Source organism: Pleurodeles waltl, chromosome 12 (assembly GCF_031143425.1).
Source record: "Pleurodeles waltl isolate 20211129_DDA chromosome 12, aPleWal1.hap1.20221129, whole genome shotgun sequence".
Classification (NCBI taxonomy): domain Eukaryota; kingdom Metazoa; phylum Chordata; class Amphibia; order Caudata; family Salamandridae; genus Pleurodeles; species Pleurodeles waltl.
The window spans coordinates 438,905,380-439,049,558 of NC_090451.1; positions in this window are offsets into that span (position 1 = coordinate 438,905,380).

Below are 144,179 nucleotides of genomic sequence, written 5' to 3' on the forward strand. Positions count from 1 at the left end.
TCCTGAAGGACAGATTCTGGTGCCTCCATCTAACAGGTGGCTCCCCAAACTACTCACCTAAGAAGGTGTGCCAGATAATTGTGGCATGCTGCATGTGGCACAACCTGGCATTGCGACTCCAGGTGCCTTTTCTGCAGGAGGATGGCCCTGATGTTGGTCTTGTGGCAGCTGTTGAGTCTGTGGACAGTGATGAAGAGGAGGCAGAGGAAGAAGATACTGACAACCGAAACAACATCATCATGCAGTACTTATAGTGAGACACAGGTAAGAGACTGGCACAGCTCATCTCATATCTGACTACTGTAGGATATTTTATAAGTTAGCATTTTTACCTCTGTGTATGGACCCTGACAGTTCACTTTGGCTTTCCTTTTCACAGATCTGGGTACCACATTCTGCCTTCTGCTATGTTTACTGCTGCCCAACAACTGTCATACTTTGGTATGAGTAAATTACCATTTACATTGATATTTGTCTAAGAGGTTGTAATAATACATTGGTGAAAGTACAGACTGACTCCAGATTGTTTCATGATTCAAGGGTGTTTATTTAAGTGCTAATAAGTAGAGGGGGATGTGCAATGGGCTGGGGTGATGGTGGAAGAATAGCCATGGTAGAGTCCATTCTCTTTGTATCACAGGTGCATTGTCCAATGGGGCATAGGAAGGGGAGTAATGGTAGTTCAAGGTGGTCAGGGTGACATAGTAGGACAGAAGGGTGACAATCAGGAGAGTCTTGTTTCCTGGCGGGGGTCTTGGCAATGTTCTCTGTCTTCTGCCTGGATCACAGGGACCGTTTGTGGGGTGGTTCTGGTTCTCCTTCTGCAGTGGCTGGGGTGCTGGTGGCCTTGTTGTTCCTGTGGCGGGACCTCCTGTCCACTAGCACCGGCGGACGTGGAAGGATGTTCATGGTTCGGGCTGGTGTCAGGGGCCCGGTGGTATGCCACTGTCTCCCTCATGGTGTTGGCCATGTCTGCCAGAACCCCTGCAATGGTGACCAGGGTGGTGTTAATGTTCTTCAAGTCTGCCCTAATAACCAGGTACTGTTCCTCCCGCAGCCACTGGGTCTCCTGAAACTTGGCCAGTACCGTGCCCATGGTCTTCTGGGATTTGTGGTATACTCCCATGATGTTGGGGAGTGCTTCGTGGAGAGTGGGTCCCCTGGGCCTGTCATCCCCCTGTCGCACAGCAGTCCTCTCAGTTTCCCTGTTATCCTGTGCCTCTGCCCCCTGAACCGTGTGCCCACTGCCACTGACCGCAGGTCCCTGATCATCCTGTGTTAGCGGGTTTGCCTGGGGTCCCTGTAGTGTTGGACACACTGCTGACTGACGTGTCCCGGGGACAGTGGCATGGGCCTCCTGGGTGGGTGCTGTGCTGGTGTTTCCTGAGGTGGGAGGTTCTGTGGTGGTTTGGGACTGTGGCAGGGGAACCAACTGTCCAGAGGTCCCTGATGGGCCAGGCTGGCCATCTTGATCCAGGCATGCAGAGCTGCTGTCGTCACTGTGGGCCACTTCTGTGGGGGGACTGGATGTGGCTAGCAACTCCTGTCCGGTGACGTTAGGTAGGGGTCCTGTTGGGGTGTAAATGCATTGTTATTGTATCTGTGTGTGCCATCTTGTGCTATGGGTGTGTTTCCCTCTACTACTGTGCTTGCAGTATAGCCTTGGCTGTTGTGTGAGTGGTGATTGTGTGCCCTTGGTGAGTCTCTCCCTTGGACATGCTGTGGTGATGGGTGTCCATACAGTGCTGTGATGGGTGTCCATGCATTGTTGTCACATGCAGGGCTTGGTATTGGGATGTGTGGGTTGTGATAGTGGGGTATCTGTGAGGTGTTGGGGTGATGGGTGTGAGGGTAGGGGTAGACGTTTGTGATGGCATGCAGGCAGGTTGGGAGATACAGTAGTAAAGATTTAACTTACCAGAGTCCAGTCCTCCTGCTACTCCTGCAAGGCCCTCAGGAGGCATGATCGCCAAGACTTGCTCCTCCCATGTGGTTAGTTGTGGGGGAGGAGGTGGTGGTCCACTGCCAGTCCTCTGTACGGCTACCTGGTGTCTGGATACCACGGAACGTACCTTCCCCGTAGGTCATTCCACCTCTTCCTGATGTCATCCTGTGTTCTTGGATGCTGTCCCACTGAGTTGACCCTGTCGACAATTCTCCACCAGAGCTCTGTCTTCCTAGCAATGGATGTCTGCTGCACCTGTGATCTGCATAGCTGTGGCTCTACCCGGATGATTTCCTCCACCATGACCCTGAGCTCCTCCTCAGAAAACCTGGGGTGTCTTTGAGGTGCCATGAAGTGGTGTGGGTGATGTGTGAGGTGATGGTTGATGTGATATGTGGGGTGATGTGTTGGTGTGTGTTCTTTGAGGTGCGTGGATGGTGTATGAGTGATGGTGTTGTATGCCTCTGGATGCTGGTGTTGTCGTAGTTTTTCTGTCTCTCTGCTTCTTCCAAAAATGTTGTTGTAAGGGGTTATGGGTAATGTGGGTGGGTGTTTTATAGTGGTGTGAGTGTGTGGGGTGTTGTGTGTATGTGTATCAGGTGTGTGTATTTTGAATTGTCCAATGTGGTTGTGTTTTGTAAATGTGTGTGTATTTTGAGCGCGGCGGTGTGTACCGCCAATGGATTACCACGGTTGAATGACTGGCGCGCTGATCTGTGGGTCGTGATAGTGTGGGCATATTCCTGTTGCCGTAACGGTGTGGGTTTTGGTACCGCCAGTTTATCACTGACCTTTGGTGTGACTGGCTTGTGTGTGTGTCTATATAGTGGAGGATTTCTAAGTGTGGATCATAATACCCGTAGCAGATTTCCGCCGCATACACAGTATTTTGGCGGCCGTCGGCACGGCGGTCAGTGGGATTTACTGCCAGGGTTGTAATGAGGGCCTATATGTTGCATGTCTTAATGTTTTTCCTATAGAAATGTCATTGAGCTGGACACAATTGGCTAGATTTTTTCTCAGAGCATGAAACCGTGAGTGAGACGCGTGATATGACTATAGGTGCCCTTCTTGATTAGAGGATTGATGCTTGCTGCAAAAGTAGAATATTCACATGATTTTTCCATGTTCACGAATGAAAAACAAAAAGGTTTGAATCTATTACAAACATTGAGTTCACCTGCATGAATAAATGTTGTATTATACTCTTATAGGAATCACTTTTGAACATTCCTGACTAAGAACGTTACTCAGTGGGGTAACAAAACTTTAGGGGGCCCCCTGCAAAGTACACAGAAGGGGCACCCTCTTTCCCCATCCACCACCTACCAGTTTTGCTGAGGGAGCCCTCTGGAGCTCAGACCCTCCCCCCACATTGCGGGGGCAGCAGGGGATTTTGTGACACCAGTGCAGCTACTAAGCCTCTTACATGCATGGATCTGTGTTTTGCATGTGTGTTTGTTTCCCTCCCTATTATGGCAGTTGGAAAGGTCTTTATAAATTACAAAATATTTTTTCTTTACTTGGACAATCCTTTTTCACTATCCTGATGAAAGCCCTGGACCTAAAGAAAGCAAACAAGAATTGCAGCAAGCTCATAGACAACACACCATCCCAAATTGTACCCAATAGTAAGAAAATACAAATAGAAAACCACAATACTGCTAGTAAGTTACAGTGAGAGTGCAACTTCACCAAAGTTCCTGCTGCAAAAGGGAACAAGACAGGGCTAAGGAAGCCCTACTGGAAGATACTCAAAAGGCGGTGCACCGCATAAAGAGGGAGTCAAATGTTCTAGCAATGCAAATGAAAAGTCCTTGTTTTTAATATTTCATTACAAGTCCAAAGTGTCGATTCCACACAAATCTGTAGATGAAAAGAGTTAGAATGAAGGGTAATCCATGGACAAATTGAACAGTACTCAGGATGAACAGCCAACGCGTTTCGCCCAATTGAAGGGCTTCTTCAGGGCTGTAATGTAACCAGAAAAGAACATGTATACTATACATTTCATTGGACCGAAAAGGGGATTGATTGTGTGAATAAGTGTGAGATCTCAAATTATAGAAGTGAATCCAAACAGAAAGTACTGTGTACCAACACATTGATAAAAGTTGTGGACCCATGCAAGGCATGCTCCATATCATGCAAAAGGAAAAATATACTGTGAAGGATAAGAAAAAATGGACCAAATAGTGAGTAAATTAGAAATAAAATCGTGATATATTTTATAGGAGTAAATACATAAAGTGTGAGTATATATTCTATAAAAAGTGAAATCCCAAAAAAGAGGAGGGGGGGGCGCATCCAAGTGTCAAATTAAGTAAATAGTGCAAGCCACTAAAACATACCATCAAGGGTATCCAGTCAGTAATGATTGTAAGAAGTGTAATAATAAATCAGTAACCTAGAGAAAAGACAACCAAGGAGGGAAAAGGTAAGTAAAGAAAAAGTATAAAAAGAAAACAAGGGGGGGGAGATTTCATGTAAAAAAGGCGGGTCGTTTGAAGTGACATATGAAAATGACGCTAGAGAGTAACGAGAGCTACATGCTTGAATTAACTACGTAGAATACGTATAAAGCAATAAGATAAGGTCAAGTACATCCATCCAAAAAGCAGTCAAATTATGAAATAAAACGAAAAACCCAACATACCCAGACTCGTCAAGCACCACAATTAGTGACATATTGGGGCAGGTATAGGTCAAATTGCCAAGAAGCATAGCCGAAATGATACACGCTCTAAAGACCCAAAAATGTAAAGAGTAGACTTAAAAAGAATGGATATCCAAAGGAATATAATAATATGTATAGAAGAATACCACATACGCGGAAAAGTTGCACACCAAAAAACTTACACCACGTATTGTAATGTGGCATGTCCGCGCCGAATATACTCCGAAAGACGCGATCAAAACGACTGCAAGAAGTCACATGCGGCCGGCCCAAGTATAGTGCCAGCCGGGCCGCCAGGAGGGAACCTCTTGGGGGAAGCCTCCGGTCCGGGCATGAAAAAGACGAATGCCCGGAACTCGGAACTGTACAAATACATTCTCCAAGAAATAGAAAAAGGACAAAAACAACTGCCATATTAGGGCTGGTTGTAGTGAAACTATATACATGCCAGCAACGTGGAGATAAAGATAGGACAAAAGAAATAGCTGCCATATTGGGGTGAGACCCAAACCATAATGAGAAAAAGAAGCAATATAAATAGAAAATGAATAGATAGTGGAACCAATTGTGAAGAAGGACAAACTATATCAAACTGACTGGGTACCCTATGAGGCCAGAGAGAGACAAAAAATATATATAAAAAATATGTATAAAAAGAGATGAACTGAGAATAATAATAATCGTGAACAATAAATAAAAATGAATAAACCATAGAAAAGTGAATAGAAGAGCGTAAAGGGAGAGAGGGAGAAGGGGGAAAGAGGAAGGACAAATAAGCCCAAATAAGTGATGTGATCAAGAATATAATTAACATAAGGGTAAATATATAACACAATGGTAAAAAACATGTGGATACTGTATACATATTAATGACAAAATGTGGACACCATGAAAGTGCATAGAATAACAATACTAACCAATTAACACATAATATTAGTCATGGTATTATGACGACCAAGTAGTTACAATATTGTGAAACAAAACATAATCCTGAAATGAACCACAGAGTATATCAACAAATATGGACATGATGTAAGTATTATATAAACAAATAGCAAAATGTGAACCGCCCCCAAAAGTACATTAAAACACATAGAAATACAAGCTAATTAGACGCACTAGAGAAAATAATGAAACTCAAGGTCAGTGTTATGGCCCAGTTCTACCGCTTGGAGGCGGCAGATCCAAGCCGCATCTTTTTGGCGTAAAGTCAGTTCTCTATTTCCCCCTCTAGAGTGAATGGGAATGTGTTCAATACCATGAAACCAAATGGTTGGATCATTGGGATGGGTCAGTATCATGTGTGTTGCAAGTGGATATGCGAAGTCATGTTTTCTTATGGCTCGTAGGTGTTCCTGTATTCTGAGTTTTAAGGGGCATTTAGTACTGCCCACATAGACCTTATTACATGCGCAACCCAAAATGTAAACAACAAATTTGGTGTTACAATTTATGAAATGATGTATGGTAAATATCTTTGTGTTGTGATAGCAGAAATCTTTGGTTTTGTCACGTCCAAAAATGCAAATATTACAATCACGACAAATGTAGAAACCATTGGGTTTTGTTGACAGCCACGTGGAGGGATTGGGAGAAGAGATGTAGCTGGGACGTAAATGGTCTCTGAGAGTTATCCCCCTACGATAGATGATCTTAGGTTTGTTAGGTATGGTGCCTTTAAGGCCCGGGACCTCAGTCAATAAATGGCAATTACGTTTAAGAATTTTAAAGATGCCCTGACTATGGGCCGTGTATCGAGTCACAAAGGATAAGGAATCCTTCTGAGTCCTGTGATTCCCATGTGTTTTAGTAGTCAAAGTATCTTTTCTAGATGTCTTCATAATACGTTGAACCGCCTGTGGTAAGATCTTAGCGTCATATCCCCTATTAATGAATCAGTGTCTAGTATGCTGAATCTGTGTTCAAAAGATGTCATTGGTACTGTAGTTACGTCTAACGTGTACCATTTCTCCATATGGGATGTTTTGAATAACCGAAGCAGGGTGGGCGCTAGTAGCGTAAAGAACACGTTACAAGCCGTGGATTTCCTAAAAAGCACACTCTGTATGCTATTATGTTCAATGAAAAATCTAATGTCCAAGAAGTCTATGGTGTTTCTACTATAATGTAAGCTGAGTTTCACATTGTAAGGATTGTTGTTGAGAAAAACATGGTACTGTATAAGTTGATCAATAGTCCCATTCCAAATGATGATAATGTCATTGTGGTCGGGCCGACCCGAAACCGTCTCTATCAACGGCATCAGTCTCCGGGTCGGACAAGACCGACACGTCAGTTCCGCGTTCCCATGTTGCCATGGGAACGCTCTCGGCATCGCTGACGCGTTTCCCTGTTTCCAGGGAAACGCTCGAGAACTTCCAGGCCACCGAGGAGGGTAAAAGGAAGGTCCGCGGTCAGCAAGACGAACGGGTGGAAGAAGAGAACGAGGACGTGCGGAGTTCAGGAACTGAGGAGCGGAGCATCGAACCAACCGAGGAAGCAGCCGAAGGAGGAGCCACGGACGAGGAAGGACCGGAGCGGGAAAACCCAGGAGCCAGCCACGACCCAGGAGGGTCGTGGCTTACCAAGGTACGGTCCATCCTGGGAACAGGAGAATTTAAATTCAAAAAGACACTGGGGAAGGGAAACGGGGAGTTGGGGAAGGTAATAAGGGAGGGGGCACAGGTTTAATAGAAAAAGAGGAAAAGAAGGACTATCCTACGCAACTTGAGAACACGGTGTGCGCACTAAACCCTGTCACCACTATTCTTTATCCTGTGCACTTTTACCCCTACACTCTACCCTATTCCCCTATAACCTTTCTTCCCCCCCCCCTTTTTTATGAAGAGTAACCCCAGAAAGCAACCCGTCACTTACCTTGGCATTATTCTGTTTTCTTTGCCGGTAATCCACTGGAGCCAGCCACATTTCTCCGAATTCACTGACCTATGGAAGAAGAAGGAAAACTGTGTTATAAGGAGCGAAGAAACCACAACCCCAAAGAACTCCAGTGCGGACTATAAATTACTTTTGTTTTGAACTAAAGAAGAGGAAAAAGAAAGAACACAAATAAATCCCTTGTTTTGTTTACCGTACTATCCGGTCTCAGTCTTGTTTATACCGTTCAACCTGCCACAGTGGTGTCAGAAGTGGGATTTTTCCCTCAGGCCAAGAACGGTATAGACAATGAGTGAGAGCCCTACTCTAGAGGACATGATTAAACAGCTGGCCGAAGGCCAGCGCCATTTACAGTTGGTGTGGGAGGCTCACCAGCGAGAAGCTAAGGAAGATAGGGAGGCCTTACAGTCCGCCCTAAAAAGCCAAGCGACTATCTTAGCAAACAATCAACTGGTGCATGAGACAGCAATGAAGAAGTTAACAGAGACAATAGCCGCCAGTAAAGTACATCCTAATGTCCCTAGTTCAGTTCTACAAAAATTCCAGGAGGGGGAAGACCCGGACTCTTTCTTTACCAACTTCGAAAGAGTGGCTTCCTCCGCCCAATGGCCGGAGGACCGATGGGGACAATACATCGCCCCGTTACTCACAGGACTTATGCAGGCGGCTTATCAAGCAGCTAATCCGGGTGGTACCACGTCCTACCAAGACATAAAGAAGAGTATATTGGAACGGGTTGGCCACGATACGGAGTACTATAGAGTAGAATTCCGAAAGGTAAAATGGGGACAAAATGAGGATCCCCGATCCTTTTACTTTAGGGTGAAAGATTTAGCACTCAAGTGGTTAGGCCCGATAGGAACCAATGGAGAAGACGTCATAAAGACAGTCATTCTAGAGCAATACTTGGACTCCCTACCCACTAGTACTAAAAATTGGATAAGGCAAAATCCAAAGGTGGATACAGAGCTTGCCATAGATTTGGCCTGTGCTTTTCACAGGTCCACCGACGTGAGACCCCCACCACCTCGTCTCAACATAAAACCCCTTGCACTACCACCAAAACCCGTCCCGAGATATTCTTTGGAGGAACCGAGTCCCCGTAAACAAGGGGAGGGTCACCCAATGCAGGGGCCCCAGTGTTTCAACTGTGCAGAATGGGGTCATATAGCCCGCACATGCCCCAGGAAAGCTGAGGGAGTTGAACCTATGGAGATAGGTCTAACCCGACGAAGAGTCCTATGCACTGGAGGGGGGCATGCCAGATTTAAACAGATCATAAAAATAAATGGACGGTCCCTCTCTGCCCTCATAGACTCGGGTTGTAGTCAATCCGTCATTTGCCAAAATCTGATAGGTACTATGGATGAGAACCCCAAACAATGGGTTACCATCTGCTGTATACATGGCGATAAAGAGCAGTACCCCCTCATGGTAGTTGAGCTCGAGTGGGGAAATTACAGAGACTTCCTTCCCATGGGAGTTATGGACCAATTGATTGAAGAGTGTATTATCGGCACAGACTATGTACATTTTCAACAACTCTTAGATTGTACTCAAACCCAGACGGAGAACCTCGAGTGGTGGAAGGAAGCTCCTTTTTTTGGTAACCCCATTGATTGTCCCCCACAACACAGGAAACTTTCCCGCAGGGAGAAAAGGTATGAGAGATTGAAATTTCAGGCAACCAAAGAGAACAAATACCCTATAAGAATAGTAGCCGAGAACCATAGCGGCCACATCAGCTTCCGCCAACATCAGAGGGAGGACCCTACCCTCACACATGCGTGTAGAACAGCGAAATCCGAAGAGACACATGAGGTGGGTCCCTATTTCCTAGTGAAAAAAAATCTTCTTTATAGGGTTACTACTACCAGGACAGGGGAACGCAAACACCAATTAGTAGTCCCAGAAGCTTATAAGAACCAAGTACTCTTTCTAGCACACAATCAGCCGGGGGGGGACATTTCGGCAGAGAAAAAACCGAGGAATATCTCCTCAGGAAGTTCTACTGGCCAGGGGTTTTTGCACATATTAGGAAATATTGCTTACAATGCCCTAGGTGTCAACTTACCGAACCAGGCAGACCCAGGAAAGCACCCCAAATCCCTCTTCCTATCATTGATATTCGATTTAGCAGGGTGGGAATGGATTTAATTGGACCCCTACTTCCCTCATCTAGAGGACATACTTATATTTTGGTTATGGTAGACTATGCGACAAGATATCCCGAAGCCCTTCCCCTAGCAAGCATGACAACCAAATCAGTGTCACAGGCTATGGTAACGGTATTCTCTAGGATAGGGTTTCCCCAAGAGATCCTCACCGACCAAGGTACACCATTCATGTCGAACCTCATGAAACAAATATGCCGGGTACTGGGAATTACCCAAATAAAAACTTCAGTCTATCATCCCCAGACAGACGGACTGGTAGAACGCTATAACCGGACCATTAAAACCCTATTAAGGAAGGTAGTTGATGACTCGGGGAGAGATTGGGACCAAAAATTACCGTTAGTCCTCTATGCTATTAGAACCCATGAACAGGCCTCAACAGGACATAGCTCGTTCGAACTGGTTTTCGGAAGGCAACCCCGTTGTCTTTTGGATATGGCCATAGAAACATGGGAGGAAGAAGAGGAAGAGGAAGGAAGGCCCTTGTTAGAATATGTCCAGAAACTTAAAAGTCACTTAAAAGATCTATGGGAAGATGTGCGGCAACATCTGGAAAAGACCCAAGAGACACAAAAACAATATTATGATAGAGGAAGTAAACTACGTACATTTCTTCCGAATGACCAAGTCTTGATAATGCGACCCACTTCTGAAACAAAATTATTGGCTAAGTGGCAGGGACCCTATAGGGTTATTAGAGCAGTCTCCCCCGTCACTTATCTTATAGAATTAAGTATCAGCCCCCAAAAAAAACAAATTTACCATGTGAACCTCCTCAAGAAATGGGAAGCAGTGGAGGAGGTTGACGAGACAGTGGAAATGGGCTGTCTTGTCTCTACCAATAAGGAGTTAGACATAGAACTGTTCCCTTTTGGAAATCAGGGAAAAGAAAATATGCCCTCTGTCAACACCTCTCTGACAATGTCAGAAAGGCGGCAGCTGTTCTCCTTGTTAAATCAGTACCCACATGTTTTTTCAGAAATACCAGGGAGAACTTCCCTGATCTTTCACCAAATAAAAACACCCCCAGGACAAACTATCCGACTACGTCCTTATCGTATTCCCGAGGCTAGGAAACATGTCATAGAAGAGGAAATAGAGAAAATGATGACCTTAGGAGTAATTGAACCCTCTAGTAGCCCTTGGAGCTCTCCAGTAGTCCTGGTTCCAAAACCGGACGGATCAGTCCGATTTTGTATTGATTTTCGTAAACTCAATGCAATATCCCTGTTCAACACATATCCCATTCCCCGAGTCGATGATGTCCTCGAGAAGCTAGGGAAAGCCAAATATTTGTCTACGTTTACGTTAGACCTTACTAAAGGATATTGGCAGATTCCCCTTTCCCCAGAAAATAAAGAGAAAACGGCCTTCTCGACACAATCCGGTCTTTATCACTTTACAGTGCTACCCTTAGGTATCCACGGAGCCCCGGCTACCTTTCAGAGGTTAATGGATAGACTACTAAAACCTTTTCATAGAACTAAAGAAGAGGAAAAAGAAAGAACACAAATAAATCCCTCGTTTTGTTTACCGTACTATCCGGTCTCAGTCTGGTTTATACCTTTCAACCTGCCACAGTCATCAATGTATCCCTCCAAAAGAAAATGAAATCAGTCCAGGGCGAGGCAAGTTTGCCCCAGGCATGTATTTTTTCCGTACCAGCCCATGAACAAATAGGCATATGATGGGGCACATTTTGAACCCATCGCCGTCCCCTGTGTCTGTTGGTACCACTCATTATTATGCAGGAAATAGTTCCTGGATAGAATAATATCAATCATCTGAAGAAGCATCTGATTGTGTGCAAAGCAATCCACAGTCACAGAATTGAGAAACATAGTAACAGCTTGGATCCAAAAAGGTTTGCCTATACATGTGTACAGGCTATTCACATCCATAGTTACAAAGAGAAGATCCTCAGACCAAGTGAAATCATCAAATTTATTGAGGATATCTTTGCTATCCTGTATGTAAGAAGGTAAATTACTAGCAAATTTCTGTAGGTAAAAATCTACATACTGAGACATTTTTTCCATAGGGGAATCAATCCCTGAGATAATAGGTCTTCCAGGGGGGAAGTTGCCGCCCTTGTGTACCTTAGGAAGTGTATAGATACAAGGAAATTTCGGGTTTTTGACAGTTAGGTATTTGAATTTATCTTCAGAAAGTAAACCTTGTTCGTACCAACCCCACAGCTTATTATTAATATATTCAATCAGACCACCAATGGGATTATGTGTAATGTGTTTATAACAGGTAGTATCAGTTAGTTGTCTGTTGATTTCCTCCATATAGCCCCTATGGTTCATAACCACCACATTACCTCCCTTGTCGGCCTCAAGTATAACAATGGATTGATCGTTCTTGAGGCTCCAAAGAGCCTCCCTTTCTGAAGTAGACAAGTTGTCAAAATAATGCCAATTGTGTATACTAGTGTGCAAAGTATGGTGTAAATCCAAAGAGACTCTTTTGGCGAATAACTCAATATTGCTGTGAGTAAAAGCTGGTTTAAATTGGGACCGGGGTTTAAAAATGGTAGTTCTGTCAGTTTTCTCTGAGATCCCCAAGTCAGTCCGAATATCTTCTATTTCCCTACAGTCATCTTCTAAAGACATGAGTAACTGTACATCATGAAGATCAGAAACCAACTGGATTAATGAAATATTAAAAACAAGGACTTTTCATTTGCATTGCTAGAACATTGGACTCCTTCTTTATGCAGTGTACTGCCTTTTGAGTATCTGAAAGCCCTGGACCTCTATAGCCCTTAAAATTGGGCTGAAACATGTTGAGGAATTTGATGGGGGTACTAGGAACATTCGATCGTTTTATTTACCACCCCCTGTTTTGTATTTGTAACCACTAATAAAAGGGATACCTTGGTTGTTCTATGTATTTTTAATCTGAGTAGATACCAGTTGCAATTCCTATCAGAAGTGCTTCCTGGAACATGGTCGAGCCTACCCTGATTTTGAGGGACCAGGATGAGACCAGATGATGAAGCATGCCACTACTAGAGTGGGCGAGGGTCTAAACTTGTGTGGCTTTTCATGGCCTTGTAAATATGGAACCCTTTCAGGCATAAAACTGTGTGAAAGGGTCTTTCCATGGGTGTTGCTTGAAACAGTGAAACCCAAAGGAATCTGACCGATTCCCCGATTTACAAGTCTGGGAATGCATCAGATTCCTATGCCACCTCAGGGGTGGTGCAAGTATGATGCAACAGAGAGAAATATTTTTATTTCTCCTTCTTTTCTTCCTCTTTCTATTGTTGTGCAGGAAGGTGTCCCTTCCTGCACAAAAACAATCATCCCTGCAACAGCGGCATCCTTGGGTGTCTGCATTGGTGTTAAGCAGCATTTTGTGTGCCAGCCCAGAGGGAAGGGGACAGAAATGTGTATTTTGCAGATACATCACATTTCTGCTCTTTCCGGTCATGGCGCAGGTCAGCTCAGCAAGGCACTTGCAGCACTGCCCTGTGCCACAGACCTGGTATAAGAGGCCAAAAATGTTTTTTTTTTCCATTGCGTAGGGTGAGTAACAAGGGTTATCAAAATTATCTGCTGTGGTGAATTGGATGGGATATCTTTTGATGTATCATACTTGCAAACAAGCAACAGGGTCAGACCAGACAAGATAAATTGCCTTTGTTTTACAATATTTTCACTTGAATTGAAAATGTCATTGTATTTGCTCATGTCTGTTGAGAGTGCTTTAGTGTATATGTGTATGTGTGTTTGTGTGTGGTGGGGGGTGCCTGTGTGTGCTGAGAGACAGAAGAGCATATGTGGACATTTTTGCTTAAGGCATCAAAATCTCCAGTGGTTTCCCTGATCCAAGCCAAATGCTTTCTTTTTTAGAATGAGGACTTTAGTAAAAAATGATAAACAGAAGTGGGTGGCCAAAAGCAGTGAAGAAAGAGTGAAAAGTGTTACTTTGTTTGTAATATCCATATGGGTAAGGGTTAGTAAATGTGAAATAATAATATCCAACCCCACCTATGATGAGATATTCACCATGAATGTTGGTGAAACCTTGGCTTTTGGGAGAAGTAATCAACCTGAATACGTTTGATATTTTGAAAATATGCTATCCTGTATTCAATCAAAAAAGGAGAAAAACTTAAAAGCCACAACAGTTCCAATCAGAATGACATTTAACCTATTTCGTTCAGGCTGATAAAGTAGCTTGATATGTTAATGCAGAATGCACTTATCCCAGATAATTGTGTCAGCAGCATATTACAAGGCAGCAGGTTGGCAGATCATGGCATCCTCCCAGTGCTTTTCAGATACATATTAGCATGAAGAAACAATCAATTCTGGAGTATGTGCAAGGTTAACAGGTAACCATTATGCAGTCATTAATTTGTAAAAATAAAAAAACTGTCTGCCTAATCTTGAATCCTCCCACACTACCTCACTTTCCTGTCTCTTTGCCTCTTTCTTTTATGTCAGTTATCACCATGCAGTCTCTCTCTTTTCCTATGTTTCGCTTTCTCCTCCTTCATCATTTTTTAGCTTTCTCAATCTCCGGGCCAAAATCTGATGACGGAAAATAAGTCCCAGTCCTCAAAAATGACTGAGGCTGCCCACAGCTACTGGTACAAATTAAGCACTGCCTTTGCGATTGCCACAGCAATGTGCAGCATCAGATATTGCACGCTCCTCTTTGGAGCATGAGATGCACTGTGTTGAATTTTATCATTCATGGCGCTTAATGAGACATCACACTAAACGTGGCGTCGCTGAGTTAAGGATTCCTAAAATCTTATGGCAAACCTTTATTGAAATTGACTTTTCTGTGTGAAAATGTATATTTTCCAATGTAAGCAGCAGCACATCAGCTCGATTTGCCATTCCATAAAACGGATTTAGTGAATATTTAAATGCGAAGTCTGCAAATCAACCACTGACTCAGCGGTCGTGCAGACTTTACAGAGTTTTGTATTCTGACATAATGACTGGACAGGCCAGCCACGTCTCTTTAACCAAAATGCATGCACAGTTAGATGTCTTTGGAATTTATCAGGGCAGAAAATTGCAAAAGAGGGTCTGGGCACATCACAGGCCTCTCATCAACTTACTGAAAACGTTCCCCCAGTACTTGGACAGTTTTCAAAGAAATCTCACACAATTCACCAATTAGAGGTTTCATTGTTCAAGGCTGTTTAAAGGTTTATTGGTCTTGTGAATCCGTTAATTATTAATGTTCAAAGACAGGAAAAATTAATAAAGCACTGTTCCTTTGAACACATTTACTGACAGTATTGGCATGGATGATTCTAAACTGCCACTGGTTATGCATCACGTGGTTTTAATTCATGTCTCGAAAAATTTACATTTTAAGATAAGACAAATTTTTACCATATGTCGAGATTTCGAAGAATTGACCATGTGAATTCTCAGTAAAAATATCCCTATATGCTTGTGAATAAAGTCTAGTACTGCATTTTTCCATACGTAGGTCAAATTAATACTCTTTTCCATCAGGTAGACAGATAATTGACAATGCATGTCCAGGAAAATAAACTTTAAACAAAATATTTCAGAATCGACATTACAGTGCAGTTACCAGAAAGCCAGTAGCAAGAAAAATACAATATCCCCCACTCTGAACCTAAACCATGTCTGAAATAACACTATACAATTGAGTGATGTGAGAAAGACAGGCATTCATTTGGGGGTTTTTCCATCTGTACTTTCATTTCTGCCTTCCTTATGGTACTCAGTTCGTATTCCTTTCAACTGACTATTAATTCAACTATACATCAAACCATTAATCTTTCTGTCATTTTAAAGCCATTCTTCTCTTACTCAATCTTTTTTGTCTTTTTACCTCCTTCCTTCCCTGCATCCACACATTCAACCATCACACACCCATCATTTGTTTTCTCTAACCTTCACTCCTTTGTTGCTCAAATGTGGATTTACCTTAAAGAAATGAAAGACAAGCATTTGGCAAAGCAGAAACATTTGGTTTAATTAAACGCAGTGGCCGGGAGAGCGGTACAGAGTTGGGGTCTAATGACTGTCTCAAAGCATATTGGTTCCGAGCACCCTCATATACATTTCTCAAATCATCATACAACAGTTCAAATCATAAATTGACCATCTGATACAATGCGCAGGTGGTTCTCGACTCTGTGTGGACATAATGTGGGGCAGTATGTGATGTCCTGATATCTGGGATGGGGACACTACCCCCTCAGAAGCTGCTGAAGTGGAAGGGAGGCTTATGACCCCTCTTTTCTAACTAGATACATTGCCTATGATCACAAGAAATATCATACAGGGACCTGCAGAGCTGTTCAAAGCTGCCAGCTTACTGAAAACTGTAAAATGCATGCCTTTCTCTTCAACTTCCTTCACCTAGCATGCTGCTAAGTGCTGTGGCCCACAACACTATAACCATAACCTCTGTAGCCATCATGCAAGGCAGAGAAACACTTCCCACATTGGATCAAAACAAAGACAGCACACTTCCAACCTTACACGCTACACAGTGTAGCATACTACCCATGTAAGCAATATTTCAGTGCACCACATAGGGGTAAAAAAGATATATATATGTTCTGATACACATAGTAAAATACAATTCTGACTCATACTGCTTATGTGTTATGTGTGAAGATGATAAAATAACCTAATTTACTGATGCCTCATTTTCACTGGATAGGGTTGACTTTAAAATGGGCATTGCTCATAAACTAAAATACTACAAGGTTACAAACATTGACCAAACCAAAAGGTCTAACATTTAAAAGTCAGTGCATGTCATAAGCATTCATAAATGTACACCTGTGCTTTCATGAGTTTGCCTGTGTTACAACACTTTGCAAGAGTGGGGGTGGAGGGGCAAGTGTTTTTGGGCACCGCATGTTTTAATCCAAGAGTGTAAGCGTGTTGCACTCAGTCAATAACTGGTGTTTCTTCTAATGCACAGCGCTCATGACTTCAGAAATGTACACAGGGAAATTAGTCTTTCTGTCTCGTAATTACAAAATCAAAATTGGTCACCTGAGGCACAAGGGGTGGTTAAGTAAACCCGGTGGGAGCAAGAACCATGGAATACTGGTGGTGAAGAGGCCAAACCTATGTGGTCAGTGGACGTATTCTGTTCAGTTGTGTTTTGTCCATTTCCAGTTCAACACCCACATTTTTGTGGATGCTAGGGAATCTTTTCAACATGAGTGCTGCACATATCTTTAGCTATTACGTTCTGTTTTCATGACACAAGACTTCGTGCAACCATCTGGTGGTCAGGCTTCCCTGATTTTAAACTGTAAGCTGATGAGCCATATTAAGGTCAGGCTTGCCCTTGTGTTCTGAAAAGCACATTAAAAAGCCTAATGCAGTGAACGCTATAGATAATTTCTTATAGAAAGATCTGGGCATCAAAGATGGCATAGAAAACAAAGCTTTACTTGCAGCTATTCCAGCACACATCAGTCCAGTTCTCCCGATCACTGCTGATCTCAGACAATTTCTTTTAATCCACCTCAGACTTTCTCATGTTCTAGGTGACATGATAAAACATATGTAAATGAACCCTACAAATGACAATTAAAAAACACCAGAAAGTAATTGTAAAACATACAAGTGTTTCAGCTGAATACACCCTGCACTTTGGGGGTCATTCTGACCCTGGCGGCCGGTGGCCGCCAGGGTCACCGACCACGGGAGCACCGCCAACAGGCTGGCGGTGCTCCCACGAGCATTCTGACCGCGGCGGTTCAGCCGCGGTCAGAAGCGGAAAGTTGGCGGTCTCCCGCTGACTTCCCGCTGCTCAGGGGAATCCTCCATGGCGGCGGAGCGCGCTCCGCCGCCATGGGGATTCTGACACCCCCTACCGCCATCCTGTTCCTGGCGGGTCTCCCGCCAGGAACAGGATGGCGGTAGGGGGTGCCGTGGGGCCCCTGGGGGCCCCTGCAGTGCCCATGCCCATGGCATGGGCACTGCAGGGGCCCCCGTAAGAGGGCCCCACTGTGTATTTCAGTGTCTGCAATGCAGACACTGAAATACGCGACGGGTGCAAACTGCACCCGTCGCACCCCTGCAACTACGCCGGCTCAATTCTGAGCCGGCGTCCTCGTTGCAGGGGCATTTCCTCTGGGCCGGCGGGTGCTCTTTTGGAGAGCGCCCGCCGGCCCAGAGGAAATGTCTGAATGGCCGCCGCGGTCTTTTGACCGCGGTGCGGTCATTTGGCGGCGGTACCTTGGCGGACGCCTCCGCCGTCCGCCAAGGTCATAATCACCCCCTTTGTGTCTCCATTGAACAGACAAGATATCTGTACTCCATGCTCTTACCAAAATGTACTGACAGAAGCCCGACATGTCTACAGCTTAGAAGTAGTTATGTAGAAATAGTTATGCACGAGTACGTAGCTGTGTTACACCCAACCTGAACACGTAGCACAGAAGAGGAGCAAGAATCAACAAATCCCCAAAATGGAGTGGGTGGCAACCTGTTACACTCGGGAAAATTAATGATGTTATATCTTTAACGCTACTGTGATGTCAATATGCCATAGGTTGTTTCTCTTTAACCTTATTTGCGATCCGTTACAAACTAATAAAGATCTGTGTAAAATAGTTTGCAATTACACCTTATAAGCTCACGACTGGAAAATCTATTTGTATCCTTGCCATACCTGTGATTGACATCATGAAGTGCTCTGTCAATCAGATTTAATATCTAATATCCTTCAAAGAACCCACACTCATGTTGACCTTCAAAAAGCCATCAGTTTATGGGGAACACTTGCTACACTGGGAGGCCATGGAGACCTTTAAAGTGGGAAGCAGAGTAAGTTGTGGTCGGGAAGAAGCTTCAGAGGCGGTTAGATAAATAGGTGGTTCATTAGACCTTCCGCATTTACAGTTATATCACACAGTGGACCCAAATTGCGATTTTTTTCATTCTTGAATTCTTTAGTAAAAGATTTCACAAAGGCACCCCTAAAACTTATAATGAAGTTTAGAAGAAAAAATACAAAGCACCATAGATAATCATGTAAAAAAACTTCAGTTGAGGACCTAGTAAGAAACATGTTCTTGAGGAGCATTGAACATGTGCTGATATTCTTAGAATGACCTCAAGTAACTTTTCTAAATGATATACTTATTTGGAAAGGGGAAAACTAGAAGTAACTGAGGTATTTAATTCCATTTAGGGGATGTAACATCGTGAGGAACCACCTGCATGCTGTACGGTAGCTGGAGTGCAAATAATTAGATTACGGGAACATACTATTGTTTGCATTACAGTTTTTTCAATTACTGTAGAAAAGGGACAGACTAGTAAACAAGGTAAAATAGGATTATAGAAATGGATCCAAAAAAAAAGTGGCATTCTTTAGCCTGCATACATTTTGCAAGTCCTATCCAGGGTATAGTCTGTCATGGATTGAAAGGGAAAAGGAAGAGGAGGATGTTTTCTCTAGGAGAACAAGCTTTATTTTAGAACAAGACAGTCACCATTTTGGAAAGAGAAAGGTCCAGAGTGGAGAGGTTTGTGTCAATATGAGACTGACTAGTATGGCATTCAAGTGAACAGCACTCGAGGCCACTATTGAGTAAAATAATAAGCAGTGTAAACGTTGCAATAACTTTGGATGTACATAAAAATAGAAATTTGGTTACATCACAACTTTCAACACATGTGGGTTTGTATACACACTAAAGTATCAGGGGCATATTTACAAGCCCCTTGCACTGCTGGTGCGTCATGTTTTATATGAGAAAAAGTGATGCACCGGTGGCACAAGGGTCTTGTAAATAAGCCCCTCAGTCTTGGAATTTTGTCCACCTCCAAATTCAGTAGAGGGAAATTCAAACAAGCAAATGAACAAACAATTCATCCACTCATTAGAGGTCTGTCATAGGAAGATTATACCCCTGTGGCCACAAGGGAATACATTGGTCTGGAATTCATGACAATCATAAAAATAACGCTCAGGTGGACATTTTGTTGTACAACTGAGCTAAATGCTTTGAGATTATTGTGACACTCATCCCTTTATAAGAAAATGTCTGTCTGAATGGATGGTTTGCCAATCATGACAACCAGATTGCCCCAAATGTCAAAATCACTGCCTTCTAACCATGATGTCATTTCTTAAAATGATTGCCACGCCCTTGATCACAAAGAAAACAAAACAGATACAAGGAGGAAAGCTGCTGTGGCCTACTCTTTGGTGAATGTATGTGCACCAGCATGGGGCTATATTTCTCTTTCTGGGGTCTGATTAATCGTTCTTGCCTGTTCTGAGGGGTGGAGAAATAATTTATCAGATCATTGAAATCAATTACAGTGCAACTCAATAGTCACACATTAAACCTCAGAGTCCACATTAAAGTTTCAAAGGGCTTTATTTAAGACTTGGAGGCCAAGTTACATAAGAGAGTCTCAAAACCATAGTATAAAGATACAGAATCACCAATGGAGAATTAAGATGTTGCGCAATGATAAATCAAAGCAACATGTAAAAGACCAAGACTTCAATAGCAACAATGGAAGAAATCAAGAAAAATACATGATGTTGGAATTCTAGATTTAAATTCTCTTGCCTAATCATTGAATCTACCTCCTAAACTATTCTAATACAAAAGAATATCTGAGAAGGATTAGCAAACAGAACTTCAGTTGAAGATTCTTTTCAAGAGAGGTGCAGTGGCATAAAGCCACATAGAAAGTAATAAATTAATAGCTCAAGAAGGTTCGCTCTGAGCAAGGGACAAAGGGAATCTAAATCTCTTGCCAACTAAACCACAATTAAATCTTAATTTTCCAGGTGTGATGACATAATAATGACAACCCTCTTTTGATAAACAAAACTATGAATCGTTTACAATTGACCCCTCAGTCTTGCAAAGCCTTCGGCGTCCGACCTTGATACACCCTCTCATTCAGGAAAGCCATGTCTGTAGAGGCCAAGACACTCCTTCCGTCCTGTAGCGCTACTCTCAGACTCTCCTATCTCTCATGCACAATGAGCTCCTTGTTAACTTCAGCACTGCAGCTTTGGAAAAACAAGCTTTCAAGTTTAAGATTAAAACTCACAAAAAAGAATGCAGCATTTACTCTGACCAGCTAAAATGAACACAAATATACTTTCAACTTAATGAACTTAAATTTCATGGGGATCACTAAAATATTAATATATTTTCACTTCATCAGCTAGCTCATTAATTACAGAAACTCAAAAAGTATATTCAATCAATCAAATCCTTTTATTCCAAATGTTCTAAGAACATAAATATTGATTTTAAAGACTAATTCAAACAGATTTACCAATTAGACATAATCTAATTACATGTGAGATCTTTTCCTAGACTATTCTGCACAGCCTTTGACTCCGAGTACACAGGACCCAGAGTTTCCAGCTTTTCTTGGAACATTTCAGCTGTTATTAAATGCTACAAATCAAGAACTTCCAGTCAACACATGTTATGCGGCAATGAATGCCGCTTCTTCAGGGCTAACAACACAAAATAAAACACAACGTAGAGATCACATTTTCAACCATATAGTAGACACAATCTTACTCTCAAATTAAAACACCAATAAACACACAATGCTGGTGTTAGATTAATATTTCCATTTGCAACCCACCTCTACTCAATTCAAGTACAACCCATATGGTTTATTTCCTGGGTATGTACAAATAGCCTTGTTCCCTCCTCAAACCACAGGTAAAACACGTTCTTCATATTATTAGTGTCCCATTCCATGATAATAATGTATTGTCACAGATGAGAGGGCTAGAAACACACACTAAAATACAACATAGAGATCACATTTTCTACCATATAGCAGATATGATTTTACTCTCACATTGGAACATCTGTAGGCACACAATACTTTTAAAAGGTTAGTAGTTTCTTTTACAACCCACCCCTGCTAAGTTGAAATAAAACCCATATGGTTCGTTACCGAGACCTGTACAGATCTTGAGAGAGAATTTCATACCACACTCTGAGGAAGGGAGGCAGACTAGGGAGGATCCTTGTCTGAGAAGTAGATGTGGCTTATTTAGGGACCAAGATGTTTCAGATTGCTCTGGGATGTGTTGCAGAAGGGTATCTATAGGATGACAGACTAAATAAAGAAAGTGAACATCAATAATTAAAATAAGCTTTACGGTTAGAAGCTGGTATGATAGGACTAAGGTCTGTCAGATTATGATGATAATAAGTTCTGTGGTAGAAGCAGACATCTATACGGATATGTGTCAATCCAGCTGTGACTGGTTCTGATATTGTTTTATAATCAGTAGAATGTTGGGTTATATATCATATTGGTATAAGTTGACACACTTCAGGTATATGAGGAGTCGAGGTTTGATTCCCATTAAAGTGAGAATGAGTGTATGGAGGTCGCAGTAGGGAAAGAAAAGAACAAAAAACTCTTTGGAAACATGAATTTTGTAAATTGGGAAAAGGAAACTCTGTACAGGATGATGGGAACCGCTTCTGTTGGATTGGATTAAGAGTCCCCAAATATTGAAATGAAGTTTGGGGTTAGTGGAAACGAAGATAATATGGAGTGTTAATGAAGATGAGCAGTAATGTGTGAGCACAAGATCAGGGGCGACATTGAAGTCTGGGTGAAGGCACTTACTAAACCAACCAAGTGGAATGCTGGGGGTTGGTAGAAATTCCCTTAAGATTTCACCTGACTACTCTGGATAGCATGTCAGGTAATGGACCATTGTGTTTGTTATTAGTATTGTTTTTCAAGGAACAGATTTAAACTTGAATAGATGACTTGATGGTAAGGCGTAGCACAGTAAGAGAGGTATGTTAGAAGTACTTTATATGTGGGATTTCGATTCCCACTGAAGACAAGGGTAGTGTGAATATAATTAAAAAACATTTTTGTTTTTGTTTTTCGTTCATTTCAGAATTGTCAGACAGATATTGTCAGATAAATGGTATTAGGTAGTTCATACACCCAGAGTTTGAAAAAGGGGCTTTGTTTTGGTTTCTGTCCATTATATGTGTCAACTGGAGGTAACTCTGAGTAAAGGTTTAATGTGTGTGAATCTATTAGGGACAGATTGGATAGGAAAATCCATTTTGGTATTTTGGACATACTGCGGAGTCTCCAATTGGACCAATGGCTCAGGGGTGACGTTTGTTCGTTGTTTTTTTCTTTCAGAAAGTTCTGGTGTTTGTCAAATATACTGGGCAATTGTGAGTCATTAGTGTAGTGTTTTGAGAGTGAAAGAACTGAAGAAAAAGTGTTTGAATCGTTCATGTTAAGGTATGTAGAATTTGAATGGCATGTAGGAGATAATTTTTGTTGGGGTGAATGAGTCATAAGGCTGACGCTTTAAACAATCACAGAGCGAATTAGAGAACAAGAGAGATGCAGGTGAAGGGTCAAGAAGTGAAATGTTTTTTGTACAAGTACGTGGAGTGGGGAACAGCTTTTGGAGGCAAAATGGAATCGAGCCGTGTTTGGATGAGCTATTGAGATATAGCTTGAAATTAGTTGTCATGGCATGGGGATTAGGTGATGTTTATCATAGATGCAAATGCTATTGACATCCGTAATAAGAGTAGGTCACCGGACCAAGGGAAATATGACATGGTATGAAATGAGAATTAGAATTAGTATGGAATGCTAAGTTATGCGCTGCAATGGGCTCTCAGGATAAGACAACAAAATAGTGCACTTGAATAAGCGCATGTTCTCACTGGTGACAATATATTGTCGCAGTATGTGAACCAAACAATATGAAAAGACTGCTTTAGCTGTGATTTGAGGAGGGAACATGGCTATCTGTACAGGTCGTGGTAACAAACCAGATGGGTTTTATTTCAACTTGCCAGGGATGGGTTGTAAATGGAACTACTAACTTATTAGAAGTATTCTGTGCTTACAGATGTTCCAATGAGAGTGTAAAATCATATTTGCTTTATGATTGAAAATGTGATCTCTATGTTGTGTTTTATGCTGTGTTTTCAGCCCTGAAGAAGTAGCTTTCATTGCTGTGAAACACGTGTTGGCTGGAAGTACTTGGTTTTAAGCATTTAATAATGGCGAATTTCCAAGAAAAGCTGGAAACTCTGGGTCACCTATACTCAGAGGCAAAGGCTGTACATATTAGTCTTGGGAATTATCTCACTTGTGATTAGAACATGAAGTATTGATAGATAAATTGGTTACTCTGTTTGAATGAGTCTTTTACATCAATATTTATGTCATTAGAACATTTGAAATAAAATAATTTGTTGGATTGGATATACTTTTTTGAGTTCCTGTAATGAGCAGACGAAGTGAAAGCATTTATCTGTGCTCCCAACAAAATTTAAATTTATTTTGTATGTATCAACTGGGTGGGCACGGGTTCACTATGGTAGTATGTGCAGGGCAATCTCTCTTTGCCTAAACTTTGATACTTTCAGCTTAATATACTTTGAACGTAGTACATGTCAAATGTAAAATGATTATAAAGAGTGACATTTCTAAAATTCTATAATATTATTCTTGCAAATGAAGATTAAATGTGGCATATACAAAACATTTACTGCATTATGCACTTTTTACTGATATATTGCAGTGCACTACATTTAAAAATTAATTTTATGTTACGAAAGAAAAATAACCACCCCTTCGTCTCACATCTAAAAAGGTTTTAAGATACAGCCAACTTATGATGTTTCAACCCTCCTTCTGATGATGTTTTAAGTTATCACAAAATCACTTCATTCTCAAATGAGACTCTCTAAAACCTAGTCATTTTCAACAGCTTTTGTCCGGATTCTTCCAAACGTTACATGTCATCATAATATTTACACTGGCTATCTTCCAACTCAACCTCTGCTCTCTTTCTCTTTCTACCTTGTGGAATCCTCATTTCTCAGAAACTTTTGTATCCAACTAATAAAACTATTGCCACTATTGAAATAATCATCAATGGTGTCAGCATGAAACCTATAATTCCACTTCCCAAATTTCCGAAGCATCTACCTATAGTGGAAAATCCATTTCCAATGGCTTCCCACGCACTAGTCCCTTCAAACTTTCAAATCCTTTGTCAACTGCAAAATATTCCGGATATACTTCTGCAAATCCTCATGTTTATCTGGAATAAAAGTACAGCATTGTTAAACCTTAAGCATTTAACAGACTCATCCCTCTTTTGAGGCAACATGTCTCACACAAGTTGATTTTGTAAAACAATTGATCTGATCACAATTTATGACAAGTAACGACACAGCCGTACTTGTGGCTAGCTTATCCACTATGGTAGACAACCTTCTGATCTTCAAATTGTTCAAGAGCACTCTCACAGAGGGGGTTAAAGTGCCAAAGATAACTCCTATCTCTCCCCATGCACTCACACTGCACTTAGATCTAGAACCTTGTATCCAGACAGGATTGTTTAAATGTTCTACATGATGAATTTTGGAAAAAACAATCCCCAAATAACGCATATTATACCATCCTTTTGGCAATCTAAAATTGGCACGTTTTCAGAACACAAAATAAACTAAACGGATATCAGCATTTTCTCCATCCAAATACAACTTAAAATTCCCTCAGACTTCAAAACTGTGTTCACATTCACTTTTTCCCACAAACACATTATCAGTCTCGGATCTTTCCATCTAAATACACAATCTTCCTTTGTGTTCCCAGTCTAAAGCTAAGTTTCGAGCTAACTGATGTTCTTTCTTCCTTGGTCCACTTATTTTGACTCTTGAAATGTTCATCTAACTTTGAACTAGCTTCCAGCTCTCTTCTTCTGTCCTCAATCAAATTCAGACATTTCTTCTCAACCTCTGATAATGTACAGGTCAAATTGTGTTGATATGTGCATAAACAGTGTCTAAAGCGGAAAGAGGCTTGAAAAATCTTCCAATTATTTTTATTTCTAAGGAAGCTGGATGTCTGTTCAAGTGATCAATTATAGCAGTGGTCCCCAAACTGTTTTGCCCCATGGCTCCCTTGACCTATTGGCTGTTTGTAACGGCTCCCTGTAATGTTACTTGTTTGTGGCAGTGGGGGGATGTAAACCCGCCATCAGGAGTATTTCCATTTTTCTACCCAAAAATAATTGGGATAAGGCTGATTAAGGTATTGTAATCATAGATGGTAACTCCCTTAAAATACCTCTAAAAAATAAATGTGTCATCAGGAAGCTTCAAATGATTCCATCTATTAAAGCCAATACTGTCAGACAAGCACCTTTTACATTGCAGATTGACCAGCTGTGCACATTTACATTTCTTTCAGAGAAGCAGGCCCCCTGGCAAGAAGGCTTGTTCAACTGTCTGGACCTCCCTTGGTTTCACGGCACAGGAGACTCATTCCCTTACACTTGAGCTGAAGCTTTTGAACTCTCAGAAATAACCATCTCGGGAATTTGCCTTTCCACAAAAAGTAGGGTAACTATTTTTCTAAAATTAAAAAAGTATGGGCATTTAATAAGAATCATGGGACGTTGAGCAGAGGTTGAAACTCAAACCTGGTTCCCCTGTTCCAAAGTCAGCAGCAATGGACCTAATACTACATCCTCTCCACTTATCTTTTGGCTTATGAACAGTCAAGGTGAAAGACTCCACAGATTTGTAGCATGCCTCTCAATTATACCAAAATTGTTCAGCATAAAACAATCTCCCTCAAGGCTCACCCTGGTCGGCGGTGAAAGTAGCAAGTAAAGTTCCCTGTTAAGACACAGGATATCTCCCATACAGACAGTGGTACTGTATATACCTCAGCTGTGTCAAATAACTTAACTGCCTCATTCCCTGCCATCTGTTCTTTAATGGACTCCTTGACTCTTAAGTTAACAGATTACATCAGCCTTAATATGAAAAAACAGAGAAAGTATGAGCACGTTAAAGAAGCATGTGACGGACACCTTCAGTTGAGATCACATGTAACAATGCATCTTGCTATCGTCTTACCCAGCCAGGGATTAATTCTGACTGACTACTGTGCATATCTCCCAGACACTACAATTACTCTCTTATCCAACAGAAGCATACTGCATGGGACTGGCCAACTACACGTGTGCTCCTTTTTCTGACAATTATACTGGAATAGGTCTCAGGTAAAGAGGTCCTGTTCTTTTTTCAAACTTCCTGACCCACCTAGAGAATTTACTTTTGCAAATTTGGGTTGGATGATTTCCAGGCTGCAAATGACTTGTAATTATTTTTCATTTCCCCATTCTACCGCTGTATTTAATATTTATTGAAAGATGGCAATCAAGAATAAGCTGAGTAAAACAACAGCAACAGGTTCAAAGGGTGTGAAAAATTCCCATCACCGGGCATTGTGACGCACAGATTATTAAGCTACAGTAATACTATTTTGAATAGAACTGTACAACTGTGCACATTCCTCACTTGGTCTCAGCACGGCACACACCCATTTGAAGTCAGCTGTACATCTTCCCACACCCACCTGCACAATGCCCTTCAGAGGCTAAGTCCACTCCTCAAACAAGGAAGTACTTCCACATTGTATGCGCTCCCTGGCCTAGCCTCAGCTGGGTTGCACCTCCATCACCTCATGTGCTGCCCTGGCCTCTTGCCAAACACCCCCTGCACCATGACATCATTCCACATCAGCCTGTTGCATACCATATTCACGTGATCACCCTGACGTGTATTTCAATTGCATCCCTCTTTTGCATTTTGGCTATACACCAGGCAAAACTGCACTGTATTCTTAGATACATCAATTCCCCAAACTTGTGATAAACTACTGCCCTTTGCACTGCAAATTGTACATACACATTGATTGCACCCGATCTTGTGCATATTGTAGACATCGCCTTTATTGTTTGTGGGGGGGTGCACACATCTCTGGTGTTGCTATAGCACTTGGTTTGCAACATCAGTGCCCCCTCTCACCTGGATGGCCGGTCATCACGGGCTCCACTCTCGTAGTATTTCTGCTCAGCCGTCATCTTGTCGTCCTCCACTGTCACATCAGCACTTGCACCAGGGAGGAAATTGAGGCTTCAGCCCACACTCGCCCCTTCCCCTGGGAATGCAATGACATGAGCAACATCATAAAAGTGATTAGAGTCGCCTACAGCATGCAGCGGTAGCCCATTGGCACAAAGCATGGTAGCACCCATTAACCTTCGAATACCACGGCCTCACAAAGAGGCACACCTGCTTCCATTCATGACATAAAAGCCACACCATAGACAATGGACTTTCAAGTAACACTTGCGCAGCAAGTCCAATGGTTCACAACAACAAATGTTCTTTCATTTGTGTAACTACCTGCGGTGCAGGCGCAGTCTACCCGTTAGACGATGCATGCTTTGTGCAATGTTACTAATGAGGACCCCTTAGGAGGTGACGAGCTCACTCTTGATGTATGTATAGAGGCAGAGTGGTTCTTTTTGGCGTAAGTCTGCTCGTTGACATCAACACAAGGTTCCACTCATGAGGGCTATCTACTGCCTCACGTGGGGATTGCGGTATACTATGAGAAAAGTCAAAGTCACTCAAACTGTGTGCTGCAGCACCCCGGGTTAGTTTTGATGCTGCACCGGGGTGGCACGTTCACAAATTGGGAACCGCTGAATTTTAGGGATCTCTGAAAGAATTAAATCGTAGTTCGAAAAATAATATTGAGAAGATCTTGTCCCATAAAGCAAACTCAATTTAAGACTTCATGAAATCTAATAAGTCACAGGATTATGAGAAGTAATGCTATCTGAAACAGAAGCAGGCAACTTAGTGCATAGATAACAATCCCTCACCTCCATAGTATCTACATGTTTATGTAATAAGCAAAAATATACATTTGCAGAAGAATCTCCTCTAGATGCATCTAAGTGTAATTCTTTCTCATCTAATTTGCTACTTTTTTTAGGATTAATAGTTTGGGGGATCATTAGAAGATGCCCCTTCTTCTTCTATAGGACTGGTAGGGAGAACTCTCCTACTAGCACAATTATTAGTATTACAGACGAAGTAAGCAATAAAGCACCTACTATGTGTTTACATCTATTTCTCTTATTTGGCTCTATTACGTCTTTAGAATCAGATCTATTATTCAGTGAATTTGACCGCAGCTAAAAAGTTCTTTATTGACTTCACCAATTCAAGCAGCAAAAGTAAGTTCAAAAGTTCATTTATCAACAATACAGAATCTTTGTGAGACTTCTCTAGTGCTGCTCTATGTTCTTCTAAGTGACAAACTTCTTTCTTCTACAGGGGCCTAGGAAATCTTCCAGATTTTTGATTCCAATCAATGTAGATGTCTCTAATGTGCATGCATACCGTTGGACTTTTTTCCTTTTGCAGGGTCAACGTCAATCTTTTTGCCTCCTGCCTCCTATTTATTCTGACCTGTTTTTGTTTGCTTTAGAACTCTGAGCACTTTACCACTGCTAACCAGTGCTAAAGTGCATATGCACTCTGTGTAAATTGTATTGTTCATTGGATTTCCATGATTGGCATATTTGATTTACTGGTAAGTCCCCAGTACAGTGCACTAGAGGTGACCATGGCCTGTAACTCAAAGGCTACTAGTGGGCCTGCAGCACTGGTTATGCCATCCACAATACTTGCTCTGTAAACATGGGTCAGAACTGTCACTACAGTGTCTGTTTGTGCAGTTTTCAACTGCCAATTCGACTTGGCAAATGTACCCACTTTCCAGGCCTAAACCTTCCCTTTTCCTACATGTAAGGCACCCCTAAGGTTGGCCCTAGGTAGCCCCATGAGGCTCCTGCACATCCCCTGCACCCTCGGACAGATGCACTGTGGTGGTGCTGGTGGTGGGAGGCTCCTGCACATCCCCTGCACCCTCGGACAGATGCACTGTGGTGGTGCTGCTGGTGGTGGGAGGCTCCTGCACATCCCCTGCACCCTCTGATGGATGCACAACCATAGTTGGTGGCGAGGGCTCCATCACAGCGGCTGGTCCAGGCTCCTTGTCCTTCCTGCCTGCTGGTACAGGCTCCTTGGCCTTTCGGGTGGCAGTGGCAGGTGGAGGCTCCTTGCCCTTCTCGCCTGCTGGGGCAGGTTCCTTGGCCTTCCTGTCTGCTGGTGCAAGCTCTTTGCCCTTCTTGCCTGCTGGGGCAGGCTCCTTCCCCTTTAGGCTAGCTGGTGCAGGCTCCTTTCCCTTCAGTAAATGTGGCCTGCATCCCTTTCCATCACGAGTGGGTGCGGATGGAACTGGGCCCATGGACTGTGTGGCTGAGGTGCTTGGCTGGGTTCGTGATACCCTGGCCATACGGGCAGGATGGGGGGGAGGTGTAGGGAAGAGGTCAAGCGTGAATAGGAACATTTTTTTAGGGATATTCGGGTGGGAAGAGGGAGAAGGAATGGGAGTGGAAGATGAGTGAGTGGTTGTTGGAGGTGTCTGTCTGCTGGATTTGGGTGCAGGTGCATGGGTTGTATGCTGTTGTGAGGTGGATGGCTGTAGGGTGTCTGAGTGCTTGCGTTTGTGTACCTTGGGAGGGGGGTGACAGACACAGTGGGAGAGGACACAGGGGACGTCTGCCTGTGAGGTGCGTGTTCTGCTTGGTGTAGTGATGATGATGGTAGTGGATGATGATGTAGTGGATCAGGTGTGAGTGTGGAGTTAACTAGGTGGGAGGAGGAGGAGGAGGAAGAGGGGAAGACAGTGGAAATAGTGGATATTGTTGTGTCTGCAACTGGATGGTGCTTGTGTAAGTGCCTGTGGGATGACATGTGGTACTTGTGTTTGCCTGTGACACTCTTGGGTGTTGTCTTGTGTGCATGCTCATCTGTATATGTGCCTAGGATATGTTGGGGTTGAGGATAATGGGACTGGGCAGTGGAAGTTGGAGGGGGGATGGTAGAAACAGGGACAACGGCTGCCATCTGAGAGGAGGCCAGATCTGAATCGATCTCTGTTGGGCTGCCAATTCAGTGTGAATGCCCTCCAGGAATGCATTAGATTGTTGCATCTGGGCTGCCAGCCTCTGGATGGCATTCACAATGGTTGACTGCCTTCAGTGATAGATCTCAGAAGGTCAACAGCCTCCTCACTCAGGGCAGCAGGGCTCACTGGGGCAGGGCCTGAGGTGCCTGGGGTGAAGGAGATGCCCACCCTCCTGAGTGAGCGGGTAAGGGCAACTCGATGAGGGGCTGCTGGGAGGGTGGTGCTGGTACGGGCAGTGGCGGCTGTACCTGTAGCTGGAGTGGTCACAGAAGTGTCCGCCACCACCAGGGAGCTTCCATCGGAGGAGGTATCTGTGTCTGAAGTGTCCCCTCCAGTCTCCGCCATGGTGCTCCCCTCACCCTCCATCCCACTAGTGCCCTCACTGTCGGTGGACTCTGCTCCTGGTTCCTGTGTGATGCAGCTCCCTCCATCGCCGGTGCTTCTGCTCCTCTGCCAGATGATGTAATGCACATAAGGACAGGATGACAAAACAAGAAAAGCGGGGAAAGAGACAAAGGATACTCTGGGTCAATGGCTGCACCAACACCACAGTTGGCGTACACAGCACCTTCACACACAGGGAACAGGCCTACGCACTATGCTTTGCACTATCAGTGATATTGCTAGCCACCAAGGCATGGGGAGGGGCACACACGGGCAAATGTAGCACACCTGGGACCCATGCAGCCCTGACCAGTAGTGGATGTCTCCGAGCTAGGTAGCAGGATTATCCTTTCAGAACCCTAGCCACTAGGGGGCCTACGGTGCAACATCAGGCCTGGCCTAGGGGCACCCACTGATACACATCCACGACCCTGATACCATCCTACCATGCGTAAGTTGTAATGATGGCACTGTACTCACCCCCTTGTGGCTGCTGTGAGGCCCTCAAGCGCCCATCCAGCTCGAGATAGGCCACTGCCAGTATGCGCGCCATCAGGGTGGTCAGGGTTCGATGGGCACCCCTTCCTCGTTGGGAGGCCATCCCCACCTAGGCCTCCGTCATCTTCCGTGCACAGCGTCTGAGGTCCTCCCACCATTTGCGACAGTGTGTGCTCCACCTGCCATAGACCCCCAGGGTCCACACGTCCTTGGTGATGGCATGCCATATAGCCTTCTTTTGATGGGCGCTGACCTGCAGAGGCAATACATATGGGGAAATACCATTAGACAATGAGTCCAGCCTGTTACAAATATGGCCCACCATTCCCGTTCCCATCAACATTATTACACACATGGCCCAGCACACAACCTGTACACTGCCAAGAGGACATCGACCCACCCCCTTACACGAGGCCTACACACACACCACTCCATCCATCCATGCCACATGCATCGTGCCCACAGTGTACTCACCTGTTGGTCTGGAGGCCCATACAGCAGTCTGTACTGGGGTAGGACTCCATCCACCAGTCTCTGCAACTCCTCCGAAGTAAAGGCTGGGGCCCTTTACCCAGTCACACGGGCCTTCGTAGGTTCCAGACACAGGTTACAGCAGCACATGCAGTGTAGGTCCTCTCCTATGGATGGTCAGGTAGCAAGAGAGGAATATGATAGAAAATGGGGTCAGGTCCACGGGGTGCATACCGTCGCCGCCGGCATTGATCACCATTGGCCACTATACCCCAGAGGGCCCAATGTTAACCAATGAGGAGTTGCACGGAGGTTCCCGACCGCCTCCCGCAACGGCACACAACGTCAGCGGAATTACCTCACTTCCACCTGTCCTAAAACACAGGACAGGTGGACGCCATTTCAGGAGGGGGCAGGCCTCTAGAATAATGCTGCATCACAAGAGTTATTAGCACATACTGGACAAATCACACTGACTTATTACTGTTTACAGGATGAAAACTACTGTTTTAGCTTCATTGTTCAGTTTGTGACCGGCTCCTCACTTTTTGTCTCTTAGATTCCTACCAATGTGGATGAATAGGAGATGGAGACATACCCCTGTGTACAGACCCCTTGTGGACTTGGCAGCACTGGAGGACAGGCACATTATCCTCACCTATAGACTTGACAAGGCCACAATGCCAAGCTGTGTGCCAAATTGATGCCTGACCTGATATCTGCTACCCGTCAGCCCCTCTTGTGCAAGTGCTATCAGTACTCCATTTCCTGGCAACTGGTGCTTTCCAAGTGACAGTGGGCTTGGCAACAGTATTGTCACAGCCAAGGTTCTCAATAGTGCTGACAAGAGTGTTGTCTGCCCTGATAAAACACATGTGAAGCTACATTGTTTTCCCCCAGGTTGAGGATTTGGCCACAGTGAAGGCTGAGTTTTATGCAATGGCACATATCGCCAACATAATTGGGGTGACTGATGAAACACATATTGCTTCTCCCCCCCCCCGGCAGAATGAATAGGTGTTCAGAAATCGCAAGAGTTTACACTCCACGAATGTTCATATGGTGTGCTTAGCGGACCAGTACATCTCCCACATCAATGCTAAGTACCCTGGGCCGGCGCATGATGCCTTTGTCCTGAGGAATAGCAGCATCCCACATGTGATGGGCCAACTACAGAGGCACAGGGTGTGGCTAATAGGTGAGACATGATTCCCACCCAGTATATGTTGTTGTATGCCTATGGTGTTGGCCATATGGAATAGTGTGTGGCTAAATGTTGTCCCTCAATATTTGCAAGTGACTCTGGTTACCCAAACCTATCATGGCTGCTGACACCTGTGAGGAATTCCAGGACAAGGTCAGAAGAACGTTATAATGAGGCACATGGGTGAACCAGAAGGATCATTGAAAGGACCTTTGGCCTCCTAAAGGCCAGGTTCTGGTGCCTCCATCTAACAGGTAGATCCCTGTGCTACTCACCCAAGAAAGTCTTCCAGATAGTAGAGGCATGCTGCATGTTGCATAACCTGGCCCTCAGACGCCATGTCCCATTTCATCAGGAAGAGGAGACTGAAGATGACCGTGTGCCAGCAGTAGACCCTGTGGCCAGTGAGGATGAGGAGGCAGAGGATGAGGACAACAGAACATCTGTGGTCCGTCAATATTTCCAATGACACACAGGTAGGACAGTGTTACTTTACATTTCAATGACTTTGGTTATAATCTGTGTGGCAATGGGAAGCCGATATTTACCACTTCGATGCCCAATTACTGTTCCCTCTGGCAATTCATTTTGCAGATGTTGGTAACCTGGCATATACTCCTGGTGTGATCACTACAGCCAGCTACAGGTCATTAATCTATCCTCATTCTTGGACAGTTAATTTGCAATGTTTGTACCTGTTTAAATGAATACGTATTTGATATACATGACACTCTCCAAATGGATTGTTTTCAAAGGGTGTTTATTGAAGTACTAACATATAGGGTGAAAGTGCAATGGGATAGGGTGATGATGGAGGAAAGTCCAAGGTATTGTTCCAGTCTGTTTGTAGCACAGGTGCATTGTCCAAGGGGCCATAGGAAGGGGAGCAATGGCAGTTCAAGGTGGACAGGGTGACTGAGTGGGACACAAGGGTCACAATCAGGAGAGTCTCATTTCCTGGCAGGGGTCTTGGCAAGTGTCTCTGGCTTCTGTCTGGATCGCAGGGAACGTTTGAGGGGTGGTTCACCTTCTGCAGTGCTGTTGGCTTGTGAGTCCTGTGCTGGGGCCTCCTGGCCACTAGTGGCAGCGGAGGTGGAAGTCCTCCCTGATCCCCTGGTACTGTCCCTCCTGAAGCCACCTGTTTTCCTGCACATTTTCCAGGATCTGGCCCATCGTGTCCTGGGAATGTTGATAGGCTCCCAGGATCTTGGCGAGTGTGTCCTGGCGGGTCGGTTCCCTGGGCCTGTAATCCCCCTGGAGCACAGCAGTCCTCCCAGTGTCCCTGGTGGCCTGTGACTCTGTCCCCTGAACCGTGTGCCTACTGCCACTGACCCCAGGTCCCTGATTGTCTTGGGGGTGAGGTGTGGCCTAGGGTTCCTGTAGAGGTGGACACATTGCTGATTGACGTGTTCTGGGGACAGAGGTGGGGATATGCTGGGTGGGTGCTGTGGTGGTATTGCCTGATGGGGGAGGCTCTGTGGTGGTATGTGACTAGGCCTGCGGAACCGGCTGTCCAGTGGTCCATGATGGGTCAGGTAGGTCATCCAGATCCTGAAGACCAGAGTTGCTTTCATCACTGTGGGTTCCTTCAGTTGGGGGACTGGATAGTGCTGGCACCTCCTCTCCACTGACATTGGCTGAGACACCTGTCAGGATGTAAATGATGTGTTACGGTTTCTCTGTCTGACATATTGTACATTTCTGGCTTCCCCTCTATGGTTGGATTTGCCCTTCCAGCTTTCACTTGTGTATGTTAGTGTATGGTGGGATTGTTAGTTCTCTATGGTGTGCATGCTTTAGTGATGAGTGTCCATGCAGGGCTGTGAGGGGTGTCCATGCATTGGTACAGCATGCTGGGCTTGGCATTGGGATGAGTGAGTTGTGATTGTGGGGTGTGTGGGATGTTGTGGAGTGATAGGAGTGAGGGTGAGGGTATGTGATGGCATGCAGGTAGGGGAGTGATAATAGTAGAGAGTTGACTTACCAGAGTCCAGTCCTCCTCCGACTCCGGCCAGGCCCTCAGGATGCAGTATTGCCAAGACTTGCTCCTCCCATGCTGTGAGTTGTGGAGGAGGAGGTGGAGGTCCACCGCCAGTCCTCTGTATAACAAGCTGGTGTCTTGCTGCTATGGAACGTACATTCCCCCGTAGGTCGTTCCACCTCTTCATCCCTAGTTCTGGGGTGCTCTCCCATGGCGTTGACCCTTTCAACAATTTTCCACCATAGCTCCATCTTCCTGGCTATTGATATCTGCTGCACCTGTGCTCTAAATAGCTGTGGTTCTGCCCTGACAATATCCTCCACCATGACTCTTAGCTCCTCCTCTGTGAAACGGGGGTGTCTTTGTGGTGCATGGGTGTTCTCTTCAGGTGTATTGGTGAGGGTATGTTAGGTAATGTGTTGGGGTGTGTTATGTGGAATGCGTGAGTGTTGTATAGGTGTGAGTAGTGTGTAGCTCTAGTTGTGTCAGTGGTCTTGGTGTCTGTCTGGTGGCAATGGTTTGTATCCATAAAGGGTTGTGGGTAATGTGTGTGTGTTTATAGTGGTGGTGTGTGGGTGTGTTGTGTGTATGAGTGTCAGTAGTGTGTTGTTTAAATTGTTCAATGTGGTGTTGTTTTGTTGGTGAGTGTCCATTTTAAGTGTAGGGGTATGTACCGCCAATGGTTTACCGCCGTTGAATGTCCACAGTGGTGATCCGTGGGTCATAACGGTGTGGGTTTTGATACTGCCACTTTATCACTGACCTTTGGTGTGGTGGATTTGTGTGCGTGGCTGTATTCTGTCGGATTGGTGTGTGTTTGTCAGAATATGGTGAATGGATATCTGCCACCCCGGTGGTAAGTTGGCAGCCGACAGCGTGGCGGTAAGCAGCATTTACCGCCAGTGTCATAATGAGGGCCTAAATCTCTTCCCAAGAGATTCACTGGACTTCGATCACATATGATAAACTTGTGCTTGTCTTCAAAAATCTTTACTGTGACCAAGGCAGTTTCTTAAGCCACCATGTTTTATTCTGTACACCAACAACTTGGACTGTTGCACCCAAGAGGGGTAGGTTTGGGACTTGTACTGTTCTCATAGTAGAACAGGTAGTTTGTCAACCAAAAATGACATGGGATGGCCATCCACATCAATATCTATGAATGGTCCTCTCTGGTCTACGTCTAAGTCTGCCGCAAGCATGCATTCTTCCTCCCCTCTCAGACAACATCAGGCTGACTGGTCAGAGCCATTTCTTTTACCTGTGTCAACCAAAGGGAACTGTGGAAACAGATTATTATCCTGTACCCCATCCAGATTCATTCTCATGCTCTGATTTACATTGTGGCATGATCCAACAGCATTCTGCTGCTGCATCAGGGGTTGGGGAACTTGCATCACCGGAGCTTGGGTCACATAAAAATTCTGACTCCTGGGTCTTTGTACACCTTGCATCTGGTTAAGATTTCTATTTTGAGAAAGCCCAAATCCTACATTTTGGACCTGATTAGCCGGATTTAAATTACATTCCCTTTTCCAATGTCCCAGTTATTTGCAGAGGTGACAAGGAGTTGATTTTTTTTTTTTAGACCATTTACATCCATCCCAGTACTCAGGTCTATTGGGACTTCTCGACCCCTGCATTGCATTCGATTCTGTGGCTGTTGATATGTACCTTGCATTGTACTGGCATTGTTTACAGCTATGGGCTTCTGGCTAGTTCTTTGAGCTGCTTTCAATTGGGTAAACATGAACTTTTCCTTCAACTTTTTCAGCTTAGCTCTATTTCATCATGGCAGTACTTCACAACGCAAAATCTCATTAATAGACTTATTCTGCTAACAGATTAAGGGCCATATTTATACTTTTTGACGCAAAACTGCACCAACGCAGTTGTGCGTCAAAAAGTTTACCGCCGGCAAACGCCATTCCAACGCACCATGCGGGCGCCTTATTTATGGAATGACGTTAACCGGCGCTGCGGACTGGTGTGCGTCAAAAAAAATGACTCACACCAGGCAGCGCCGGTGTATGGGAAAATGGGGGTTGTGCGTCAAAAAATGGGGCAAGTCAGGTCTGAGGCAAAATTCAGGCCTCAAACCGGATTTGCGCCATTTTTTTTTACGCCCAACCTCCATTGACATGACTCCTGTCTTAGCAAAGACAGGAGTCATGCCCCCTTGCCCAATGGCCATGCCCAGGGGACTTATGTCTCCTGGGCATGGTCATTGGGCATAGTGGCATGTAGGGGGGGCCAAATCGGGCCCCCCTATGACACTTAAAAAAACTCTTTGGAAACATGAATTTTGTAAATTGGGAAAAGTAAACTCTGTACAGGATGATGGGAACCGCTTCTGTTGGATTGGATTAAGAGTCCCCAAATATTGAAATGAAGTTTGGGGTTAGTGGAAACGAAGATAATATGGAGTGTTAATGAAGATGAGCAGTAATGTGTGAGCACAAGATCAGGGGCGACATTGAAGTCTGGGTGAAGGCACTTACTAAACCAACCAAGTGGAATGCTGGGGGTTGGTAGAAATTCCCTTAAGATTTCACCTGACTACTCTGGATAGCATGTCAGGTAATGGACCATTGTGTTTGTTATTAGTATTGTTTTTCAAGGAACAGATTTAAACTTGAATAGATGACTTGATGGTAAGGCGTAGCTCAGTAAGAGAGGTATGTTAGAAGTACTTTATATGTGGGATTTCGATTCCCACTGAAGACAAGGGTAGTGTGAATATAATTAAAAAACATTTTTGTTTTTGTTTTTCGTTCATTTCAGAATTGTCAGACAGATATTGTCAGATAAATGGTATTAGGTAGTTCATACACCCAGAGTTTGAAAAAGGGGCTTTATTTTGGTTTCTGTCCATTATATGTGTCAACTGGAGGTAACTCTGAGTAAAGGTTTAATGTGTGTGAATCTATTAGGGACAGATTGGATAGGAAAATCCATTTTGGTATTTTGGACATACTGCGGAGTCTCCAATTGGACCAATGGCTCAGGGGTGACGTTTGTTCGTTGTTTTTTTCTTTCAGAAAGTTCTGGTGTTTGTCAAATATACTGGGCAATTGTGAGTCATTAGTGTAGTGTTTTGAGAGTGAAAGAACTGAAGAAAATGTGTTTGAATCGTTCATGTTAAGGTATGTAGAATTTGAATGGCATGTTGGAGATAATTTTTGTTGGGGTGAATGAGTCATAAGACTGACGCTTTAAACAATCACAGAGCGAATTAGAGAACAAGAGAGATGCAGGTGAAGGGTCAAGAAGTGAAATGTTTTTTGTACAAGTACGTGGAGTGGGGAACAGCTTTTGGAGGCAAAATGGAATCGAGCCGTGTTTGGATGAGCTATTGAGATATAGCTTGAAATTAGTTGTCATGGCATGGGGATTAGGTGATGTTTATCATAGATGCAAGTGCTATTGACATCCGTAATAAGAGTAGGTCACCGGACCAAGGGAAATATGACATGGTATGAAATGAGAATTAGAATTAGTATGGAATGCTAAGTTATGCGCTGCAATGGGCTCTCAGGATAAGACAACAAAATAGTGCACTTGAATAAGCGCATGTTCTCACTGGTGACAATATATTGTCGCAGTATGTGAACCAAACAATATGAAAAGACTGCTTTAGCTGTGATTTGAGGAGGGAACATGGCTATCTGTACAGGTCGTGGTAACAAACCAGATGGGTTTTATTTCAACTTGCCAGGGATGGGTTGTAAATGGAACTACTAACTTATTAGAAGTATTCTGTGCTTACAGATGTTCCAATGAGAGTGTAAAATCATATTTGCTTTATGATTGAAAATGTGATCTCTATCTTGTGTTTTATGCTGTGTTTTCAGCCCTGAAGAAGTAGCTTTCATTGCTGTGAAACACGTGTTGGCTGGAAGTACTTGGTTTTAAGCATTTAATAATGGCGAATTTCCAAGAAAAGCTGGAAACTCTGGGTCACCTATACTCAGAGGCAAAGGCTGTACATATTAGTCTTGGGAATTATCTCACTTGTGATTAGAACATGAAGTATTGATAGATAAATTGGTTACTCTGTTTGAATGAGTCTTTTACATCAATATTTATGTCATTAGAACATTTGAAATAAAATAATTTGTTGGATTGGATATACTTTTTTGAGTTCCTGTAATGAGCTGACGAAGTGAAAGCATTTATCTGTGCTCCCAACAAAATTTAAATTTATTTTGTATGTATCAACTGGGTGGGCACGGGTTCACTATGGTAGTATGTGCAGGGCAATCTCTCTTTGCCTAAACTTTGATACTTTCAGCTTAATATACTTTGAACGTAGTACATGTCAAATGTAAAATGATTATAAAGAGTGACATTTCTAAAATTCTATAATATTATTCTTGCAAATGAAGATTAAATGTGGCATATACAAAACATTTACTGCATTATGCACTTTTTACTGATATATTGCAGTGCACTACATTTAAAAATTAATTTTATGTTACGAAAGAAAAATAACCACCCCTTCGTCTCACATCTTAAAAGGTTTTAAGATACAGCCAACTTATGATGTTTCAACCCTCCTTCTGATGACGTTTTAAGTTATCACAAAATCACTTCATTCTCAAATGAGACTCTCTAAAACCTAGTCATTTTCAACAGCTTTTGTCCGGATTCTTCCAAACGTTACATGTCATCATAATATTTACACTGGCTATCTTCCAACTCAACCTCTGCTCTCTTTCTCTTTCTACCTTGTGGAATCCTCATTTCTCAGAAACTTTTGTATCCAACTAATAAAACTATTGCCACTATTGAAATAATCATCAATGGTGTCAGCATGAAACCTATAATTCCACTTCCCAAATTTCCGAAGCATCTACCTATAGTGGAAAATCCATTTCCAATGGCTTCCCACGCACTAGTCCCTTCAAACTTTCAAATCCTTTGTCAACTGCAAAATATTCCGGATATACTTCTGCAAATCCTCATGTTTATCTGGAATAAAAGTACAGCATTGTTAAACCTTAATCATTCAACAAACTCATCCCTCTTTTGAGGCAACATGTCTAACACAAGTTGATTTTGTAAAACAATTGATCTGATCACAATTTATGACAAGTAACGACACAGCCGTACTTGTGGCTAGCTTATCCACTATGGTAGACAACCTTCTGATCTTCAAATTGTTCAAGAGCACTCTCACAGAGGGGGTTAAAGTGCCAAAGATAACTCCTATCTCTCCCCATGCACTCACACTGCACTTAGATCTAGAACCTTGTATCCAGACAGGATTGTTTAAATGTTCTACATGATGAATTTTGGAAAAAACAATCCCCAAATAACGCATATTCTACCATCCTTTTGGCAATCTAAAATTGGCACGTTTTCGGAACACAAAATAAACTAAACGGATATCAGCATTTTCTCCATCCAAATACAACTTAAAATTCCCTCAGACTTCAAAACTGTGTTCACATTCACTTTTTCCCACAAACACATTATCAGTCTCGGATCTTTCCATCTAAATACACAATCTTCCTTTGTGTTCCCAGTCTAAAGCTAAGTTTCGAGCTAACTGATGTTCTTTCTTCCTTGGTCCACTTATTTTGACTCTTGAAATGTTCATCTAACTTTGAACTAGCTTCCAGCTCTCTTCTTCTGTCCTCAATCAAATTCAGACATTTCTTCTCAACCTCTGATAATGTACAGGTCAAATTGTGTTGATATGTGCATAAACAGTGTCTAAAGCGGAAAGAGGCTTGAAAAATCTTCCAATTATTTTTATTTCTAAGGAAGCTGGATGTCTGTTCAAGTGATCAATTATAGCAGTGGTCCCCAAACTGTTTTGCCCCATGGCTCCCTTGACCTATTGGCTGTTGGTAACGGCTCCCTGTAATGTTACTTGTTTGTGGCAGTGGGGGGATGTAAACCCGCCATCAGGAGTATTTCCATTTTTCTACCCGAAAATAATTGGGATAAGGCTGATTAAGGTATTGTAATCATAGATGGTAACTCCCTTAAAATACCTCTAAAAAATAAATGTGTCATCAGGAAGCTTCAAATGATTCCATCTATTAAAGCCAATACTGTCAGACAAGCACCTTTTACATTGCAGATTGACCAGCTGTGCACATTTACATTTCTTTCAGAGAAGCAGGCCCCCTGGCAAGAAGGCTTGTTCAACTGTCTGGACCTCCCTTGGTTTCACGGCACATGAGACTCATTCCCTTACACTTGAGCTGAAGCTTTTGAACTCTCAGAAATAACCATCTGGGGAATTTGCCTTTCCACAAAAAGTAGGGTAACTATTTTTCTAAAATTAAAAAAGTATGGGCATTTAATCAGAATCATGGGACGTTGAGCAGAGGTTGAAACTCAAACCTGGTTCCCCTGTTCCAAAGTCAGCAGCAATGGACCTAATACTACATCCTCTCCACTTATCTTTTGGCTTATGAACAGTCAAGGTGAAAGACTCCACAGATTTGTAGCATGCCTCTCAATTATACCAAAGTTGTTCAGCATAAAACAATCTCCCTCAAGGCTCACCCTGGTCAGCGGTGAAAGTAGCAAGTAAAGTTCCCTGTTAAGACACAGGATATCTCCCATACAGACAGTGGTACTGTATATACCTCAGCTGTGTCAAATAACTTAACTGCCTCATTCCCTGCCATCTGTTCTTTAATGGACTCCTTGACTCTTAAGTTAACAGATTACATCAGCCTTAATATGAAAAAACAGAGAAAGTATGAGCACGTTAAAGAAGCATGTGACGGACACCTTCAGTTGAGATCACATGTAACAATGCATCTTGCTATCGTCTTACCCAGCCAGGGATTAATTCTGACTGACTACTGTGCATATCTCCCAGACACTACAATTACTCTCTTATCCAACAGAAGCATACTGCATGGGACTGGCCAACTACACGTGTGCTCCTTTTTTTGACAATTATACTGGAATAGGTCTCAGGTAAAGAGGTCCTGTTCTTTTTTCACACTTCCTGACCCACCTAGAGAATTTACTTTTGCAAATTTGGGTTGGATGATTTCCAGGCTGCAAATGACTTGTAATTATTTTTCATTTCCCCATTCTACCGCTGTATTTAATATTTATTGAAAGATGGCAATCAAGAATAAGCTGAGTAAAACAACAGCAACAGGTTCAAAGGGTGTGAAAAATTCCCATCACCGGGCATGGTGACGCACAGATTATTAAGCTACAGTAATACTATTTTGAATAGAACTGTACAACTGTGCACATTCCTCACTTGGTCTCAGCACGGCACACACCCATTTGAAGTCAGCTGTACATCTTCCCACACCCACCTGCACAATGCCCTTCAGAGGCTAAGTCCACTCCTCAAACAAGGAAGTACTTCCACATTGTATGCGCTCCCTGGCCTAGCCTCAGCTGGGTTGCACCTCCATCACCTCATGTGCTGCCCTGGCCTCTTGCCAAACACCCCCTGCACCATGACATCATTCCACATCAGCCTGTTGCATACCATATTCACGTGATCACCCTGACGTGTATTTCAATTGCATCCCTCTTTTGCATTTTGGCTATACACCAGGCAAAACTGCACTGTATTCTTAGACACATCAATTCCCCAAACTTGTGATAAACTACTGCCCTTTGCACTGCAAATTGTACATACACATTGATTGCACCCTATCTTGTGCATATTGTAGACATCGCCTTTATTGTTTGTGGGGGGGTGCACACATCTCTGGTGTTGCTATAGCACTTGGTTTGCAACATCAGTGCCCCCTCTCACCTGGATGGCCGGTCATCACGGGCTCCACTCTCGTAGTATTTCTGCTCAGCCGTCATCTTGTCGTCCTCCACTGTCACATCAGCACTTGCACCAGGGAGGAAATTGAGGCTTCAGCCCACACTCGCCCCTTCCCCTGGGAATGCAATGACATGAGCAACATCATAAAAGTGATTAGAGTCGCCTACAGCATGCAGCGGTAGCCCATTGGCACAAAGCATGGTAGCACCCATTAACCTTCGAATACCACGGCCTCACAAAGAGGCACACCTGCTTCCATTCATGACATAAAAGCCACACCATAGACAATGGACTTTCAAGTAACACTTGCGCAGCAAGTCCAATGGTTCACAACAACAAATGTTCTTTCATTTGTGTAACTACCTGCGGTGCAGGCGCAGTCTACCCGTTAGACGATGCATGCTTTGTGCAATGTTACTAATGAGGACCCCTTAGGAGGTGACGAGCTCACTCTTGATGTATGTATAGAGGCAGAGTGGTTCTTTTTGGCGTAAGTCTGCTCGTTGACATCAACACAAGGTTCCACTCATTAGGGCTCTCTACTGCCTCACGTGGGGATTGCGGTATACTATGAGAAAAGTCAAAGTCACTCAAACTGTGTGCTGCAGCACCCCGGGTTAGTTTTGATGCCGCACCGGGGTGGCACGTTCACAAATTGGGAACCGCTGAATTTTAGGGATCTCTGAAAGAATTAAATCGTAGTTCGAAAAATAATATTGAGAAGATCTTGTCCCATAAAGCAAACTCAATTTAAGACTTCATGAAATCTAATAAGTCACAGGATTATGAGAAGTAATGCTATCTGAAACAGAAGCAGGCAACTTAGTGCATAGATAACAATCCCTCACCTCAATAGTATCTACATGTTTATGTAATAAGCAAAAATATACATTTGCAGAATAATCTCCTCTAGATGCATCTAAGTGTAATTCTTTCTCATCTAATTTGCTACTTTTTTTAGGATTAATAGTTTGGGGGATCATTAGAAGATGCCCCTTCTTCTTCTATAGGACTGGTAGGGAGAACTCTCCTACTAGCACAATTATTAGTATTACAGACGAAGTAAGCAATAAAGCACCTACTATGTGTTTACATCTATTTCTCTTATTTGGCTCTATTACGTCTTTAGAATCAGATCTATTATTCAGTGAATTTGACCGCAGCTAAATAGTTCTTCATTGACTTCACCAATTCAAGCAGCAAAAGTAAGTTCAAAAGTTCATTTATCAACAATACAGAATCTTTGTGAGACTTCTCTAGTGCTGCTCTATGTTCTTCTAAGTGACAAACTTCTTTCTTCTACAGGGGCCTAGGAAATCTTCCAGATTTTTGATTCCAATCAATGTAGATGTCTCTAATGTGCATGCATACCGTTGGACTTTTTTCCTTTTGCAGGGTCAACGTCAATCTTTTTGCCTCCTGCCTCCTATTTATTCTGACCTGTTTTTGTTTGCTTTAGAACTCTGAGCACTTTACCACTGCTAACCAGTGCTAAAGTGCATATGCACTCTGTGTAAATTGTATTGTTCATTGGATTTCCATGATTGGCATATTTGATTTACTGGTAAGTCCCCAGTACAGTGCACTAGAGGTGACCATGGCCTGTAACTCAAAGGCTACTAGTGGGCCTGCAGCACTGGTTATGCCATCCACAATACTTGCTCTGTAAACATGGGTCAGAACTGTCACTACAGTGTCTGTTTGTGCAGTTTTCAACTGCCAATTCGACTTGGCAAATGTACCCACTTTCCAGGCCTAAACCTTACCTTTTCCTACATGTAAGGCACCCCTAAGGTTGGCCCTAGGTAGCCCCATGGGCAGGGTACCGTGTATGTTTAAGGTAGGACATATACTAATGGTTCTGGGGGGGGCAACATGCCCTGTGCTTGGTCTTGTGGAGTGCAATGCCACAGTCTCTCGAGTGGGTGTCTTGCCCACTGGTTCTGGAGAGGGCAACATGCCCTGTGCTTTGTCCTGGGGAATGATGGGCCACAGTCTCTGGAGTGGGTGTCTTGCCTACTGGTTCCAGAGGGGGAAACATGCCCTTTGCTTGTTCCTGGGAGTGATGGGCCACAGTCTTTGGAGTGGGTGTCTCGCCCACTGGTTCTGGAGGGGGCAACATGCCCTGTACTTGGTACTGGGGAGTGATGGGCCACAGTCTCTTGAGCGGGAGTCTTGCCCTCTGGTTCTGGAGGGGACAATATGCCCTTTGCTTGGTCCTGGGGAGTGATGGGCCACAGTCTCTCAAGTGGGTGCCTTGCCCACTGGTTCTGGAATGGACAGGCCACACAGCAGCCCATAGAGGCAGGACTACATTTTGTCCGCCGGCGGTGATGGCTGCACTGTGGTGGTGCTGCTGGTGGTGGGAGGCTCCTGCACATCCCCTGCACCCTCGGACAGATGCACTGTGGTGGTGCTGGTGGTGGGAGGCTCCTGCACATCCCCTGCACCCTCGGACAGATGCACTGTGGTGGTGCTGCTGGTGGTGGGAGGCTCCTGCACATCCCCTGCACCCTCTGATGGATGCACAACCATAGTTGGTGGCGAGGGCTCCATCACAGCGGCTGGTCCAGGCTCCTTGTCCTTCCTGCCTGCTGGTACAGGCTCCTTGGCCTTTCGGGTGGCAGTGGCAGGTGGAGGCTCCTTGCCCTTCTCGCCTGCTGAGGCAGGTTCCTTGGCCTTCCTGTCTGCTGGTGCAGGCTCTTTGCCCTTCTTGCCTGCTGGGGCAGGCTCCTTCCCCTTTAGGCTAGCTGGTGCAGGCTTCTTTCCCTTCAGTAAATGTGGCCTGCATCCCTTTCCATCACGAGTGGGTGCGGATGGAACTGGGCCCATGGACTGTGTGGCTGAGGTGCTTGGCTGGGTTCGTGATACCCTGGCCATACGGGCAGGATGGGGGGGAGGTGTAGGGAAGAGGTCAAGCGTGAAAAGGAACATTTTTTTTGGGTTATTCGGGTGGGAATAGGGAGAAGGAATGGGAGTGGAAGATGAGTGAGTGGTTGTTGGAGGTGTCTGTCTGCTGGATTTGGGTGCAGGTGCATGGGTTGTATGCTGTTGTGAGGTGGATGGCTGTTGGGTGTCTGAGTGCTTGCGTTTGTGTACCTTGGGAGGGGGGTGACAGACACAGTGGGAGAGGACACAGGGGACGTCTGCCTGTGAGGTGCGTGTTCTGCTTGGTGTAGTGATGATGATGGTAGTGGATGATGATGTAGTGGATCAGGTGTGAGTGTGGAGTTAACTAGGTGGGAGGAGGAGGAGGAGGAAGAGGGGAAGACAGTGGAAATAGTGGATATTGTTGTGTCTGCAACTGGATGGTGCTTGTGTAAGTGCCTGTGGGATGACATGTGGTACTTGTGTTTGCCTGTGACACTCTTGGGTGTTGTCTTGTGTGCATGCTCATCTGTACATGTGCCTAGGATATGTTGGGGTTGAGGATAATGGGACTGGGCAGTGGAAGTTGGAGGGGGGATGGTAGAAACAGGGACAATGGCTGCCATCAGAGAGGAGGCCAGATCTGAATCGATCTCTGTTGGGCTGCCAATTCAGTGTGAATGCCCTCCAGGAATGCATTAGATTGTTGCATCTGGGCTGCCAGCCTCTGGATGGCATTCACAATGGTTGACTGCCTTCAGTGATAGATCTCAGAAGGTCAACAGCCTCCTCACTCAGGGCAGCAGGGCTCACTGGGGCAGGGCCTGAGGTGCCTGGGGTGAAGGAGATACCCACCCTCCTGAGTGAGCGGGTAAGGGCAACTCGATGAGGGGCTGCTGGGAGGGTGGTGCTGGTACGGGTGGTGGCGGCTGTACCTGTAGCTGGAGTGGTCACAGAAGTGTCCGCCACCACCAGGGAGCTTCCATCGGAGGAGGTATCTGTGTCTGAAGTGTCCCCTCCAGTCTCCGCCATGGTGCTCCCCTCACCCTCCATCCCACTAGTGCCCTCACTGTCGGTGGACTCTGCTCCTGGTTCCTGTGTGATGCAGCTCCCTCCATCGCCGGTGCTTCTGCTCCTCTGCCAGATGATGTAATGCACATAAGGACAGGATGACAAAACAAGAAAAGCGGGGAAAGAGACAAAGGATACACTGGGTCAATGGCTGCACCAACACCACAGTTGGCGTACACAGCACCTTCACACACAGGGAACAGGCCTACGCACTATGCTTTGCACTACCAGTGATATTGCTAGCCACCAAGGCATGGGGAGGGGCACACACGGGCAAATGTAGCACACCTGGGACCCATGCAGCCCTGACCAGTAGTGGATGTCTACGAGCTAGGTGGCAGGATTATCCCTTCAGAACCCTAGCCACTAGGGGGCCTACGGTGCAACATCAGGCCTGGCCTAGGGGCACCCACTGATACACATCCACGACCCTGATACCATCCTACCATGCGTAAGTTGTAATGATGGCACTGTACTCACCCCCTTGTGGCTGCTGTGAGGCCCTCAAGCGCCCATCCAGCTCGAGATAGGCCACTGCCAGTATGCGCGCCATCAGGGTGGTCAGGGTTCGATGGGCACCCCTTCCTCGTTGGGAGGCCATCCCCACCTAGGCCTCCGTCATCTTCCGTGCACAGCGTCTGAGGTCCTCCCACCATTTGCGACAGTGTGTGCTCCACCTGCCATAGACCCCCAGGGTCCACACGTCCTTGGTGATGGCATGCCATATAGCCTTCTTTTGATGGGCGCTGACCTGCAGAGGCAATACATATGGGGAAATACCATTAGACAATGAGTCCAGCCTGTTACAAATATGGCCCACCATTCCCGTTCCCATCAACATTATTACACACATGGCCCAGCACACAACCTGTACGCTGCCAAGAGGACATCGACCCACCCCCTTACACGAGGCCTACACACACACCACTCCATCCATCCATGCCCCATGCATCGTGCCCACAGTGTACTCACCTGTTGGTCTGGAGGCCCATACAGCAGTCTGTACTGGGGTAGGACTCCATCCACCAGTCTCTGCAACTCCTCCGAAGTAAAGGCTGGGGCCCTTTACCCAGTCACACGGGCCTTCGTAGGTTCCAGACACAGGTTACAGCAGCACATGCAGTGTAGGTCCTCTCCTATGGATGGTCAGGTAGCAAGAGAGGAATATGATAGAAAATGGGGTCAGGTCCACGGGGGTGCATACCGTCACCGCCGGCATAGATCACCATTGGCCACTATACCCCATAGGGCCCAATGTTAACCAATGAGGAGTTGCACGGCGGTTCCCGACCGCCTCCCGCAATGGCACACAACGTCAGCGGATTTACCTCACTTCCACCTGTCCCAAAACACAGGACAGGTGGACGCCATTTCAGGAGGGGGCAGGCCTCTAGAATAATGCTGCATCACAAGAGTTATTAGCACATACTGGAAAAATCACACTGACTTATTACTGTTTACAGGATGAAAACTACTGTTTTAGCTTCATTGTTCAGTTTGTGACCGGCTCCTCACTTTTTGTCTCTTAGATTCCTACCAATGTGGATGAATAGGAGATGGAGACATACCCCTGTGTACAGACCCCTTGTGGACTTGGCAGCACTGGAGGACAGACACATTATCCTCACCTATAGACTTGACAAGGCCACAATGCCAAGCTGTGTGCCAAATTGATGCCTGACCTGATATCTGCTACCCGTCAGCCCCTCTTGTGCAAGTGCTATCAGTACTCCATTTCCTGGCAACTGGTGCTTTCCAAGTGACAGTGGGCTTGGCAACAGTATTGTCACAGCCAAGGTTCTCAATAGTGCTGACAAGAGTGTTGTCTGCCCTGATAAAACACATGTGAAGCTACATTGTTTTCCCCCAGGTTGAGGATTTGGCCACACTGAAGGCTGAGTTTTATGCAATGGCACATATCGCCAACATAATTGGGGTGACTGATGAAACACATATTGCTTCCCCCCCCCGGCAGAATGAATAGGTGTTCAGAAATCGCAAGAGTTTACACTCCACGAATGTTCATATGGTGTGCTTAGCGGACCAGTACATCTCCCACATCAATGCTAAGTACCCTGGGCCGGCGCATGATGCCTTTGTCCTGAGGAATAGCAGCATCCCACATGTGATGGGCCAACTACAGAGGCACAGGGTGTGGCTAATAGGTGAGACCTGATTCCCACCCAGTATATGTTGTTGTATGCCTATGGTGTTGGCCATATGGAATAGTGTGTGGCTAAATGTTGTCCCTCAATATTTGCAAGTGACTCTGGTTACCCAAACTTATCATGGCTGCTGACACCTGTGAGGAATTCCAGGACAAGGTCAGAAGAACGTTATAATGAGGCACATGGGTGAACCAGAAGGATCATTGAAAGGACCTTTGGCCTCCTAAAGGCCAGGTTCTGGTGCCTCCATCTAACAGGTAGATCCCTGTGCTACTCACCCAAGAAAGTCTTCCAGATAGTAGAGGCATGCTGCATGTTGCATAACCTGGCCCTCAGACGCCATGTCCCATTTCAGCAGGAAGAGGAGACTGAAGATGACTGTGTGCCAGCAGTAGACCCTGTGGCCAGTGAGGATGAGGAGGCAGAGGATGAGGACAACAGAACATCTGTGGTCCGTCAATATTTCCAATGACACACAGGTAGGACAGTGTTACTTTACATTTCAATGACTTTGGTTATAATCTGTGTGATGCCCAATTACTGTTCCCTCTGGCAATTCATTTTGCAGATGTTGGTAACCTGGCATATACTCCTGGTGTGATCACTACAGCCAGCTACAGGTCATTAATCTATCCTCATTCTTGGACAGTTAATTTGCAATGTTTGTACCTGTTTAAATGAATACGTATTTGATATACATGACACTCTCCAAATGGATTGTTTTCAAAGGGTGTTTATTGAAGTACTAACATATAGGGTGAAAGTGCAATGGGATAGGGTGATGATGGAGGAAAGTCCAAGGTATTGTTCCAGTCTGTTTGTAGCACAGGTGCATTGTCCAAGGGGCCATAGGAAGGGGAGCAATGGCAGTTCAAGGTGGACAGGGTGACTGAGTGGGACACAAGGGTCACAATCAGGAGAGTCTCATTTCCTGGTAGGGGTCTTGGCAAGTGTCTCTGGCTTCTGTCTGGATCGCAGGGAACGTTTGAGGGGTGGTTCACCTTCTGCAGTGCTGTTGGCCTGTGAGTCCTGTGCTGGGGCCTCCTGGCCACTAGTGGCAGCGGAGGTGGAAGTCCTCCCTGATCCCCTGGTACTGTACCTCCTGAAGCCACCTGTTTTCCTGCACATTTTCCAGGATCTGGCCCATCGTGTCCTGGGAATGTTGATAGGCTCCCAGGATCTTGGCGAGTGTGTCCTGGCGGGTTGGTTCCCTGGGCCTGTAATCCCCCTGGAGCACAGCAGTCCTCCCAGTGTCCCTGGTGGCCTGTGACTCTGTCCCCTGAACCGTGTGCCTACTGCCACTGACCCCAGGTCCCTGATTGTCTTGGGGGTGAGGTGTGGCCTAGGGTTCCTGTAGAGGTGGACACATTGCTGATTGACGTGTTCTGGGGACAGAGGTGGGGATATGCTGGGTGGGTGCTGTGGTGGTATTGCCTGATGGGGGAGGCTCTGTGGTGGTATGTGACTAGGCCTGCGGAACCGGCTGTCCAGTGGTCCATGATGGGTCAGGTAGGTCATCCAGATCCTGAAGACCAGAGTTGCTTTCATCACTGTGGGTTCCTTCAGTTGGGGGACTGGATAGTGCTGGCACCTCCTCTCCACTGACATTGGCTGAGACACCTGTGAGGATGTAAATGATGTGTTACGGTTTCTCTGTCTGACATATTGTACATTTCTGGCTTCCCCTCTATGGTTGGATTTGCCCTTCCAGCTTTCACTTGTGTATGTTAGTGTATGGTGGGATTGTTAGTTCTCTATGGTGTGCATGCTTTAGTGATGAGTGTCCATGCAGGGCTGTGAGGGGTGTCCATGCATTGGTACAGCATGCTGGGCTTGGCATTGGGATGAGTGAGTTGTGATTGTGGGGTGTGTGGGATGTTGTGGAGTGATAGGAGTGAGGGTGAGGGTATGTGATGGCATGCAGGTAGGGGGGTGATAATAGTAGAGAGTTGACTTACCAGAGTCCAGTCCTCCTCCGACTCCGGCCAGGCCCTCAGGATGCAGTATTGCCAAGACTTGCTCCTCCCATGCTGTGAGTTGTGGAGGAGGAGGTGGAGGTCCACCGCCAGTCCTCTGTATAACAAGCTGGTGTCTTGCTGCTATGGAACGTACATTCCCCCGTAGGTCGTTCCACCTCTTCATCCCTAGTTCTGGGGTGCTCTCCCATGGCGTTGACCCTTTCAACAATTTTCCACCATAGCTCCATCTTCCTGGCTATTGATATCTGCTGCACCTGTGCTCTAAATAGCTGTGGTTCTGCCCTGACAATTTCCTCCACCATGACTCTTAGCTCCTCCTCTGTGAAACGGGGGTGTCTTTGTGGTGCATGGGTGTTCTCTTCAGGTGTATTGGTGAGGGTATGTTAGGTAATGTGTTGGGGTGTGTTATGTGGAATGCGTGAGTGTTGTATAGGTGTGAGTAGTGTGTAGCTCTAGTTGTGTCAGTGGTCTTGGTGTCTGTCTGGTGGCAATGGTTTGTATCCATAAAGGGTTGTGGGTAATGTGTGTGTGTTTATAGTGGTGGTGTGTGGGTGTGTTGTGTGTATGAGTGTCAGTAGTGTGTTGTTTAAATTGTTCAATGTGGTGTTGTTTTGTTGGTGAGTGTCCATTTTAAGTGTAGGGGTATGTACCGCCAATGGTTTACCGCCGTTGAATGTCCACAGTGGTGATCCGTGGGTCATAACGGTGTGGGTTTTGATACTGCCACTTTATCACTGACCTTTGGTGTGGTGGATTTGTGTGCGTGGCTGTATTCTGTCGGATTGGTGTGTGTTTGTCAGAATATGGTGAATGGATATCTGCCACCCCGGTGGTAAGTTGGCAGCCGACAGCGTGGCGGTAAGCAGCATTTACCGCCAGTGTCATAATGAGGGCCTAAATCTCTTCCCAAGAGATTCACTGGACTTCGATCACATATGATAAACTTGTGCTTGTCTTCAAAAATCTTTACTGTGACCAAGGCAGTTTCTTAAGCCACCATGTTTTATTCTGTACACCAACAACTTGGACTGTTGCACCCAAGAGGGGTAGGTTTGGGACTTGTACTGTTCTTATAGTAGAACAGGTAGTTTGTCAACCAAAAATGACATGGGATGGCCATCCACATCAATATCTATGAATGGTCCTCTCTGGTCTACGTCTAAGTCTGCCGCAAGCATGCATTCTTCCTCCCCTCTCAGACAACATCAGGCTGACTGGTCAGAGCCATTTCTTTTACCTGTGTCAACCAAAGGGAACTGTGGAAACAGATTATTATCCTGTACCCCATCCAGATTCATTCTCATGCTCTGATTTACATTGTGGCATGATCCAACAGCATTCTGCTGCTGCATCAGGGGTTGGGGAACTTGCATCACCGGAGCTTGGGTCACATAAAAATTCTGACTCCTGGGTCTTTGTACACCTTGCATCTGGTTAAGATTTCTATTTTGAGAAAGCCCAAATCCTACATTTTGGACCTGATTAGCCGGATTTAAATTACATTCCCTTTTCCAATGTCCCAGTTATTTGCAGAGGTGACAAGGAGTTGATTTTTATTTTTTAGACCATTTACATCCATCCCTGTACTCAGGTCTATTGGGACTTCTCGACCCCTGCATTGCATTCGATTCTGTGGCTGTTGATATGTACCTTGCATTGTACTGGCATTGTTTACAGCTATGGGCTTCTGGCTAGTTCTTTGAGCTGCTTTCAATTGGGTAAACATGAACTTTTCCTTCAACTTTTTCAGCTTAACTCTATTTCATCATGGCAGTACTTCACAACGCAAAATCTCATTAATAGACTTATTCTGCTAACAGATTAAGGGCCATATTTATACTTTTTGACGCAAAACTGCACCAACGCAGTTGTGCGTCAAAAAGTTTACCGCTGGCAAACGCCATTCCAACGCACCATGCGGGCGCCTTATTTATGGAATGACGTTAACCGGCGCTGCGGACTGGTGTGCGTCAAAAAAAATGACTCACACCAGGCAGCGCCGGTGTATGGGAAAATGGGGGTTGTGCGTCAAAAAATGGGGCAAGTCAGGTCTGAGGCAAAATTCAGGCCTCAAACCGGATTTGCGCCATTTTTTTTTACGCCCAACCTCCATTGACATGACTCCTGTCTTAGCAAAGACAGGAGTCATGCCCCCTTGCCCAATGGCCATGCCCAGGGGACTTATGTCTCCTGGGCATGGTCATTGGGCATAGTGGCATGTAGGGGGGGCCAAATCGGGCCCCCCTATGACACTTAAAAAAACGAAATAAAATACTTACCCGCACTTACCTTTACTTCACTGGGATGGGTCCCTCCATCCTTGGGTGTCCTCCTGGGGTGGGCAAGGGTGGCAGGGGGTGTCCCTGGGGGCAGGGGAGGGCACCTCTGGGCTCCTTCCGAGCCCACAGGTCCCTTAACGCCTGCCCTGACCCAGGTGTTAAAAAACGGCGCCCGTCAGGCTGTGCGCAGTTTTTTTAGGCCTGCCCCCTCCTGTGCGTCAAAATGACGTCAGAGTATAAATAAGTGGCACAGGCCTTAAAGTCATTTTTTGGAAGGGAACGCCTACCTTGCATATAATTAACGCAAGGCTGGTTCCCCCTTCCAAAAAATTATGCACATGGTGGAATTTTGACGCCCGCGGGGTTGGACGTCAAAGTATAAATATGGGGCAGGGTTTGCGCCGATTGTGCGTCAAAAATTTTTACGCACATTCGGCGCAAACAGAGTATAAATATGCCCCTATATGCTGCTGAATTATCAGGCTTATCTGTAGCGTCAACCATGTCACAAACCTTGACACAAAATGTCTCATATTGTTTGCCTCAAAAGTCTCCATACTACTATATTGTTTCAATACTTGTAACAACCTTTCATAGTAAGCATGGATTGACTCCTTTGGTTCTTGAGTTATCCGATCACTCTTGACCGAATTGACATCTTGAGGAGGCACCTTCCCTTTCAGTAATGTCATAACTTCCTAATATTTTTTCATCACCAACTGCAAAGTACCCTTAATTACTGCATTCCTAGTCGGTTCCGTCTCAAGCCATTGAACAGCTATTTTACAGTTCATCCACAAGTCCCTTGGAACAACTCAAACAATGTATTAAAATCAATCCAAAAGCACCTGTGAAATTTATACGAACCGTTCAACCTGTTGATGCCATTCTACTGGCTACTGTAGCAACTTTGGGAAATCATTGGTAAATGGTACAAGATCACTTCTGTCCATGGCACATGAACATAACCTCCACCAGGCACTTCTGTCAAAGGGAAGGTTGCAACACCTCCCTCTGCTCCAACCCTACACGGTTCACCTGAACGTTTTGTCACCTCCTTATTTTGTGTCCATTTGTTTTCCGACTTATCTGATTTACTCAATTTCCTAATATTCTGAATCAGTTCCCAGATCTGAGTTTTTAATCCTGGAGTTCTCATATCAGCAATGTCCTTTTCACTGAAACACACACAATAGCTCCTTTGCAAAGCTTTGGTTTTGTTTAAGTCTAACTCATATTGTTGAGTCAGTTTTGCCAATTTATCATGGACTTGTCCTGCTCTCTTGGTAATATCCTTACACATGGATGTAAGCTCATCTTCCTGATAAGTCTCTAGCTGTTCCATACCAAGATTTTCAAGAATCATTGCATCCAATTCTGTTGCCAACTTTGCCACATTTAAAGTCCTCTCTCTTGGTGCAGATGGAAGTGTTCCCTGACTCACTCCTGAATCAGTACTCTCTTTAGATGGATTATTCCCATTAAACAAGTGTACCTAGTTTTCTATCTTCTTTGCACTAATGGATCATAAGTGAGGAATCATTTTCCTGAGCACTATATCCCAAATTCAAAAAAAATTCCCAGGCAGAAGTCGTATGTGTGGGTATCATCTGTTAAGTACCTATTGAAGTGCGTCGTGACATATTCAGTGTCATATCTTTACTCGCTCCACAGGGAGTGCTAGTGTGTGTTGGAACTAAAGAAACAAACTCCCTAATACCTGAAATATTAGGAACTCCACTCTGCCTTTTAGCATTATTAGGTACAGCCAAATTGTATGTATTTCTCCTGAGGCCTTCTATTTTATAGGAACGGGGCTGTAAGGGCATTAACAGCACTCACTGCAGGATCAACTGGGGCACATTCTCTTAGACCTTCACTTCTTAACTCACAGGGTATGCTAGTGGAAGTATCTCCCATAGGTTTAGGGATTACCTTATTGGAGCAGTTGTGACAGTCAGACCACTATCCTCAACAGTTTGACTCCCACTTCCCTCCCTCACTTTATTGTAGTCAGGTGGATGTTTGGAAAGTAACACATCCAAAAGACTATCTCCAGAGCCTTCATCGCTGTCCATACTAAAATCATCGGGCTCTTTTTGTTTCCTCTTTCATTTTCTTAGTTTTTTTCCTTTCTGTTAGAAATTGGGTTTATGGTTGGCAGTCAGGTTACCCTCTGTCCAAGCAAGAACCCTCACTCTAGTCAGGGTAAGTCACACAGAATCCAAATTATCCTGTGCCCACCCTCTGGTAGCTTGGCACAAGCAGTCAGGCTTAACTTAGAAGGCAATGTGTAAAGTATTTGTGCAATAAATCATACAATAACACAATATAGCACCACAAAAATACACCACACGGTGTTTAGAAAAATATGTGATATTTATCTGGGTATTTGCAGGTCAAAACGATCAAAGATGCAATATGAATTTGTAAAGATATCACTAAAAAGTGATATGAAGTGTCTGAAGACTTTAAAAAGTAAACAGAGGCCCTCATTCTGACCTTGGCGGGCGGCGGAGGCCGCCCGCCAAAGTCCCGCCGTCAGGTTACCGTTCCGCGGTCGAAAGACCGCGGCGGTAATTCTGACTTTCCCGCTGGGCTGGCGGGCGGTCTCCTTCAGACCGCCAGCCAGCCCAGCGGGAAAGAGGCTTCCACGATGAAGCCGGCTCGGAATCGAGCCGGCGGAGTGGAAGCTGTGCGACGGGTGCAGTTGCACCCGTCGCGTATTTCACTGTCTGCGCAGCAGACAGTGAAATACATTTAGGGGCCCTCTTACGGGGGCCCCTGCAATGCCCATGCCAGTGGCATGGGCACTGCAGGGGCCCCCAGGGGCCCCGCGACCCCCCCTACCGCCATCCGGATCTCGGCGGTCCGACCGCCGGGATCTGGATGGCGGTAGGGGGGGTCAGAATCCCCGCGGCGGTGCAGCAAGCTGCGCCGCCGCGGAGGATTCAATGGGGCCGCGGTACACTGGCGGGACCCCGCCAGTGGTGCCGGTCCGACCGCGGCTTTACCGCCGCGGTCGGAATCCCCATTGAAGCACCGCCGGCTTGTCGGCGGTGCTCCCGCGGTCCTCCGCCCTGGCGGTCAAAGACCGCCAGGGTCAGAATGAGGGCCAGAGTCTCTTTCAAGCACAAAGTACCTGGTGTAGAGTGGAGAATCTCCGCAGAGGGCCGCAGAAGAGTAGATGCGTGGAAAAATGGTGTGTGCGTCGGTTATGCCCCTTCACACACGGATTTGCTTCGTTATTTTTCACGCGGGGAGACGTGTGTTGTTCTACGGGAGGAAAAATGGTGTGTGCGTCGCTTGCGCCCCTTCACACACGGACTTGCTTCGTTATTTTTCACTCGGGGAAGACGTGCATCGTTTTCTGGCACGCGGACCGTCTCCTTCTATGGATCGCGGGATTACCAGATGTCCCAGGGTCTGTGCGTGGATTCCTCAGCTTGTTATCCAGCTGCGCGTCGTTCCGGGAGGCTCTGCGTGGAATTTTCTTTCTCACTGCAGGCGTTGCATCGATTTCCTCTCTGGAAGTCGGGCGGCGTTGTCCATGCAAGGCCGTGCGTCGAAGTTCCGGTCGCACTGCAGGCCTCGCGTCGAGCGGCGTCTTTCTGGATCGGCGTGTGGCGATTTTCGCACTGCGGTACAAGCTTTGCGTCTAAATGTTCGGCACACGAGGAATCCAAATGAAAAAGAGAAGTCTTTTTGGTCCTGAGACTTCAGGGAACAGGAGGTAAGCTCTATCCAAGCCCTTGGAGAGCACTTTTACAGCCAGACAAGAGTTCAGCAAGGCAGCAGGCCAACAGCAAGGCAGCAGTCCTTTATAGAAATCAGACAGGTGAGTCCTTTGAGCAGCCAGGCAGTTCTTCTTGGCAGGATGTAGATTCTGGTTCAGGTTTCTTCTCCAGCAAGTGTCTGATGAGGTAGGTCAGAGGCCCTGTTTTATACTAAATTATGCCTTTGAAGTGGGGGTGACTTCAAAGAGTGGCTAAGAAATGCACCAGGTCCCCTTTCAGTTCAATCCTGTCTGCCAGGGTCCCAGTAGGGGGTGTGGCAGTCCTTTGTGTGAGGGCAGGCCCTCCACCCTCCCAGCCCAGGGAGACCCATTCAAAATGCAGATGTCTGCAAGTGAGGCTGAGTACCCTGTGTTTGGGGTGTGTCTGAGTGAATGCACAAGGAGCTATAAACTAAACCTAGCCAGACGTGGATTGTAAGGCACAGAAAGATTTAAGTGCAAAGAAATGCTCACTTTCTAAAAGTGGCATTTCTAGAATAGTAAAATTAAATCCGACTTCACCAGTCAGCAGGATTTTGTATTACCATTCTGGCCATACTACATATGACCTTCCTGCTCCTTTCAGATCAGCAGATGCCACTTCAACAATGTATGAGGGCAGCCCCAATGTTAGCCTATGAAGGGAGCAGGCCTCACAGTAGTGTAAAAACGAAGTTAGGAGTTTTACACTACCAGGACATATAAACTACACAGGTACATGTCCTGCCTTTTACCCACACAGCACCCTGCTCTAGGGGTTACCTAGGGCACACATTAGGGGTGACTTATATGTAGAAAAAGGGGAGTTTTAGGCTTGGCGAGTACTTTTAAATGCCAAGTCGAAGTGGCAGTGAAACTGCACACACAGGCCTTGCAATGGCAGGCCTGAGACAAGGTTAAGGGGCTACTGAAGTGGGTGGCACAACCAGTGCTGCAGGCCCACTAGTAGAATTTAATCTACAGGCCATAGGCACATATAGTGCACTCTACTAGGGTCTTACAAGTAAATTAAATAGCCAATCATGGATAAACTAATCAACAGTACAATTTACACAAAGAGCATATGCACTTTAGCACTGGTTAGCAGTGGTAAAGTGCCCAGAGTTGAAAAGCCAACAACAACAGGTCAGAAAAAATAGGAGGAAGGAGGCAAAAAGATTTGGGGATGACCCTGTCAAAAAGCCAGGTCCAACACGTTCCCCTTCTACCTCAATTGCACTGGTCGTCAAAACTGGATACAGTTGACTTCTATCATGTCTATTCGCCTTCTTTTCTCCTCAGCATCCCATCTAGCATCTGCATAAGTATGTACAGCTTTCTTCACTCTGCCCTGATATTTTTCTCTTTCTTACACATGAGCAGCATGTTCCCAAGCATTAATAGCTTCACATTGTGCAAGTCTAGGAGGTGGCTTCAGTTCACATAACACTCTCATCACATTTTCAATAATTCTCAAATTAAGGCCCATATTCATACTTTTTTAGCGCCGCATTTGAGTCATTTTTTGACGCAAAAGCAGCACATACTTGCAAAATACAATTGTGTTTTGTAAGTTTGTGCCGTTGTTGAGTCAAAAAGCTGAGCAAATGCTGCTCTAAAAAGTATAAATATGGGCCCAAATGTGCTATATTGTGGGAATCTTAATAGACCATCCTTTTCTGTGATCTTGCACCATTGATCAAGCCAAACACATGTATGGAGCCCTACATTAATTGCCATATAGAAATATAGACTAACATCCGGAGGTGTGACTTCTCACTCCCTTCTAGGGATTTGAACATCTTCACTAAACATATCTTGTATAGCTTTAAAGCATTTCATATTTCAAAACTTTTCACAATATTCCAATTAAATTAAAGTTAATGTTGTATTCACAATCCTTTGCTCCAAAACAACCACCAATCGTGCAGTGGCACCATATGACGTTGCCCACCAATAGCAAAGCAGTACCATGTCAACCAACCTATACCAGTACAGCACTCTGTGACGTTGTTCCTCGTAGCAGCTTCCCCTTTTTACAATCTGCACACACCATTGCATCAAAATATCACACACATACAAATACAATAACCTTTGACTGCTTTACTAAGGAATGAGTAGTTTCAGTCGTACAAAAAAGTTCACAGTCACTTCTGATAAGGCCTTAACCTCTGGCGTAACATCTAAATCAGCACAACTTCTATCTGCGCATTAAGATGCACTATACCAATTGTCTCACACTTGTCAACACCAGAGCAGTATGCGCTCTATTGGCGACAAAAATTAAAAAACCCAGCACTCTCAAAACAAAGTAATTTATGCATTGTGCTGATATGATGTGGTGTAACCTTTTGCATTGCAGAGTTCAATACTGAAAACTTATTTTTAATATGCTTATAAATACTGTTCCTTTGCAATGTATTGCTGCAGGTTTTCAGAGTGTGTTAGGGTGTGGCCCCTTTCCAGGGCCTTCCAGAGACTATCCCTGCAACATGCCTGGTAGTGGTTCTGGACTGGGCCAAGACTCTAGAAAAGAGAGCCAGCCCAACTCCCAGTGCTCACTATTCAGAGGTCCCGGTGCAGAGCAGCAACTTCTTCCTGAGCTCCTGTTCGTGTTTTACGAATTGGCAAGACGCGCGATTCGATTAATGATGATTTGACTTTGATATTCATTGCGTGCTACCATTTCTTGGCATTTTACATGGTAACACTCGAATCGGCAAGACGCATGATTCTCTAAAGGTTATTTCATGTTGTTTATTGTATGCCACTATTCTAATATATTTATTATGTAATATTCAAGTTGACAAGTTATGTGATTTGTTTCCTGAATCCATATTGTGTTATTCATGGTGCACAATCCTTTTATGGTGTTTACTATATATATATATATATATTGTGAGAAAACAGGGCTGATTGCAGAGGCCCCATAACTTTTTGCCCCCATTTTCCTCTTTTTGCTGGTGTTTTCCTGACTTTGATGGTGCCCTGGGTACTGCTAACCAGTCCCAGGGCCTGTGCTCTGTGTAAAATGGATATGCAAATTAGGCTAATTAAAAGTGGCTAAGTTAACCTACCTATAAGTCCCTAGTATATGGTAGGGCATGTAGGTTTAGGGACCACAGCATAGGTGGTGCACACCTAGGTGTATTGCTGAGGTGCCCAGTGTCATTTTAAAAGCAAGCCTGCCTTGCTGGCTGCTTTTAAATTAAAGTTATATGCAAATTGGACTTTGGAATTAAAGGTACTTCCAAAGTCTTAAACTACCTTATTTTTACATATAAGTCACCCCTAAGGTGTGCCCTATGTGCCCCTAGGGCTGGGTGCCATGTAACTATAAGCAGGGACTTTATACAAATTGATTTATAAGCCCTGGTGAGGTAAAAACAGCCAAATTCGTTTTTCCCTCATTGAAGTAAATGGCCTTCATAGGCTAGAATGGGCAGACTTTATTTTAAATTTTAAAGTCTCCTTAAATGTTGCATACCAAGAATTTGGTATCAAATTAATTGTTGTAATAAATCCTACAACTTCCAGTTGTTGGATTTAATATAACTAGTTCAGGTAAAAAGTTTAGACTTTACCTAAAAAGTTGCCAATTTCAGCTCTGCATTGTTTTTGCTGCTGTGCTCTGATTGGCCAGCCTGCAGCAGCTTCTGCCAGGCTGCCTTGATGAGGTGTGAAGTGGCCAGGCTTCACACAAAGGAATGTGCTTGGGGGAGAGAATCTCCCCTCAGCAGATGGTGAGGCAGGAAGGGGGAGGGCTGCCAAACTGGTCTTCAAAGGCAGAGAAGGACATTTGCAGCACCCAGCAACACCCCCACATCCTGCAACCCCAGACAGCTAGGTGCCCCCTTGATTAAATTAGGAGAGGGCAGGAGAGGGGTGTGTTTATGATTTTTAGCCACACCAGTGGGTGGGCTCAGCCAGATGTAACCTCCAAAAATCAGATTCAGCCATGTTGGATTTTTAGAGACTGTTGCCTTTTGGGATGGATTTTTGCCACACTTCCCAGGAAGTGGTCATCACAGGGGGACGACCCTGTCCCTGATTGGAGAACCAGGGCACCCCTGCTTTTCACCCAGGAGCAAGGATAAAACTGGCAGACCTGCACCCACACCTCAGATCCCCACCAAATTTCAAGAAGAAAGAACTTAAGGAGAAGAAGGACTGCCCTGCTGGACCCCTGGCCTGCACCTGGAACCTGCACTCAGAAGGACTGCACCAGCTGCACACTTGGGCTTCACCACAAGAAGGACTTTGCCTGGCTTCAACTGGTTCAAGGAGGGACTCCCTGTTTGCTACAGGTGAAAAATTGCTAACCAGAGTCCCCTGCACCAACTCCTGAAGAAAGCGACCAGCTGACCACTGTCCAGTGGCCAAAAAGGAGTTTGCGCCAGGTGCATTCTGGGAGTTGAAGTCCGCACCCCCCAAGGACCATCACAGAACTTCTGGACCCTTGGGGTGAGCTGTGGACCCCAAAAGAACCTTAAAAGAACATCTGGGTGAAGCCCCAGAAGTTTGGAGAAGATTTGACAAATTTTGTAAAAAAGCTCCAGAGAGGGACCGACCCGCCGCGGAAATTCTAGCCGGCTTGCCTCAACCGCGACCCGGCCTGACTTCGTGGTTCGTCCCGGTAAAGAAAAACATCAGAAAAAGAGACTAAGTCCGAACGTAAAAAGTTGACCGGGACCTCCCAGCCATCGTATCCGAGAAGGGCTCCATGGACGTCGGATCAAGATCCAGGTTTACCCCGGTCGAAGGATTTTCATCTCGAAAATCGACTAAGTCCGAAGGTAAAAGTCTCCACCGAGGAAACCCACATTGCGTATCCGGACAAGGGCTCCAGGAGGTCGGATTCAACTGGCAGGTTCGTCCCGGTGAAGAAAAACTTAAAAATAAATACTAAGGGGGTCATTCTGACCCTGGCGGCCGCTCCGCAGCCATGGGGATTCTGACACCCCCTACCGCCATCCTGTTCCTGGCTGTTCTCCCGCCAGGAACAGGATGGCGGTAGGGGGTGCCGCGGGGCCCCTGGGGGCCCCTGCAGTGCCCATGCCCATGGCATGGGCACTGCAGGGGCCCCCGTAAGAGGGCCCGCAAAGTATTTCAGTGTCTGGTAAGCAGACACTGAAATACGCGACGGGTGCAACTGCACCCGTCGCACCCCTGCAACTACGCCGGCTCAATTCTAAGCCGGCGTCCTCGTTGCAGGGGCATTTCCTCTGGGCCGGCGGGCGCTCTTTTGGAGAGCGCCCGCCGGCCCAGAGGAAATGTCTGAATGGCCGCCGCGGTCTTTTGACCGCGGTGCGGTCATTCAGCGGCGGTACCTTGGCGGACGGCCTCCGCCGTCCGCCAAGGTCAAAATGACCCCCTAAGTCAGAAGGTAACTTTTTAACCGATGCCTCCCGCGACCTGTAGCCGAGCAGGGCTCCATCGCGGTCGGCCTGAAAGTTTGACTTTGCCCCGGTCGAGGTGCAACCAGATGACCCGATTGGCGCTTTTTGTTTCTAAGCGCTAGAAAAGTAATAATTCTTTAAAAATTCATATCTCCGGTTCCCCTGAACCGATTTTAATAGTTTTTGTGTCATTTTAAAGATAAAAATATAAACTATTTTTATGAATTGGTTTTGGATTTTTAAACTGTTTCCTGTGTTTTATTTAATTACTGTTTTGTGATATTTGAATGCTTTACACTTTGTCTCCTAAGTTAAGCCTTGACGCTCGTTGCCAAGCTACCAAGGGTTGAGCTGGGATTAATTTACTGAGACCTAACTGTACCTATGTGGAGGTTAGTGGCTTGTTGCTAGGTTTAGGTATCTACCTGCCCTACCAATAACCCATTTTCCAACATATATATATATATATATATATATATATATATATATATATATATATAGATAGATATATATCTGCAATATGCGCAATTTGTGTTGAAACATTTTAAGAGTCCACAGAAGGCCAGAGTTTCTAGATGCAATAATGTATGGTCCTGGTATACATTCTCAAAACAGGATTTATATGACTGGTTTAAAATTTAGTCAGAATGTTTTTCTGATTCTCATGTAAAGGAAAGTACTTGAATAAGAAAGTTTTCATTTAATTCATCTTGATTCCCCTACAGGAATCCGGCCATCTTGAAACTTAGTCATTTTAAACTTAACTCTTAGATTGTTCATGTTTTCATAGTGACTAGGCTTAGAATCATAGTCTAGTATTGATTTCAGGAGATATAATTTTCATATTGTGTGTTCTAACCTTTTTCTTACTACAGGTCTCCTTCCCAGCTGTTCCCTTCCTAATCCCCTCTTCCCCTCTTGAACTCTCTCAGTCTCTCTGATTTATCTATCAGAGTCTTGGAGCTGTTCAGTGGTGGACGTGTTGGGAACGTGTACAGACCCCGAGGATCTGGTGACTCTGACAACACTCATGTAAAGTAAGTCCCTATTTTAACTGCCATTGACGTCTCGAGAACAAACTCAACCACTCAGCAGACAATATAATCTGGTGTTTTCTATACCTTTTAAACTATCCCTGGAATCTTAAGACACGTTGGACCTGATAACCATTTCACCACACTCACACAACATCCAAAACATCTTTGCAAAACTTCCTCTAATTCCACAATCACTGCTAGCTAAACACACTCTTCGGCTGCCAGTACAACTCTCTTCCAATCCTCCTCAATTCCGCCAACTCTCGAACTCTGGACATGGTTTGGCCTCTGGGGACTAGTTACTCTAGAGTACGGTTCCAGTTCTCTCCACATCGGAAAGTGAACCGTCCTCTGCTACTATCTGACCTAGCAAGGGCCCTATTTCTCTTTCTGAGGTCTGATTAATCTTTCTTCCCTGTTCCAAGGGGTGGAGAAATAATGTTGTCAGACCATTCATATCAATTACAGTGCAGCTCAATAGTCACGTATTAAACCTCAGAGTACAAATTAGGGTTTCATAGAACTTTATTAAAGACTCAAAGCCAAAGTTACATAAGTGTGTCTCGAAACCATAGCACTAAGATACAGAATCACCAATGGAGACTTAAAACATTGCACAATATTGAATCGAAGCAACATATAACAGACCAAACCTTCAACAACGACAATGCAAAAAATCAGGATAAATATGTGATATTGGGATTCTAGATTTCAATTCTCTTGCCTAACCATTGAATCCAGCTCCTAAACTATTCTAATACTAATGAAAATCTGAGAAGGATTAGCAAACAGAATTTGAATAGAAGATTCTGTTCAAGAGAGGTGCGGTGGCATAAAGCCACAGAGAAAGAGTGAAATCGATAGCTCAAGAAGGTCCGCTCTTAGCAGGGGCAAAGGAATCTAAATCCCTTGCCAATTAAACCACACTTAATTCTTAATTTTCCAGTTGTGATGACCTCATAACCAAAACCTTCTTTGAAAAACCAAAACTATAAATCATTTATAACTGACCCTTCAGTCTTGTTAAGCCTTCAGCACTCAACCTTGACACGCCCTTGCATTCAGGAAAGCTATGGCTGTCGATGCCAAGATACTCCTTCCATCCTGTAATGCTTTTCTCAGGCTCTCTCATCTCTTGTGCACCTACAGCCGTGGAACAATAAGCTTTCATGTTGAAGACTAAAACACACCATAAAAAATGCTGCCTTCACTCCGACCAGCTAAATCGAACATCATTATACTTTCAACTTAATGTACTATGAACATTGTAGTTGTCAAATATAAAATGATTATAAAGAATAACATTTCTAAAATTCTATGTTATTGTTATTCTTGCAAACGAAGATTAAGGCCCTCATTAGGAACACCCGTCGAGTTTGGTGCTGGTGGTCAACAAAAGACCGCTAGTGCGCCGAGGACCCTGCAGGCCACATTATGTACATTCCACTGGGGGCAGAAACAGTGTTTCCGCCAGCTGGCTCAGCGGAATGCAGGGCCTGTACATTGACGCTGGCTCTACATGGAGCTGGTGGCAATGTAGCAGTGCGGCGGGTGCAGCTGCACCCGTCACGCATGTCACCTCCCGTAAATCCTGCCCAAGGAATCCAGGAACTAGTGTTTGTCAAGGCCACCAACCACCATTCAGGAAAAAGTGCTGGAAGGTGATGAGGACTTGGTACAGAAAGAAGAACACACGTTCTCATCAACTCCTGAACCCCATAACCCAGAACAAGAGAGAGAAAGGCAGCAAAGTGATAAAGAAGGAAGAAATGAAATACACCAAAAACAGTGTAAAATGCATATTGCTGGGGTGAAAAGGAATCTGCAAGAGTGAGCTAAATGGGTAGGGAGTTTGTTTTTGGACGAAAGAGACATTTAGTGAAATTAAGATGAAACAGCTGTGGTATTGGGCAACCCTGACATCAGAAGTGGCACCTGTGGGCTTCTTAGAAAAATATGGGCTCTGGCACTTACTCTTAAATACTAAGCACTGTGTGAAGCCCACTTCTAGTTTTCAACCCAAACTTTGGCTTTCTGTCACTTATCCCTTCCGGTGTCTGTTAAATTTCTGTCTTACTTTAGTCTAAATGGTCAGGAAATTTTTTATTTGAATGTTAGACAACACTAACGGTGAGCCAGACAACTAGCTATAGGTATGAAAGGAAATGGAGGAGCCCAGGCAGGTTAGTGATATGCAGTGCAGAGACACTCAAGTATACAAGTGTGCTAGGGTTAGGTCTGATATGAATAGCCCTGTGTAACCTTATAATACTGAAATAAAGAGTTTACTTTTCACTTCGGCTGACATGCATTAGAGTTTAGAAAGTTGGCACACATAATCTATAGTTAGGATCTCCTAGGGAGCAAAATTTGATTCACGATTTTCCTCGATTATGTCTTGAAACATGCATTGTATCTTCATTGAAAGGAATTGACAGAGGAGAAAACACAACATCTCGACCTAATGGACATGGAAAAGGACTGTCCCCTTAATAGCAGTATCACTATTTTATTTGGGCCTAGACACACCCTTAATTAAGTAAAGTACACTAAAGAACAGTGTATTGTGCAGTTAGAAATGCGGTCTCTAGTTGGTAGAGGTATACACCCTTTTCCAAGTAGGGACCACAATCCTAGTCAGGGTAAGTCACATACAATCCAAATTTTCCTGTGCCCACCCTCTAGTAGCTTGGCACTGAGCAGTCACGCTTAACTTAGAAGGCAATGTGCAAAGTATTTGTGCAGTAAATCATGCAATAACACAGCAAAAACACCACAAAAATACACCACACAGGTTTAAAAAAATATAAGATATTTATCTGGCTAAACTAAGGTCAAAATGATCAAGATTTGAAATATTACTTTTGCAATGTTAAGAAAAGTCTTGAGTGTTTACAAAATAACAATGGTCTCTTGGGTGCACAAAGTACCTGCTTTGGGTCAAAATTACATGCATGGAGACCGCAGAGGAGGAGATGCGTGGGAAAAAGAGGGTGTGCATCAGATTTACTGACGCTGCACAGACGATGCATTTTTATTCTCAAGCTGCAAGGGCTTTTCGTTGATTTCCAGTAAGGAGTCTTAGATCCTATTGCGATGCAGGGTTGTTATGATGCCCAGGTATGATGTGTGGAAATCTTGGCCGCGTGGGACGTAGTCACAGGCGCTGCATCGATCCGGTGGGCGAAGCATCGGAAATTCTGTCGCACAGCAGGTTCTGCGTCGATTCTTCACTCAGGAAGTCAGGATGTGCCATTCCAGCTCGGCTGTGTATCGATCCAGTATGGCTGTGCGTCAAAGTTCCGGCCGCAATGCTGGCGCTTCATCAATTTTCACTCGGGGAGCAGGGCTGCGTTGTTCAGAATCGGTGATTCAGCAATTTTTTCGTTGCTGGGCAGGCTGTGCATTGTTTCTGGCAGGCTGTGCTTCGATTTTCACTGCACAAGGAGTTTCTTGAAGAGAGAAAGTATCTTTGGCCCTGAGACTTCAGGAACATGAGACAAGCTCAATACAAGCCCTTGGAGAGCACTTCTCAGCAAAGTCAGAGGCCAGCAAGGCAGCACATCAACAGCAACTGAGTATCCTCTGTTTGTGGTTGTCTGGGTGAAATGTACAAGGGAGCCGTCAACCACCCCAACCCAGACATGGATTGGAGACAGTCTGTAAGGCACAGATGGATTGTAAGTGCAAAGAAATGCTCACTTTCTAAAAGTGGCATTTCTAAAATAGTAATATAAAATCCAACCTCACCAATAAGCAGGATTTTCTATTACCATTCTGGCCATACTAAACATGACCTGTTTACCACTTTCTGATCAGAATCTACCTCTCAAGCAGTACATGAGGGTAGCCCTAATGTTAGCCTATGAAAGGAGAAGGCCTCAAAGTAGTGGAAAATGAATTTAGGATACATAGGTATATGTCCTCGCTTTTACCTACACAGCACCCTGCCCTATGGATTACCTAGGGTCTACCTTAGGGGTGACCTATATGTAGAAAAAGGGGAATTTAAGGCTTGGCAAGTACTTTTGAACGCCAAGCCGAAGTGGCAGTGAAACAGCAATCTTGAGACATGGTTAAGGGGCTACATATGTAGGTGGCACAATCAGTGCTGCAGGCCCACTAGTAACATTCAATCTACAGATCCTGGGCACACGTAGTGCACTTTACTAGGGACTTACAAGTAGATCAAATATGCCAATTGGGTATGAACCGATTAGCAGCGGTAAAGTGTGCAGTGTCCTAAAACCAGCAAAACCAGTGCTTTAAAAGTGGAGGGAGGGAAGCAAAAAGTTAGGGGATGCCCACCCTAAGGCTGGCAGGTCTAACATGCACAAATATGGTCTTTCCAGATGCAAGAAAGACTCACTGAAGAATTAAGTAACCTTCCAACTGGAAAAACTCATGGCCAGGATAAGGAACGAAAAGCTGAAGAAGCAGTTTCAACATCACGTTGTTCCTTGTCACTTAAGCTATTCCAAGGCATGTGCTTTGCTGAAGAGCAAGAAGCAGGCATGAGGAAATTCAACACTCTCATATAAGTAAAAAGTACATATCAAAATGTCCAGATACTCTTATTCTTTAAATCCCTATTTCTGCAACAGCTGAATATACAATTTAACTATAGGATTATAGTCTGATGCTGAGGGATATTTTGGTTTTTACATTCCATCTACCAGAGTCATAGGCTGGGGCTGCAGGCAAGGGCCTACATTATGAGAGAGAGCCTTTAATGATCAGTATAGCCCAAAGCCATGTCTATAAAACTTTTCAAACCGGTAACCACTGATAGAACAGGCTTGAAGTAACTGAAAATATCTGCCACACATGGCAGGCTAGTCTAAGTCTCTAAACTAGTCCGCCATAGCACACCCCAACTAGCTACATACCATGATTGCCACTTTACATCCCACAATGTCAATCAGAAATCGGATGATTGTAACATAGGCTAACCAATCTTCCCTCCATTTTTCTCTCCATATTGGCTGCATTGGACCATAAAGTTTAACAAAATATCTCAGATAAGACAACTAGATGCAGTAACCAGCTAAGTGAACTATAATTATAAGAAATACCAAAAAGTGTCCTGCAGAGCTGTTCATTGCCGCTAGCTTACTAACAGCCGTAACCTGCGCATTTGTCTCAAATCTTCCTCCACCTCACTGCCAAGCAATGTGTGCCATAATAGGATAACCACACCATGGCGGTCATCACACACAAAATGTAATCACTTCCTTCATAGGATCACAACAAAAACAACATTCTTCCAGCCATCTACTCCACAGATGTAGTATGCTACCAGTGTAGGCAAGCAACTAGTGTCCCACATAGGGACAGTAAACTTTATCTAAATGTTGAGATTAATGCAATAATCTACTCGCTGAAGGTGGTACAATGGTCTGAGTTAAGCAGGCTTTAAGGTCTTAACCTGCCTTTAAGACCCCCTGCCTCTGTTTCTTTCTTAATATAACTCCCGAGTGTTCCAATCTTCTACAAATCTTTTTTTTTTTTACAGTGACATAATTCTCTAAGTTAAAAACACTTTAAATCTACAGATATCCAATACTGGTGTCCATACAGTGTTTTGCATTTCTTGTGTTTTTTTCGATCGTAATATTCGTTGCATTGTCCAAGCCAATTTACCTCTATGTTTGGGTGTTACTTGGTCTGCAATGTTTACAGGTATCGCTGTGATTATAATAGGGCGTCTTCAGCAGAGTACGTAAAGCGGCCTCCTAAACAAGATAACCTGTTCAAATGTTTGTATTGCAACAGCTAAAGCGCCAAGAGTCGCGATAGATCAGTGCTAGAGAAACACTCTGAAACCATTTCACTGAATAGACATGCATGGCAGCGAATGATGAATCGATGCACAATGTACATACACTATATGAAGTGTGGCATCCCACAAAGACTTTAATGGAATGGCCGGGTTAGCGGAGGACATATTCTGGATTTTCTTCAAGCATCTCTGTGTCCCTACACAACCTTGGCAATTCGTCACTTTTGTTTTAGTTCACATTGCCAATGAGCCCATCTGTATCTAAACATAACTCTTAGGAAAAGTATATTTCTGATCCTCGAGTGTCACTTCTTGAACAAGAGACTCCCTTCCACATGAGTCCAGCTGGCTGTCTGGCAAGTACTTCCTTGACAAGAGGAAATCACTTAATTCCAGATGGAGACGTACTGTACATTTTACTGCTTCATCATAAGTTTTTCTTGTCTCTTCTGGCTAGCGTGCACGCCTGACACTTATCAGACTGCAGCATATATGTATTCTGTCTACCATAATTAGAGCATTGGTGGAAGGCAGTACTAGATTCCCTCTTGGTTGTCATGAACATGCAAGCAATCCCTGGGAATTACCTTGGGACGGTGATCGGTAAACATTTGTGTTTTGTAATACAGCTCATCTTTTGCGTGCACCTTTTCAGTTTTTAAATTCTTTTACCAAACACAAACATTGGCAAATCCAATAGGCTCGTCTTGCTTTCTGTCTCCCTCCTAAAAAATAGTGACTTCTGCATTCAACGTATCTATAGGGTATATTTAATATTTTATTTTATCATTAAGATTGTGAGGATCTGAAACTCAAAGTACTTTTGAAATGTAAAGTAGTCCCTCATGTACTTCAATGCAAGCATTGCATAGGAAGCAGAATGAAACTAATCAGCATGAGGTGTGAGAGTATTGATCCTCTGGGAGGAACCAAATCTCACTACATGTATATTTTTAATTATAAATAGGTCTTCGAGATTCTTTTAAGGCAAGCCTAAGGAAAGGAGAGGTGAGGTTGCGCTTGAGGTGAATTTGTACCTTTTCCCAGTCATTATCAAAAGCTACAACATTCTGTAAAAAATCATCCGGGCTGCATAGTCAGTGTAGAGTTGCTTTGCGAGGCTTCTGGTTGTCTGGCGTTATTTCTGTGGAGATGCGAGTGCTGTAGTGTGAGATCCTATGTTAAGTTGCATTGCACTGCATTGGTTCTGATGATGCTTGTAGCATCCTCCCCAGCCTGGGTACCCACCAATGACTATGCCACACATAGCTGTAAATCACTTGCCTTTATTCCTCTGTATGTACATGTGAACTACTATATTCCAAACCAAGCTTTCCTTACATTTCAGTGATTACATCACACTGATGTAGAGTCCGTTAGGAGCCAGAAAGATTCAGTCCTAAATATGCAAGACACTACATCTGCCCCTCCATGAAATGAAAAATTAAAATGTTTTAGAAAATCAGTAGACATTTACATATACATATATATCAGTACAACTATTTATCTCCAATCAATCTTCTTGGTGCTTTGATCTGGTGACTGACAGCTGTGAGATGTCATCTTCAGTGTCAGGGATGGCTATAGTTGGCAAGGAGTCAGCAGCAGTCACTGAATTTTCAAAGTCAGTCTTTCTTTCATCATTTTGAGCTGAAGACCGATGAAACACAGGCATGAAGAGAGAAGAGTCTCTGGTAGCAGACTTCCCAGGGCACTGGGCAGTCGCCATGTGTCCCTTGGTAGAAGCCACTTGGAAAGGTTCAGCATCATAGGGACCATCAGATTATCGTTTTCGCATCTGTTAGGCGATCACCAAATCTCCTTTTCTAAACGAGCAGTACTTTGCATGTCTCCTTGTCTGCATAAGCTTTCATTGTCTGCTTGTTAACCAAGTCCCTTGTATGAATTATGTTTTCACTTTTGTCTCTTTTGGTGGTACATTGAGGTAACTTGGTTGTCATTGCTCTCCCAAACATCACATTTGCAGGACTTTCACCTGTGGTCGAGTGAGGTGTCAAACTACAAGCTCATAGAGTAGAATTCAAGACTTCAAATTGAGCTACTCAAGGGTTGCACAATGCACTGCCCTTTTTACTGTGCTCATAAAGCGCTCAACAACTCCATTGGCCTGTGGCCAAAAAGTTGTACTCTTTTGATACTTGACGCTTAGATGCTCCAATAACTCTTTGGATTTTTTTACTATTAAAGGGAGGGACATTACCAGACTTCTTAATAGCTGGGATGCCCATGTTGGGAATATACCATCTAGTTTTTCAAAAGCTCATTTGTGAATCATGAGAGATCTTCAACCAAAGGAAAACATGAATATTAATCTATAATCACCATTAGATGTTGTCTATTATCAAGTGGAACAAATAAATCAATGGCTATTCTCTCTCATGCATGTCTATGGAGTTCTGACATGTTCAGAATATGTTGAGTAACATTGGTTGACAGGTAATTGCATATGTGACAGGCCTTAAGTTTGTTTTTGACTCTTTCATCTAAGTATGGAAATGAAGCTCTGTCTTGGAGAACTCTCTTTGTGACAACAGTACCACAATGTCCATTGTGAGGCACTTCAATCACTTTCTGTCCCAGACTCTCCTGAATCAGTATTCCTAACCCTTGCAGTGTAACTCCTTTCTGCATTATGAACAGTTCATCTTTGACATTTTTGTATTTTTGATATTCACAATCATTATTGAGAGGTCGAACATGTTTGTTACACTACTGATGTGTAATTATGTCTTTTAACCTCAGCAGGTCACTATCATGGCTCGTTGCATTGTGAATCTCGGCTAACAATATAGCATCTGGTGTTCTTGACTTGACAATGAAATTAATGTAGCAACAGACATCTTGGATGGAGTACTGTGGCCTTGTATTGGCACTCTCGATAAGTAGACAGCAGGATTCTAATCATGTATGTCTAACATTATTAACAAGAACCTGTTTCAAATAGTGCCAAATGGCTGACAATTGTGCTCAGTCTATGGGCTCACTCTGAGTTACCAAATAGCTTCTAGCTGACTGGAACAATCTGACTAACACTTTTGTGGATATTATTTGTAAAATGTGAAGCCTGCTAAATGAACATGGGCAGATATTGACAAGACCCAGAAGTTTGTCTAACAATCAACCTCCAGATTTTTGAAATTCAATGGAAATATCGCAAATAAGGTTGAATTTTGTATACTGTTATGATACCTGGAATGGTGTCCTGGCACTGAGGGGACAACTTAGATGTTACTCAACATAAATACTTGACAGACGTCAATCAAAGAGCAAAGTTTCTAATGATTTTTTGAAGGAGCAATGCTAATTGATGACTATGAGCAAGCGACAGAGCATTTTAGGGCTTTGTTCCTAGGAAACTAAGGCCCATATTTATACTTTTTGACGCTAAACTGCGCTAACGCAGTTTAGCGTCAAAATATTTTGCGCCGTCTAACGCCATTCTGAAGCGCCATGCGGGCGCCGTATTTATGGAATGGCGTTAGACGGCGCAATCAGACCGGCGCTGCCTGGTGTGCGTGGAAAAAAACCACGTAGACCAGGCAGCGCCGGCGTTGGGAAAAAATGACGTTAGGGCGTCTTAAAATGGCGCAAGTCAGGTTGACGCTAAAAAATCGTCTTAACCCGATTTGCGCCATTTTTTCGACGCCCAGACGCCATTTAATGACTCCTGTCTTAGTAAAGACAGGAGTCATGCCCCCTTGCCCAATGGCCATGCCCAGGGGACTTGTGTCCCCTGGGCATGGTCATTGGGCATAGTGGCATGTAGGGGGGCACAAATAAGGCCCCCCTATGCCACAAAAAAAATAAAAAAATAAAAAAATTATACTTACCTGAACTTACCTGTACTTCACTGGGATGGGTCCCTCCATCCTTGGGTGTCCTCCTGGGGTGGGCAGGGGTGGCAGGGGATGTCCCTGGGGGCAGGGGAGGGCACCTGTGGGCTCATTCTGAGCCCACAGGTCCCTTAACGCCTACCCTGACCCAGGCGTTAAATTCAGGCGCAAATGCGGGTTTTTTTGACCCGCCACCTCCCGGGCGTGATTTTTGCCCGGGAGTATAAATACGACGCATTTGCGTCGCCGTCATTTTTTTAGACGGGAACGCCTTCCTTGCTTCTCATTAACGCAAGGAAGGCGTTCACGCCCAAAAATGACGCTCTTTCTTCATACTTTGGCGCTAGACGCGTCTAACGCCAAAGTATAAATATGGCGTTAGTTTTGCGCCGAATTTGCGTCGAAAAAAACGACGCAAATTCGGCGCAAACGGAGTATAAATACGGGCCTAAATGCGTAGCCTCCACCAAGTAATTTTCTGAAATAGGGCAACTGCAGATAATTCCTGGAAGTGGAGTGGAGGGAACAGGTAGATAAATACTTATAAAACATCCCCTGCAGATAAGCAGGGCCCAATCTGTGCACCGCATGGTAGACCATGCAGAGACTTGATAGATATGATACTCTCCTCCGGAAGCCAGTGGAGAGCACACCTATCAGGTCCTCCAGCCTAAGCAAACCTTAAGTGAACACCCACATTATGAAGGAGTTGTAGCTTAGCAGTATCTTGCTTGGGAGCTCAAAGGTAAAGGCTGGTACAGTAATGGATCATTGACAGAATATCGGAGCCAAAAGTATTGTGTGGACAGAAAATTGTGTCAAAAATATTTAACACCAAAATATTGAGAATATAAATTCAAATAGGTGAGTATAGATTTATTACTCTTAATTCCACATCTATGCACCTTGAAGATATATGTATCTTGATGATATATATGTGGAGTTAAATATAGTAAAACTCTAATTACCTATAGAAACTTACCTTCCTGATATTTTTGTCCTCAATATTCTTGACACAATATTTTCTCCCACAATATTTTTTGTTCAGATATTCTGTGTAAGCACCACAGTAATGACGCCTTGAAACAATATTTGCTGGAGAAACTAACTTTAAGAACTCCAGTGGCAGGTAAGAGAAATATTTTTTCAAGACTGTAAACTGTAAGAAGCAGGTAGTAATAGGCTTGTTACTCTGATTGTTCAGAGAGAGCTTATTATCTAAATAAAAACCAGGATATTTTTGCCTAACCATATGTAAGAGGCGGGAGAGTGTTAGTTTATGCAAAGACAAATATGTGTATCATTCCTTGCTGTTGTATACTAATTAGCAAAATGCTACATCTGCAGCAACCTACATTCAACCATGCTCATCCTCTAAACAATCTGTGGCACTTTTGAAGCAGTCTTTCACCAAAACCTCTCTGACCCACTGTTCAATATCACCAGTGTCTTTGGTCAATTCCAGTGTTGCTTCAAGTCTTTCCTGATATACTGGGATCATTAGTCCATCCTGCCTAGGTCCCTCTTCACGTTTGTTGCTGTTACTTGTGTCTACAATGATCCCTTTCCCCACATAATTTCATTGTCAACATGTTCCTCCTCAAGCTCATCTTAAACCTTTTTTTATTTTTTGCACTCTTATGCTGACATCACACACATATCTTGTTTTAATTATGGGAACTGAAAGGCCAGTTGGGGCACATCTCCAAAGGACTGCATGTTGTCACAGAGTACATGGAATAAGGGCCTTAAAATTAATGTGGTAAAGTCAGGTCTTCTCTACATGCTCCTCTTCTCCACTAAGCGTTCACATGTCTTCTCTCCCTTCAGTTACCCAAAGACGCCTTGTGATTCTTCCAAAATTAATAAAACTCCCTTCCTGTGTTTGGTGTAGGCATCCAGCTCACATTAACTGTGACCATGCACCATTCTTTGAAGAAAAAGTATTTTGCTTACTAGAGAACAATGGAAAAGCTTAAACGGCAACAATGTGGCAGTTAGGATACTATATCATCTATTCACATGATTTTATAAATGTCATCACAAAACACATAATCAGTGACTTCATATTTGCTACCTCATTCCTGGATGATGGATGAACAGATTGATAGATGGATGACAACAAAATGCATTTACCAAAGCCCTCATTATGAGAACCTGGTTAATTCAAATTCAGATGAACTTGATCATTTCTGTTAGTTTTGGTGTTTCACACAGACGTCTCAGCTGCTAAGAGCAGCTGAAAACTCCATGTGAAACACTACATGTTATTGAAACAAAATGTAGTCCTAGTTATTCCCCTGCCTTCAGAATTGCTGGATCACTCTGGACCGCTTGTAACATGGATCTACTGACTAGAGCAGGTCACATACCAAATAAAACTGTGATGATGACTAGATCCTGCAGAGTTTTCAGCAGACCTCCTGCGTGTCATTAGGTGGTGTCATGCAGCTCGGCGTAGGCTCCACACTGACGCAGGAGTGACGGCTGGAGCTGCATATAGGCAGCACCCAAGTGCTTTGACGTCAATTCCTTTCTTTCCAGATGTTCGTACACATATTTGGAGGTGCCATCTCAATTATTCACGTCAGTTGGCAAACTTTTCTCTACAGATTTCTTCTCAGTATGCAAGGAAACTTGTCCCCTCATAAACATATAGGATTTAAACCTTTTTGGGACCATCACAAACAAATGTCTGTGACAGATCCCCACGAGGTCTGTCTCTTGTGTTTGGGTTTGAGCCACTACTCCAATTCATGTAAGTTGTGTACCCTGATGAACCCAATGGTGATCCGGGAAAGCCAAACCAAGCTTACACCACCGAGCACTGCAGCAAGACTCATAAACCTCATTTGTGCATAAAGTCAAGGGCACAAACTTGTTCCCACTCTCTAGGCCATTTCCAGGGATGGGTCTTCATTATAGTTCAAGCCTTTGGGTAAGTCTAAACCCAAGAAGAAGCACAAGAAATCCAAATGGACATAGTCCTCTTTCTGAGAAGTCATGAGGATGTCTAGGTACTCCTCGGTCTTGTCCCCGGCCACCTACGGAGAAGCTGATTACGTGGCCCATCCTAATGTATCCCGAATTCCCGCTGTCACTGTGATGCCACAACAGATTGAGATGTTCAAGGAGGCAATGCTTTTCTCCTTTATCACCCTACTGGCACCCTCTGGCACACCTCCGAGATACATAGATCTTCATGTGCCTCCAGGTGGGTTTCCCTAGGGGAGGGTTCTACCCTCTGTGCCATCTGTCTCCTGAACCTGGTTTGGGTTCAGCTCCAACCTCAGAGTATGCTCCACTCCTGGTACCACAATCCATGCTGGTTCCTGATGCATTGATGCTAGCCCAGATACTGCCAATGCCAGAAGAGGATGCTGACTCCATTGGTCTATTTAACTCTGAACTGAATCCATCTCAAATGTGAACGAAGACATATCCTAGCACAATTCCAAGGTGCCTGGCTCCGGTACACTCTGATGCTGATGCCTGGAAGACTCCCTCCATTGCTCCAACAACTGTTTAGGTCAGACTCTGTCTAGAGCCAACCAGATTTTGGTGGTGATGATGGGGATGAATGTTCCCCACAATATGATGATAACAATTTGTTTCTGGACCTTCAAAAGGCCTGTGGGCTGGACAATTCCACATAAACAGGGCTACATTCTCTCCCAGCACTTCCACTGAAGAGTTAGTTTAATTTGGCATAGTCATTAGATGAGCGGCTAAAGTCTTAGATTTGCAGCTGCCTTCTGTTGAGGAAAAAAACAACATCGTCATGGAAGATTTGCAACCCTGACAGCCTTCATTTAAACCCTTACTGCAGTTCAAAAAAGCACTGACTGACATCCTCATGGAAATGTATGCTACACCCTGATCTTGCAAGACAAGTGGCACTTCAATGCAGTTCTGCTACTGGTGATCGTGCCTTCCTGACACAACACCCTACTCCTTGGAACCTGGTAGTACAGGCTTCTACTAGCAGGATTAACTCACCCCCAGACTGAATGAAAAGAACTGAGGCATTTGAATAGAGGATATTTGCTACAGCTAACTGTGCCCTCTGATCAGTAAACTCCAGCTGTTTGCAGGGGATGATTATTCCATGAATGTTGGGAGGTGGTCACTGAAATCGTGCCAGCAGTACCAGAAGAAGTCCATGCTAACTTTGTACAGACCATTCAAGATGGTCAGTATGAGTTCAAGTATGTCACATGGCCAGGCCCAGACAAGACCAAATGTTTAGGCAAAGCAGTGCTGTGTGCCACATGTGAATGAGATCATTGGGCTATTCAGCTGACATTCAAATGTCACTCATGGTTATGCCTTTTGTCAGGTTTTGCCTTTTTGGTGAGAAGGCTGACTCTGCCCTCGAGCACGTCTGAGAAAGTAGAGTCACTGAGCGCTCCCTTGCAGGCTTGTAGGGATAGCAGATTTTTTGGTCCCCAGCCCCTCTGGCAGCAGCATCCGCACTGCTTTTTTTTTTAGCGTTATTTGCACACGACCAACCAGTGGATGACAAGATCAGTCATTTTCTCCATAAATGGCTAGCCATAACATTGTACAGTGGAAAGCGGACAGGAGGGTCCTGTAGATAACACAACACTCCTACCCCTGGCATTCATCCATTGGATCATTTAATGATTTCCATCGAGAAGTTCCCTTCGAGGTCCTTAATCACATACCTCCAGATATGGGGATGAAACTTTCTCAATTGTTGCAGCCAAGGCCTGGAACATAGTTCCAAAGGTCCTTCAAATGCAAGCTTCCCCTGTGATAGGAATGGCCTAGTAATTTGGGTGGAATGCTCCTTTGAGTGGACTCAAACTGGTCTGTAGTTATTCTCTTCACTCTCCGCTCTACTTTTTCAGTTTCAGTGATGTCCAAAGTAATTCCGGGTGGCTAAGAAACATTCACCTCGAGGCTGCCTTTTAATCTTCCTTAAACGTTTGTAGCATGGTTGTGCCCTTTATTGCCTGCTTAGCCCTTTAAGCAACTACCTCATTGGTGTAATTGAACCTGACAAACAATGTACTACTTCTGCATCCAGTGCAACAGTAGTATGTGAACAGCAGTCCTAGGAGAAGCTTACAGGATAGATTAAATATTGCTCTGCCCCTTTGCTGTCAATGGAAGCACCTGGCGAGTACTTCTTACATTAGGAAACAAAAGGACACAATTTTCATCTTCTCAGGAGTCACATAGAGGGCTACCCCCAGGGTAAAGGAGCCTTAAAGTATAGGGGTTAGAGACATGTTATTGAAGGCACCCTTGAACATTGAGCGAAAGTGCTGGAGCATTGATTAGCACACATGGCTCACTTATAGGGCATATTTTAACATTGAGTAGCACCTTTGGGAAATAGATCAGCAGCCCAGGACATGAAAATGTGACTGTACCTTAAATGGCATCCTTGGCAAGTTAATAAGAACCCCTAGCACGTTAATCAGTACCCTGTGCACGCTAAGAATCAATCAGTCAGACATGTTGAGCATTTCCCATGTCCATCACACTTCTGCTGGGTTAACCAGTAACCTCAAGTATTTTGCTTTAAAATTGCATATTGGGTAGCTACACAATAAATGAATCATCATCTTGGTTTTTGGAATAGTGCCCTGACATATTAGTAACAGGAAAAGCAGAGTAGTGGACGGTTGAGCATCACCAATGTCACAAGAAGAAATATTCCCACAGATTAAGTAGCTCTCTGTGCATCCATAGCATGACTGATAAACCTTTAACAACCCTTTCTAAAATAAAAGAAAGGGGAATGTGAGGATTAGTCAGCGAGTACATCTCTCCCTGTTGTACTGAACCTACAAAATTCTGAACTGTAAATGGATCATTCATTGTTTAACTAATCTACTGGAAGCATATTCCTGATCTATAGGAAATATAGGTAGTGTGTACTTGGAATTACTTCATCTTGGTACCTTTGATTTGGAGAAGGACTAAGGCTGGAAAGAATTTGACAAGCTTATTGGTACACCCTTATCCACTAACTGTGGCTACTGCAAGGGATCCAATTTTCTGTTACCTGCCTAGATATATCATCATAGGCACTGTCTCAGAAAATGGCACTTAAGCTTTGGTGATAGACGTGATCAATTTCTCTTTGTTAAGGGGGCATGTGGTAGGTTTAGAATGGGTAGTTGAATCACAAGCTTCCTGTCAATCTTTTTAGTAAGGCTTTTAGCGTTGACTGTTTACTGTCACAGTATTTCCATCTTGCATACAGAATTGGACAGTGAGAAACACCGCAGGCTATTGGATTACTGATTTCTTAAAACAAAGATTTAGGAAGAACATGTCCAAGCCCTATCATCGATTGGGCTGGTTTGCAGTATGCTCTTCCTCACTCATTTTTCAGGCACTCTTTGTAAATACCGTGGATTCAGTGTAGTAATCTGGGCATGCAATTCGTATAACCTGATAGGGAGCTATTCATGACCAGTGGTTCACTCCACTGCAGCAGGCATGTCTTTCTTGGTTGGTCTTAGCTAAAACAGCGAGGAAACCCTTGTAACTCTGTTGAACTCTCTCCCTCAGTATGGAGATTAGTGAATAGCAGTCATGTGGAATATGAATTTGCCAATGACATTCCTGCCATCGATTGGTTATTATGCTGTACAGTATAGCTCTCATTTTCCTTGTGAAGAACATACCTTTGTCTAAAGAGGGGTAGGTTGGAGTGTCTTGATGGAGCACGGGTACCTCCCAGGACCGGGATAAATAGATGTGTACAATATTCTGTTATTATTTTCATGAACTTTCGTGAAAATCATGCAAAGTCGTTCATATGCCGTGTTGAAGAATTCGCATACGTTATGAATATTGAAAACGTAATTATAATCTTGCTCGGGTCTAGTGACTATTCAACAGCATTACAAACTGATGGTGGGGCAGGAGAAACATTGCTGAAAACGTCCCATCATTCATCATTGTTCTTTCAGGGAATCTAGTTTCATTCTTTTTCAGCCTTTGCATTACCTCTTTTTTTGCTCTTCATTGAACAGTTGAAACATCTTTGTAACCTTACAAAAGCAGTACCCGACCCCCCCTCACCTCCCGCACCCCCCCCCCCCTGCCACCTCCCATCCCACCACCAAACGTCATCTTCTCCTCACAACGCACCACTGGCAAAAATAAGTTATATTACATTTAGTACAATATTTTATTAGCCTGAACATGATAAGAGCATTGCCATCATTATTGCTTAAGAATACATTAAAAATAATTACATAGGTATTTGCCTGAGAGCAACTATATTCTTTAATCTCAAAATGCTTTTTTTTGGCTAAATAACACTCAATTGAATGCAGTAGTTTGTCACATCCTATTTAATTATAGCAAGCAAAGTTGGCTAAATGGAGACATTTTATTGATTTTGTTCCAATTTTTCCCAAAGTGTGGGTGTTCTGTTCTTATGTGTTAAAAGGGCTTTTGTCATCCTGTTCCTCTTATATTCGCCCATTGCTGACAGTTTAAACTAAACCCCGAGGCCTCTTCGCCTGGCACTGAATATCAGGAGGAGGGGAATTGAGGCAAACGTGTGGTATGTTCCATTTCTTCACACAATAGCATAGACTGGAACTTTTGCAATAAAGTGGTGTGTTCTGCACGAAATAAACCTTTTCTGCAGAATGTCCTCGATCCTTGGAAAGATTAAGAATTGGTGTTCTGCAGACATATGGGCAAAGGGTAACACGCTCAGAAATTCTCGAGTCATTAAGTCCGCTCCTGTTTAAAAAAAATACTGGAAAATAAATGTACAATCCCCTTAACTTCAAACCTGGGAGACAAACAATTGTTTCGTACAGTTTGCAGCACTTAAAAGAAAATAGTTTGTCAAGCACCGGGCAATTTTTCTGCAAGCAAGTGGGCTAAAAAAGCAACCCCATTCCTCATTTGACAATTCATCTTCCAGACTTCACAGAAGGACTTAGACGAGACATGTCTGAAAGGATGTTTTGTTGGTGTGTGTTCCCATTGCCATGGAATATAAATCTCTTGATTGTATGACATCCACAAAAAGCTGATTCAAATTGAAGATCTTGAAATGGCAACTCCCCTTGCTATGTATCGAGACTTTATAAAAAAGCATAGCGACTTAGGTGTAACGCTTCCGACTGAACCGACAGTGAACTGTTCAGTTTTAATGTCATATCTGCTTCACGCTGAAAGACAGAAAATACACTTAACATCTCTTCCAGATATCCAGAGTCTATCAATAGAAATATGGTACACATTTGCATAAATCTCCATATGTTGCACTGCATTTGCATTGCATCGCTGTTCATTACAAATCAGTGACTGAGCATAATCAATGGGGCCAGTAAGTTGAACCAGTGACATTATGCAACTAAGTGGTTTAATTAATAAACTGCTTTCACTTTCCTACTCGTTACAACCAAGGAATTGATAAACACGCTCCCTTATTTAAAAACTCCAGAAGACGAAGAAAATGCCTCCATTCCTACAGCACAAATGTGAAGCTACCCCATTATAGCTTCTTAAACACTGGCCTATGGCAGTGGCGCAGCACCAATGGTGCAGGAGGTGCAGTGACACAAGGGCCCAGGGTATGAGCGGCCAACTGCCCTACAATTTTGCACTGTTTTACTCCCGAACCAGGGCCTTGGTGAGTTAATTTTCCTTCCGTGCATTAGGGTCCATGCATTTTTAGTACACCACTGGTGTAAGGTTCACAAGTAAGGTTTGGTGGGCTGTATTCTGCCCTACCAAGGCAACAGAGGCATGTGTTATGCTCTCATAGTGAACTTCAGCCCACCATATTTAGACATCTCTGCCTGCCTGTCAGATAATTCTGTACCTTCAGAGGACCGTCTCGGCAGCTCCTCTGAACCGACTATGAAGTGTGTGGTCGCCATGTTACATGTGGCCACTCAGTAAACAGGAGTTTGCTTTTAAAAAACAAAGCACTAAGCTCTAATGGCCCTGACACTCAATTTAGTTGTGATTGGTTACATGGTAACGTTTTGCACCTCCCAGGATGTGTCAGAGTAATTTAATTTGTTATGTGTTCGGGACTGCCAGACTTTGGCTGTCCTGAAAAGGCTAGGAAGCGAGCCAGAACGCCCCCCTATATAGACCGGATGGTGTAAGGTAATTAGGCGCATATTTACAAGCCCTTGTGCTACCCTAGAATCATTTTGTTACAGTAAGGAGGCGTTAAGGAGCCCCCCACCAAGTACCATATTTACAAAGCGGTGAAATGCATGCATTGCACCACTTTGTAACCCCTTGTCCCACATTATACCTGCAAAACAAAAGGATGCTGGACAGAGTGCTCAACAAAGCAAACACTCACCCCCAGTCACAGATCTGGGTTTAATCCATTGTTCTTTTGCTCACCATGCCACCCCAGTTTGAACCCAGCCATATGCAAATCAGTCTTGACCCTGTTCCTCATGGGAACAGTTCAGCCCGAACTGCCAGGCCAGATCCTCCCTGGACCGGAAACAAGCATCCTAGGACCGGTTCCAGGGTATCACCCTTCATCAGCCAGGCTAGCTTGAATCCAATGGCACAGTGAGCAATGAACCTACATCTGAGCATACCCTTCCCACTTAGAGCAACTTTAGCAAAACAAAAGGATGATGGCCGGAGTGCTGAACAATGCAAACACTCACCCCCAGTCACAGATCTGGGTTTAATCCATCGTTCTTTTGCTCACCGTGCCACCCCAGTTTGGACCCAGCCATATACAAATCAGTCTTGACCCTGTTCCTTATGGAAACAGTTCAGCCCGAACTGCCATGCCAGGTCCTCCTTGGACCAGAAACATGCATCCTAGGACCAGTTTCAAGCTATCACCCTTCATCAGCCAGGCTAGGTTGAATCCAGTGGCACAGTGAGCAAGGGACCTACGTCTGGGCATACCCTTCCCACTTAGGGCAACTTTAGCAAAACAAAAGGATGATGGACGAAGTGCTGAACAATGCAAGCACTCACCCCCAGTCACAGATCTGGGTTTATTCCATCGTTCTTTTGCTCACCATGCCACCCCAGTTTGGACCCAGCCATATGCAAATCAGTCTTGACCCTGTTCCTCATGGGAACAGTCCCGCCCGAACTGCCAGGCCAGGTCCTCCCTGGACCAGAAACAAGCAACCTAGGACTGGTTTCAGGGTATCACCCTAGAATCAAGCTAGCCTGGCTGATGAAGGGTGATACCCTGAAACCTGTCCTAGGATGCTTGTTTTGAGTTCAGGGAGGACATGGCTTGGAAGGTCGGGCTGGACTGTTTCCATGGGGAACAGGGTCAAGACTGATTTGCAAATGGCTGGGTCTAAACTGGAACAGCATGGGTAGCAAAAAAACAATGGTTTTAGGCCCAGATCTCTGTACTGGGGGTGAATGTTTGACATTGTTCTGCATTCCGTCCATCACTTGTTCTTTCCACATTATACCTGCACCAGGTATAATGTATGCAAGGGGTGCATAAGCTGGCACAGTAAAATTTACAAGATGTCACTGTGCTATCCTTTACATCATTTTTAACACCTGCTCAGGGCAGGCTTTAAAGTGATGCTCCCATAATAACTTATGGGCCTCCCTGTGCTTTGCGCCAAAATGTATGGCGGTAATCCAGCAAAGCACCACAATAGCAATAGCATTATAAATTATGACGCCATTGTACTAACATGGGCTATGGTGCGCTGTATAGTAAATACAGTGCTACCATGGTGACATTAGGGGGGCACAGTGCTACCATAGTGTTGTTAGGGGGGCGCAGGGCGACTCAAGAAAAGTGGTGCATCAGAGCTGATGTGCCACTTTCTTGTAAATATGCCCCTCAGACTGATGGCCTGACGTCCATGAGGTCTAAGGAGTCCACTGGCCTGCAATTTTATTGAGTACTCCGCTACCACGTTTGTAGCAGAGAAACTTGTCCACCACCACCATGCATGTTAGATAACAAATGTAAATGTTTACACATGTCCCAACTAATCTGTCTTTTATGAATACACATTTCTTGCTTTTATTATGACACTATCTCACCGTCTACCATGAGTGATTATTGTTGATTCAGTGCCAGTTTATGGTTAATTCCGAATAAGCACAGATGCAGATGCCAATTAATTGAAAACACTAAGGGGCATATTTGCATGCGGAAAGTCACTGTTAGAAATGGGGTCTAAAGTTAGCAGTCAGTTTGCACTCTGTCCAAGTAGGGACAAGCAGTCAGGCTTATCTCAAAGGCAATGTGTAAAGTATGTGTACCAAAACAACCAGTAATACAGTGAAAAACACTACAAAATAGACACCACACCACCACGAAAAAAATCTAACATACACAAGTAAAGATATGAATTTTCAAAATAATAGAATCTTACTCCATAGAAAACAATGGAAGTGTTGTTGTTACACAAAGTACCTGGTTTGCGTAAAAAATAAAGCTGCAGGGGCAAACATGCGCCCAAAAAGTCAGCAATGCATAATTTTTCTCTCCCGCAAGGAGCGGTGTGTCGATTTTTGGACAGGGAACTTCGGGTCCACGCAGGTTCATGTTGATTTTGATGCCCAACGATGATGCATGGGAAATCCAGTGGCACAGTGATGGAAAACTGCGCTGCATAGAGGTTGCCTCATTTTCAGCAGCTGCAAGCGGATGTTGCATTGTTTCTCCAGCTGCGATGCAGGTGATCCATCGATTTCCCAGCTGAGATGCAGGTGGTGCATCGATTTCAGCCGCAAGGCGGTTCTTGCTTCATTTTTACAGCTGTGTTGCAGGTGATGCATTGAAATTTTCCCTGCAAGGCTTCCTGTGCATGGATTTAAGTTCTTCTTCTACCAGCTGCACCATTCAAGGGCCCAGGGATTGGATAGGGCACCACTTAGCAGGGTAGGAGTCTCAGCAGAAAGTCCAGGTGCTGGCAGAGAAAGTCGTTGATGGCCCTGAGACTTCAAAACAGGAGGCAAGCTCAGTCCAAGTCCTTGGAGATACTTTGCAAGCAGAAATATACCACGAATTCCAGTCTTTGTGCCCTTTCTCAGGCAGAAGCAGCAACTGCCGGATACCCAAACAAAGCACAGTCACAGGCAGGGGCAGCACTTCTCCTTCAGCTCTTCTCCTGGCAGAGGTTCCTCTTGAATCCTTGAAGTAATCTAAAAACCTGGAAACTTGGATCCACAGCTTATACACCTTTCTGCTTTGAAGTAGGAAACTGCAAAGGAAAGTCTCAGTTCTTTACAAGATCTTGCCTTGTCCACACCTGGCCCCAGATGCACATCAGGGGGTTGGAAACTGCATTGTGTGAGGGCAGGCACAGCCCTTTTAGGTGTAAGTGACCACTCCTCCCTCCACTCCAGCCCAGATGGCCCATCAGGATATGCAGGCTACACCCCAGCTCCCTTTGTGTCACTGTCTAGTGGAGATTCACAAACAGCAGAACTGTCGTTCTGACCCAGCCAGGAAATACGCAACCATAGAATGGTTTAAGCAAGAAAATGGCCACTTTCTAAAATTGCCATTTTCAAACTGACAATCTAAAAATCAACTTTACCAAAAGATGTATTTTTAAATTGTGAGTTCAGAGACCCCAGACTGCAGATCTCTATCTGCTCACAAAGGGAAACTACATTTAAAAGATATTTAAAGACCCCCATGTTAACCTATGAGAGAGACAGGCCTTGCAATAGGGAAAAGCGAATTTGGCAGTATTTCACTGTTAGGACTTATAAAACACATCAGTACATGTCCTACCTTTAACATACACTGCACCCTGCCCATGGGTCTACATAGGGCCTACTTTATGGGTGTTTTACATGTACAAAAAGGAAGGTTTGGGTCTGGCAAGTGGGTTCACTTGCAAGGTCAAATTGGCAGTTTAAAACTGCACACACAGAAACTGCATTGGCAGGTCTGTACCATGTTTTCAGGGCTACTCGTGTGGGTGGCACAATTAGTGCTGCAGGCCCACTAGTAGCATTTGATTTACAGGCCCTGGGCACCTCTAGTGCACTTTGCTAGACACTTACTAGTTAATCAAATATGCTAATCACGGAAAAGCCAATTACACATGCAATTTACACTCGGAGCACTTGCACTTTAGCAGTGGCCAGCAGTGGTAAATTGCCCAGAGTATTAAAACCAACAAAAATAAAGTCCAGCACACAGTCAAAATATAGGGAGCAGAGGCAAAAAGACAGGGGCGACTACGCCAAGGATTCCATGTCTAACAGTCACTTTTTTGTGATGCTCCAGTGGCACTGTGCACTGCGCCATATTTACAAGGCAGTGCTCAGCCACTGTTTGTGACTTCACGCCGCCTTGTAAATATAGGCCCTATGACAAAGTTTTCTGTGGCAGAGGGACGTGAAATGGGTGTTGCTGAGTGTGTTCCACCGCAATCCCATTGCTTTTGCCGCTGCCACAAATTTACAAGAATTCATAAATCTGTGTCAGAGCCTAAATCTAAACCCACCCCAGGGGTGGTGTTAGCATGGCACAATGAGGAGAAATACTTTTATTTCTCCTTCTTTTTGCTTTTTCTATGTGTGTTCAGAAAGCACTCATAGAAAGAACAAAACGCCATGAATGATTGTTTTTGTGCAGGATGGTGTCCCTTCCTGCACATAAACAATCATTCAATAATGGTGATTTGCTACTTCTATGTGCAATGCATTCTGCAGCACAAATAGAAGTAACAAATCACTATTGTAGATTGTTTATGTACAGTAAGGGACACCTTCCTGCACATCAACAATCATTCCCTTCAATGCAGACACCCTTGCACTGTGGTACAAAGGTGCCTGTGTTGGCATCTAAATTTAGCACCAGCGCTGGGAGAAACACAGAGGTGCACCCTAATTGTGTAAATACTGTGTATCCCTGCATTTCAGAAGTGACCCAGCATGGAGCTGCCAGCTTTGGCACCGTGCTGTGCCACTTCTGTGGAAATATACCCCTAAATGACATATTGGCAAACGCAAATAAAGGCATGTGAAGTTAACCATGTGCAATTTAAACATACACATCTTTCATCTCATCACTTTTCGACACTTAAATTATACCTCAAATCATTAATAGTCCTGCAAATGGAATATTAGATGCATTATGTCCTCTTTCATTTGGTAGTTTGGGTTGGTAAATACAATCCTGCTTACATTTCCTTCACATTTACAGGAAGTGAAGTTTTCCGAATGCACAAGGTATGGGAGATGCCATCTGTCTTTTGTGACATTCCAGATATTTTGCTTGTTTGTGCTTTGAGTTAGGACCTTCACCCATGTTTGTGGCATGTATTTGTGCCTCCCTGGAGTAACTTGTACATAAAGGGATAAACTGTCCAATCATTACAGCTGCTGGTAACATTAATGTGTCCCGGTACATGCCAGGTTTATCGGTGCAGATCTGTGAATACATCCTTTAAAAGAGAAGATATGAAAGGGTCCCTTTTGCCTGTGGGCAGTTACTTCTGCAAATGACCCTAGAGAGTCAGAGATAGTCTCAGACACAAATGTTGCTTAAAAAACCTTCCGCTCATTCGACTCGACAACCCATGTCTCACGTGGAGTGTGAGTGATAATGTGATATAACCTCTAAAAGTGAACTCAAATATATTTTAAGACCTCCCTGGTGTCAATCGTTATTTACTACATTTTGGAAGATTTATATAATAGTGTAATTGACAATGCTGCCGAATAGGCCAGTGTGATTTCTGATTAACAATTCTGCAAAGATCATGGGGCCACCTGAGACCCCATATTTACAAATGAGGTAGGCATTACGCACTGTGGTTCGATCTATTATTTTTTTAGAAGCATGGCACAGACTGCTGCGCAGCCCCAGTCCCCTGACCCACATTGTCTTTAATTAATAGAGCAGGAGAATTGTATTTTTTCACGGCAGGCAAAGGTTTTGAACATTTTCAGGAATTCAGAAAGTGTGGAGTAGGAGCTTGGTCGATCGACCCTTAATCCTTCAAGATTTTGCACCCTATTTTAAAAGTGAATTGCAATAATGTAACATACATTCTAGACAGGCAACTGTAGACCTCTTAACTTTTGCTCCTGACAAAATACCACCTAATGGACGGTGATTCCTTTACAGGAAGAAACACTGTCACCAATAGTGTGGTCTGGATTTTGGAATACTACAAACACCCTAGTAGTTCCTTCTCTATGATGAAGTACTTGCATTCTACCGATGCTGTCATAGAAGCAACTCCAACGACTGTCTGACATTTCCTATCAATCTGGATCAAAATCGCACTTAAGATACACAGGCACACTCATATCCCTTGTCAAATGTTGCCCCTCCAACTACGATTTAAAGGCTAGTCCACACAAAATATCATTTTTGGTGTCCTCAAATGCCTTTCGACATTCAGAGAACCATGCAAACGTGGCTTCTTTCCTCCCTGATGCCCTGAAACACACTTCAGGTCTTGCACAATCTTTGATGAATTTGTGTTGCGATGCTCGCGCACAGTGCTTCGCGCACAGTGTGTTTACACTGGGCACGAGCATCGCTAGGCAACGGGAGTTTGAAGCGAGGTTGAGGAAAGACAGTTTGCAAAGACGACGCGCTTCGGATTTCCTGTATCGGGGTCGCATTAACGTTACAAATAAAAGCTTGTAAATCACATGAATTTCGTAACGTTTTTCATCTCAACAAAATTGGCAACGAGCGTATTAGCGACCCCGACGAAGAACCCACACGTCCAGCAAGCACATTTCTTCACAGCTTGAGGCAGGATTTCAAGGAAGTTGTATGACTCGATATTTTCATGCTGTTTTCAACAGGACTTGGTGATTGATGTAGCGGTAGGATTAATACTTTGTTTATCAGTTGTTTTGTGCCAAGAAAACCAGACTGAAAATGTCTACGCACCGCATCTTACGTTTTGAGATTGTCTGATATTGTCAAGCAAACAAGTCTCTTGTGCTCTTGCGCAAGGCCTGCGCACGTTTTTTTGTTTTTTTTGGTTAGTTCAGCATTTTTTTCAAACTTAGATAACTTGATGGATTAATATTTTCTCCTTTCCAAGAAAATATTTGTTGTAAAGTTTGTTTTCATCTTAATTTTTGGTCATGGCTTCTGGAAATGCATGGAATCTTAGCGCTCCTGAGCCATTCTTGCCAAAAGATGGAGAAGCTACTCTAAGATGGGAGGAAAGGCGAGAATATTTTGTAAATTACATTTCAACTTTTGAAGATGAAGAAGAACTTACTCCAGAAAAGAAGAAGAAAATTATTTTACACTGTTTAGGTGCAAAGGGTCTGAACATTTACAACAGTGTTAACAAACAAATTAGAGCACCTGAGCAAGGAGATGTTTTTAGTCATGCTCTTGAAGATCTTACAGAGTATTTTAGACCTGCCGTGTGCGTAGCTGTTGACCGATTTAAATTTTATCACAGGAAGCAACAATTTGAGGAATCTGTGGATGATTACGTTGCTGCACTCAAGAATTTGGCATTGTCATGCAAGTTTGGTAATCTTCATGACGAACTCATTAGAGACCAAATTATAATGCACACTGCCAATCCACATATCCAAGAGAAACTTTGGTCTAGAGGGGAAGCACCGTTACGAGAGGTTATTGACATGGTCAAAAGCGCTGAACTCACTGGAAGATGCGCAAAGGCTGTTCTGCGCAGTGAGGAAAAATCATTTTCGAAGTTGGAAGATAATGCTACTATTGCCATAGTCAAGAAAAACAATGAATTATCGTCTAAGAGAGTCCATTTCTATCAAGGGGAGAAAGATAATTCATTCCTGAAAGACAAAAGATCTTGTTTCCGATGTGGCAGCAAATTTCATCTGGCAAATGATAGGAAATGTCCGGCTCGGAATCAGAAGTGCTCAAACTGTGGTGTTTTGAGACATTTTGCCAAAGTGTGTCGCAGAAGAAAATTTGGTGGGGGTGACGCGAGTGTTAAGTGTGTGAGGGAATGTGACAGCGGTTCATCGGAGGAGTCTGATTCTAATTTATGCATTCTTAATGTTGATGATAAGGTACAGAATGTTAAAAACAACATGAGTAGACCCTTATGCCATGTTACGATTTCTGGCATTGATATTTCGGTTGTTGCGGATTCTGGTTCTCCCTACACTATTCTTAATGAGGAGATTTGGCAACAATATTTTGAACCTTTTTTAGGTAATTGCTTTGAAAAAACTGACATTTCTCCAAAAACATTCACGGGTGAACCTATTAGAATTGTGGGTTACAGAAATTTGCTAATTGAATTTAAACGCAAACAAGCGTACTGCAAGGTGTATATAGCGGTTTCTGGGCCGTCCGTACTGGGTTGGAAGGACCAAGGAATGTTGGGTATTATTTTGAACCCCAGTAGTAGTACACATGTGTCTATTGTACAACATACGGAAGATTTATCAGGAAATATTGCAAAAAAATTCCCCAATGTCTTTTCTGGCCAAATTGGAAAACTAAAGGGTTTCCAACATAAAATACAAATGAAAGCTAATTCCACACCTTCAGTCAGACGGCATTATTGAACCCGTGGAATCCGCAGAATGGGTCGCACCTTTAGTTGTAGTTAAAAAAAAAAATGGCAAATTGAGACTTTGTCTGGATCTCAGAGATCTTAACAAGAATATTTTAATTGATCAATTTCCTTTGCCAAAAATAAACGAAATGTTAACTCGCACTAAAGGTATTAGATGGTTTTCTAGTATTGATCTTAAAGCTGCTTACCATCAGGTGCCTTTACATGCTGATAGTAGAAGTTTAACAACTTTTGTGACACCTTTTGGTTGTTACAGATTTAAAAGAGTACCTTTTGGGTTGGCTTCTGCAGCAGCTATGTTTCAGAGGTTAATGCACAAGGTATTATCGGACATAAAGGATGTACTGATTTTTCAGGACGACATTTTGATAATGGGGAAGGACAGAAATGAACATGATCGTAATTTAGATATTGTTTTGCACACACGGTTTGACAGCAGAAATTGATAAATGCAGATTTGCATTTAACAAAATTAATTATTTAGGTCATGAAATTTCAGATTCTGGTATTAAACCCAAATTGGAATTAGTTAATGCTGTCAAAAATGCCCCAAGACCTCAATCTAAAGATGATTTGCGAGCTTTCTTAGGATTGGCCTAATTTTACGCCAAATTCGTCCACAATTTCTCAGAAAAACATATATTCTGCGTCAACTTCTTAAAACTAATGTTACGTTTGTTTGGAGCGAGGCATGTGATGAAGCATGTGAGGTAATAAAGAATGATGTGGCTTATGCCCCACCACTTCATGGTTTTCACCCCATGTTGCAAAATGTTGTCACAACGGATGCCAGTTCTAAAGGCATAGGTGCAACGTTATCCCAGATCGGTGAAAAGGGAGTTAAATGGACCATAGCTTTTGCCTCTCGTTCGATTACACCGACTGAGGAAAGGTATTCTGTGATCGAGCGTGAGACACTTGCATGTGTTTGGGGTTTGGAACATTTCAGACAGTTCATTTGGGGTTTTCATGTGTTGTTAAGATGTGACCACAAACCGCTCACTAAAGTGTTGACAACAAAAGGGTTAATTTCAGCATCACCACGTATAGCTTGTTTGTCTGTTAGACTTTTAGATTTCAATTACAGTGTACAATATGTTCCGGGAGTCAAAAATGTGGTGGCAGATTTTTTAAGCAGAATGCCTTTACCTGTTGTGTGTGATGAAGATACGGATATTGAACATTTTACAGTAGCCAATGTGTTAGCTGATTGTCCAGGTATTACCAAAGAGGATTGGGAACAAGATCAAGCTCAAGATGACATCTTTGGTGTAGTTAGCAGATATATCAAGAATGGATGGCCTAATAAACATTTGTTAGATCATAGTATGCATGTGTTTTGGGAACTGAGACATGAACTCTCTCTGGAAGGTGGTCTAATTTTTAGGAATGGCAGGGTTATTCCCCCTACATCTATAAGAAATAGGATTATTGATATATGTCACAAAGGTCATCTTGGCATTGGTAAAACCAAATACAAAATTAAGTCTACTTATTGGTGGCCAGGTTTGGACTCAGATATTGAAAGGAAAGTTAGAGATTGCTATGCATGTAATTCATCTGACAAGACTCAGGTAACATTAAGACCACCTCTCCATCCTATTCCGTGTCCAGATGGACCTTGGGAAAGGATAGGCATAGATATTGCAGGGCCAATAATGTACGATGATAAACAAAAGTATTTATTAGTTTTGGTTGATCATTTTTCAAAATGGCCAGAGGTTGAGATTGTTAATAGGGCTGATGTGGATTCAGTTGTACACTTCCTGGACAAGGTGTTTCTGAAAGAGGGTTTACCTAAGTGTATAGTAAGCGACAATGGACCTCAATTTATGTCTCGCATTTTCAAAGATTTTGTACAGGGTAAAGGTATTGTACATAGTACTACGGCTTTATATCATCCGGCAGGGAACGGTGCTGTGGAGAGATTCAATTGGGTGATTAAGGGCGTCATCCAAATGGCAAATTACAACAATTTGGATTGGAGATGTGAATTAATGCGGAATTTATGGTCATACAGAACGACACCTTGTGTTTCTACAGGGTATTCTCCCTTTGTGTTGATGAGAGGGAGAATTCCCACAGGGAAAGATAATGTGGGTTGGAGTTCTGGGGATAAAAAGGCTGATTGGACTCTTAAACAAGTTAAACACAACATTAAAAGTTCCCAAGTGCAATGTAAGATGTATTATGACGCAAAACACAAATGCAAAGAACAAGTCATAAAAGTTGGTGATGTGGTGAGAGTTAAGAAACCAGGTTTCATAAAAAAAGGTAATAATCGATTTTCAGATCCCCTTAAAGTAAATAGAATTTTTTGTAATTCGGCATTATTAGGTGATGGTAAGGTTTGGCACATGTCTTCATTGTCCATGTGTAGGAATGTCATTTCTGGGTTGGTTGGGAAGGAAGGAAAAGTTATCAGCCCAGAACGCAAGGTATGCAAATTTGACTGGTTAGATGATTGGAAGTATACGCCTTCCTATGATCCTGATTATAACTCTAATGTACAGCCTAACGTACCTACTGTCAACAATCATTTTGGTGTGCCTGCAAGGAAAACAAGCAGGTGTGGTCGTTTAGTCAGGACACCAAGCAAATTTCAGGATTATGTCTGTTTTGCATAATGCTACGAATGTGAATGTATTATTCTTTGAGGGTAAAATTGTTTTTTGTTTTCGGAATTGTTTTTTAAATTTTTTCCTTATTGTTGTATTTTCTGTTTGTTAGGGGGAAGATGTGTTGCGATGCTCGCGCACAGTGCTTCGCGCACAGTGTGTTTACACTGGGCACGAGCATCGCTAGGCAACGGGAGTTTGAAGCGAGGTTGAGGAAAGACAATTTGCGAAGACGACGCGCTTCGGATTTCTTGTATCGGGGTCGCATTAACGTTACAAATAAAAGCTTGTAAATCACATGAATTTCGTAATGTTTTTCATCTCAACAATTTGGTGTAAAATTCACAGGAACCTAAAAAGGATAGCAGTTGCTCCTTTTTGTTCAAATAAGGAACTCTCACTTTGCTCTGACTCAAACTAGATTTGGGCCTGACAACACGTGCCTGAAATATTCAATCACCCTTGCTTTGAATATACAAATGTCCTTTCTCACAGTCATTTCTTGTTATATAGCACTCACAACACCACTTCAGCAGCTACTTCCCATCTCAGAAAATATTGTACATCACCTTGGAAAGCAACTACTGACAGATTTGTCTGGAACAGCTTAGTCATCAATTTCTGAAATATGATCGCAGCCAAAGACAGCTCGAATGGCAACTTCCAGAAATTAATACTCATTTAGGAGTGAGCTTACTTTTAAGTTAGATCAAACTGAGTTTCCTGTAGACTTACCATAGAGGGGATCATTTGAGGGTAAGTAGGAGTATCTGAACTCCTCGTTGTATTTTATTTTAATACCCCTGTTCTTTACCTGATGCGTCACACCACAGCTGACGATACCCCTTTTTGTGGCTGGTTTTTAAACACAAGAGGAGCACGTTTGAACAGCCTCTAGCCTGGTGGAGGGTTGGCTCACTAACATTCGCTTATACTGCTCTACTTACCTAGTGCCATCATGTTGTTTTCCTTGAACATTATTCTACTGCTTTTGGGAGGTGCCTGAAATTGGGGTACCATATTGGAGGGTCCTCTTTCCATTTAGTTTATTCCATGAGTTTTAACAATCTCACTTTTAAGTTAGTATTGATTTTCCGGAAGACTTGCCTTAAAGGGGAGCCTTTCAGGATAAGCAGGAGTGGCTGGATTCTTGTATGTATTTTGTTTTACCCCCCTCCGTTTTTTGCCTCACACTTCACGGCACAGATGAAAACACCACAACGTTTTATGGTGGAAATTTTCAGCACAAGAAGAGCATGAAGACACAGAAGAGACGCACAGCAGGTGTGCCAATGGCAAGCCTGTCTGCACCATCCACACTCAGACAGCACCAAGCTCAAGGACCCCTGGCTCCCAGAGTTGAGTCTCTCTGACACGGACTACCTATTTTAAACAAGCCCTTTTTGAGCTGAGAAGATGTGGTCATTTTAATGCATGATCTTCTGCTATTAATCCGAATATTCAGAATCCTGAATGTAAAATCTGTGGGTTCCATATTAACTGCTTGCATGCAGTGGAATGGTCTTCTGATATTACTCCACTCCATTTGACTAAGAACTGCACATCCAAGCATGCAACCTCCTCTAGTTCTGTTAAAAATTGAGAAGCAATCTCATGCTGTCACTTGAAACAGATCAATGGTGAAAAACACATTTGAAACTGTGGCGTTTGTTCAGACACAAGCTTAGAATTATGTTTATAACTGAAACATGGATTTGGGACTCGTCTGGTCCTGGTTTAGCTGTGGCTATTGCTACAACATATATAATACTTTGACAGGATCTGATAAATAAGATGGAGGGTGGGATAAGTGCTGTCTGAGTGTCAGTTTCTAAATTGGAATCCCATCATTGTGAAGCAATTTCATTTACTTTTGAGTTTACTGCTTTCAATTCCTTCTAGGGTTGCTCAGACATCATCCTCCAGGATCTGGGATTAATATTGTACAATCTGTAGTAATACTCTTGAAATCATTGGAATTGAGTTGTGAGAATCACACAAGATGACCGCCCGACCTTAACTCTCGAGCGGCTCTGGTGATTGGGTGGGTGATCATCTTTTTCTGATGTCAGCTGCCCTGTATCCAGACAGCATCCAGGACTGGAAGATAAGTGCCACACATTTGGGCTGGTATTTATACTCGTTTTGCACTGAATTAGCGTCATTGTTTTTTTACGTTAATTCAGTGCAAACCTAACTTCATATTTATACTTTGGCGCTAAACGTCTAGCGCCAAAGTTATGGAGTTAACATTGTTTTCTGGACTGGAAAACCTACCGTGAGTCAATGAGATGCAAGGTAGGCGTTCCCATCCAAAAAAGGACAATATGGCCTTTGCGCCATATTTATCCCCCTATGCTAAAATCCAGCAAGGGGTATGGCATGCATAAGGGGACCTGTAGGCAAATTTCCATGATCAGAGACCATTGAAAATGCCAACAGGTGCCCTTCCCTGGTCCCAGGGACACCCCCACCCACACCAGGAGGCTACCTAAGGATGGGGGACTTATCCCAGGTAAGTCCCAGTAAGTATATATTTTCTTTTTCTTCAACAGTGCTCGGCGACCCTGACTTGGGGCACCCTGCATGGCGCTGGCCCCAATGGCTATGCCCAGGGGACATTCGTCCCCTGGGCCTGGCCATTGGGGTGGTGGGCATGGCTCCTATCTTTACTAAGACAAGAGCCATGTCCATGGGGGTTGTGTGCCAGAAAATGGAGCTAAACTGCTTAGATGTAATTTTTCTGTCTCTGAACAGTGTAGCACCATAATTCGGCGCACAAGCCCTGGTTTTCTCTATATCTCCCCAGCCCTGTTAGCATCCTTTCCAAGGATGCTAGGAGGGCATTAGCGCTGGCTAGCACCATTTCATAAATATGACGCCCGGCCGGCGTCTTAGAATGGCGCTAGCTGGCGCTATACTTTTTCACGCAAAACTGTGATTACGCAGTTTTTCTTGAAAAGGTATAAATCTGCCCCTTAGTGTGCAGCATTTGCAGCTTTTTCTACCTGCTACGATCCGTGTGGTGAGAAGAGCCGTCATCATGGGTCAGATGTTTTTCTGAAGGCAAATCCAAACAGCAACGTAAGGGCTGCAAACTAATATTCCTTCCCTTTTTCCATGTTTTTGGATACCATGTGCGGTACGTATTCCAACGCAGCAGCATATATATATATTTTTTTTTATTATTATTTCATTTTGCTGCTATCCAAGGAGACAACTTTTTCCTGTGCCATAGTAGTTATATTTATTACTTTCTCATAGTGTTGTTCGCTTGATGATTGACTCTTGCCACAACAAGAGCCTACTGTTTTACAGCTGCATGATATTGAGTAGTCCATTTCCTTCACTTTTGCCTATTGGCAGATCTCTAAAACATAAGGTAAAGAATAAACCCCTTGTATGCTCCAATAAACTTGCCCAAAGACATAAACATTGTCAATGTGACTTAGACCCTGAGACTATTTTGGCCCTCGAAGAGAACGCCAGCGAATGCAGAGTGGGCAGTGCTCCCTCTACTTCTGAAAATGTGCAAAGAAGACCTCAGGCTTGGTTAAAAGACCAAAGAAGTACCTGGATTCACCTTCTAAATTACCCCTGCCTTTCAATCTAGAGGACATCATGGAAGAAATAAGAGCGTTAAAAAACGTTTTTCGTTGGAACCAATACATTCCATCCCTTCAGGACATTGAGGAAAAATGGTTCACCCATGACCAATATATTACTGCTATTAAACAATAAATCAGCAGTGTGGAGGACTCTATCTCAGATGTGACTCAGCTAATGAAGGAGACAGACCGACTCAAAAAGGTTAATGAAGAATTAGAAAATATTAATAGTAGGACTAACCTATGGTTTTATGGTATTCCGGAGAACACAAAAGGTCCTAACATGATTACTTTTCTTCAAAAGGCTATTTCCTCCATTGTTCACTTGCAGGTTCACAGTTCTTTCAGCATTCAAACGGCACACCGTCTGGGACCCAAACCATCTGCATCATCCTTGTAGACGACGCGACTATGAGGAATAATTTCTCTTTTTTTGCAGCTTACGGATTTGATGCACATTCTATCTCCAGCTAAACAATTATGGTCTCTTTAGTGGTCAAGTCACAAGGTTTATTTCTCTCAGGATGTCCCTAATGCAACAGCTGCTAAGAAGAAACACTTTCTGTAACATCATCCACAACATAAAGTTTGCACATAAAGTATGGTTTAGTCCATCTGTGTTTCTTTTAAATTATTTAAAAGAAGAAATCTTAAAACTTTGGAAGACCTGGCTCAATTGCAAGACTTCCTTCGTAAACATTGACATGAGGTCATTGAGATTGGTGCCACTGCCACATTATGAATGTTACTTCTGTCATGTTTGATTGTTATTTGTAATTATGATTATTTCATAATTTAATAATCCTGTTGTAGCTCCTTTATTTTTCCACAGCAGAATTCTCTGCAGAATTTTTCATTTATCTTAATCATGTCTGCCCTTTGTTGTCGTGTACTATCCACACCATACCCACCTCCTTGGTCTTTATGGTAAGTCCTAAATCATTATTCATCCCTCTGTTTTAACCTGTTAATTGGATGTTTTAATATGTTGTTCAGTCTATTTTCCTACTTCCTTATTCAGCAGAATTAATATATTTGTCCTTGTGGTGCCTTCCCTATAGTTTTGCTGTAGCCGGAATGGTTCCTTCTTCTTTAGGTGCTTCATATCCTCTTCATTAATCCGGATTGTGTTCTATGTTCTTAGGTGTGTTGTTTCAAATATAGAAATCCTTTCCTGTGTTGCCTCTGTGTTCTATCAATTTTTCTGGGACTCTGTTCCTTATCTCTCTCTCCCTCTTTCTTTTAGTCTTTCACCCACTCCCTATTCAATTCTTTGTTTTACATCTAGTTTTTTTTATTACTTAAACCTACGATGACTATGTATTTTAATAATCTTTATCAATGCTTAATGCACAGTTGACTTTTAGAACAACATCATGGAATGTTAAAGGTTTAAAAAATTAAGTTAAATGTCGATGTGTTTTAACTCACCTATCTAGATTGAAATGTCAGTTGGCATTACTTCAAGAAAAGTGCCTCACTGAATCCGCTATTAACAAGCTTAAAAACAGTGGATGGGTGAACTTTATTTTTACCCTTTTGTATCACATATGAAGGGTGTGGCTGTACTATGCCTCATCTCAATGTAACACTTATTGCCAGGGAAAGGATGAGGAGGGCAGATGGGTATTATTTAAATTCAACAACATTTTCACAATAATGAATGTTTACAGCCCCACACAACCTAATCCAAGCTTCTGAAGACGGGTCTCCAAAACAACTGCACTGTATTCTACTGAAAATTTCATAATGAGTGGTGATTGCAGTCAGATAATTGAGTCATTCCTTGATTGGCATTCGTCTGCATGGTTTCTTCCTCACAAAGCCCGTAAAGCTTTTAACAACACCAACATACATAATGCTTTATCAGATTCTTAAAGATTATTCAATCCTGATCTCAAAGATTTTACCTTGTACTTGATCCATCATAACTTTTCGACCAGAGTTGATTATCTGTTTCAAAGTAAGAATTTGATCCAACACCTAGATCACTCAGAGCTTGGTTCAATTCTGATATCAGGCCATGCCTCTGTGTATACTGATCATATTATACTTCATGAACACTCATCCAAATCATGTTGGGGATTTAATAATACCTTAATTTCTGACATGGTTTTCCTCACTTCTTACAAAACTTTTGTGTATGAATATTTTGAGACCAAAGATATAGGAGAGGACTCTTTTCATTTCATTTGGTATTCCTTTAAAGCTGCCTTTAGAGGATTTATTATCAATTATGTTTCAGAAAAAAGGAAGGCTATAGAAAGAGAAACTGCCTCTATTCTAGCTAACATCAAAAAATTGGGACATAAATACTTCACTTCTAAAAATAACAAGGCTGTTTTGGATGTGTTGGTCCTAGTCGAGATGCAATTTATTAACCTTCTACTGAGAAAGCATGCGGTACACGTCTCAAGATCAATACTCGTTCTTAAGGAGGTAAGAACAAAGCCAGTACCTTGTTAGCACATTATTTAAAGTGTAGGAAAGAAAAATCTTCTATCAAACCCATCAAATATCAATTTGGTGCTCCCCTGTTTCATGACTCGGACACTGCTAAGTGTTTTGCAAATTTTCAAAACTGGTATACCTCTGAATCTTCGCCTTCTCGTGAGTTAATTGAGTACTTATTTTCTCATTCTAAAACATACAAGCCCAAACTTCTTGACTTGATTTCTCTTCAGCTTCCGCTGCAAGAGGAAGAATTGTTCTCAGCGGTCAAACACCTCCTCACCGGCAAGGCACCAGGCCCTGATGGCTTTACAGTAGAATTGTACCTCCACTTTTTAGAAATTGCTATTTCATAAGTTACTTAAACTAATTAATCACTTTCTTTCATTGAGTACTTCCTCGAGTTCATTTACGAAAGCTATGATTTGTTAAATTCCATTCATTCATAAATACTGATTGCAATTTTTTTGCTAATGCATTAGCCATTCAACTAAATAAATTAATGCCTGACTTAGTTGACATTCAGCAATCTGGATTCGTGAAGAACAGGAATACAATAGATAACTTGTGTGTCTTTCTGAATATTCTCAGCACGGTCCCTAAACTTAGTCACCCTCTTGCAGCCATAACTCTAGATGTGAAAAAGCTTTCAAAGGGGTTAACTGGAAATTTCTAATGCATGCTTTACATTGGTAAGGGTTAGGTTCTAGATTTCTTGAACTGGTTTCCTTATTATTCTCTTTGCCCTGCCCTACAATGCTGGCAAATAGTATACAGCCCCCATACTTCCCTCTTAATAGAGGAACAATGCAAGGTTGTACTTTATCACCCTTGTAATTCATTCTTGGGCTTCAGCCCTTCTTATATGGACTACAACATTCCAAATAAAATATTAATATATTAAATGTACTGCCTGCACTAACGACATCCTTCTTTACATTTCCAATCCTGAAAGCTCCCTTCCACATTTCTTTGAGGAGCTATGTGCATTTTTCCAGTTATAAACTTAACATTGATAAGGCTGAAGTCAAGTCTTGCACAAGTTGTGTTTCAAAAACACATTCACTGGAACTGGGCTGTCATGGAACCTTGATAAGATAAAAGGTATAGGGATTTTCTATCATAATAACCTCAGGGGCAGGTTACAATGTTATGTAGATGCTCTACTCTCCGCAATCACCAAATGTATGCAAGGTTGGTCGCTCTTATTTTTTGTCTTGGTGGGGTTGTCTTGACACCACCAAAATAATGATATTACCTGTTATTAACTTTCATCTCATGATGTTACCCATCAGAATTCCTAAGAAGTATTTTGTTGCTATTGACAAGTTATTATCTCATTTCCTTTGGAACGGGACACCCTCTGGTATGTCTTTATATTGTGCGAATTTACCCAAGTTCTCTGATGGAGTGGACTTTCCTAACTTTTTCCTTTATCATAAGGATTTTGGTATTAAGCAATGTCAAGGTTGTTTTTCAGATTCCCTGATTCTGATGCTAAACTGTGGTTTCATCTGGAATCAGCCATGATTTCTTCCTTCACCCACAATCATCTTCATGTGTCTCAACCTCTTAAATACTAGGTCCCCTTGGTTATATCACATTCATGTTCTTTATTTTGAGCGATTTTGGATGTTCAGTTATCTCCGTTTGAGAAATTCTTACAGAGTGCCATTTGATATAACAAATGGCTGAAAAAGAACAGGAGTCCGTTACTCTCACAGACTTGGTAAGATAAAGGTATTGTCACAATTAATTAATTACTACATCAAACTATCCTAATTATTCCATTTGAATTACTTGCTTCTACCTATAACCTACCCCCTAATAATATCACTTCAAGAATCCAGCCTCTCAGCTGCACTTGTACTGCTAGTGCGCCTGGTCCTTAGTAAGTAAACTTACAAGGGGACGCGTATAGGCCGATGAACCTTTTGAATCGCATGGAGTATCCTAGTCATGCAGTGATTACTAGATCTATAATTAGTCATCAATACCCAAGAAACATTGTGAAGAATCAACTACTCAGGAATAACCACAACTCAGAAAACAGTTAACAATTTTTATTTCCCTATTGATTACAACTCTAAATCATCTGTTAGTTTATCCAATCCGCTCAATTTATTAATTCATTAATAGAAAACATCGTCACTTGAAGAAACATATGCGAAAATGCAATTCCATAAACTAAGAATACCGCATTAATAGCAAAGTTCAGCAGATAAGTTTGTCAGTCATTTGTCACTGTCAACGTCACCCTTAACAGCCTTCCTAACCAAGATTAGCATCAGCATGTGGGACTTCATGCGAAAACAATTTAGAGAAAAACATTAATTTGGAAAAATCTACCTAAAGAGAATTCTATAATAAGCGCAGTTAGTACCTAGAAGAAAAGGCACAAATTTGTCAGTCACATTTTCATAGCTACTTATCCAGGATGGATCAGCAACATGTCAGTCTTCGTCTTCAAGTCATCAATTAGTAGGCCACAGATCAGGCTCACAGATTATGAGCCCAACGACAGCACCTCAGACAGCATCTCCTGGCGTCATCAATTCTCCCCTTGCATCTCCTGTTTCAGCCCCTTGTCGTGACTTTTTATTAGGGTCACCCAGTCCATCCCCCTAATTCCCTATTGGTCAGTCAGTCAGCAGATATAACTTTAACCTATAGTATTTGTTTACGAATCTACTAATTTCAATATTAGTCCGTTCACAAGATGTTGATTGGTTCGCCATTCAATGTCCTGATCATACAGCTCTTCAGGTTTCGAAATTGTTGCATGTTCCTCTTCAGTCAGTGTCTCTATTGTTCAAGTCCTGGGAAAGTACATTTAGCCTACTCTACACATAATTGTATCAAATTGTCTTCATCATCTCCTGTCTGCCGGTACATTGCAGACAATTCAAGCTAAGCAATTTTAACGTTGAGTGGGTCAAGGCAGTTCATGCATCCAGTCCCTTGCAAAGCGTTCAGTATTTCAGCTCTTCATGTGTGTGAGGCCTAGGAGGAGTAGGCCTTTATGTTCGGCTAATTTAGCACTACCAATGAAAAACATAGGTTATACATCTCATTACGACATATTACTACACTTTTCTCATATATTTTCATTATTTCATACAGTTTCAGTTATATTAGTATTCATGGTGATCACACCTCAAGGGCACATTTTCAAACGTGCACATTATTTTCTCTATGATTAATTTCTCTACGCATTTCTCATTAATAAACACATATACATCATTAATAATTTAGCATATCTGCTTCAACAGTACCATTCTCATCCTCTCCCACTCATGTTCAATGTTCACAGACTACCCCAATCTCCCTTAGAACTTACTCAAAAGCTGCTCTCATTTATAAAACATGAAGAGCCCCTTTGACAAATAGAACTAAGTCCAAACTAGAACTTCAGTGGGAATCTGATTTACAACTTAGTTGGCCCACTTCCTTATGTGATAAAATTTGGGAGAAGATCCATTCTGCTGCTCGCCCTGCTAACTTCACCCAGATACTTTATTATTTTTATAACAGACTTTTTTACACTTCAGCACACCTATTTAAGCTTAAACTTACTAAACAAGGAGTCTGTTGGTGTTGCAACACCAACTCTGATACTTACACCCATATGGTCCTTCTATGTCTCAAGCCATCTTAACTTTGGGTTCACGTTTGGACACAAATTGGGGTTATTACAGGTGTATAAACACTATTCTCCTTGGTTCTGCTTTTCCTGGGGTAGCTTAAGCACCGTATGGTCTCATAACAAATTGTATGGAAAATTGGTGGATCTTTAAATTGCAATTGGTTTTCAGGTGATTACCTCCAATTGGAAATCTACAGACAATATCACTATTCAACTATAGTGGGACGTAGGCCGTGATTTATACTTTTTTTGCACTGCATTAGTGTCGTGTTCTGACACAAAAGTGGCACAAATTTACAACATACAATTGTATTTTGTAAGTTTACGCCACATTTGTGTCAAAAAATGAAGCTAATGCAGTGCAAAAAAAGTATAAATCAGGGCCTTAGTCCGTCCCAAGCTATCTTCCCAAAGCTATCTTTATTTTAATTTCAGGTTTGGACAATTCTAGAGGTTTTTAGAGGTGTATCTGCACCATTCTCATTGAATGCACTTTTCCTGGGTAGCTCAAGCACCATATGGTCTCATAACAAATTGTGTGGAAAATTGGTGGATCTTTTAACTGCAATTGGTTTGCGGATGATTACCTCCATTTGGAAATCTAGAGACAATATCATTATTCAACAATGGTGGAATTTAGTTTGTCATAACCATAAACTGGATAGATATAATTTACATTCTCATCATTTATTCGTTAAACATGACTTATTATTGTCTCTGCTTACCAGATATTTGTTTTAAATTGCAAGTGATTCTTCTTCCATGACTTCAAGGTATAGCATGATGTTCCTCTTTACTTTATTTTTCTTACTTATTTCATTTTCTCACGTTGATTTCATGCCACTTTTTTAACAGTATTGCTCACAATACTGTTTCAGGAAGCATTGAAGGTTAGACACTTCCTTATCCTCACCCCTCCTTTCTCTTGCTTCTTCTACTTTCACCTTTTTCTTTCTAGTTTTTTTTTTTTTTTTAAATTACTTATATTATAACCTTTCCACTGCAATGCATTTAGTGATGAGATTTAATATATCTCTCTCCTCTTTTGTGATTGTTGTCATACTTTACATTACAGCTACCCATGTATGATCACTTACTTACTTTTCTGTTTATTATTGTATTAATTGATCTGTTATACTGATACATGTATCTTGTTCTCTTTTTAATAAAATAATCAAACTAAAAACACTCCTGGAATCATTGAATCATAATCCCAAATTCATCATTCTGGGAGAAAACTGACATTTTGAGCTTAATACAATAGAGTTAGGCACCCTGTTCAACTGAAGAGGATTGATTATTTAGCTATAGCCTTCCATATAAGTGTCACTGTGCAATTTAAAAAGCCTGCAATTTCTCTTTCATCATGTTGTACTCAAAAGCAGCACAAGGTAAAGCAAGAAAACCTCACTGTGGCTCTACAGCGATTCAGCATACTGAGCAAGATAATGTTGAAGATGTGGCTGCAAATTTTGATAATTTAGTAACAGCAGAGCTAGACAGAACTGCGCCGTTTCAAGAAGTAAAGTAGGAAATGTGGAGTTCCTCCACTCCCTGATATTCGAGTAACATTAGCGCCTGCAAGTAGAAATGTCAAAGGTTAGAGCAGGGTTAAGGGAAAGAATATCAGACTGGAGATAAGGTCAAATAGAGAAAATCTCTTAGTGGACATAAGCAGGCAATTTTGGAAGGAAAATCTAAATATTTTACCCATAAATTGTATTAAGCTTTCCCATTAGATACTAGCCCAGAACACAAGCAAATTCTAAGGGACACATCCAGGAATATTCAGAGAATAGTACTCCAGAGGTTTGTTTTCCTTACAGAACTGCAAGTTAAAAATCTGTTTCCTGTAACTAAGTGGGAGCTTCCACTGATCCCTGGTTGAAACACATCATACTCCTTACGTCTGACATTATTACACCCCATCATCTAGACTTATGTAATAGAGTAATAGATTTTACTGTTTTCCTGCAAGCTGGAAAAAAACACTTTAATTCCACTTGAAAAAAATCCTCTGCTGACCTCAAGAAACCAAAAAACTACAGGACCATATCTCAGGCATTTACATTTTAGGCCAGAAACAATCTAATGTGAGTCTATCTTCCTTCCCTGATATGATGTTGTTGTGACATCTGGCAACAAGAGCAACTTTTTAGTCTACTACCTCTAAAACTACAATAGTAATGCGAGCACCAGATACTACTAAGAGTGTAATGCACTGATTATTAATCGATTCATCAAAATTTGAGATCATTCTAGAATCAATAGCCTTGATATTGCTGTTCACTACAAGCACCAATTTGCCCGTATTCTCGCATGGAACTTTATGGCTACCCACTTCACTTAATGCATGCATAATAGTATTTCTTCAGGTACCCCTCAAGGCTCCAGGACATTACTAATCTTTTCACAGTGCTACATTGTTGCCCAACTGCGGGAACATTTCTTGCTGATGACCTATGAGTCATTGATCCACATTTACAACATTTTGTTCTGTTCAACTGCCTTGTTGATATTCATTACTGCTCCAGGTACTGTGACATTAGACAGGGAAACCTCTAACTGTTTTGCATCTTCTGAGAAATTTGCTATTCCTTTTGCTATATCTATGAAATTCTTTAGTGTCAGAACATTGCAAACCAGCAGTCTTTCCTACTTTATTTTTATTACATCTAGTAATTATCTGGTCATGTATCAGTTAAGATGCAAAGCCCTCAAGTTTTTCATGGAGCAGCTAATAACTTCAAGAAAGTGACTTATTCATCAGTCAATCGATTGGGTGCATGCACCTTTGTCAAAAACATGCCCCTAAGCTCAACTAAAAATGTTTAAGTAGAAAAAGCTTTTTCGGTTGGGCTATGACAATTTCAAATTCATTTAGCTCTTCACTTTCTGAGAGAATGTACTCCGGAAGACAGACAAAAGTATTTTGAACTTCAGCTTCCAAATAACACAATAAGTGTTTTTTTCTCTCTGGCTTATACCTCTGAGCATCTGTTGACCCTACAAAAGCCTTGAAAGGTTTAATCCATAACCTCCATTCCAAAAGTGGGTTTTCAGGCTCCTGCAGAAAAGGCCATGGTGACATTACAAGGTGCATGGAGGATAGAAGAAAAGAGCAGCTTCTTAAATATGACAACTTGTCCCAATAAGTAAAATGTCACTAAATGTTAGTACTTGTCTGCACTGTCTTTCATTTATAAGCATGCAATTAGTTTGGACTGCACAGCACGCAGATTGTTTATACCATTTGATGATGTGCACACTTATTTCAATATCTCTGCAGGGCTAATCGCTATTAATACTGCTTGTACTGCACTTAGATCTGCAACCCACTGAAAAAATCAAAAGCATGCAAATCACTTTTGAAATATTATGACATGTACTTTAACCTCATTGCGTCCAGATCAAAATACAGACCAAAGTGCCGAGTACAACATAGTCTATATGTTGGACCCGGTCCTCTCCGCAGGGTCACCCCTAACCTTCTGCCTTCACCCCTCCTTTTTTGCTGAATTTGTTTTTGTTGGCATTATGACTCTATGCACTTCACCACTGCTCATCAGTGCTAAAGTGCTTGTGTTCTCTGTACTTTAAACCTGGGAAAATTGGCTTACAGCCAATTGGCACATTTAATTTATTTGTAATTCCCTAGTAAAGTAGTATAACATGTACATGGGGCCTGTATATTAAATGGTCCTAGTAGGGCTGTCACCCACTTAAATTGCCTTTTTAAACATGTCTCTGGTCTGCATTTGCAGCCTGTATATGCAGTTGTAAACTGTCATTTCGACTGGGCAAAATAAACCTTTTTGCCAGGCCCAAACATTTCTTTAAAATACATACAAGTCACCCCTAGGGCAGGCACTACAAAGCCCATAGGGCAGGGTGAGTTGTATTTAAAAAAGGTAAGCATGTACTTTTATATGGTACATGTCCTGGTAGTGTAAAACTCTCAAATTTGTTTTTCACTTTTGCAAGGCCAATCTCTCCCACAGGCTAACATTGGCTTACCTTATAACATTTAATAAGTAATGATTTAGGAATGTCATAGTTTGCATTTGAGGAATTGTAATTTAAAACCCTCTTTAACTGTAAAGTTGGATTTTACGTCACAATTTTGAAGATGACAATTTTAGAAAGTTAGAATTTTCTCTCTCTCTGTTCCACGCTGCCTCCTACACCGCAAAGGGAACTCTTCATGCTGGGCTTTAGAAGGTCACTTTTTTCAGCAGGACTAACTTGGTCTCTCTATCCGGTTCTTACTCCATCACAGTCAGTCTGAACTTCTGACTTTCTGCCAGTTTTGCAATACCAGATAATAATGCCTAACGCTTTGTGATTTTAGGAGTTATATTTTCCTTAAACATTTAAATTGCATATCTCCGGATTTACTGACTGGATTGTTGTCATTTTAGTGTCAAATAATTTATTTAATTTTACTCTATATTTCTAAATTGGTGTGGGCTTTTCCTTGTGTTGTGCTTTCAATATATTACTGTTTAAGTGCTGCATAAATACTTTACACATTGCCTCTTAGTTAAGCCTAAATGCTTTTGTGTCACCCTACCTGAAGGTTAAGCACAGCTTGATTTAGTGACTTTTTGTGGTTCACTGACAGGGATTGTGGCTGCAGATTGAGTACGGTTTCTCCTCCCTCAACCAGCAATCCAATTTCTCTCACTGTACATAAAGGTGCAAATGCTACATTGATCTAATTTCGATGTGAATGGTCAGCACACAAAACCACCAGGATACGTTGACCCTTCCTGAGAGACAATGAAAAGCAGTGGAGAAATAAATCAAATGGTAGGTAGCATTAAAGTCTTGCTCAAAACCCTGTTCTTTGTTACTTCTCGCACCAGCTCTGGAACCGAGCAGATTGATGCATAGGTGCACGTTACAAATCATCTCATGCCGGTCTCTGTCTGAGTAGCACCCACCTCTCTCCATGAGCCGAATGCTTGCTATCAGGAGATTAATCTACTTACTCGCATCGAGCTAACAAGGAGCTTAATGTCTGGGAGCTCACTGCTCGTGCTCTGGTTTGATTCGCTTTCTCGTTTCGAACTTAAATAGTAGCACATCATGCTGCTTCAACAAAAGTGGTGAGTATGACTTGGTTGCTGAAATTAAAGACTAATTTTCTGTTTTTGTACAAATAATGCACGTTTCTGCTTTATTTCGCCAAATACCACCCTCGTCCCTGTTGTGTAACCACAATGCGCTATCAGCTCCCTATAAAAACGGATGATGAAAGTGAACTGGTTCCGATTGACAAAGGCTTACGTGATGGAAATACTATGGGAAGACAGTCGTCACTACAATTGCTGCTATGAAGGCTGCCAACACTGTAAAATAGAAAGCAGGCGTTTTGAATAGAAAACTTACAGCCAATACCGCAGGGTGCCAGAATCAACTGGCTCTCAGGAGAACTAATACAATTCATGAAGACATCTCAGGGTTCCATGACACATCACGGCTTCAACATTCCGCTTTTCGACATGAAACTGATGGCATCACCACAGTGCGTTAGTACTGTTACTTTGTTTTGCTGCTGAGATTGCAGGTGAAGGAACTATTCATATCAGATGAAGCCTTCAGTCTCATTTAACATGTTCTCCATGTATGTGTTCATACTTACTGCAAGACTTCTCTCATCTATATTGAACAACAACAAGAGACTTTTGGGGGGTTATTCCAACTTTGGAGGAAATGGTAATCCGTCCCAAAAGTGACTGTAAAGTGACGGATATACCACCAGCCATATTACGAGTCCATTATATCCTATGGAACTCGTAATACGGCTGGTTGTAAATCCGTCATATTTGGGACGGATTACCACCTCCTCCAAAGTTGGAATAACCCCCTTGGGCACTTACACTGAACCAGGCAGCATGAAATTACTGCATGCAATTTCGCTCTGCCTGACTCAGAGTGAGTTAATTTTTCCACACCCCGTGTTTGTTGGGGTGGTAGAACTATTCCTGATTTTTCTGGGCAGTAATGCCGGATAGAATCGCATGAGGCTTTGGCTGCGCCATCAACAAAGCCTCATCCTCCTTTGTTGACAACGGTAAGCATGCAATGCTCTTTTTCTGCCAGAAACAAAATTCTCTTTCCTCCCACTCCCACCCCCATCCCCACCCACATATTCCTGCATACACACACCACTTGCTCAGAGCGAATGATCAGCGTAATCATTACAACCCCATAAAAATGTGAATTCTGTGTGGTTTTACAGCTAGGAAAACCGACTTCACTGGGTAATTCCCCATTACACAGGGTTTAATTATAAATGCCCGGTACTGGTAAAGATTTACGGCACAATAGTGCTAAAACAATGTTGCCTCCGTACCGTGTAACTTCTACTCAAGCCCAAAATGGTTTCCTCTATTCAGTTTACTTTGGTGTATCACTATTAGATTTTTTCACTACAATAAAACACTTTTCGTTTTAAGGTAAGAATATTCAATGTTGTGATTATTTTTTCCTATTTTTTACAATATGGTATTAACAATATCCCTGATCATTTTAGTGATTCACTATAGATGCCTGCATTTATTTGATAGGTGCCATGCAGCAGAATGTCTGAAGCATTTTTCTCTAAGACAACAGTATATCCATTATTTGCCTATTAAGTAGTACCTTAAGTAGTACCTTAACAAGGTTAGGTTACACACATCCCTCTTAGGTCATTAAATGTTAGAAAGCTCTTTTAGAATGTTCATATATTTTGTTTGAAAAAAGAATAATTCAAGAAAAACACAAACATTTAAGGATTATTATGTTGTATACCACAACAGCCTATAATTTGTGCCTGACAGTCAAACAGAGTGTGTACAAAAAGAATACACACAGATTGAGGAAGTCAAACACAACATCATGTTCAGGTGCTCAGAGGATCTTCAATTAATCTCATGGCACAAAAGGTTGCAGCATTGTCTACCTATGTGAAATCATGGGGCCTTATTTATGAAATAGTTGTCTTGTGTTTTTTGCTCGCCATGCCATTCCAGTTTGGGTCCAGGGTGATACCCTGAAACTGGTCTTATGATGCTTGTTTCTAGTCCAGGGATGACCTGGTCTGGCAACTCGGGCTGGACTATTCCCATGGGGAGCAGGGTCAGGACTGATTTGCATATGGTTGGGTACAAACGGGGGTGAGATGGTGGGCAAGAAACAATGGATTTAGGCCCAGATCTCTGGCTGGGGGTGAATGTTTTACATCATTCAGCATTCCATCCATCATCTGTTTCTGCATTTAAACCAAAGGCAAAGGCCCCACTTCCCTTAACAATCAATGGGGGTCATTCTGACTTCCGCCGGGCGCGGTCACCGTGCTCCCGGCGGGAGCCGCCAAAATACCGTACCGCGGTCGGAAGACCGCGGCGGGTATTTTGAGTTTTCCCCTGGGCTGGCGGGCGGCCTTCAAAAGGCCGCCCGCCAGCCCAGGGGAAAACGACCTTCCCACCATGAAGCCGGCTCGTAATCGAGCCGGCGGAGTGGGAAGGTGCGACGGGTGCTACTGCACCCGTCGTGTATTTCACTGTCTGCTATGCAGACAGTGAAATACAAGCGGGGCCCTCTTACGGGGGCCCCTGCAGTGCCCATGCCATTGGCATGGGCACTGCAGGGGCCCCCAGGGGCCCCGCGACACCCCCTACCGCCATCCTGTTCCTGGCGGGTGAACCGCCAGGAACAGGATGGCGGTAGGGGGTGTCAGAATCCCCAAGGCGGCGCAGCATGCTGCGCCGCCTTGGAGGATTCTGACGGGCAGTGGAAAACCGGCGGGAGACCGCCGGTTTTCCTGCACTGACCGCAGCCAAAGCGCCGCGGTCAGAATGCCCTGCGGGGCACCGCCGGTCTGTCGGCGGTGCTCCCGCCGACCCTGGCCCCGGCGGTCTGAGACCGCCGGGGTCAGAATGACCCCCTATATGTCTTCCCCCTAAGGAAGAGCTACGATCCCCAAGGCAGTGAAGTGTATATTATTAAGTGGGTCATGCATTTTTATATATGTCCTAACAGCAAAGCTTTCACATTTTTGTTTTTGCTGTGGGAGAGTTAGTAGCCCCCCTGGGTAACACAGAGTTACCAGCTAGCCACTCAGTCTGGCTAACTTCTGAATGGGATACTGAAATGTGTATTCAAGGTTTCATATTATTTGTGGCATTAAACCTGACTTGATGCCCAAGTTGAATTTAATGTCACTTCCATGACACTTTGTGACCCAGTTTTTCCAGTGGCCTCACATGGTCATTGCCCACCAAATAGATTTATGCCCTACAGGGGAGTAGTGTGAATGACTCTCAGGCTCAGGAACAACAGAAGCCTTCTTCACGCAGGAAGCCACTCAGGGTGTTGGCCCAAAAGGTGAGATTCAAAGGCCAAGCTAGCTTTGGTGGGCAAATGGTGATCACTTTCCTGAAGGGTTGCCCCTTTGTTCAGGTAGACAGGCTGGCAGCAGAAACAGAGAGAGAAGACCAGTGACCAAAATGGTTTTGCCATTTGTGTGTGTACCCCACAGGTAGCCACACCTCTAGGGTAGGCTACCAAGCTCCTAACATCTGGGGAAACGGTTCAGACATCCTTAGAGTGGACAGAATAGTGCACTCTGGGATTGCTAAAAGCCACACATAGCCAGAAGTCATCCCAGAGAGGAAGGGATCACATTATCTCCCCCAGGCACCTTCTGGAACACCTGTCACCATGAACTTCAGATCACGACAGAAGTGGAGAGAAGACCAAAAGAAGACTGTCCTGCTGGCCCCAGGACTTGGCAAAGAGAGTCTGCACCATCTGCTGGGCGGCACCTGCTGCACTTTGGGCTAGCAAAAAAAAATAAGTCTGCCTGTGGCCCCTTGCTTGAGGAAAGGTCTCTCCAAAGCCCCAGAGCCAAAGATGTGACTCCAAGAGTCAGTCAGCTAACCCTCTGAAACCAGCATCAGGGCCATGAAAGCTGAAGTAGCCCAACTCGACTGGTCAGTATCCAATTCTGGAGAATCATCACTGACCACCGCTGGGTGCCCCATGAAATTAATCCTCAATTACCAAAAGATGCAACGAGTCTGCCTCAATCAGGAGTGCCATATGAGTCAAGATTGGTGCCTAAGAGGAACACCAGCCTCCACCATAGGATAACGCTGGTACTGCTGTGAACTGAGGCAGGTAGGCCAGCACCAGCTAACCTTCTACTGGCTCAAAAAGGCCTTCAAGTGATGCTGATCTCTGTGGCCAAAGACACCCCACATGACCCTTGAACTGAAGAGTTACCACAAGGATATCCCCGTCAACTGCAAAGCACCGATTGCTTCCTTGAGCATCCTCCATCTCCTGCACCCGCAGCATCAGGAAAACTCCATTGAAGTCTATGGTGGTTGCTCTTTAAAGTTCAGAAATCGACTGAAGAATGCTTTGGTGGTCAGATAACAGTCCAAATGCTCCTAGTGGCCCTCTTACTTTATCGTTGTCTGATCTGGTCGCCCCAGTCAGCTGCAGTAGCCGAACAAAACTCTTACAAACTTTTCAAAAGTTTACAAACTTTACAACTACCAAAGCTTGTTTGTGGTTGAACTTCGATGTAGTTTTTCTTAGAAATCTACATCTCCGGAACCCTCTGGTGGATTTCATTTAGCGTGGACTCTAAAAATTCAGAAACATATAATCTATTTTTATAAATTCTTGTTGGATTTCTTTTGTGTTGTGTGACTTTCTTATTTTGTTGTTGGTGCTGTTAAATGATTTATTCTAGTTCCTTTGTTTAAGCCTCGCTGCTCAAAGCCACAGGTTCCCAGAGTTGAGCAAGAGGTTTTACAAATTTGCCTGTTTGAAACCAACATAGTTTTTAGGAGTGTATTACATAGTACATTCACAAAACTATACCATATAATGCAACTGATTCCTCACAGAAATAATGATAAGAGCTTAAGGATATGCAACTTTAAAGAATAGACTCTTTCCATCAGTTTTTTTTTCTCTAGGGATGCCAAGCTAAAATATATTTAGGTAATTTTCCACTGATTGTATGTTGCTGTACTTGGTTATTGTTGCAAGGGTGTCTTTTACTCTTAGGTTTAATCTTTTTTTCATTGTCCTCCCATACCTGTCTTCTTCATGTATATGTGGCATTGGTCTGCTGGGGAAAAATATTTATATTTTCACCATTTTCCTTTTTATGCCTTCTTTGCACTCTCTCTGGGCAACATTGCATCTGTGGGCCTTCTTATTCAGAATAATAAATGTATCCCTGTTTGAGCAAGAAAGAACGAGTTCAGAAAGTCATTTTATTATGGGCAGCATCCACTGGCCAGCCAAACATGGCACACCATGCATTCCACGACCACTGCCTCCCATGTCTTGTGCCAATTCACCGCCCCTCCGCGGCAAGCTGCATAACTACGAAATGGCTCCAACAAACTATCCTTCACCGAGCACGGCCATGTACTCCCACCCGCTGAATGTATTTCCCTATCAGAGCACTAACTTTAATGACTCCTGGACCCTGCAAGCATATTCTATCTTCTTGTGGACAGTGCGTTTTTCGGCCTCTCCTGTAGCAGTCTGCAGCACCCTTTGCACCCCCAGACGCCCCAAAAGGAAATGAGCGCATCCTCTTGCCTGTGTCACCTCACAGAACCATCTTCGAAATTCCCGGATTTTGGTTACAGCCCTATGACGCAGAGCTGCATCAGAGCTCCCAAGAAGCTCATCCAGCCTGGAGCCGGTAAGCCTGCTCTCCTTGAAAACCCTTTTGGATGAGTTTACGTGGGCACTACGGTGCCAGTGGGAATATGTGCAGCCACATTCAATGTTGTCTCCCCATGTTGCCTTCATAATAATAATTGCCTCAACACCTAAATTCTGATCAGACTTATTTTTAAAGAAGAGATTTTTGAATATTGAAAGTTGTTCCAATACTTTAGATGCGCAATTTTCTGTATAAACAATGGAATTTCGTTGTAAAAAAATAACTGATTTAACTAAACGAGGCAAATGAAACCATTGTTCTTGTTTCACATTTGAAATGACACTTTAGCAAAATCAGAGCAGTCTGTCTCTTGGAAGGTTGAAAGCATTTAGAAACAAACTCCTTTTCTCGGTTGCTGGATCAGCTTTTTGCATGCACCAGCTTGCCAGAATGCAAGCTGTAGACATGTACGTCTGCGGTCCAGAAAACAAGAAATGACAGAAATGTGCTGTAAAGTGTATCCTCTCTGTTGGGAGGATTTTATTACATATACATTGTGTCCAGACAATGTTTAAATTACTTTTCCACCTTGCCTTTTTTTTGCCTCAACAAGTGTTTTAGATTATCTGTAAAAAGGGAATGATTTATTCTTGTTATATTTCAAGGGGAATTTAATTGTAAATGTATTTCGGTTATCATTATACACTATTCAGTGCTTGTTCGTTGTATACTTAAAGTCATTTTTATCTTTATTCTGTGACTCATAAAGGACATACTGTTAAAGCTAAGCTGACCGGTGCTAAGTATGGCTCCCAGCCAAACACTTCAGAGCAACATATTAACATAGACAAAACATAGCATAGACAGAGGGCATGGACAGCGACAATGCACCATTCACCATACTAACCTGAGGCGTATGCCCCAGTGCATAAAGTGCACAGGGCAAGACCAATGAGATGCTCACTATGGGCTTCATGAATGGAACTGGCCTATAACTATGCAACGTTTTGTTGCAAAAACAATGCATGACTGAAAGACATGCCCGTTAGTGCAACGTCGGTCAATTATCAGCCATTTTCTGAGAATTAAGAAGTACTTGTGACTATTTAATAGACTCACAGGTGTGACAACTTGTGTTCACTTCTGAGCAGGATAGTCTGTGCTGGGCATGCAAAACAAATCTGGTCCTCAAAATCCTTCATGTCTCTAGTAGTGTTGCACCTGCTCGGGGTGGGGGCTCGTGTGAGAGACCAGAGGGTTACAGCCAAATTCAAGAATTGGCTTTGGGGAACAATTCAACTCACCTGCATGCCTTGGGGGTCAGACCTGTAGCGTCCTCCCCAGCCTGGGTACCCGCAATGAATACACCACACACACAGCTAAGTAGTACGCATGTTTATTCCTCTGTGTGTAGCCGCAAACTCAACATTCTAAACCTGCAGTCAATTCACCACGTTCTAACACCTATCTCACAGCTCTGCGGAGCTCTTCGGGTGCAAAAGGTTTCTGTCATTCACAGTCACACAACACTACATCTCTCCCTCTGTTAAATAAAAAATTGCATTTCTTTACAAATACATACACAATCATCGCTCTAGTTTCTCATTCTGACTGTGTCTTCAGAAACTAACTGGTAATCAGCAACATGAGTGTCTATGATCTGAGTTAGCAATGTAGGGGCAACAGCAGACTGGGGCCTTCCAATGGTCTGTTCTGAACCAGTCTCTATATTGACATCAGCATCTGATGAGTGACCAGCCACATGTCTGAAATGTGAGTTTTGCATAATGGATTTCCCAGGACCTGGTCAGTCACAATGTGTCATTTGCTAGTTATGACATGGAATGGGGCAGCATCAAATGGACCATCAGACTTGTGTTTTCTCGGCTGACAGACGAGCATTCGATCTCCTCTTGTGAAGACGATGTCTTTTGCATTTTGTCTCTTGTCTGAATAGGCTTTCATTTTCTTTTTATGATTCAAGTCTTTCATACAGGTTTCTTCCTCAGCTTTTGATCTTGTGTTATTCCATTGAGGTAATCTGGTTGTCATTACTCTCCTGAACATCCACATTGCAGGGCTTTCACCTGTGGTTGTAAGCTTGTAGGGTAGGATTCAAGACAGTCTTGATGTTGAGTTTTTCTAATGCAGCATGCTGAACAGCTTTCTTTAATGTACTCATGACATGTTCAAAGAGATGTACTCTTCTGATGCTTCACCTTAAGCAGATTAAGAAAGTTTCTGAAATCTCGACTATTGAAATGTAGGCCATTGTCAGATTTTAAAATCATAGTAATGCCCCATGTTGCAAAGATGCCTGACAATCTCTCAATGACTCTTTCCTGAATGATAGATAGATGAAAGATCTTCTTCTAATGGAAAACAGGATTATTCATTCACAATCCTCATCAGGTGATGTCCGTTGTCAAGTGGACTGAAAAAGTCAATAGCAATTCTTTCCAATGCATTCTTGGGCAATTCTGACATGTTTAAGGGGTGTGGAGTGGTTTGCAATGACAGGCGGTTACAAAGATGACAGACCATTAATTCTCTTTCAACTCTTTCATAAAGATAAGGAAACCAATCTCGATCTCGGAGAGCTTATTTTGTGGCAGCAATTCCATTGTGACCTTCCTGGGCCATTTCAATTATCTGTCTTTAGCAGACTCTCCAGAATAACAATTCTGGAACCTCCTGAGGCCAATGCCTTCTTGAGTCATGGAAAGTTTTAAACTTCTGGTAATCACTTTCACTGGTCAGAGGTCGAGCATATTGGTTACATGACTGTTGTGTAATACTGTCTTTCATTTTTAACATGTCATTTTTGCTGCCACTATCTTGACTCATGGCACTGACAATATGTCCCAATGAAATGGCAGCAGGCAAGTTTGATTTCATAATGAAATTTATGTGGGCTTCAGCTGTCTTAGACGGAGTACCTTGCCACTGTATAGGGACTCTGGGGAAATAGTTGGAGGGGTTTTGGGTCTTTCCCAGACTATGAACAATTGTGTAATTTTACTCTTATAATCGTAGACCGGAATGTTCAATTTGAGGAGGCATCTTCGCTTTTTGATTGCCAAAGATGTTCAACAATTCTCAATGATCTGTCACAAGCATAAAAGGTTGTCCGTATAGGAGTATGGGGAATCGTTCACAAGCCCACACCACTGATAAACTCTCTTTTTCAGGTTGTGAATACGTACATTCAGTTTGGGACAAACTTTTGCTTGCATATGCCACAATACATCTTCGAGCATTTTGGTGTCCACTGTGCTGTGCAAGGATTGCCCCTAACCCAACTGGGCTAGTATCAACAACAACTTCTGTATGGAGCTTTGGATCAAAATATGCCATTTCAGTAGCATTTTTCAATAGCTTAAATCTTTACTCGTATTCATGTGACCAGTCAAACGAAACATTCTTTTCCTTAACTCTCTCATTAGAGCACTTAAAGTGGCAAAGTCTCATATGTATCTGGAACAGTAATTGGCCATGCCAAGAAATGAGCATAACATGGAAACATCTTGTGGGGGACTGGCAGTTGACACTGCTTGCATTTTAGCTGGATCTGGTGTTGTGCCCCTATCAGAAAAGATATATCCAAAGAATTTTAGCTTTATCTTATTGAATTCACATTCCTCAGCATTCAGTGTTAAACCTGCATAAACAAGTAAAGAATACACTTGCAACACACTTGCAATGGCTTTGTCATGATCCTTCAGTGTAGCTTTGAAAACTAACATGTCATGGCTGTATTTGAAAGCATTGATGACAGGCTGTATGATACGTCTAATGACATCTGCAAAAATCTCTGCAGCTGATGATACACCGAAACGTAGTCTTTTATATCGAACGAGACCAATATGTGTAGAAAAGGTTATAATGTACCTGTAAATCTCCTTGATATTCTTTAATTATATTAAGTTGAGAGAAGATCTTTGCACCATTCAATTGTGTTATCTTGTCAGCAAAGTGTGGACTTGGATGTAATTTTCTTTCAATTGCCTTGTTTTCTTGATGCATATCTTCACAGATGCGTACAGCTTCTACACTGACCATTTTGGATAATGCCACTACAGGAGAAACTCATGGAATTGGTCCACAAATACTCTCAATAGTATCATGTTTAAGTAATGATTTGAGTTCCTTTTCAACAGGTTCTTGTAAATGAAATGCAGTTCTTCTTTGTCTTTGGGCAACAGGAAGGACATCCTCATTAATATGCAATTGTACTTTCATAATATTAAGTTTTCCTAATCCATGAAACAATGAAGGGAACTGACATACTATTTTGTGAGAACATTCATGCTGTAGTTCACTGAGATCAGTTCCATATCAGCATCTGTGCTGAAACTAAGTAAACATGCACTTGATGCCACCTTGAAGCACGTGGATGAGTGCTTGCACTTTCGATGTTTTGTGTTTCATCGTTGCAAGAATTTAGCCTTCACTTTTCAAAGGTATCAATGCAGCCCATGTGTATACTTTAGTTTTCAGTGGCAATGGAGATAGTTCATTATATTTCTCCTCTGGCATAATATTTATCGACGCACCACTGTTGATAATAAAAGGTAGTGAACAGCTGTTTATTTTCTGTGTAATGTTCGGATAATGTTTGAATGACTTTGGGGGGTTTTCATGTTGAATTTTCTTGGACTGGTATTTTTCTTCACATGCAATGAGTTCAACATTCACCCATTTTTCTGAGGTAAACAGCAACATTGTCCATCCCCATCCATCTTCTTCACTTTTACTTGATATTGATACTGACAAACACTTTGATGATTTAGATGATAATCAACTTCATTTGGTGTTAATTTGTCTCAAATTATGTTGTTGCTTGGTCTTGTGGTCGTGCGTCAGACGTAGCTTCTGGAACATTCCGTTGGCCATTTACCTTCTGGTCATGACACACTTACTGTTTCCTTCACCTTGCACACCCCTACAAAATAATTCTCCTTCCCACAGCTTTTGTATATCTGTCCAATGGTGGGACATTTACCTTTGTGTAGAAATGACAATCCACACTTGTAATAAAACTCCTTGTTCCTTGGAGACATCACCTTTTGTCCTTCAGCTTTATGTTTCTGCCTGCTTTTCATGTTTATGACAGACTCACTTTGGCCAGCGTCGACCTCTATGTCAGCAGCTTGTCAATCGACACACTCTTTAGCTCTGGCAGCCATGAGAACTCGCTGCAGACTAAGAGTTTCTCTCAGCATTTTTTGTCTGAATGGATCTGACTGGCATCCGCCAGTAACTCTGAGACGTATTGCTTCCTCATCATTACGTTTATTGGAATTACAGTGTTTGAGTGCATCCTTTCTCTCAACAAATTTGTCTATGGTTTCACCAAACTCTTTGTCGTTCTTGACTGAAAATGTACCTTTTGTAATCTACATCCGGTATTGCATTGAAATTCAGATTTAGGACAGTACATAACTTCATCAGCTCATAGCATTTTCTTTATGACTTCTTTACACCATCACTAGCAAGATTCTTCAGGTATTTGGTCATCTTTTTGTTATCTGTTTCTTCAAATGCATCAATGAAATCATCAAATGTCTCTGTCCAGGCACTCCATCTATTGACAATATTTTGTCCTTTAGCCATATCAAATGGTGGTAGTGGATTCAGGAAGATGAATGCAGTATAACTGTTCATGGGTTTGGCAAACACTGCGACTGGACTTCTCTCCAACTCCCCTTGGCGGTTTTGGTGAATTTGTTCATGCATACCAGCTCTGAGGCCCTGTGACATGCTGGCCTCTGTGTCATCTTGGACAGTCTGTGGAACGATGACCACTTTCTTTGTCTCTATTGGAGACCTTCAGTTTCAGGAGTCTTCTAGAGTTGTGCTGAGCCGCCACCCAACAGCTTTGATGGTATGTCAATTCAGCTATTGGACAACTTAGTAAGCATAACCCTTGTGCTTCTTCTTGGCTCTCCTCGTCTGCCACTGAAATTGTAGAGCGCTTCTGCTCAAGGCTCTGGTAAGTGTAACAATAGTAAGTGTTCTTATCAACTATTCTGCCATCTAACACTCTTTCCTGTATGTGTGTGGCTGTTTTAGCATTATCACTACTTTCACTGTATAGCTTTATAATGCAAAGCAGCGCTGTACCTCTCTGTATTGCCTTGCTAATAGGTTCTTCGCCAATGAAGCATTGTAGGAAAGTACCCTTTTTTTGGCATGTTACCCCCCCAATTTCTGCCTGATGTCAGTGTGTTTGACTGTGTTCAATGGGGTCCTGCTAACCAGGACCCCAGTGATTAAGCTCTCTCTCCTCTAAATTGTGTCACTGCATACTGGTAACCCAGTATTTCACCCAAAATTGCCATACCGATCCCCCTTTATAAGTCCCTAGTATATGGTACCTGGGTACTGAGGGCATTGGGGATCCAGAGGATCGCTATGGGCTGCAGCATTGCTTTTGCAACCCAAAGGGAGCCCATGCAAAGTCTTCTACAGGACTGCCATTGCAGCCTGTGTGAAATGGTGAATGCACCCTTTCATTGCCATTTACTTTGCCCCAGGTCACTTATAAGTCACCCATGTGTCAGGCCTTCCAACCCTGAAGGCTGGGTGCAGATTACCTGTGTGTGAGCGAAGCCCTGCACTAGCAGAGGTGCCCCACATCGCCCAGGACCACTGGACGACCGTGAGTGTGGGGACGCCATTTTATGCGTGCACTGGACATAGGTCACTACCTATGTACAGCTTCACAATAGTAACTCCGAATATGGCAATGTTTGGTATCAAACATGTTGGAATCATACCCCAAGGCTTTTGCAAGCATTGGTTGTATGATTCCATGCACTCTAGGGGCTCCTTAGAGGACCCCCAGTACTGCTATTACAGCCTTCTGAAGTTTTCGAGGTAGCCACAGCTGCTGCCACCTTACAGAATGGTTTCTGCCCTCCTGTCCCTAGAGCAGCTCAAGCCCAGGAAGGCAGAACAAAGTATTTCCTGTGGGAGAGGTATGTTACACCCTCTACCCTTGGAAATAGGTGTTACAGGCATGGGAGGGGTAGCCTCCCAGAGCCTCTGGAAATGCTTTGAAGGGCACAGATGGTGCCCTCCTTGCGTAATCCAGTATGAACTGGTTCAGGGACCTCCAGTCCCTGTCCTGGCATGAAACTGGACAAAGGAAAGGGGAGTGACCACTCCTCTGTGCATCACCACCCCAAGGATTCCAAGGTGGCAGGGAACTCTTGGAGCATCTGAGTGGCCAGTGCCAGCAGCTGACATCAGAGCCCTCCCCTGATAGGTGCTTACCTGTGTAGCTGACCAATCCCCCCTTTCAGGGCTATTTAGGGTCGCTCTCTCTTGGGTGGTTCTTCAGATTCGGATTGCAAGACTCAAGCAGGAATCCTCTGCATCCTTTACTTCACCTTCTTACCAAAGAAACCACATCTGGACCCTCCAGGAATTCTACAACTGCAACAAAGAAGCAAAGACAACTTTTGCAACATTGTATCTTCAGCTCCTCCCAGCAAGTGCAACTGTTCCCAGTCGTGCATCCTCAGAGGATAACCAGTCTTCAGCCTGCACCAGAAAAACAAAGGAATCTCCCTTGAAGTGAAGTGAAGGAGTCACTTCCCTGCTTCAGCAGACACCCCTCTGCAGCGATGACAGGTGGCTTGGGTCCCCTCTCCTGACGAGGTGCGTGGATCCAACAACACAGGTGGTGGACTGAAGTGGTCCCGACGGTCCTGACGTCCAACTGTCCAACTTTGGTGGAGGTAAGAGCTTGCCTGCCCAAGCAAAACAGTACCCACATGCACAACATGTTTTGCAGTTGCCAAGACTTGTTGGCATCTTTCCATGATCTTCTTCATGCACTGTGCAGTTCAGCCCCCCTGCACTCTTTCCTGAGATGCACAGCCTCCTGCGTGGTTCTCTTGCAGCGTGGCACCCCTTTTTGTAGTGCTGAGTGTGCCTCCTTTTGCACCTTCTTTGTCCCTGTGCACTGGGACTCCTGAGCATGCTGCCTGGTCCTCTAATGTTGCTCACTGAGTTGCTGAGAGCCCCCTCTGACTCCACTTCCTGGGTAGAGTCCACCAGGTCCCTCCTGGTCCTGGACAGCGCCATTTTCTGCTAACCGCAAGCTTTGCGTGTGCCAAGGCTTGTCAGCAGAATCCAGTGACGCCAACCAAACTGCAATCATCCATCCGGCGTGGGACATCATCTGCACCAACCAGTAACCCACATCCATCTTCTTAGGTGCAGTACTGACTGTTGTTCTTCACTGGTGGTTCTTCTTTTGCACCTTCATCTGGGCTATCAGGGGCTCTAGTTCTCCATGGACTCTTCAGTGGTTCTTGGTCCCCTTCTTCCACAGGTCTTCAGGCCCAGGAATCGATCATTGGTGTCTTGCAGTCTCTTCTGGTTCTTGCTTAATCTTCTTTCTTGTGTTCTTGTGTTCTTGTGTCTTCTATGAAAGTTACTGTGATTTACTCCTGCTTTCCTGGGCTCTGGGATGGGTTCTATTACTTACCTTTTGTGTTTTCTAATCCTCCTAGTGCACCTCTACACACTACTCTTGCATAGGTGGGAAACTGACTTTAGCATTCCACTTTCTTAGTATATTGTTTTTGTTCCCCCAGGCCCATTTCTTGCTATTGTGATTTTCACTATTTGCACTGTTTTCTAACTGTTTTTACAGCTATTTCTGCATACTAGTGTGCATTATGTGTGTATTACTTACCTCCTAAGGGAGTATAGTCTCTATGGTATATTTGGCATTTGTGTCACCAAAATAAAGTACCTTTATTTTTGTAACACTGAGTATTTTCTTTCATGTGTGTGCGTACTGTGTGACTACAGTGGTATTGCATGAGCTTTTCATGTCTCTTAGTTAGGCCTTGTCTGCTCATCCACACTACCCCTAGAGAGCCTGGCTTCTAGACACTGACTGCATTTCACTAATAAGGGATAACTGGACCTGGTTTAAGGTGTAAGTACCTTTGGTACCCACTACAAACCAGGCCAGCCTCTTACGAGCATAAACTTCTCAGTGAAGTTTTCTTTATCTTTAAACTCCTCACACTGGCTGGATTTGTGCTTTGACTCCACATATGCCATAGGATGATGTTGTACTTTGATGGAGGCACACGTGGCGCACACAAGTAGTTTGCTTGGACCACGGCAAACTCTCTGGGAGAGCACTGTCGATCTTTGGGTTACTTGTCCCCTATCTTGTCACCAGTTGTAGTATCCTCCCAAGCATGAGTACCCACCAATAAATACACCACACACGGAGCTATGTATTACACGTCTTTATTCCACTGCCTGTACCCGGGCACTCAACATTCTAAACTTGTATTCACTTCACCTCATTCTAACACGTCACAGCTCTGCAGAGTTCTTCAGGAGGCAAAAGGGTTCCATCATTCACACTCGCACAACACTACAGGGGCTGTTGTTCCCCTGGGTTCTGGGTGGATGCTCTTACTGGCAACCTCCGGCCTACACCATTGTGCAGTCAGTCTCACTGAGTGGAGGAGGGGAACAGAGTCAGTACTCAAGATCTAAATCATGTTCTTACAAGGGCTATCATTTGTCTTAGGGTCTGCAGGAATCTCATAAGGACGTAAATTATTGTCCTGGTTTACAGAGTACCGCCTTCTAGTTCCAAGATGTAAGTGTGCTATTTTTTGCATTTTCTTTTCCCCAATCTACATTGGCTCTTGCCATGTGATTTCTTTGTAATTTCTTTTTCTTATCTTTATACTATTTAAGTGCATCCTTTCTTCATTTTTATTGTGTCACAACATAGGCAGAGTATTTTTTCGGCACGTTATATGCTCCCCTGTTATATATTTTTGGTCCCTGTTCTTTTAATGGAGATTTTTGGGAGAATCATCCATCTGGTCTGGGCTGTTGCCATCTTCTTTACTGACTTCAAGAATCTCAGTCTTCCGTCATCAACCTCTTACAGGGTTTTGTGCTTGCTGCTTTTCCTCTTGTAGTGACCCTTCTAGCGGACACCTGCCTTTCACATGTAACACATATTGTGGAAAGACAATCTGGCTTTAAGAAGGAATCATCCATACCTCAGACAGTCCAGAAGCGTGAATTGGAAGAAACTTCAATGGATATACCTTGACACTGGGATAGGTTGATCTAGCAGTCAAGGACTAGCTCCTGGGGAGTTTTGTGAAGATTTTCACTCTTTATTCACTGTTTATCAGCACTCCTCTTTGTTCTCATCATCACTAACTGATCTCTTTCATCATCACCAGTTAATCTCTATTTACTATCACTTGTCTGCACTCTAGCAACCTGCTGATTCTTCATTGTCACTATTTATTCACTATTTATTTTATTTCCTTTGCTGTCTAATAGACACCATGTGCTCTCCTTTAGTGTAGCTCTTTATTCTCTGTTGATCACTCCTCTGCCATTTGTCAGCCTCACTCTAGTTCTGTGCTCACTCCTCTTCTTTCATTAACTTATCTTGCTCCTATTGTCATTCCACTATCAGTCTCACTTTTTGTTGCTGATCTATTTTACCTCTGTATTATTTCTCCTTCATAAACTGTTCTTTAGCAGTCTGGAAGACCTAATGCAGTGTCAGACTGGAACCTCAGCAATCTGGCAGACTGTGCCGGCTTAAAAGAGCCAGTGTGTAGGCCATTTTATGTAGTGTCATGGGTGGTTAGATAACCAAACAAACACCCATTACACTTGCTACTTCAAACAGACTCATCTGGCAGTGCTAGACTAACCGAAATGTCAGCCCAGCACTGAGCTCATGTTACCAATACAGTATAAAACAGTACAGATATATATAATAGGTATACAGTAAGTAGGCTGATCTCTGGAGTGCCACAAGGATCAGTACTCTCTCTTATTCTATTCAATATCAATATGAGACTCAGTGAATATTGCAAGGGCTTTCAGTTTCAGGATGTTTGTTCTGCAGATGATACACAGATTATCTTTAGATTAGACAAATCAGTTTAACAAAAAAATGATCCACAATTGCTGCTGTGCCATTTTCAGCTGCATGAATTACAGTTATTTGCACACAATATCCCCCAGATAAAAATGCTTATGATAGTTAGAAACAATCCTTGGGCTCCTAAATTGTCTTGAATGTAGTTTCTACCTCCTCGTACTCACTGTAAATAGTCCAGGTGCTCTATTCAATAAATATCTCAGTTTAAACCCAAAATTAACTCAGTTGTACTAGCGTGTTTTCTATAAATCTGTCCTTTGATTCCAAATAGGCTTAAGCTGCGAGCACTTTTCATCAATCCAGCAATTAATTAACTTATGTGTTACACTTATGCATTCTGTTTAGGTCTTCCAGGCAAAGAAATTTGCAAACTACAAAGGTACAGAAGTCTGAGGTAAGACCAATTTTTAATTTTCTGCCTGCAAATTGCTTCCCTGGTGAGTGATCGAAAAGAAAACTAAATTTAAAGCTTGTGCTAATGTTGAGAACTTTCCAGGAAAATGACTTTCCGTTGTTTAAAACACTTCTTCCATGGTGTTCTGGTTGGAGATTGCGGAGATCTAAAATATGCTGCTAAAATTTCCATGTTTTTTCAAAAATAAGATTGAAGAGCTTGTGGTCCCCTATCTTACGGAGTACTGTTCCTCCTGCTTTGCAGAAAAAAGAAAGTGTGGCCGTGTTTCAAACGGAAATTAAAACTTCTTTTTTTGTTAATCATTTCTAACTATACAGTGCTACTCAAACAACTAATTAGCACCAAGAAGCTTTCTGACTTGTGTAGCACTTTATAAACATGTTACTGGCTCTCTCAACCCAGCTCACTCAGAGAGCTTTGTTGTAAGTCTCCTTCAGCGACTGGTTCCAGGGCAGTTTTCAAGGACTGCTACCCATCATTCTTCCTCTTTCTTGCTAGCCCCCAGTCAACCTTGACCAACCCCACCTGAATGTTATTCTCATTCAGACAGTACTAATCTGATGTGAGAGAAGAAGATGGGCTGCTGGCAAATTGAATACTAAATGAGTGAGATGCTCCAGCTCATTTATTTAGAAATCAATATCCCAACAGCCTCTGTTTTCCTGGGTAATTCTATTCTATGCCAATGGACTTGTACTGCTCTTAAGTTCAGAGCTCTCAGATAGACTGCCCAACTCTCACCCTTTCTCATGCTGGTGACCAGAATCACTTTCTCTGCTTTCATAGGGCACTGCCCTTAAGAGTGCTGGGTGCATCTCTCCTCCTCACCCTAGAGTGGTCGCCTGTCCCTAACTTACATCTTTTCCCACAAGATGTCCATGTGTTCAGTTGCTTCAACTTGCTGTAAAGCACAAGCAGGACCGGCTTGGTGCTGCTGTGGGCTGGTGCTACAATCTTTGTTGGTGCCCACTGATAATCACCTTCACTAAGGATTCCCTCACTGCCACCCCCCAACAGTGTCCCTCGTCTTCCTGTAGGGCCTCTCATATATTTCTTTTGTTTTGTAGTGGTACTCATATAAATGTATGGTGTCAGAGCACTTTACATCACCCACACATTATACAGAGGCAACGAATCATACGTGGGTAAATCAGTGTGTAGGAAATGTTAGATATTACAATGAGGACTACAAGGTTTAAGAGTCACATGATATCTATGCTGGTGAGCAGTATATTTTAAGAGTGCTTGGTCTGGAGAAGCACAAATTTAGGATTTAAAGTGTAACACAGAGGTTGTCATTCGTTTTACTACTAATTTACTAATAATGTATTTTTAATATAATGAGACTACAGGGAAAAGCATAAGGTTTAAAACCTATTCCATGCAATTTTCACTCAGCTCTTTGATAACGTTTCTTAGCTAACTATGCTATATTAGGATTGAAACTAATGATCTGCAAGTAACAAAAGGATCTCTGTGCCAAAAGCAGAAACCTACTGAGCTACTTGCATAACATACGATTCTGTGATCTGCATGGTATACATGTTTTTTAGTAGGCACATTAACCATCTGAGCTATTTTATGATGAGTCAAATCTGCCACTAGACAAACCCCCCAATCTCTCCCCAAAAGGTACATTAATCATCAGAGTTATCTTGACTTTTTTATTGTTGCCTACAAATTGCTGGAAACAAAATGAACTCTGCAACAGGTGCTTTGAAACCTATGATGTATTTCAAAACACAGCACCCAAAGTAAAATTCAGAGTTATTTCCTGGAATGTCAAAAGTTGTATTAATCTGATAAAAAGGAAGATAATTTGATCCCATTTAGCTAAATATAATCCAGACTTGGTCCTTTTACAAGAGACCCATTTGACTGATCCTGAAGCGATGAAACATAAAAGAGGTTGGGTGAGTAATGTTTTTACTTCTCCTATATCCACAAAGAAAAATTGAGTAATTTTGCTTTGCCATAAAACATTTTAGTCAGTGTTCTTTCTCAGGACTCAGATTCAGATGGCAGATGGCTCTTTGTGAAACTAATTATTAATTTGATTACATTGACTATTGGTAAAATTTATGGTCCTAATCAATCAGACTATCTTTTTTGGCCTAGCGTTACTAAACAATGAATGCAATATAATGATGATTTTTTTCTACTTGGAGGGGATTGTAATCATATTATTGATCCTTTTATAGATAGACAATCCACAGTCAAATTCTTTCCCCACAAAATGCATAAACATTTCAAGGCATTTCTATCACAATGCAATTTAGTTGATTCATGGAGAATCTGTAATCCTGACAGCAGGGATTTCTCATTTTATTCTCCAAAACATAGCTCCTTATCTAGACTTGATCATATTTTTATTTCAAAATCACTTTCCCAAAATCTTATCAACTCCTCCATTGAACCTGTGGTTATATCTGATCATGCTCCAGTCATTACGGATTTTTATTTACTCCTAGTACATCCCAAGTCCAATAGATCGAGATTTAACAATTTCTTGATTCTCAATTTTCTGCATCCTTTATTGCTTTTGCGGAGGAGTTCTTTAAATTCAATGATGATTCTCATTCCTCCCCACAATTGTTATGGGATTCATTTAACGCTGCAGCTTGTGGGCATATAATCAATTTTGTTGCTAGTAAAAGAAAAGCTTAAAACGCACAACATCAATCTCTACTTCTAAAAATTAAGGCCCTCATTATGATCACAGCGGTCCGTCCCACACCGCCGGCGGTGGCGGAAAAAAACGCCAACAGAGGAGCGGTCCGGACCGCCAAATAATGAACCAATCGAAACACAGGCATCCAGAAAACCACCCACTGCCAGTAGAGGAGTGCCGAGGACAACGGCAGAGTCCGCCCACAAGCCGACGGAAAGGCCCAACACACCCATCAAAAAATGAACCACTATTCCGCCACCAGTTCCGGGGTGGGAACCACTGCCACGCAAGTCCAGGTGGAAATGAACCAAATCCAATGAAACACTCACCGGAGGCCCACACAACGTGCCGAAGCAGACATGGATAGAGAGCTGCAGATCATGCCAGCCCTGCTCCTTCCCATATACCTCCACAACCGAGACCGCCGATGAAGACGACAACGGTAAGTACCGCAACCTACGAAACAAGGGAGGAAAGGGCACAGTTACATACCCACCCACCCTGCAACGCCCCCAACCCTTCCCAGTAGCACAACCCATACACCCCACAGCAAGAGGTACTTACCCGACACAAGTCAAATTCAACTTGACCATAGTACATACAAATGCCCCACACCCACAAACAATGAAACGAAAGACCAGGGTACAACCGTGTGCCACCAAAACACAGGCCACACAGAAATATTTATTAAAGCCCATAGAGCCAACTACTTCCAACAAGGCCAGTGGCCAGTGGCCAGGCTGTAGCGCAACAAGTGCCATGGGCCACAACGGACCCAACCTGACTCCCAAAAGTGCATGGTACTTTACCTAATGGGGCAACAAAGGGGCATCGAGGCACCTCACGGAACGGGGGCAGGGGGTGGTGGGGGTTAGGACTTGCGATGGTGGTGGGGCTTGGACTTGCGCTTGGAAGGTGGAGGGGTTGTGGGTTTGTCCTTTGAAGGTTGGCGGGTTGTTTTGAGTGGGTGGAGCCAGATGGACATGGCTCTGCACGGGGCTTCTTCTTCTCTGGGGAAGGGGCACAGGAATGTGAGGGGTGGACAGGGGTGGGCTGTGAAGTGGAAGGAGTGGAAAGGGGAAGGAGGTGTGCACGCTTAGGTACAAGACAGGGTGGGCCAGTGGGTTGGAAGAGGTCAGCACAAGAGAGGAAAAGTTTCTTCAGAGCAATTGGGGTGGTCCTGGATGAGGGCGTGGGAGTGGAGGCAGAGGGTGTGGACGTATGTGGTGTAGGGGTGCATGTAGTGGGTGCAGGTGACTGGACAGTAGGCTGAGGTGTGGTGGATGTGTGATGGGTGGGTATCTTGGTGTGTTTGTGTGTTTTTGGAGGAGAGGGGGTGGACACAGTGAGGGAAGACAGGCTGCCAGTGTGGATGTATGTTGTGTGGGTGTCTGCAATTCTGGTGAATGTGCTGCATGTGTCAACTACAATAGTTGTGGTGAGTGCAGGTGTGGTGTCTGGGGTGCATTGTGCTATTGTGGTGAGTACAGTAAGAGGAGCAGAAGGTGCAGTGCATGAGGGTGTGCATGTAGAGGGGACAGACAGGGAGGCGGAAGAGGTGGGCACACTGGGGGAAGTGGATGTTGTTGTGTGTGCATGTGCATGTTGGCTGTGTGAATGCTTGTGGTGGGAGGTGTGGTGCTTGTCTTTTGAAGTGTGCTTCTTGCGTGTTGATGTGCTTGACTGTGTGTCAGATTGTGTGCTTTGGACCGGTGAAGGAAGTGGGGTGCTGGAAGGAGTAGAGGAATGGCCAGGGAAACTGGCTGCCATCCAAGAGAAGGCCAGAGCCTGAAAAGATCTCTGTAGGGCAGACACAGCACTGTGAATGCCATCCAGATAGGCATTGGTCTGCTGCACCTCTGATGCTAGCCCCTGGATGGCATTGACAATGGTTGTTTTCCCTACAGAGATGGTTCTCAGGAGGTCAATAGCCTCCTCTGTGAGGGCAGCAGGGCTGACTGGGGCAGGGGAGGAGGTGCCTGGGGCGAAGGAGACGCCCACCTCTCTGGGTGAGCAGGCATGGTAACTCGGTGGGGAGCAGAAGGGAGGGGGTGATGGAATGGGGGGTGGTGGCAGATGTCACTGTAGTGGTGTGGCCACTAGGGTCCGCCATCGTCGAGGAGTCCCCATCGGAGGAGGTATCGGAGTCACTACCTCCAGTGGTAGTTGCCTCCCCCGTGGTACTCTTCTCGCCCTCCCACCCACTGGTCCCCTTGGCGTCGGATGTCTCTGCCTCCGAGGATCTGTGGGCCGCTGCTTCCCCACTTGCCGGTGCCTCAGCTCCCTCGTCAGATGTTGCTGCTGTACAAAAACAACACAAGAGAACAGGGATGGGGAGACAAAACAGGAGAGACACTTGTAAATAGCTGAATGGAGGTACATAGTGGCCAGACATACACCCACCCAGAAGACACCCCCAACAGGCAGCACCGTTCACCATGCCCATGCCCCTGACTACTGATCAGAACCCTGCTCTAACCCATCCCCTGAACTACCTAAGGACCCGACGTGTGGGAGACCTGACAAAGACACCCCTACACCCTACGGGGACCATCATGTAGATGGACAACAGTCAGAGTCCCTGCCTCTAAGCAGCATGAACCCTAATGCAAACACAGACATCCTTCCAGACTTAAGTTTGTGACATGAGTGCTCACCCCCTTGTGACTGCTGTGCAGCCTTCAAGCACCCATCCAGGTCTGGGTACACCACCGCCAGGATACGTTGCATGAGGGGGGTCAGTGCCCCACGGGCACCCCTTCCACGTTGGGAGGACTTCCCCAGCTGGGCCTCACAGATTTTACACGCACAGCGCCGCCGGTCCTCCCACCTCTTCCTGCAGTGGGTGCTCCGCCGGTTGTAGACCGCCAGGGTCCGCACCTCCTTGGTGATGGCATGCCAAATTGCCTCTTCTGGTGGGCGCTGACCTAAAAATGTGACACAGAAATGGAACACAGAAGTCAGGCACTTGCAAGACAGATACAGCTGCCTATTCGTCCACTATGGTACGGACAGTACTGCCAGACTTACAGGACACATGCACGCAGCATGCCATGCACCATGGCCCATGCAGGCTCTGAGGTGCACACATATGTCCTTACAATACCATCCATTACACCCAAACAGTGAACCCCAAACCCTACTCACCTGTACCTCTGTCTGTTTGTAGAGTTTTGTGTACAAGGGCAGGACTCTGTCCACTAGCCTCTCCAATTCCTCCTGGGTGAAGGCCGAGGCCCTTTCTCCTGCAACACGAGCCACATCTATGACCAGAGGCAGGACACAGCAGTACACACAGTGGAGTACCTGTTCACAAGTGAAGTATAGATAACGAATTTGCGTACGTACCGCGGCGGTGTGCACCGTCACTGCCGGCCGCGATCATGATACGCCAGAATTCCCCTTTGTCATCCATGTTAACCAATGACGGTGCAAACTGCGGTAAACACCGCCTTACGCTGTTACGTCAACCGCTAGCGGTATGAGGTCACTTCCACAATGACAGGCCTGGATTACAGTGGGCAGACATTTTGGCATTAACTACGCATCTATAAATAAAAATTGTGGACAATGCAGGCCCTACTTTCCAAATGAAGCAACTATGCATGTGACCATTTCAAAATATAACACACATGAAAACCACTGCTCCCTCATTGAAGTGTAGATGTAGATCTGTCAAGAACATGTTACTGTTGAGTCACTACAATGAAGTATGCACTGCACAATTGATGACAATCTGTGCCTATGTATGTGTGTTCATCACATTTTTTTTATATCCCTCGTAGATACCGACCCTTGTGGTGAGGAAGGGCACCATCGGGGTACAGACCACTTGTGGATATGAGGACAATGGTGGAGTATCAGATCATAATCAAGTACAGACTCACCCATGCAACAATTCTGGAACTTTGTGCATTACTGGATCCTGCACTAACTCCGGGAAACCGTAATCAGCATGCCATCCCTACTGAAGTGCAGGTGATCTCCGCACTCCATTTCCTGGCCACGGGATCATTTTAAGTGACTGTGGGCACGGGTGCTAGATTTTGACAGCCAATGTTCAGCATGGTGCTGACAAGGTTTCTAAATGCATTTGTACCACACCTGCAGTCCTATGTGAGATTTCCCCAAAGTACTGACCTCCCTGCCATCAAGTCTGATTTCTATGCCTTTGCCAACATACCCCATGCGATAAGTGCCATTGATGGCACCCACATACCGATCTTACTCCCAAGAATCAGTGAACAGGTGTACAGAAACAGAAAGAACTTTAATTCCATGAACATCCAATTGGTATGTACTGCAGACCAGTACATCTCACATGTGAATACCATGTTCCCAGATTCAGTCCATGATTCCTTTGTGCTGAGGAACAGGAAAGTGCCACTGAAGATGGAACAACTCCAAGAGGACAGAGGGTGGATCATAGGTAAGTGTTTCTGTCACTAACTGACACATAGCAGACAGCCAGGCTGTCTGACTAAGGGGCTTGACAATAACTACTCTGTATTGCACCTTTTTCTATGTGATTCTGGCTATCCAAACTTTCGTTGGCTCCTGACACCAGTGAGGAATTCTAGGACGGATGCTGAGAGGAATTACAATGAGGCCCATGGACGTACTAGGAGGGTGATAGAGCGAACAATAGGTCTCCTGAAGGCAAGATTTTGTTGTCTACATATCTCTGGGGGTTCCCTGGCTTATGGGCCTGAAAAGGTGTGTAGAACAGTGGTGGCCTGCTGCATGCTGCACAACATGGCAGTGAGACATTCCATCCCCCTGTTGGAGGTGGAGGGTGCTGTATGTTCTGACCAGCTACTTCAGAGAGGGGATGGGAGTGATGGTGATGAGGAGGAAGGGGAAGATGTCAATTCCAGGACCCAACTGATACAACTCTACTTCCAGTAACTATGTGGGACTTAGGGGTGAAATTGGGGTTTGTGACACATACTGTCAGTGTGCTTTGTCATATAGGGGGGGGTTTGATTCTTATATGTTAAACAGGGTCCAGGTCTGCATGGTACAGATTTCAATTTAGTGCATTTACTTTGGGGCCACATTTTGGCACACAGGAGTCCTTTCATGCAACTATCTGACAATAAAGTAGTTATCAGCCAGTTGCATCCATACTTCACTTTGTTCACATTTTATGACAGGGGACAGTGTTACAGGTGTGATATGTGTTGTATTGGTGGCAGGGAGTTAATAGTGGTATTTACAGTGATGGCAAGTGGTCATGGGTGGGTGTCCTCAATGCCAACATGGTGGCAGCCTTGTTGGTAGTATTGGTGGGTCCATCAATTCTTACATTAGTTCATATTGCCTTTTAGCAATGTGTGGTGGTTGATTGAGTGGGATGGTTGCTGTGCAGATTGTTGCTCAGTTACTTCTTGAAGGGGGCCTTGTTCTTTGCTGGGGTTCCAGTGCCATATCTTGGTCCGTTTGGGCGCCTGCTGTTGATCTTGAGGGGATGAAATGGTTGGCCCTCAGGTGTCCTGTGAGGGTAGTTCCTGAGATGTTTCTGATGATGGTGTAATTACCAGGTCTGTGTCCGGTGCTGTAGTGGGGGCCTCCTGTCCTGTGTGGGTCTCAGACTGGGTTTGTACCAGCTGCAGCAGTGCCCCTGCTATGCTGGGCATTGTGGCATTGTGCTGTTTCCACTGCTCCATGGCTTGTTGGTGGTGTTCCTGCTGCATCCTCTGACTGTGCTCCAGGGTGGATACTATCTGTGCCAACCTGTCATGGGTATGCTGGTAAGCCCCCAATACCTCAGATATCATGCTGCTGCATCCATCCTGTGGCCTCCCCCCTGGCCCACTTAGGCCCTAGCACTTGCCCTAGCCCCCTGTGCCTGTGTCCCCTGCACAGGTCTGGCAGTACCACTTGAACTGGGTCCCTCCCCTTCTTGCTTTTTGGGAGTGGGAGACTGTGGCCTCTGTACCTGTGTTCCATCAGTCTGTGGCCTGGATACCCTGGTGTGGGGACGCTTGCACTGGGCTGCTGTTCTTGACTGGGTGGTAGTGGTGTCAGTGGGATCCTGGGTGGGGCTGCTGCATGGTGACAGTCCAGGACTGTGTGAGGGGCCTGCCTGCTCATCAGTGTCCAAGGATCCTTCATCAGTGTCCTGTGAGGTGCCTCTGTATCCATGGGAAGCACTGGCACTCCTTGTACCGTCCATGAGGGTGGCATGGGTGGTGGTGCCTGTTGGGGGACATAGACATGTCTGTTTCAAATGCATGAAGGGTTGGGGTGCACAGGACTGGGCTATTTTGTGCTTGTGTAACTTTTAGTGGCCATCCATGGTGCCTTTGTCAGGTTTACACTGCATTTTGCTTAGGGTGTGGGGTTGCATTGGGGGGGTATTGTACCATTGTGGATCCTTGCAGGGGTAGGTGGCTGTGCACAGGGGGAGGGATGTGGGCCTGTTAGTGGGTTTGTGGTCATGCAGGCGGGGTGGATTCAGTGGCTGTTGCCTGGGTGGGGTGTTGGTCCTGGTGGGTGTGGGTGGAGTGGGTGGTGCATGCATTACAGGTATGGTGTATATTGGATAAATGTGGACGACTTACCCGAATCCATTCCTCCAGTGAGTCCAGTGAGTCCCTCAGGGTGCAGGTTGGCCAGTACCTTTTCCTCCCAGTCGGTGTATTCGGGTGGTGTTGGCAGTCCTCCCCCAGTCTTCTGGACTCCAATGTGGTTCCTTGATGCCATGCCCCTGACCTTCCCATGCAGGTCGTTCCATCTCTTCCGGATGTCGTCCCTGGTGCGTGGATGGTGTCCCACTGCATTGACCCTCTCGACAATGATCTGCCATAGCTCCATATTCCTTGCGATGGGTGTGTGCTGCACCTCGCCCCCGAATATTTGTGGCTCAACCTTCAGGATCTCGTCCATCATGGTCCTTAACTCCCTTTCTGTGAAGCATGGATGTTTGGGGGCTGACATGGTGAGTGTGGTGAATGGTGTCGGGCTGGAAATGTGGTGAGGGTGCTCTTCTGTGAGTTGATGTGCGTCTCTTGTATTGTGGCATTCGGTGTCTGCTTCTGATGCGCTCTGTCTTCTTTGGCCTGGTTTCATTGCAAAGGATTGTGGGGTGTGTCTAGGAGTGTTTTATGGGGTTATGAATGTGTGTCAGGTGTGTGGGTTTCAAGCTTGTCCAATTTGTGCACTTCTTGCTGTTAAGTCCACTTGCCGCCCGTGGCGGTCGGCACTGCCAATGGTCATCCGGCCTCCACTGTCCGCCAAGGTGATTTGTGCATCATTATTTGGAGGGCAGGATGTGGGTGTGCTCGGCGGTGGCAGGGTGGGGAGGTCCAGCATTTCTGCCGACAAGCTCATGGCGGTGACTGGTGGTCTGGTGATTTTTGGCAGGGTTGGAATTTTCAATCATTATATGGCGGGTTTCCATTCACCTCCAACTACGGCCTTCGGTTCACCGCCGCCACGGCGGTCGGCAGTGTTTACCGCCATGTTCATAATGACAGCCTAATGTTTAGAACATCAATATTATTCCTCTTCTTCTAACTTTAGCTTACAAGAACTTATTCAAGAAAAATTGAAATTTAATAAAATATCTTTGGATAATGCCTCTTCCTTTCTTCTACACCATATTGCCCACTACTATGGAGGTCGAAATAGATCGGGAAAACTTCTTGCTAATTATTTAAAGGCCCAAAAACAATGCCACACTGTAACGTCTATAAGTACTGACACTGGTAAGTCTCTTTTTAAGGATGATTATATTTTAGATGAATTCATCAAATATTATCAAACACTTTATACTCCTGAGTCGACTCCGTGATTATTACGGATAGATGACTATTTAACTTCAAATCCCAATAAGACTTTATTTGATGTCTCTTCTCTTGAAGTAGATATTTCTTCGCCAGAAATTTTTAATGCCCTTTATTCTCTTAAAAAAGGTAAGACTCCTGGTCCGGATGGATTCACAGTGGAAGTTTTCCTGCATTTTTCAGATATCCTACTTCACAAACTTTTACTACTTTTCCAGTTCTTCTCAAAACCAGGATATACACAGGGAACTTTTAAAGAAGCCACTATTTGTCTTATCCCAAAGGAGGGTAAGGATCAAACCTTTTGTAAAAATTACAGCCCATTTTCTCTGCTTAATACAGACTATAACACTTTTGCTAAACTGTTAGCCTTACGTCTTGACCCCTTTCTGCCTGCAATGATATGTAAGGAACAAACTGGATTTGTCAAAGGTAGACTTCCTTCTGATAACTCTAGAATATTCTTTAATGTACTCAGCAAAGCATCCACTCTTTCATACTCCTTAGCAGCCATTTCCATAGATGCTGAGAAAGCGTTTGATCAAACAGACTGGTCTTTTTTATTAACAGCCTTAGCTTGGCATGGCTTAGGGCCCCATTTAATTTCATTTATTTCTTTGCTTTATCATTCTCCAATGGCATCGGTTCTGGTTAATGGAAAATTGTCTCGATATTTTTCCTTAAGTCGTGGCATACGGCATATGCAGATGATATACTTTTATATATTTCAAATCCTGAAATCTCAATATCGTTTCTTCTCCAGGAGATAGAGGATTTTTCCTTGATTTCAGGTTATAAAATAAATTCAGATAAAACGGAAATCCTCCCTCTAACAAAATGTTGTGGTATACCACCATTTGCTATTACTGGCTTTCATTGGAATACGTCTAAGATTAAATATTTAGGTATTTGGTTTACCTCTTCCATTAAAATGTCCATTGAAGTAAATATCTCTGATGCTTTAGAGAAGATTGATAGATACCTTCTGTTATGAAATCCTTTATTCTTATCTTGGTGGGATTGTCTTGACTCTATCAAAATAATGATTTCTCCCATTATTTTATATATTCCATCCATGATTCTGATCCCTCCTCCTGCTACCTTTTTCAAACAACGTGATTCAAGATAATCTAAATTCCTTCTGAACAATAAGAAATCTAGAATTTCTCCGCCATTCTAAACAGGAAGGTGAAGCCAACTTTCCTGATTTTCGACTTTACCATAAATCTTTTTGTTTGCATCAAGCTTCCTTATTGATTTCCTTGTCAAATTCTCAGTTTACCCCCTTATGGTTGGATACTGAATGTTCTTTTCTTCTACCGTTTTCTCCTCATGAGGTGGTGTCCTTTTCTTATAATATTTTGATTATCTTCTCCCCGCTTCTTAAACATACTTGTGCTCTTCTACGCTCTCATTATTTATCTCCATCTGTCACCTATTCCTCTTTTCTAAACTCTCCTCTTTGGCATTATCATTTCATAGCTATCAATAAAAAACCTTTATTTTGAAAATCTTGGAGACAAAAAGGCATAGCATGGGTCAAAGACTTAGGGGTTCATTCTGACCCCGGCGGGCGGCGGGAGCCGCCCGCCTGGAGGGAACCGCCGAATGACCGCACCGCGGTCAAAAGACCGCGGCGGCCATTCTGGCTTTCCCGCTGGGCCGGCGGCCGACCGCCAGAAGGCCGCCCGCCGGCCCAGCGGGAAAACCCCCTCAACAATGAAGCCGGCTCCGAATGGAGCCGGCGGAGTTGTAGGGGTGCGACGGGTGCAGTGGCACCCGTCGCGATTTTCAGTGTCTGCAAAGCAGACACTGAAAATCTTTATGGGGCCCTGTTAGGGGGCCCCTGCACTGCCCATGCCAGTGGCATGGGCAGTGCAGGGGCCCCCAGGGGCCCCACGACACCCGTTCCCGCCATCCTGTTCCTGGCGGTAAAAACCGCCAGGAACAGGATGGCGGGAAGAGGGTCGGAATCGCCATGGCGGCGCTGCAAGCAGCGCCGCCATGGAGGAATCCCTGGGCCAGGGGTAAACCGGGGGGAAACCGCCGGTTGCCCTTTTCTGACCGCGGCTTTACCGCCGCGGTCAGAATGGCCCAGGAAGCACCGCCAGCCTGTTGGCGGTGCTTCCGCGGTCCCCGGCCCTGGCGGTCATGGACCGCCAGGGTCGTAATGACCCCCTTATTTTCCAAGGACACTCCACTTTTGTTCTTGCAATTCCAACATCTTTTTAACAGCCCTAACTCCATCATGCCTAAATATCTTCTTCTTATTAATATTATCCTTGATATATTATTTTCATTGCCAACTCTCCCTTCTACTTTGGAGTTGCCTTCTTCTTTGTCTTCCTTTCTTACATCTTTTCTTAAGGCATCAAATACCTATAAAGTTTTTCATTTTCCTATTTTGCAAGACCTAAATGTAAAATTGAATCTCAGTGGGAATTGGATTTGGGTTGTTCCTGGACTATTCCTTTCTGGAACAGGATATAGCATAGGTCATATAAAATATCCAGATCAGCTTCTACCACACAATCATTGTTTTTTCTTTATCACAGACTTTATTTTATCTCCTCCACCATAGTTACATTTTCTGTATCCTCCACTTCAAATTGTTGGTCATGTAGCAACCAAAAGGAAGATCTTATGCATATCCTCCTTGAATGTCCTCCCACTAGCTCTTTTTGGAGAAAGGTTTGGTGTCAGCTCACCTCCATTTTTCATTTGCAATCCCAATTATCGCCCTATGCGCTCTTCCTAGGTAGTTTATCTGATGATACTGCTTCAGATGGTGATAATTTAAAGCTGTTAGATATTATGTTAGCTTTAGCCTTTCAGCAAATTACCCTTAATTGGAAAAATTCATCCAGTATTTCCTATAAAGCTTGGTGGTATAATGTTTGCCAGTATCGTAGGCTAGATATTGAATTTACCTCTGTGTGCTGCCCCTCCATTAATAGAGATCTGTATTTGTTACCTTTGACCACTTATCTTGCTGCTGTTGCTTGCAAACCTATTAATTGTACATTATCTGAAAATTTTAAGCCACCGTAAATGGTTTCATTTCTCTGTTCTTGATTGACTTTAATTTCAATTTCATTATATGATTTTAATTATAATTAATGCTTTCTAGTTTTTAATATACACCATACCTCTCTTCTTTGTATTGGGCTAGTTCTTTTTATTGTTTCCCCCTCCCCCTTTTTTCCCTGTTTCTCACCCATTACATTTAAAATGTTAAACAGCTTTTTCAGCTCCTTCCACATTTATACTGCTATCGTTGAGACTGACATTTTGTACTGATACTATGAGTTTATTATGTATTTGATTTCAATAAAACTGATTTACCTTAAGAAAAGTAAGCCCCTTAAACCTGTGACTGTCACCCATCTACAACTGTAAAATGGTAATAAGAGCTAAGGGCCTGATTTATATATTGGCTGGGAGGTTACTCTGTGGCAAAGGCGATGGAGTTCCCTCTCTGCCAATATAGAGGTTTGCTTATCAAATTTAATCGGGACGAACCTTAAGTTTGGCCACAGCGGAGACCACTCTATCTTCGGCTTGGGCAAACATCTCCAATGACCTAATGGAGTAAGGGCCGTTTGAGAAATGACTATGTCCCTCATTACAACCCTGGCGGTAAATCCCGCTTACCGTTGTGCAGACGACTGCCAACGTACCGCTGCTGCCGTGGAATTCCGCTACAGGTATTACGACCCACAGCCCGGAATCCGCCACAATACAGACACCCACACAATTCCGCCACACCAAAGGTCAGTGATAAACTGGCGATAATAACACCGACACCATCACGCCAATAGGAATATGCCCACAGTATCACGACCCACAAATCAAGACGGGGCTCTTTCAACCACAGTAATCCATTGGCGGTACACACCGCCACGCTCAAAATACACACACACTTACAAAACACAACCACATTGGACAATTCGAAATACACACACCTGATACACATACACACACCACACCCACACACCACACCACACCCACACACCCAATCCAATATAAAGCACACACACACATCACCCACAAACCTTTACTACCCAAATTTTGAAAGCAAGCCAGAGAGAGCCACTAAGTAAAACAACACCAGCATCCACAGACATACAACACCATCACTCACACAACATCCACGCACCTCAAACAACACACACCAACACACCCCCTCACACATCACAACAGACACCACCTCACACATCACCCACACCACAACAAGGCACCTCAACGACACCCCAGGTTTTCTGAGGAGGAGCTCAGGGTCATGGTGCAGGAAATCATCCGGGTAGTGCCACAACTATTCGAATCACAGGTGCAGCAGACCTCCATTGCAAGGAAGATGGAGCTATGGCGCAGAATTGTCGACAGGGTCAACGCAGTGGGACAGCATCCAAGAACTAGGGATGACATCAGGAAGAGGTGGAACGACCTATGGCGGGAAGGTGCGTTTCCTGGTCTCAGGACACCAGATTGCTGTACAGAGGATTGGCGGTGGACCCCCTCCCCCACAACTAACAACATGGGAGGAGCAAGTCTTGGCAATACTGCATCCTGAGGGCCTCGCAGGAGTAGCAGGAGGACTGGACTCTGGTAAGACAAATCTTTACTACCTTATCCCCCCCACCCCACCTGCATGCCATCACATACTCCCACCCTAACCCTCACACCCATCACCCCAACAACCCACAGATACCCCTCTAACACAACCCACACATCCCAAAACCAAGCCCTGCATGTAACACCAATGCATGGACACCCATCACCCAAGCATGTCCACTACAGAGACTCACTCTTGCCCCAAAATCACCAATCACACAAGGACCAAGCCAATAATGCAAGCACTGGAGTAGAGGGTCAACCACCCATTGCACATGATGGCACACACAGATACAATAATTATGCATTTACACCCCAACAGGACCCCTACCCAACGTCACCGGACAGGAGGTGCCAGACATATTCAGTCCCCCCACAGAAGAGGCCCACAGTGATGACAGCAGCTCTGCACAACTGGAGCAAGATGACCAGCCCGGCCCATCTGGGACCTCGGGACAGTCGGTTCCCCTGACACTGTCACAAGCCAACACAGAGCCTCGCCCCTCAGAAAACACCAGCACAGCACCCACCCAGCGGGCCCATACCTCTGTCCCCAGGACACGTCAATCAGCAGTGTGTCCACCACTACAGAGAACCCAGGCAAACCCACCAACCCAAGAAAATCAGGGACCTGGGGGCAGTGGCAGTGGGCACACGGTTCAAGGGACAGAGGCACAGGATAACAGGGAAACTGGGAGGACTGCTGTGCGACAGGGGGAGGACAGGCCCAGGGAACCCACTCTCCACGAGGCACTCTCCAACATCATAGGAGCTTACCATCATTCCCAGGAGATGATGACAACGGTACTGGCTAAGTTTCTGGAGACCCAGCGGCTGCAGGAGGAACACTACCTTGGGATCAGGGAGGACTTGAAGTCCATTAACAACACCCTGGTCACCATTGCAGGGGTGCTGGCAGACCTTGTCAACACCAGGAGGGACACAGTGGCACAACAAGGGGCCCCTGACACTAGCCTGGACGATGAACAGACCTCCACCTCTGCCGGCGCTAGTGGACAGGAGGCACCGCCACAGGAACAACAGGACACCAACACCCCACCCCCTGCAGATGGAGAACCACCCCACAAACGGTCCCTGAGATCCATGAACAAGACAGAGAACATTTCCAAGACCCCCGCCAGGAAATGAGACCTCCCTGAATGTCACCCTTCTGTCCCACTATGTCACCCTGTCCATCCTTAAACTGCCATTGCTCCACTTCCGATGCCCCTTTGGACAATGCACCTGTGAAACAAATAGACTGGACTCTGCCATGGACATTCCTCCACCTTTACCCCAGCCCATTTTACAACCCCCTCCACTTATTAGCACAGGAATAAATATACTTCAATCACAAAACAATCTGGAGTCAGTCTGTACTTTCACAAATGTGTAATAGCAATAACTATGGAATATAGCAATATCAATTTACTTGTTTATATACCAATGTAACATAGCTGTAGGCCAGCAGTAAACATAGCAGATGGCACAAAGTGGGACACACATCTGTGAAATGGAAAGTCAAAGTGACAAGTCAGGGTCCATACACTAAATGAAAATGACACACTTATGCTAGTTCCAACAATGAAATGAGATGTGGGAAGCAGTGGCATCTTCTTACGTGTGTCTCACTGGAAGTATTGCATGATGATGTTGTTTTGGTTGTTGATATCCTCTTCTTCTGCCTCCTCTTCTTCACTGTCCACAGGCTCCACAGCTGCCACAAGACCACCATCTGGCCCATCCTCCTGCAGAAAAGGCACCTGGTGTCGCAAAGCCAGGTTGTGCAGCATACAGCAGGCCACGATTATCTGGCACACCTTCTTCAGTGAGTAGTATAGGGAACCACCTGTCAGATGGAGGCACCGGAATCTGGCCTTCAGAAGGCCGAAGGTGTGTTCGATCACCCTCCTAGTTCGCCCATGTGCCTCATTGTAGCGTTCTTCTGCCCTTGTCCTGGGATTCCTCACTGGGATCAGTAGCCATGACAGGTTGGGGTAACCAGAGTCACCTGCAAATGTCGAGGTACAACTGTTAGACACACACTAACGCTTAGGGACAGCCTCACACCCAGATACCTATGTCAACTGTATTGAGACCTTGGCCTCACCTATTAGCCACACATGGTGCCTCTGGAGTTGGCCCATCACATAAGGGATGCTGCTATTCCACAAAATGTAAGTGTCATGCACAGAGCCAGGATACTTGCCATACACATGGGAGATGTGCTGGTCTGCCAAACACACCATCTGCACATTCATAGAATGGTAGCTCTTCCGGTTTCTGTACACCTGTTCATTTCTGCGGGGGGTACAAATGCCACATGTGTACCATCAGTGGCACCAATGGTGTTGGGGATATGTCCCAGGGCATAGAAGTCACCTTTCACAGTGGGCAAATCCTCCACCTGAGGGAAAACGATGTAGCTGGGCATGTGTTTCAGCAGGGCAGGCAACACTCTGGACAACACGTTAGAGAACATTGGCTGAGACATCACTGATGCCGTGGCCACTGTTGTTTGAAAAGACCCACTGGCCAGGAAATGGAGTACAGACAGGACCTGCACTAGAGGGGGGATTCCTTTGGGATGGCGGATAGCTGACATCAGGACCGGCTCCAACTGGGCACACAGTTCCTGGATTGTTACTTTTGATTGTTGATTGTATGTGACTAGGATGTGTCTCTCTTCCATTGTCGACAGGTCCACCAGGGGTCTGCACACTGGAGGATGCCGCCATCTCATCACCTGCCTCAGCGGACGTGCTCTATGGAGGAGAACAGCGAGGAGTCATCCAACACTGAGGTATCACAATGTCTTATTTTCTGAAACGTTATTAGTCCTCAGTGTGCCGGTATCTGTCTATATTCCCAGCCTAGATAGGTGTGATGCAGTTAACATCCATCCCATGTGGACCCCTGAAATGGCAACTGTCTGACCTGTAAGGTGGGAGAAGGGGATGTGAGGTAACTGCGCTGGCGTTGTACACCATCGCGGTGGGTGGTCGAAGACCGCAGCGCAATTCTGCATTGGTTAACATTGGGCCCTATGGGTGCCAGGAGCCAATGACGATGTACATTGTTGGTGACGGTACGCACCTCCGTGAACGTGACCGCCATTTTCTGTCTGTTCACTCACTTGATATCTGACCTTCAACAGGAGAGGACCTACACTGCAAGTGCTGCTGTAACCTCAGTCTGGAAGCGACGATGGCTTATGTGTCTGGGGGAAAGGGCCCCTGCCTTCACTTCAGAGGAGTTGGAGAAACTAGTGAATGGGGTCGTCCCCCAGTACACGGAACTGGCAAGGGTGGGAACTGGGGGGCAATGAGTATGACGGTCCGGATGGGTAAGTAATTTCCTTTCTCCCTGTACCATTCCTCTAGGTCAGTGCCCACCAGAAGAAGGGTATTTGGCGTGCCATCGCCAAGGACGTCCGCACCCTGGGGGTCTACCACAGATAGAGCACCCACTGCCATAAAAGATGGGAGGACCTGCGCCGTTGGAGCAAGTAGACGGCGGAGGCCCAGCTGGGGATGGCCTCCCAACGTGGGAGGGGTGCCCGTTGCACCAGGACCCCCCTGATGTTCCGGATCCTGGCAGTGGCCTATCCGGAGTTGGATGGGTGCTTGAGGGCATCACAGCAGCCACAAGGGGGTGAGTACACTCTCATTCAGCTGACTCTGCGCGCATAACGAGGTGTCTGGTTGGGGGAGGTGGGCAGTGGGTTCCCCTGGGCCAGGGCGAAGTTGGTAGGCAAGGTCCCTTGTGAGGCAGGCTATGTGGCACCCCAACCCCACCAGTGGTAAGAGCCATCTACACCTAGTCAGGATCCTGTGACTTCCAGGTGTCCAGCAATTGGTCTTAGGCCTCGTACCCCATGGTCAGCTGAAATTTCTAGGTACTGTTAGTGCATGGGGTAGTGGCGAGGGCTGCTCCCTGTGTGTTGTGTCTGCCAACTGTAGTGGTGTTGCATGCACTGAACATGTCTTTCTTCTGTCTCCCCCCCCTTTTTGTGGTCTCCCTGTTCTTGTGTGCAATAGCATCATCAGGCGGAGGAGCATTGGCACCGGAACAGGAGGGAGCTGCAACCCACTTGG